Below are 137,794 nucleotides of genomic sequence, written 5' to 3' on the forward strand. Positions count from 1 at the left end.
CCCCCTATCTTGACTGGACTGCTGGAATTGTCTCCTTTTTGGTTTACCTTACCACCAGCCTTGCCTTCCTCCAACCACCAGCACAAAGTTCAAGTTCATTTGGTTCAGCAAAGTGGTCTTTCTAAAACACAAATATAATAAAACACACACACACACACATACACACACACACACACACACACACAAAACAACAACCCATCTGCTTAGAACCCTGCTAAGAAAACTATGTTTCCAAAGTATGTTTCCACATCTGTCTAGCTCTTCAACATTACCTTTAGCTCCACCACTGGCCCCCTTCACCTTGCACCCTTTGGGTGTGCTGCCATGCCGCTCATGGTTCCCCTAAATGCCAGGCAGTTTTACTTCAGTATCTTTCTTGTGCCGTGCCCTCTGCGGGGAACAAACTCCTGCTTTCTCTTGCCTCCACAAGCCTCCTATCTATCTAGGGGACACTCATCGATCTTCCAAGAGTCAACTGTAGCATGGCCTCTCCGTGAAACCTTTCCCACCTCCTCAGCTTGTCCCTGCAGCGTTGAAGCATCCAGACCCTCCTGAGTGCCCCCACTGCCCCTTTACTTGTGTGTGTTATAGCATATATCACATGTTGCCTTTTTAGAAATGCTTGTCTCGATTATTGTAAGTTCCATGAAGGCAAGGAGCACGACTTCTCCAAGTTTACATGTTGCACCTTGTATACCATAGATGCTCCACGCGTGCTTGTAGAATGGATGAATGAAGATGAGCCATTACTTTCTTGAGGTTAATGACCCTGCTATCCACCAAGGCAAACTATGCCAAATCCCCTAAGATGACAACGTCTTGGTGCGTTGTGACTAAGATGGCAGCTGTAACACTGGATGGCCCAGTCATTGGAGGCTGGGGAGCTCCAGGGAATCCCATGACAAAGTCCAGAGACAGGGCAGACAGGGAGTTTAAAGAGTGTGATGTGGGTCCAGTCCTAAGATGAATGAGAAATCTTCACAGAAGATTTTTTTTTTTTTTTTTTTTTTTTTTTACAGAAACGGACACCTTGCTGAAACTTTCAGGGATGGTCAGAGAGCCGATCTGTGAGTGGGACACCGATAGATTGGGCTCTCTAGTGCTCGGCTCAGGACCTAAAAGGGAAGGTAGGCACATCATCTAGGAAAGCTCTAATTTGAGGGGGTGTGCCAAATTCTCAGGAATAGGGTGTGAACGATCCAACCCGTCCCACACCCCTGCCAGTCTAATTTCCCCACCTTCAGCTGGCTCTTGGAGACCAGTTCCTGGGAAAGCATGAGATGCTATGATGTCAAAGGAGCACAGGACCAGTAAGTAGGCTGTGGCTCCAGCGCTTAATTATACGTGAGCTTGGGCAAGGTGCTTCCCTTCCCTAGCTCTCAACTGCCTCACCTGTAAATTGCACACACACTGACATGCCTCAGCCACTTCACAGGATTGCAGTAAAGGTCAAATCATCCTCATCCTCATCACAGCTATTCTTTTCACGTCCCTTCCTGTGTGTCAGAGGCTATGCTAAGTGCTTTACATACAATATCCTCACAACATCTCTGCGACATAGAACTATCATCGGCTCCGTTTTCCAGATGAGAGAATCAAGGTTTAGGGAGGTAAAGTATCTTGCCCAAAGTCAAATGCTATCAAGTGAGATGGTGGAGCTGGCTTTTGGGCTGTTGCCCCAGGGTTCTGGTTCTCCAGGCTGTATATTCAGGTATCTAGCCGACCATGCTGTCTGGGAGAAAAGCAGCTACTGGTTCCTCCCGGGTCTTGCAGCCACAGTGGCAGCACTCAGCAAGGTTTAGGGGAAGCACAGTTCCTTCTCCTTGGCCTCAGCAATGTGCTCCTGGGGGGTTATTTTTCTCTCCTCAACTGCAGGGTTTGGTGAAGGTAACTGTATTGAATAATGCCCCCCCCCACACACACAATTCATGTCCACCCAGAACCTGTGATCGTATTTGGAAACAGGATCTTCGCAGATGTAATCAAGTTAAAATTAGTTGAACTCATACTGGATTCGGGTTGGCCCTGATCCAACGACTGGTGTCTTTATAGGAAGAGAGAAATTTGGACACAGACATACAGACACAGAGAGAAGATGGCCATGTGAAGGTGGAGGCAGAGAATGAAATAATGCTTCCACAAGCCAAGGAACACCAAGGATTCTGGGAACCACCAGAAGCCAGAAGAGACAAGGAAGGATTCTTCCCTAGAGGCTTCAGAGAGAGAGTATGGGCCTGCTGACACCCTGGTTTCAGATTTCTAGCCTCCAGAACTGTGAGAGAATAAATTTCTGTTATTTTAAGCCACCCAATTTGTGATACTTTGTTAAGGGAGCCTTAGGAAACTAACACAGTAACCCAGTGCTGTGCACATCACAGCTGGGTCCCCTAAGTATGGGTGGAGCAGGGTTTGAGAGACCAGTTAGATGGACTGGGGTGTGTGTGCCCATTTTAGGGTGGTGAGGGAGAGCAATATAAAAATAAGGTGTTTACTCATCCAGCCACTGATCCACTTGTAGACAGTGTCTCTGCGTAACTTTGCACGTGTGTGTTTGCATGTCAGTTGTGTCTGGGGGGTGTGGCTGCAGTCTTTTTTTTTTTTTTTGGAGGTGAGGAGGGGCATTCTCAGATTGGTGACAACTTAAAAGGTAAGGATTCCATTTGGGAAACTCTGCCCCCTACCTCCAGTCACCCTGTCCACCCCTAGATCTCACATGATGACATACTGTACTTAGATTAAGAAACTTGCCCGAGTGTTCATGCCAGTTAGTTAGAAAAGGAAAATTCAGATCCAGAAGTCTGGTTCCAAAGACCCTGCCTTCTTCATGAGTTCAAACTCTCAAGCTAAAGAAAGTAAACTCTTTTCAAAAAGATATGGGCGATTCAGTTTGCTTTCTATAAGCACTTCTTTCTAAATTTGTAAGTAACACTTGTTTTTTAATTTTTTTGTTTATTTTTAAGAGAGAGACAGAGCATGAGTGGGGGAGGGGCAGAGAGAGAGAGAGAGAGAGAGAGAGAGAGAGAATACCAAGCAGGTTCCAAGCTCTGAGCTGTCAGCACAGAGCCCAGCGAGGGCTCGAACTCACAAACCATGAGATCACGGCTTGAGCCGAAGTCAGACTCACAAACCGTGAGATCATGATGGCCTGAGCTGAAGTCGGATGCTCAATCAATTAAGTCACCCAGGTGCCCCAACACTTGTATATTTGTAAAATATTTAGAAAATATTGAAATGTTTCAAGAAAAAGTAAAAAAAAATATTCTGGCAATACTTACTGATAATATCGGGTAATTCCTTTCCAGTCTTTTTTCTGTACAGTTATACATTACCAACAAAACTAGAATAATGCTGTAAATAGTTTGGTATTTTGCTTGCTGATTTAACATTATCTCACAAATATCTCACCTTACTCGTTTCTGTAATTTTTTAGTTACTAAATAATGCTCCATCATATTGATGGGCCAGCATTTATTTGTCTTCTATTATTGCCTACTTAAGTTTCCAGCTTTTTACAATGATAAACATGCAACTGTTAACATTTTTCATACATATTTGTCCTCATCTCTATCATTTCTTGAAGCCAGATAAGGAATAATAGCAGTCCACAGGTATAGATATTTTAAGGCGTTTGATATATAATGTCAAACCCAAAAGGGTTCTATCAAGTGAGGGTTCTACCTCCGGGCAGAATGGGAGTGCGTCCCGAAGTACCCTCACCAAGACTGAGCGGTAGCGTTAAAAACCTGGCTCTGTCCTGCAAAGGGGCCCCCCAGACTGCGATCACACAGGTTGCCTGCGTCCGGCGGATGGCAGGCGGCCGCGCGGGACAGGGAGCCCAGCCAGAGGCCGGTTGCGAGGACCCGGGCAGGACGCGGGACGCGATGGGGGCTTAAGGCTAGGCAGTGGGGATGGAGGGAACGGGAACACGCACGCGACTCGCCGACCATTCGATGCGGGGGAGGGGGTCGGTGCTGATAACTGCACGCTGGGCGGGGCGCAGGCCAGGGTGGAGGCCGCGTGTCAGGCGCGGGAGCGCTCCGCACCCACCCGTGAGGTGGCCGAGGCGCGGGCCCCTCCCACCCCTTTAACAGGGACACTCCCCTTTAAGGCGGGCGCCCGCGCGCACCCGGCCCCGCCCTTCGGGGGCGCGCGCGGCGGCCGCGGCGCCGGCTCGGCCGGGAGCGCACGTGCCGGCGCCGGGCGGAGGAGAGGGAGGCGGGAGCGGGGCTGAGGGAGGAGGGGAGGCGCCGGGGGCGCGCGCGCGCGCGCTGGGCGCTGCTGGGCTGCGGCGGCGGCGGCGGCGGCGGCGGTTACTATGGCGGAGTCGGCCGGAGCCTCCTCCTTTTTCCCCGTTGTCCTCCTCCTGCTCGCCGGCAGCGGCGGGTCCGGGCCCCGGGGGATCCAGGGTGAGTCCCGGGCCGGGGGGCGGGGGCCGGGATGGAGAAGGCCGGGCGAGGGCGAGGCCTCGCGCCGCGGCCCCTAGCTACAGCGCGCCCCCTCCCCACGCGCACAATATGGCCGGGTGGGGGGCGCGGAGGAGTCGGGGTGACCCTCGGTCGGCGTCCCCAGACCCCCGAGGCGTGGCTGCCCTGCCAGGACCGAGCTCACGCGGGGCCCCTGGGGACCCGAGCCCCCTTCCAGACGGAACTGGTTTCGGGGAGCTCTCGGGGTCGCGCTCCCAGCACCCCCTTGTTCCATAGAGGGGAGAGCGGGATCCCTTCCCTAAGATTTGGAGATCCGTGCTTCTGCCTCTCAGCGTGCCCAGGGGCGGGGGTCTTCCTTCCCTCCCACCAGATGCTCTTGGGGGGGCGTCTTTTCTCCCGCCAAGATTGAGGGGCTCGGGCGATGGGTCTTTGCTTCTCCGAGGTACCCTGATGGTGCGAGCCCTTGCGCACCTCAGATGACAGGGGAAGGGGTCTCTAACCTTTCCTTCAGGACCTGCACTTGGGGTGTCTCTTCCCCTCCCTCCCCTCCCTCTCCTTCCTCCCTAATGTTCTGGGAAAGGGAGTCACATTTACCCTGCGCACAACCCCTTTGAGTTCAGTGGGGCAAAACCCCCCACATACACATGCCCCGTGGAAGCTGTTGGGAGGAAGCGAGACCAACAGGCCCCTAAACGTTTTTGTAGCTTGGCTGTGGAATCTCTTTAACCCTAGGAAACCTAGTTCCCGAACGGTTAATCTGCATCTAGGTGTATTTGCTTTCCGCCTCGCCTCCCCCACCCCACCCCAGGGGGCCCATTCAGTTAATCACTTTGTGGATGCCTTTCAGGTGAAATCCTAGAACCTACCTCCAACCCCCAAGATTATTTAAAGATCCCACCACTGGACCGACTCCGGCCCTTGGTCAGTACTTATTTACCTTCCCACACAATCCCTTTTCCCAGCCCTGCCCCCCACGCACTCCCCCACCCTCACACGCCCCTTACCTTCCAACCCCCACCCTTCCCACTCTAGAGGTGGGCACCTTTTCTGTGGGACACCCGGCTGGGTGTGTTGTTTATGAGGCTTTGGGGGCAGAAAAGAGCAGATGAAACCCTAAAATATTTAACTTAAGAGACTCGTCTTAAATGTGTTTTGGCATTGGGGTAGCAGATGAAGGTTATATTTGGCAGTTATATTGAAGTGATTATTGACCCGCAGATGGATCTGGGAGAGACGATCAGGATTGTATTCGCTCCCGATGTACAAAGCCTGTGCTTTGACTTCTCAGCAGCCCCTAACCTTCCAGCTATGGGAGATCAAGTGTGTGCACTGTGGCTCTCCTCTCTACTAAAAATAATGATTCTCAGGTGGGTTCAGGCTTCTTTAATAAACCAGACAAACAAGAAAAGACATCATCCTACTTTGGAGTCTCAAAAACAAGTTCATTATCTCCAGCTTTGATATTTGCTCCCAGTGGTGTAGCCTGTGCAGTGGGGTCTTTGTTCACTGGCTAATGCTTCTGTTAAGCACCTCGTGTGTGTTCCTGGGTCTCGCTGCTCTGTGTATGGGTAACATGCTGTGGGATCTGATAAACATGGTGAAGGTGTATGAACACAGGCCGTCGGTTGTGGTAGGATCATGGTTTTCGTGAATAATGTTTGCCGGGCCTTCTTATGGGCCATGTTCTGGGAATGTGTAACATGATGTTATTTCTCTAGTAGGATAGTAAATAAGGAGGCTCAGCCTTCAGGTTTGTCATTTTGTATGTGTCTGAGTAAATCTTTTCAGTTCTGTCCATAGAATTTTTTTTATCCTGGCCCTAATATGTGTAAGATTTTTTAACAGCCATTTCCCTGTTGATTTGGTGTAATATCTGTGGGGTTTTTCTTGTGGTGAGCCTAGTTAAGAATGTTTAATTGGTAATCCAACTGGTTCTGAACAGGGCAGAGTTCATTTTTTGTAACCTTCCTAAAATGGATGTTTGTTGGGATGAGGATGGGTGGGCATAATAGGGAGTTAGTTTCTTTTTTTGGTAAATTGGAAATTAGGTTGTGTGTCCAGCAAACATTCTCGAAGGCCTTTAAACTTCTTGGCCAGACACTACAGTTTTTCCGGGACACATCTAGTTGCCAATAGTGCATGCTACAGAGACCACTGTTGCAAAAGGCTGAAAGTAAAACGTCAGTTCTGGGAAAATAGAGGCTGTGGGATAACAAGAAGTTGATTGCTTTCCTCCCCTGCATTTCCTCCGTGTGCTCCCCTAGGTGGGCTGGAGGAGTGGCAGAGCCAGGGAGCCTTGATGCCTGGTACTTGGACGTGGCATGAGGGCAGAAAGGGATAGGTGTTTCTGTTAGGGCATGAACTGCGACTTTGTAAAAGGCCAGTGACAAGGAGAATGAGTTCCAGGTTGTAAACAGCAACCACTTGATGGGTATAGCAGGTTTTAAGGCCTACTTTTGGAATTTCCACAACAGTCTTTAAAAATGTACAGTTGCATTTGTTAGTGGTGGGAGAACATGACATTCGTTTCTTAAGACCCAAGCAACGAGGGAGACATTTGAGGTTCTGATAGGAATATTTTGAATTTCTGTGAGCAGACTTCATCTAATTTCAGGCCAAGTCTTAGAATTTTGTTGAGGGGACATGGATTTGAAGTACAGTGAGAGCGAACTCTTGTAGAGAAAAAGAGAATCTCTGGTTACTTTTGTTAAAAGAGCTCCTGGAACAGATGTGATTAAAACATAATAAAATGGCTACTCTGGTTAAAGGTTGGAGTCAGATGGAGGGAGGAGGCCAGGTCTCAGCCCTAGAACTTTGCTCCCTTACAGGTTGTCCTTGAACAAGTCACTTGCTTAACCTTTCCGTGACTGCCTCAGTTTTCCCTCTGTAAAGTAAGGAAATGGTGTGTGTAGTTCTTCTTGGGACATTTGTGAGACTAACTTGCTGATAGCCAGTTGGCTGGGAGGTATTTTTAGACACAGTTTCTGACTTCAGTGAAGGAGCAATGTTGGGCTACTTTTTATCTTACGGGGCAGAATAACATACTCTTGGGATTGATAGGGGCACCACATGCCACCGCGTGGTTGATTTCTTCTGATTCGTGCATATTTTTGTGGACCGTTTCAGATTTCCTCAAGTTAATTTCTGTCTTTTGACAGGCTCTTACATCGTATCCCGGGCAGCGTACCTGTGCTAATCAAAGACAGTCTGGAGGGAGCGACCTGCTTTAGGTTTTATTGGTTTGGCAACGTTTTAATTCTTACGCAACTCTGGGTATGTTTATGGCACTATGTAAATGTTACATAAGAACATGGAGGCTGAGAGGTGGCTGGAATGGTGCCTGTGAACACAGGAAGGTTAGACTGAGGACTTCATCCGAAAGGACCTTGGGAATCTGCAGTCAGTACAGGAAGAAGCTGCACTTCATTTTCCTCTAAAAACCTTTTTAGATGATTGTGTCTTTCAGGTGGACTGCTGTGTTATAAATAGGTTTATTCTCCACCGGTGAGCTAATTGTAACCTTGCTACCAAAATATGAATCAGTAAACGAGGAGACGTGCTGCTGCTTTCGGCATGTCCTGTTGAAGCTGCTTGTTGCATTTTGGAACATGAGTTGAATTGTGTTGCAGTCTGTTCTCATAATAACTCAGGAGTACAGGGTGTTGAGGTGGAATGGAATTCTCAGTCCATGGTGCTTTAGATCTTCTTTATTTGTGAAGGTTAAATTAGAATACTGAAGTGGCTCTTTTGTTTTAATTTTGAAATCCTTATTGTTTACTGTTCAGTTTTTGCTCAGAGCAGCGGTGAACATGAATTCTGGAATCCCGCCTCTTTGTCTTGAATTCTTGTGTTACTGGTCTGTTATAGGAGGAGTTGATGTAAGGGGGTCTTATCTCATTTTCCTCTCTGTATTTATAAAAAGCAAATCCTGGAGTCCCCTTTCTCGCCGGTCCCTCCGACGCCGGAAGTGCTGCTGGCATTGGTAGCCCATCAGTTCGGCCTGGCCTGGGAATGCCAAAGCCTTGGTCGGAATCAGCCCCTCAGACCCGCAGTGTGACCCGCACCTCTCCCACTCTGTAGGCACTGCCTCATGGCCACGTTCAGATACCTACCTACCTGCCTGCTCCTGGGGTTCGCTCTCCTCAGTTTCTCTCACGCACTTGGTTTGACCTGCGCTTAGGCTTCCAGAGGCACCGTCCCTGCTCTTGCCTGTTCTCTCTGCCTGCCGGCTTCTCCGCCAAGTATAAATGTAACACCAAGCAAAAATGCTATTTTGGAGCGTATCTCTCTTTCCCTTACTCGGTAGAGCCGCCAGCATTTGGTTGAGCTGTGAAGTTTCCATCCCAGACCATTTTACCTGCTCTCTGGGTTTCAGAGACAGTGCCTCCTCGGGCAGCTCTGGTGTTCTTTTCGGTTTTCTTCTCTCTCCACTTCATCCCAAGCCTGCGCTTGTCTTGTTGAATACCTTGAATTTAGCGTGATGAAAGTAACTGCTCTTCCCTTTAAAAGTATCAATCACCCCTGATGTTTACACAATTATGTATGGGAGATTTCTTTATTCATTAGGTTGGGTATGTGTGTGGAATGGTTCTTGGCTTAGGGAGATGATCCCAAGAGAACAAGAGAGATAAAAATCCCCGAATCCCTAACTGTCATGACAGTAGCAGTGGCTGAGACTGAAAATAAATAAGTAAACACAGTTCTCAGTCATGAGTGCTCCGGAGAAAATAAAACCGAATGATGTGCCAGATAGAGTGTGCTGTGAGCTACCATTTCACGTCTCTCTCAACTTCATGGTTTCATCTGTAAAACAAGGCTAATGTAGCCCAGTGTCTTTATTCATGGTACTTATGTTGTGTAAAGTTGACTGGAACACCGGATTAGCAAATACTGAACTACTGCTCCTAGGGGAAAGATGGTGTTGGGTTCCCGTGAGCCACTGGTCACCACATTTTCATCAGGCAGTCAGTGCATAACCTTGCTAATGTGTGTGTTTCTGTTTAAAGACATCTTATTCAATATATAGTGTTGGTTCATTAGCCTTGAACTTGAGGCCAACAGTACCACAATGCAAGCCTGAGCAATGCTTATCTGATACACATATTGTCTCCGTAAGGCACATCGCCGTCGTCTTGAACTTAGGAACGCTGGACAGCGTCTTAGCACTACCCTTGGGGGCCGTTTTAAGTGGTGAAATCACCAACAGAAAAAAATGCAGAAAGGGGAAAAGTGTGGCACAGAGTATACTATGAAAAGGACGCATATATATTTACTGTATGAAAGCTGGAGCAAGAAGACAGAGCGTCGTCCCCTTGTTCACCGTCAGCCGAGAACACGTGTGTCGGACGACTCACGTTTTTTACCACTCTGCACATGTGTGTGAATGCCCGTGAGAACACTGAGAGTATTGATTTTGAGGTTACAGATAAATTTTAATGAGTATGGAACCTATGGATGACCTGTATTTCGTGAGAGCCATACAGATAATTGTGGCAGAGATAAAATTATATCGTGTGGAGTTCCAAGAATTCCTAAATGGTTTCACTGAACCAGAATTTGAATATAGACAGAAGTCCCATTTACAGCCTGTAAATAAGCTAAATAAATATAGAGAGAGTACTACTCTAGTGATCTGAAGATGCCTTTAACACATATTTATTGAGCACCTACCATATGCCAGGCACTATCATAGGTGCTAGAGGTACAACAGTAGACTAAGGAAATAAAAATGCCTTCCTTCATGAAGCTTACCTTCTGGCAGGTCACGTGGATGTATAACGTGATTCTGCCTACCATGCTCCACCCTCTGCCCCCTCCCCCCAAGATTTCCTGCCTTTGGAATATACCACCTTCCAGTTATTAATCATGAATCTAGGCACTGCTTTGAAAGGATTTTGTAGATGTAATTAAGGTCCCAAATCAGTTGATCTTCAACTAGGGATACTGTTGTGGTAGACCTGACCTAACCACGCTGGCCCTTTGGAAGCACTTTTCTCAGCTGATTGCAGAAGAGGAAGTCGGAAGTGATCTGGCTGGTTTGGAAGAAAGTAAACATCCATGTGTGAACTGCCCATGGGGGCCACGTGGCCAGGAACTGCGGGCCAACTCCCAGAACTGAGAGTGGTCCCTGGCTGTCAGCGAGGAGGGAAATAGGGACTTCAGGCTTCCATCCACAGGGCAATGGAGTTTGCCAACAACCAGTGAGCTTGAAAGAGGTCCCAGCCCTGAATGAGAAGGCAGCCCTGGCCAACACCAGTCACGCTGTGTCTGGACTTGTGACCTACAGAATCTGTGAGATAGTAAATAAGTGGCGTTTGCAAAAATGTGTGCATGTGGTGGCTTAGATGGATATGTGAGGGGAAGGAAAGCAGGAAGGGAACTAGCTAGCTAGGATGGGTTCGAGGGGACTTGAGACCTCGTGCCCAGCCATGCTGGTGATGGACCTCGCGTGTGAAAAATTCTTTGACCGCATGTGGCTTTCGTCTACTGCCAGTTACCTTTTCCTAAATATTTGTGAGTGAGTGAGTGAGTGGAGGAGAGAGGAGATTATGGGTGCTTTGGAGATAAGTTTTTTAGGTGGTTGCAATGTTTGAGTTGAGGAATCTGAACTGAAGCATGTCTTTTTTTTATTAAGTAGTTGTGGTGAACCTGCCTTGCCCTAGATCATCATGTGTTGCCTTGGCGTACATTTGTATATCACATTTTATATTTGTGGCCGATAAAATTGAATTGTAATAAGCATTCATTTCTAATATCCAGGATGAAGCTGAATGGTGAGAGGGGTACTGAAGAGTCTGTGCTTGCCCTTTAGAGGTTGACACACAAATTGACTTTCCTTCTTCTTCTTGTTGGAACAACCACAAAACTAGGAAGAGTTTAGACCCTTGTCACCCACCGGGACGGCAGAAGTGATAAGGGCATCTGGTTTACCGAACATTTACCATATACTCAAGGGTTACGCTAAGGACTTGTACATTTACTCTGTACAGCTGCTCTCTGAGCACTCTTATCCCTGTTCTGCAGATGAAGGGACTGGGGCATGGAGAGGTTCAGTGCTGAGCTTGAGGTCTGTCAGACTCCAAAGCGTATGCTCTGCATCCTGTACTCTACCATATACTACGAGGACTATGAAAGTAATTGGCTAACCAGTCTCTGCCTCCAGTCTCCCACTTGTCCTCCATGCTATTGCTGGGTTTAACTTTGGAGAGCATGCCCTCTGTATCTCATGGTTCTACTGCTTGTATGTGGCCTCCAGGATAACCCCCAGACCCTTAGCCGGGCATCACAGTGCATCTGATCTGGCCTGGTCTCCCTTACCATCCTTGTCTCTGGCTGGAACCTTGCGCCGGTCTGTTCGCTGTGGACCTAATATGCCTTGTGCTTTTCTTGGCCTTGGCCTTCTCTTCTAAGCCAAATCGACCCATCCTCCAGTGTGGGATCTTTGTCCTCTTGCCTTCCCGTGGTCGATGAGTCCATCCTCCTCTTTTGTCCATCCTGCTCCTCCCAACCTCCCAGACTCTGCCCCCTAAAAATTGATGCTAGGAACTGGCTTATTCTTGAAAGAAAATTTTTTTAATGTTTATTTTTGAGACAGAGCATGAGCAGGGGAAGGGCAGAGAGAGAGGGAGACACAGAATCTGAAGCAGACTCTAAGCTGTGAGCTGTCAGCACAGAGCCTGATGTGGGGCTTGAACTCACAAAGCGCGAGATCATGACCTGAGCCAAAGTCGGATGCTTAACCGACTGAGTCACCCAGGTGCCCCAGAACTGGCTTATTCTTTATGTGGCTTTATCCTGTCACAGAGCCTTGCACATTTTAAGTAGTTAATAAGTTTGTTTAAGTGAATCCATTCGGTTCTTTTCCATCCTCTCAGCAATATCCTAGGTAAAATATTCCAGTTCTTCCCTTCTGTACTTCTAGTATCTCCTATATGTACAGTTTTTATCCTAGTCACTTAAAAATGCTACAGACATTTGTGAGTTACTTGGAACATGATAAGCTCTCTTCCTACCTCACCTCTTTCATCTTTGTTTTATTCTACCACCTACCCGTTTTATGCCAGCCAAATGCACTTGATCTCAGCCTCATTAGTTTTATTCTCAGCTCTGGCTGATTTTTTTCTCCTTCATTGTCCCAGTTGCCTGAAACCATTCCTATCCCTCTTCTCGCTCAGAACTGTGACGTGCACTGTCTCCTCTCCACTCATCCATAGTATAGGAAATAGGTCAGGGAGCAAATACAAAACACTCATAAATATCCTCCCCTGCCCTAATGAGCCACATGTACGTCTATTTCAGTACAACAAAGAAAGAAAACAGAATGATTTTATATGTTTGTTATAAACTGTAGGTGAAGGAGAAGTATCCAGTTACTAGTAGATATTCTGAACATGACAGCTGAGTCCATACGCTTCGCTCCTAGGAACACCGGGCACGCTCTGTAGTAACGATGCCACTCAATCCAGTTTTACCTTGACATTTTCCTGGGCAGCAGGTGGGCCCTTGTAGATACTCAGGTATTTACAGTCAGCCATAAATTAAGCTGCAATGACAGGTCTCCTTAGCATAAACATCAAACGTCTCTTTTGAGTGAGAACAAAGCTTTCATTCTCTAGACCTGAGGCTTAGGGGTGAACTTGTTTAAACAGCTCTCTAAGGTTGGGTTTGTCTCCAAGTAGAATGTCAGCAAGGCAGTTGGTAGAATAGATATAGTGTGGAGCTGGCTTTTCAAACACCTTTCTCTTATGCAAACCCCATTCCGAGACCTTTCCCAGATTGGAATTAAATACCAAGCTTATCAAGTGTCTTATTGTTAAATCTCTGGGTTTTTTCCCTCCTCCTACAAATAACTTCCTTTATTAAGTCAGTTACATTTTTTTCATAAGTGCTTTTTACCAGTATATGTTTTGTTTTTTTTAGGTACTACCCAACTACACATGTAAAACTTGACTTTGTTTTGGCTCTTGGATACTTGAGAGTTTTTGTTTTGCTTTAATGTGTTTTTAAATCTAATTTTGATGATGGTGAAGGGTGAAAGTGTAACTTGGGTCTTTTTTACCAACCAGTAGCAGCAGCTGATTGCTTTACTTCAACACTGCAAGATTTTTCTACTTAGGTTAGAGTTGTGGCTGCTGGTATGTTGTCAGTTCCCAGTTGTTGTCCCCCATCACTCCCTGCCAGGAGAACCAAACGTTACCTCGATTTTGTGACAGTTTAGTGCCAGACACCTCCATTTTTTTAACCTGATTCAGGATTTTCCCAAACATTTGGGCAGTTGACTAGATCAGAAGTTACTAAACACCGGTTTTCTTCTTTCTTTGTCTTTTTCCTTTGTTTTTTTCAAGCAGTAGAGTTCTTTTAAGAGTACACACGTAGAAACGTATGTATGTGGATGGTAAAAGCCACTGTGGCAGAGCCCCCCTTCCCTCTCAGATTATTAGGCTGAGATTTATTAAGCCCAGTGCTATTTGCTAGATGCCAGTGAGAAAAGGCGAAGCAAAGCAGGACAGTGCTTCCTCCCTTGTGGAGCTCAGAGGTTGCTGGTACATCTTGGAGAGCATGGGGGTTCAGGAAGGATACAATCTGAAGAACACTATACCTCCAGTTTTCTTTTTCTTTTCTTTTTTTTAAATTTGTTTAAGTAATCTTTGCACCAAATATGGGGCTCAAACTCATGACTCCAAGATCAGCCATTGCATGCTCTACTGACTGAGCCAGCCAGGCGCCCCCACTTTTAACCATTTTAATATATATGTTTTTAACATTTATTTATTCTTGAGAGAAAGAGACAGAGTACGACCATCATCAGTGCTGTTAAGTAACCTCATAACCTTCTGCAAGCCGTGACCACTATCTGGTTCTGGAACTTTTTACCCCAAAGGAAACCCGGTAACCCATTAAGCAGTAACTTCCCTTTCTCCTTTCCATACTACCCCCAGCCCCTGTCAACCACTAATGTGCTTTCTGGATATTTAATATCAATGGAACCGTACGGTATGGGGCTGCTTTCACTTAACGTAGTGTTTTCAAGGTTCATTCATATTGGGGCACTTGGGTGTCTGAGTTGGTTAAGCATCCGACTCTTGATTTCAGCTCAGGTCATGACCTCGCTGTTCCTGAATTCGGGCCCACATTGGTCTCTGGGGTAACACTGTGGAGCCCACTTGGGGTTCTGTCTCCCTTTCTCTTGGCCCTCCCCCTCTTGGACGTGCGCCTGTGCGTGCCCTCTCAAAAACAAACAAGTAAATAACTAAAGAAAGAAAGAAAAGAAATAAAATAAAAATAAAAGAAATAAAATTTAAAAAATAAAAAAAGAAAGTTCATATTGTAGTGTATATCAATAGTTTATGCATTTTTATGGCTGGATGATACACCACATTTTGTTTTTTCGCTCATTGACAGACATCTGGGTTGTTTCCACCTTTTGACTATATGCACAGTGCTATTATGAACATTCATGTATAAGTTTTTATTTGAACACTTGTTTTCAGTCTTTTGGTGATATACCTAGGGTTGGAATTGCTAGGTTATATGGTAATTGAGTGTTTAATTGATGGAGGAACCATCAAACTTTTCCGCAGTGACTACACCATTTTATGATCCTACTGGCAAAGTACGATATGAGGGTTCTGGTTTCTCGGAATCTTCACCAACACTTGTTATTTTTCCTTTTCTTAACGGCCTTCCTAGTGGGCGTGCAGTGGTGTCTCACTGTGGTTTTGATTTTCATTTTCATTTAAAATTCATTTGCGTCTGAGATGATGTTGAACATCTTTTCATGTGCTTTTTGGCTATTTGTGTATCTTTTTTGGAGAATTGTCTATTTCAGTCCTTTGCCCATTTTTTATTTGTTCTGTGTTGTTATGAGTTCTTTTTGTAATCATTCTGAATACTAGACCATTATTAGATATGTGATTTACAAATATTTTCTCCCATTCCATAGCTGTCTTTACATTCTCTTGATAGTTTCCTTTGATTTACAGTTTTTAATTTTTAAAAAAAAATTTTTTTTCAACTTTTTTATTTATTTTTGGGACAGAGAGAGGCAGAGCATGAACAGGGGAGGGGCAGAGAGAGAGGGAGACACAGAATCGGAAACAGGCTCCAGGCTCCGAGCCATCAGCCCAGAGCCTGACACGGGGCTCGAACTCACGGACCACGAGATCATGACCTGGCTGAAGTCGGACGCTTAACCGACTGCACCACCCAGGTGCCCCTACAGTTTTTAATTTTGATGAAGGCCAGTTTATCTGGTTTTCTTTTGTTGCTTGTGCAGTTGGTGTCCTATCAAAGGTACCGTTGCTAAATCCAAAGTCGTGAAGTTTACCCCTGTTTTCCTTTATAAAGTTTTAGAAGTTTTAGAATATAAGTTATAGTTTGTATATTTAAGTTGTTGATCCATTTGGAGTTAATTTTTGTGTGCAGTGTGAAGAAAGGGCCGACATCATTCTTCTGCATGTGGGTATCCAGTTGTCCAGCACCAAGTGTTGAAGACTAGTTTTTCCTCTTAAATGTTCCAGACATTCTTATCAAAAATCAGCCGATCACAGATGTGTAGGTTTGTTTCTGGACTCTTAGTTCTATTTCTTTGATTTGTATCTATACCTTTTTTTTTTTTTAAGTGTATTTATTTTGTGAGAGAGTGCACGGTTGCGTGCAGCATGCAAGTGGGGGAGGGGCAGAGAGAGGAAGAGAGAGAATCCCAAGCAGGCTCCGTGCCGTCAGTGTGGAGCTGGACCTGCGGCCCGATCTCATGAACCGTGAGATCGTGATGTGAACTGGAGAGTCAGAGTCTCTTGCTTACCTGACTGAGGTAAGATGCTTACCTGACTGAGCCCCTCAGGCGCCCCTTGCGTGTCTATACTTAATGACAGTACCACACTGTTTTGGTTGCTGTGGCTTTGTAGTAAGCTTGGAAATCAAGAAGTGTGAGTCCTCCAACTTTGTTCTTTTTATTCCCCCCAAGATCATTTTGGCTATTTAGGATCACAGAGTTGTAGTCTTTGTTCTATCCTAAGGAGGCTGTTGGAGGATTTGGATAAGGTCCAGAGAAGATTAATTAAAATAATCATGGGTTGTAATAGGCTATTCTTATCAGTTTGGTCTGTCTGACGGATGCTGTCATCTGGAAGGAGGAGGGCCAAGAGGCAGTTTATGATCAAGTCGCAAGATCATGAAGAGAAAGGGCTACGCCAGCTGATTTCAGCACTATGTTGGCTACTATAAAAGTAGAAGGTGAGCCCAGTGAGGTTTGAAAGAGGCAAGCTTAGTGTGCCCAAACAGGGCAGTGCTCCATTCTAGTACAAAATTGATGAAGCTTATTATAATTCCCCAAGGAGCAGTTGATATAAGCTAAAAATCATAAATCCTGTCGCTTTAAAGCATTTTAGAACATTTGTGGACCTTTATCTACCCAGACAAATGTGGCCGTTTTGTGGTTCACTTCTTACCTTTTGAGGTTGGTGCTACCACCCTGCACACCCCCCTACCCTGTCCCCTGGAGATGCGGTCTAGGGCAGAATAGCGGGCTGAGTGGCGGTGAGTCCATGCCTGTATGGTGGCGCTTGGGAATTCCCATGAGCCACACCCTTGCTGCGTGTCCTCCCCGTGTAGGCCAGCGGGTCAGAGAGAGAAGACCCAACCCCAGTGTCCTGCCTGCGGTGGGATTGTCTTTGCTGAGAGCTGGCCATGTCAGTGTCTCCATAACATGCACCTAGACAGAGGCTGCTCAAGTTGGGACTTGTTGGTCTTCCGCCAAACACAGCCTCTCTCATGAATCAAATTTGCATCTACATCCTCCCACATACCACCTTCTCATCATATTTTAGAGCCACGTTCAAATCTCGCTTAGGTGGTTTTGTCTTTAGTTCCGGTTTGACTGACTTGTTTATAACAAAATGCTGGGCTAGTGAGACTGTCGTTCTGACCACTTTTTAACTTGGTTGTGTCTAGAGTGATTTTGATACTCCTCTATGATTGGTTTTCCAAATTGTGTCATTTCTACTACATAACTCTTTGGTTATGGAATATGGAAGAGTTTTAGGTATGTATGTATTGTTTATATGCGCGCGTGTAGACTGATTTAACCTGATGAGTCACTGTGAAGTAGGTTATAAAGGGCTATTAGCATTCATTAGTCCAGATTTAGCTTTTCAAAGAAATCATGATTAGGTTTGTGATTTAGTATACTGTACGTTTACAGTAAATTCAGGTATTTTTATAATTTTATTATCACTTATTTTGAAAAACGAACATTAACGCAAGACTAGCCCTAATGTCTGTCTTTAAAGTTCAGGAAAAAGTATATAACATTTAAAGCACCACTTCCCATTGTTGAATCAGTGATTCAGACAGTGTGAATTTAAAAACAAACTGGATTCAGATTTCAGCTGGAGGATGTAGAGGTCATCTAGTTCACTCCCTTCTTTCTGGTCAGTCATGAGGAAAGTGAGGTTCAGGGAGGTTAAATGACTTGCCCAATGCCACACGACTAGTTACTGGCAGAGCTGAGACCAGAACAGCAGTTTCTTGCTGTGCCTGCTGTGGTCTTACTGTAACTTGCCACTTCCTAATTAGTGGTTAAAGAGACACGTTTGTGCGTGTGTGTGTATGTGTGTGTGTGTGTGTGTGTGTGTGTGTGTGTGTGTGTTTGAGTTTTACATTGAGAGGAGAGATTAAAATTTACTGAACACCTATTTGCTAAGCACTTCTGAAGTGTATTATTTCATATAGTTCTACATAGTCCTGTAAAATAATTATTAACAGCCCCACTTTACAGATTAGGAAACCAGGGTGCTCCAGGTCATGTGATTAATGTTAGTGCTGGTATTTGAGCTTGGCTCTTTCTGACCTGTGTCTGCCATGATACCCTGCTGTGGCTCTACTGGTAGTAACTGAAACCTTTTCAGGGGTGTGGGCAGTAGTGATGGTTATCTTAAAACCCATCTTTTTCAGACTTCTCCCTCACTCTGTAAAACGTATAGATGTACACAGATGTGTGCAGGGAGAGTCTTTCTCAGAATACTCACAGCACTTAGCGGATGTTTGGCTAATCTTCATACCATCTCTGTAAGATAAATGGTATTTTCTGGTTAGGCGGCTGAGGCTCAGATAGATTCAGGGACTTGCCTAAGTCCTTATCACGAACCCGCATGGCCCCGCTCCCAGTTCCGTTCTTCGTCCCGTCTCACATAGATTTCACCACTTTTGTTCTTTCCTGTCTTACACCAAGATTGTTTAAGTACTTCCCAAAAATAATGAGCCACGTGTGGGTGTGTTCGTTCTCCAGAGTGAATCACTGTGAAAGAGGCCGTGAACCAACGAAGGGAGAATAAATATCTGGAATCAGAGACTCTTGGCTCTCCTGTCTAATTGACAGACTCAGAAGTGAGCTTTTTTTCAAAAGGCGGCTACGGGTCTGGCCTGTGTGTCCCACTGTGCTCAGAATAGCCCTCTTGGAGTTGTTCGTTTTCCCTTCTTGCTTCCCAAAATAGCCCAATGCTGTTCTCTGTGCTGGATGTCACGGCACATGTATTGAGAGGTGTGCGCTCCACGGGGAACCCCGTTGTGCCTGAATGTCCACACCAAGGGGAGGGGCAGTAGCTTTCTTGGATTACCGGTCAGGACTCCGGTGTGAGTAGAAGAGGTTTGGCTCGAGTATTCAGAGAGTTGCGGAAGTAAATTTCAGCTGGCAAGAATAAAAGGGGAAGCAAATAGAGGCATTTGGGGGAAAACGAGGAGAGTTCTTCGTCTTTCCTGTGTCTAAAAAGGGTTGGAATCGAAGTTTAGGAAGAACTTACTTTTAAAATTCCTTTTATGATTTGGATCCTAGTCTAAAGGGTACCTGCTTTAAACTTCCTGCCCTTAAAATAGAACGCTACTCTTACCCTTCAGCAGGTAGCTGCGTGCTTTGGAATTCCTCCCAGAAGAAAGGGCTTTGATCGAAGGCCTTACGGTAGAGGATCCACAGCGGCCATTTACCTGTCAGTGTGCGGGTGCGCTCTGCTTTGTTTCCTTGGGTGGGAATGGCGAGGGATTGCGTCATTTATAGAAAGCCTGGGGAAGGGGGCTTGGACACTGAGATATTTAGAATCCGTCTTTGGAACTGAAAAGCCGAGAGATGCCTTCTAGTGTATTGCAGGAAGAGACAAAGATAGACTGTTTACAGCCTGAAGGGGTAAGTTACAACAGGCTAGTTTTTCATGGGATTGGTCGTAAATGTCTCTTCTCTAGGGGCTTCGGTTTGAATATATTCCCACCTGGTAGCCAGATATTATTCACTGAGTGTCCAGTCCGAGACTTGGGTGGGCTCTGCCACCTCCATTCCCTGATGGGTGGGCGCTTCATTCGGCGCTAAGTCCCAACCTAAGTGTCCTAGTGGCCACAGCCGCACTCCCGCTGGTTCCAAGAGGTCAGGGCTAGGTTAGGCCCATGAGAGACAGTGTTGGGGAGAACCAACTGCTGCTGTCTGTGCTATTCTTGTTAGATGGATAAATAAAGGATTTCAGATTCCAGGGCTGCTGAACTGGCTTTCAGAGGCGCCAAATTCATTTACGGTAATTTCCTGTCAACAGGGCACACTTATGTATAAAACACACCCAGCAGAACTCATTAGTCCCAGAGATGATTGCATACACTGCCTATTTGGAAAGATGGATGGATGGATGGATGGATGGATGGATGGATGGATGGATATTATATTTTAAATGTGATATCCAGGGGCCTTCCAGAGTAGGTTGAATTTATTGAACACATTTTATATATTAGCTCATTTCATCCTCACAATAACTTGATGAGGAGGGCATTAATATCGTCTTTGGAGGTTATTCTTTTTGTCCCTCATGAGAGGTGCACCTGCCATGGACTAAAGGGAGGAGGAGGATGTTGGACTAGTGGGTGGGAAGCGTTTCAAAGGAAGTGATGGTTAAGCCGAATTTTAGAGGATTTGTGAGAAGTAGCCAGGAAAAAAAGCATTGCAGCAAAAGAATGTGTGAGAGCATGCATACTGCATTCAGAAAACGGTGGGCATGCCTAATGCTGGAGAAAGGAGATGGGGTCGGTGAGCCATTGTCAAGTGAGGAAGCCTGGATGGTTTGGGGTGGGGCAGGAGGTGGTGGCCTGTGTCTTCCAAGGGGAAGGTACCTTCCTCTAGTCCTCAGGCGTCTATTTAAAGGAAAGCTTCTTTCCCAGCCACAAAATAATGTGTGATAAGTCTAAGGCAAAGTTCAAAGGTCCTTTCTCTGTTTCTCATAGGCATAAGATAGGGAGGACACTTAGAAGAAAATGGTAGGGCTTGCAAGCCTGCTTTCTGCACTGAATAAACAGGTGAAAAGTTTGTGCTCCCGTTGACGGTGTCCTCTTTCTGGCCCTCTCTCTATAAAAGCTCCTTATTTGGGAACATCCAGTATGCTAAAGGATTATGTTCTAAGTCTGGAAAGGGACCTAGGATAGGATCTCACCGTTAATGTCACCGTATTCCCAAATTTCCTGCAGCTCTGCAGTGTGCATGTACCAGCTGCCTCCAGGCCAACTACACGTGTGAAACAGATGGGGCCTGCATGGTTTCCATTTTCAACCTGGATGGGATGGAGCACCACGTGCGCACCTGCATCCCCAAAGTGGAGCTGGTCCCCGCCGGGAAACCCTTCTACTGCCTCAGCTCTGAGGACCTCCGCAACACCCACTGCTGCTATACTGACTTCTGCAACAGGATCGACCTTAGGGTGCCCAGTGGTGAGTGGACACCCTTGTTGGACTATTGGCTCATCCTGGAGGTAGGGCACCCCTGTCATTTCGTCCTTCTCTACTCTTCCCTAATCCCTTTGTTTGGTGATAGGTAAAGGTACCTTTTTGATGTTCCCTAAGGTGACAAGGGGATAGGATTCTTCCCAGGTCAGATTTGTAGACAAGAGGTTGAGGGAGGCAGGCTGTCAAGGTTGTCCCAGAGGTGGAAGCTGCGCTTTGGAGACTGGCTGAGCAGCCATGGGCAGCTGGTGAGGGGTGGGAGAGCCAGGCAGGGATCCCCATGGAAAGGTATGTGAAGGCAGCTGCTGGGTGAGGGTGATGGCGGCACGGGAAGAGAGGCTGGAGTTGGAAGAGAAGGACAGCGATCCAGGCTGGGAAGTTTTAGGTGGCACCCCTTTGCAAATGTGCCATTTAGAAGGCATTACTGGGGATATCGGAGGAGGGGGTACTTAAGGCTGCAGAGCTTAGCACAGCTGTCACGAGTGGAGGCACAGAACCTGGTGTCTGTCTGGGACACTGAGGCGGGATAGGCCCGTGAAAGGCAGGCGGTGACACAGTGCCTTGTGAGCGTGATTGCTGAAAAGGGCCCCTTCACTGGAGAGGTTTGCATTTGAGAACATCAGGCAGACACATAGCCCAATGAGACCTGGGAGATCGAGGGCACCTTGAATGCAGGGAGAGGGAAAGGGTATTCGCACGTGGAGGGAGGTGTCGGGGACAAATAAGGCCAGAGCTTTCCCATGTTTTTACTGTGTTCTTTCCCTCTCCTCTCTCACTTGACCCAGGTCACCTCAAGGAGTCTGAGCACCCTTCCATGTGGGGCCCCGTGGAGCTGGTAGGCATTATTGCTGGCCCAGTGTTCCTCCTGTTTCTCATCATCATCATTGTTTTCCTTGTCATTAACTATCATCAGCGTGTCTATCACAACCGCCAGAGACTGGATATGGAAGATCCCTCGTGTGAGATGTGTCTCTCCAAAGACAAGACGCTCCAGGATCTTGTCTACGATCTCTCCACATCAGGGTCTGGTTCAGGTACTGAGTTCTCCAGCGGTTGTGTGTGTTGTTGGTTTTCGTCACTGTTCCCCAGCAGGATAGAGCATTTCTGAAGACTGGGCCTTGCCCTTGTTTCTGCCAGCACTGAGGCGTTTGGTTTCATAATTCCCCTTCTTTTAGAGTCTGATATGTAATAAGATAAAGGGTTCACAGAAAATCTTTCATTCCCTGGGATTCCAAAGGTCAAGTGCAAAACTCTACACTCCAGAAACCCTGCCTCTTTTCAAGTCTTGTAACTGTATGTCTATTAAAATTCACCTGGTTCCACCTGAGCAGTGGAGTGCTCAATTTAAGGGCCCCTTTTGAGAAACAGGAGTGTGCCGGGTTTCTCTTGGTGTGGTGACAGCTAATCATTGATCTCCGAGCAACCACAAGGGGAGTTTAAGGACATTGAGTAAAGCTGAGAGCTGGGATTTGGTGAATCATTGACTTGTACCAGTTGCCCAAGGGTTTTTGGGGGAGGTTAAATAAAGGCAACTTGGGCTTGCAGCAGGCTATCAGCACCATTTCCTGTACTGCCTGTTGGTAACCGAGTCTTTGTCAGATGAGAGAATTGAACCAAACCCTGGACCTTGATGTGAGCCCAGAATTCAGGATAAAGGGGCTGGGGTCGCTCAGGTCTCAGGGTATACCTCAGCTGGTGGTCTCAGGGTATACCTCAGCTGGCTATTAGATGTGAAATGACTACAAAAGGGTCTTTTTATGAAAATAAACAATTATTTTAGTGATGGTGGTATTCTGTTCTTGTAAAAAAAAAAAAAAGTCATTTGCAAAGGTCACTATCGCCATTCTAGCTAAAACACACAGAATTATATTGTGAGAATTTTGTACGTGTTTATGTAGGTTTCCTTGCCATGTGACAAGACTATTGTTCTGTAGGGAAATTATGCCATCAGTCATGGGCAGACATTCCTCCTTGAACACAAGGAATACTTTGAGCTGTGACATCTCCTGAATTTCAGTGGTTTTGCCTTTATTAAGCTCTGCAGTAGAGAGTGCCAAAATGATGGATATATTTAAAAGCTGCATATTTTTAGGAAGAGAGAAAATATATGTCTTGTTCTTTGCTGAAAGAGGTAGGGCAGTGGTTAGAACTGCCTGACTGACTCTGTGACTTGATTTGCTGTCACAGGAGGGTAGCTCAGGTTTTCTGGGGTCTTTTTTAAGATCAGAACTAGCTGAAGCTAGCGAAGGTTCATGGTGGTTACTTAGTCATCCGGAGTAAAATGATTAATAACTATTTCTCCCTGGATGGTCTAGTCCGTTATCAATCCCAAATATGCAGAGTTTCCAAGGTGCTGGAGTTTTAATACTGTGGTTTTTAAAGCAATAAGTCCATGCTGCTTATGTGACTTTCGATTCCCTTTAACAAATATATGCAAAATACCCTCCAGGTGATACAGGGTAAACAAAGATGAAAAAAGCTGACCCAGAATTGGGTAGAAGAGATAGGGATTGCTGGGAAGGGCCTCATGGGGGAGGATGCACTTAAAGGGGTCTTGAAGACTGAGTTGGAGGTTTAAGGAAGTAAGAGGACAGGGAACGTTCCAGACCAAGGAAAACCCCTTGAGCAAAAGGACAGAAAGGCACGAAAGTTCACTGTGTGTTTAGGCATGGCCTGTCCAACTGGAGGATGGGGACTGGCAGGCCAGGCCAGGTGGGAAGGACCTTGGGTGCTGTGCTTTATCCAGTAAGGTGAGAGGCATCCACTGGAAGTTTTCATGTGGCAAAGTAAATGTTCGTATTTTTCTGTGGAAGGAATTCTGGCAGTGGTGTGGAGGGTGAATTCACTCATTTACCAACCTCCTGTTAGGGAGGGTAGGGTGAGGCAGGGCTGTCTGTGGGTATGCAGGGCAGGAGCAGGGTGACGAGGGAGGTGGAGAGACCAGTTGGGAGTCTTTTAAAGAAGGGTCAGAACTTGGACGGGCACAGCGGGGATGGAGAGGAGGGGTCTGATGGGAGACATTTTGGTGATTCTATACTGTTGTAGTTAAAAGCATCAACTTTGGAGTCAGACAGTTCTGTAGGTCTAGGTTTTAATCCCTTCTTTGCCTCTTGCAGCTTGTGTGAATTCAAATGAGTTACTTAACTTCCCCCCCCCTTTTTTTTTTTTTAATGTTTGTTTATTTTTGAGGGGGAGAGAGAGAGCAAGTAGGGGAGGGGTAGAGAGAGAAGGGGTCAAAGGATCCGAAGGAGGCTCCAGGCTCTGTGCTGACAGCAGAGAGCCTGATGCGAGGCTCAAACTTACGAACCATGAGATCATGACCTGAGCTGAAATCAGACATTCAACCGACTGAGCCACCCAGGTACCCCTTAACTTTCCCTTTCGAGCCTTAGTGTTCTCATCTGTAAAATGGGGATAATAACACCATCTAACTTATATAGGTGGTTGTGAGGAAAGGAGATAATTTATCTAAAGCTTTTATCATAGTGCCTAGTGTGTAGTAAGCATCCACATCCACAGGACTTAGGGATTAATAACATGTTTATTTGGTCTGGGAGAGGAAGTGAGAATTCAGAGTCAGTCATGATAGTAAGTGTGATTGGATAGATTGCATGAAGCAATAAATGAGCCCTACAAAGACAGTAAAATTAATCTTAGGGATAAGTATGGGTAGTCTTGAATTCTGTGTCTGGAGCTTGACCTGTGAGCAGAGCTTTGATCTCTTAGGAAAGAGGTGGGAGCCTTGTAGGCCCAGTTTGGTTCTCATGGGCCACATGGCACCGCCCTCTAGTGGCCACTGAGCAGAATGGCCGGAGGCACCCCTGGGCCTCAAGCCCCGTCTCTCTCATCCTCTCTGCCCTCTTTCCTCTTCCGTCTGCATAAAGCAGATGTGGGTGGACTGGCCCACAAGAGGCCAGCTGCAGAGTTGATAAATCTGATCAGGGGTTGTGTGCAAGTCTGTCGTCCGTACTAACTGAAAGGAGAAATTGTTTAAATGAGGCACAGCTGATCGCATGTGTTTCCCTTTCTGTGTTCATTCACCCCCAGTCTCTGCCTGGTTTCGCCCCTGCTGGCTTACCTGGACGTGGTGTGGGGCACCCTCAGCTCTCCACGGTCAGCGGGCCAGGGTAGAGCGGGGGCACTGTGTGGTACCGGCCTTTCCAGTGTGGCAGTGAGGGTGGGGGTTGCAGAGTTTAGCGAATTTACGGCATCTGCTTTCTTTCCATTCTTTGGTCCCCAGGGTTGCCCCTTTTTGTCCAGCGCACAGTGGCCCGAACCATCGTTTTACAGGAGATTATTGGCAAGGGCCGGTTTGGGGAAGTGTGGCGTGGCCGCTGGAGGGGTGGCGACGTCGCGGTGAAGATTTTCTCTTCTCGTGAAGAACGGTCTTGGTTCCGGGAAGCAGAGATCTACCAGACAGTCATGCTGCGCCATGAAAACATCCTTGGATTTATTGCTGCTGACAATAAAGGTAAAGAGCTGGGCTGGGAGCGTGTCCCAAAGCCAACAGTAGTCCCAGATGCAGGGGGTGACTGGGGAAGTTGAACAGCTGTGGGACTGCACTGCTCTGTTTGCCTTCGTGGTTGTTACCAGTAGAAAGAAAATCTGAATAAGCTGCGAGTCCTTCCAACTTTTCTTCTATGCAAAGCTTATACAGAAAGCCAGGCTATTAAGCAAGCAGTTACTAAGCAGATAAACAAGATGAACCCCTTAGCCCGCCTTCGCCCTTCCCCTCCCCCCTAGTGGAGTCCCTGTAGGGGTTCCAGTTAATTTACCTTGAAAACCGCTAGAATGAAGAACCGTGGTCTCTGCCCCGCCAGGGAGGGATAGCCCGGAAAAGCATGCGGTCCATGTTCTGTGACATAATCAGCATCGTCCACCCTTGCAGTGGAGCAGGCACGGCAGGGATGACTGGCTACCCAGAATGTTGCTCCCCGATGGTCTTTCCAGCTCAGTGTTTGGTCTGCTTGTACCTGAGTCCCTGAGCTCCTCCTTCCTCTCCCTTCTGATTTTTTACTTTTTGAGTCTCTTGTATGGCCAGGAGCATCCTCGTTTTGGAGGACCTCACTGACTAGCAAAGCGAGAAGCAAACTAACAGTTGATTATAGGAAGTAGTCAAACAGCACACTGTTCTGGTGAGCACAAATTGGGGCTGAGATGGGCGTCAGGGAGGTCATACCTGAACGTCATTGAGGCACCAGGAAGTATCAGGAGTTGGTCAGGAAGAAAAATCAGCGGGAAGGGCACTTGAGACACACGTGTAGAGGGAAGGTGTGTTTGGGACCCTACAAGTAACGTGGGTTGGCTGTGTGGGTGGAGAGGTAGACACCAGATTATGAAGGACCTTTTTGAGAGGATTACATCTTATTCTGAGGTAGTGGGTAGTAATTGGCATTTCGTTCTTTGATTCACTAACGTTTATTGACTACTTCCCGCTGCTCCGATCACCACACACGAGAACCGGACACAGTCCTTGCCCTCGCAGCTTCCAGATAGAGGGGACGGCAGACACATGGGCAGGTGGTGCGTGTGGAGTCAGAAAGACCCTGAGATGTTTGTGTTTACATTTTAGAAGAGTCTCTCTCGCCCTTGTGACACAGTCTGCTCCCGTGACATGGCAATTTTTAGAAGTTAGTGTCTACAAAGCCTATGGAAGATGCTAAGTATTTATTTTTCTTTCCGAAAACGACATCAGACTGCTGGTTCCTCATATTGCTGTGGGGGTTTGTAACGGCCTCAGCTGCCCCCAGGCTGAAGAGGCTCAGACTCAAACACAAGGGAAGAAGGGGAAGAGAGAATTATATACTCCCTCTGCGTAAGCTGTGCTTTTTAAAAACAGCAGCACCTTTGATAACATTTCAATTTTACATGTAGCTTCAAGGATCAGAAGACGTCTTCCCTTAACTTTAACTTAACTGCCAGGGTCCTCACGACTTCAGGGCTGATTGGAGTGCAGGAATGGTGTGTTGGGTGGACCCCTTGCTTGTAATCAGAGAAACCAAGATTGGTGCTCTTCCAAGAGCCACTCCTTTTATTGATTCTGGCAGCTTGTGTGAGTAGGGATCTGGCCGTAAAAACTCACATCAGGGCCAAGGGAGAAGAAAAATCGGACTCCTTCGTTTCTGCCTTTTTAGCATGATATATATAGTATAGTGTCCTGGAACTAGCACCAGCCTGGAATTGGGAGATCTCAATCCAATTTCCAATCTTCCTGTTGACAGAAGCATAACCTAATTAGATTACCAGTTTTGGGTTTTTCTTTTTCTCCTTCCTCCTTCCCACCACACGCCGCCTCCTACCTGTCACCTCATATAAAAGTGCAGGCTGTCCACCTTCCATTGCTCTTCTGAGGATAAGATGACCTCTCTGGAATACTTGGAAGTGTGCCCTTCCTGCATTGAAAAGCATTTTGGGGGGCACTTGGGTGGCTCAGTCACTTGAGCATCTGACTCTTGATTTCCGCTCAGGTCGTGATCTCATGGTTTGTGAGATCGAGCTCCATGTTGGACTCTGTGCTGACTGCTCAGAGTCTGCTTGGGATTTTCTTTCTTTCTTTCTTTCTTTCTTCCTTTCTTTCTTTCTTTCTTTCTTTCTCTCTCTCTCTCTCTCTCTCTCTCTCTCTCTTTCCTTCCCTCCCTCTTTCTCCCTCCCTCCCTCCCTCTCTCCCTCTCTCTCTCTCTCTCTCTCTGCCCCTCTCCTGCATATATGCGTGTGCATGCACATGCTATCTCTCAAAATAAATAAATTAAGCATTTTGTTGTTGTTGTTTGGAATACAGTAACGCATAAAGGAGCTCTTTGCTCTTCTCCCAGAGAGCTCATTGCCTACTGGGAGCAGTGGACTGAAAGCAGACATTACAGATGAGACAGCTGCTGGGGCTAGGTTGTGCTCACAGGGTCCCGGAGCACACTGCGAGGGTCTGTGAAGCCCTCCTCCTTGGCAGCGGTGGGTGCAGCCAGTCATGGTCTAACGTGTAGATGAGTAGATCTTTTTCAGACTGAGACAGCCACCTGCAAGAAATAAGGGAGCAGGTCTAAGAATGTTGCTCTTCTGTCTTTCCTGTAGCCCCACGTTGGTGGACAAGTGTAGATGAAACGGGTATAGAGGGGGGCCTTAGGAAGTGTGGAGACTGGAAGCGTGAATTCAGGAGTCTAGTTGGAGTTTGTGTCGTTTACATATTCTTTCTTTCCTGCTTTAACCTTTTTGCTGGTAGTTGTGCCTGTTCCAGAACTCCTCTGTGGTTCTCTGCAGATAATGGCACCTGGACACAGCTGTGGCTCGTCTCAGACTACCATGAGCATGGCTCCCTGTTCGATTATCTTAACCGGTACACGGTGACAATCGAGGGGATGATTAAGCTGGCCTTGTCTGCGGCTAGTGGGTTAGCCCACCTGCACATGGAGATTGTGGGTACCCAAGGTGAGTGAACCCTGGTGAGTGAAGTTGGGTAGACTTTAAAAGCCTGTACCATCCTGATTTAGTTCCCAGAACTCGTCTTTACTGAGGAAGTTGGAGGTGAGCCTCAGGAACTGTGGCCTAATCTAAGGGAGAGAGGTCTGAGTTCTACATGAGAACAAGAGGTATTTCCATTGGGGTCTCTTCACCTCTGTTTTTAGAATGCCCTCAGGGGCTCTAGAACATAAAGATTCCGTTGTCTGTCATTTGATGGCCTGGCACGGGTGTTGGTTGGTGAGCTTGGTTCTGCGTTGCCCTCTCAGGAGCTCATGGTACACGGGTAAAAGCACGGAACCCAGAAGATGAAACAAGCTAGTGCAAAGGAGCACCGGTTTGGTAATTTCAGCGTTCACCATTGGAAGCAGCTGGCTTACGGACTGCATGATGGATTAGACACTGGTCTTTACTGACCTGGGAGGGTTCTCCTGGAGGAAGAAGACCTCAGGCTTCCTCGTTTGTTGACTGTAGCATCAGTTCTCTGGGGGATCATGGTTCTCGTCAAGGTAGCAGGTGTGGTGTGCTCCCTGATTCCTGGTTGACCAGGGCAACAGCGTGTGCTGGCCCTGACAGAAAGCCAACCATTGATGTTTGATCCTGTTCCTAGCTCCCGTGAATGTAGTAATAGTAGTCCTGATCTTCACCTGTTTGACGGTGAGAACCTAGCCAGTGCAGCAGCTTTCCTTGGAATTCCTTAGCAGTTCTATCCTGGAGCATATCCGTTCAGGGAAAGCGGGGGCGGGGGTAGTGATAGTGGTAACAGCTAATACGCATGCCCTTCTAAGCTCTTCACTTACCTACACTAATGCGTTTAATCCTCACATTACCATGAAGTAAGGACTGGGGTAGCCTTATGGATGAGAAGGCAGAGGTGCAGACGGGTTAAGTCGCTTTTTTAGGGTTACTGGATTAGTGGGAGGAAAAGCCAGGACTCGAACCCACATAATCTGGCTGCAGAGACTATGCTTTTAACATTTATACTATCACTCTGTAAAGATCCCTATGTTTTTCTCTGTCAGGGAAGCCTGGAATTGCTCATCGAGACTTAAAATCAAAGAACATCCTGGTGAAGAAAAATGGCATGTGCGCCATTGCAGACCTGGGCCTGGCTGTCCGCCATGATGCGGTCACTGACACCATTGACATTGCCCCAAATCAGAGGGTGGGAACCAAACGGTAGGAAGGCCCTGGGCCTCTGCCATTGTCCTACCCTTGTACCGAGTAGCACCTGTGTGCCCTTTCCCATGTGCATGGGAGAAAGAAGCATAGAAAAGAAGGTGTGGCCCTTGCTCTCAGACAACTGAAAGCTGAACTGAAGCCCCACTCCCCACAGTGGAAAGCTGAACTGGTTGCATCTAACAGATACGAGTGCCATGAGCACAGTTTCGTAGAACTATATACACATAGCTGTTCCTGGGCAGGGAGAGGCAGCAGAGAAAGAGAATCTAGAAAAAGATTTGGAGGGGGGACAGGCACCCGGCTTGGCTAGGACAAGAGGAAACATGTGCAGTCCAAAGGGGTACTTGTGCGGAGACCCCGAGGAGGCAGGGATTGTGTCTTGCTTGGGGGTTAGAGAGCAAGTCTGCCAAGCCAGAGCAGAGGTGATCTTGGGGTGGAGATTGGGGGCACCTTTAGGATGATGGGCCTACTTCCCACTTCATACAGAAGTGAAGTAAGAAGTAAGGAATTGTGATTGCAGACTGACTTTGTGAGTTGAAAATGGAACTGTCTTGTAATGGGACAGAAGAGGAGATCTGTTTACCTGTCAAATCTCCATGAACTTCACTAAATTGTGCTGCTGGTTTTCCCCTTTTGACATGAATGAGTGCAGCTACCCAGGCCCCAAAGTGTGAGGCCTGAGGTGATCCCCTGATTTGCCTTACTCTGTATGTGTGTTGGGGAGGGTGGGGGGGAGGGGAGTGGCTTGAGTAGTACTAATTAACTGAGGGAGACTTTGATGATCAGCTAGAATTAATTTTCATATATGTGTAATTAGGTAAGATAACAAAAGAGGTTCAAAATGAAATTTAAACTCAACCCATCACTGGCTACATTTAATAAAGTCCAGGACCCTAGTGGCAACCAGATACTGGGCACTGTTATTGCCCTGTGACCTGCAGTACAGATCCCTCTGCCAAGAAATCAAGACATGATTAAAATAAATCCCGGTGGCTAAAAAATAGAGGTACAAATAAGAGCAGTCTGGTATCACCTAACCTGTGCTGAAGTATTTAGATTCTAATCCAAAACATGGGAGTTTGCAATAAAGAAATTCGATCACTTACTCCTCCCCAAGGGCCATTCTCGGGGGGATGCATTCCCACGTTCAGAGGGCCCCTGAATCACGACTTTGATTTAAGTAAGGAAATCCTTTTCTGTGCATGATCTTGTTTCCTTTGCTATTGCAGATACATGGCCCCCGAAGTACTCGATGAGACCATTAATATGAAGCACTTTGACTCCTTCAAATGCGCCGATATCTATGCGCTCGGCCTTGTGTATTGGGAGATTGCTCGAAGATGCAATTCTGGAGGTACCTTTCTTTTTGGCCTTCTCTTGCTCCTACCTCCCAGTCTAGAATGCCAGATCACCTGAGGGTGCTGGTGCCTTACTGCCTCCTTTCTTTTTACAATCTGTTGGATGCCTAGTGCCAGAGCCTGTCACAACTCAGCATTCTCTTAAAGATGAGGGAACGTTGGAGGGGGTTGTACAAGGGTGTGTTGACTCCGTTGGATAGTGTTTTGCATAGAAGTAACCATTCCGGAGGCTTGTCTGGCTCTTTTTTTTTTTTTTTTTTTTTTAAAAACACATCATCCTTATTGATCCTTAAGAGGTTGGGAAAGCCCTGGGCAGGAATAGTTCCAGACTAATTCAGGGGGTCTCCTTTACACAAGAGGCACTAAGTGTGTTCTGACATGGCTCTCTAGCCACAGTGCTGGGAAATGTGGGGGTTCGTTGATAAAATAATAGTGGTAATTTCTGAATCTGGAGCAGAAAGTTTCTTATACGTAGAATTTTCTCAAAATGAGATTTTTTCTTCCTGTAATTTTTTCTTACATTTTTGGCATTTGCCCCTGTTAACCCATGCCAGAATCTAGTAAAAGGTAGTATCAGACCTAGCAGGAAACCGTTTTTATCATTAACTTAGCACATCAGTACTTTACAGCGACTTCCAAGTATTCTGCCATGTGAATGTGTTCAGGAACCACTAGAACCTTTCCCTCAGCTATTTATCTTTGATGTAAGAGATTCCAGGTCATTGGAAATGAAATAAATTAAATTTAAATTAAATGAATTAAAACTGACAAGTCTTCCAGCAGAACCCTCTTCTGTATTACTGCCCTTTTCCATCTCTGATGTGTTTGGGAAGATCCAAATTATGGAGTAGCCACACAGGTATTACTCATGGAATTGTACATTTAAAATTTTTTTAAATTTATTTTCTGGGGCACCTGGGTGGCTCAGTTGGTTGGGCGTCCAACTTTGACTCAGGTCATGGTCTTACGGTTCATGGGTTCGAGCCCCTCATTGGGCTCTGTGCTGACAGTTCAGAGCCTGCAGCCAGCTTCAGATTCTGTGTCTCCCTCTCTCTCTGCCCCTCCCCTGCTCACACTCTGTCTCTCTCTTGAAAATAAACATTAAAAATTTTTTTAAATAAAATAAAAAATAAGATTTATTTTCTTAGGTGAGCTTTACCCCAAATGTGGGGATCGAACTCAAGACTCTGAGATTAAGAGTCACATCCTCTACTGACTAAGCCAGCCAGGCTACCCTAAAACTTTGATCATTTTATGCAGATAAAACAGATTAAGAAAAATCTGGTCATACAGGTCTTAAACTGTCAATAAGTTAATTTTTTTCCTTCTTACACCATTCAGAAATTGGGGCTAAGTATTATAATAATAGATTAAAAATTTTTTTTAATATTTATTTATTTTTGAGATAGAGTGTGAGCAGGGAGGGGGGCAGAGAGAGGGAGACACAGAATCGGAAGCAGGCTCCAGGCCCTGAGCTGTCAGCACAGAGCCCGACACAGGGCTCAAACTCACGAACTGTGAGATCATGACCTGAGCTGAAGTCGGATGCTTAACCGACTGAGCCACCCAGGCACCCCTAAATAATACTAACATTTATTCACCATTCACTGTGTATAAGCTCACTTAATCTGTACTACAAACCTAAGAGGTGGTGACTATTACTGTCATAATTTTTCAGATGAAGAAAATGAGTCACAGAGATAGGTAATTTGTCCAAGGTCACACGGCTAGTAAACTCGGATTCAAACGCCGGCAGACTGAGGCCAGAGCATAGGTTCTAAAGCATCCCTTAGATGTTTACCAAGACTCTATTTAAAAATCTGCCCTACTGCAGGACACTTGGGTGGCTCCATTGGTTAAGCGTCTGACTCTTGGTTTTGGCTCAGGTCATGAGATTGAGCCCCTTGCTTGGGATTCTCTCTCTCTCTCTCTCGCTCGCTCACTCTCGCTCTCTGTCTCTGCCCCTCCCCTGCTCGTGCTCTGTCTCTGTCTCTGTCTCTCAAAATAAATAAATAAGCATTTTTAAAAAATATCTGTCCTAGTAGCTCAGAACAGCAGAATTTTTCCTGGAAAAAGGCATGGGAAAGTTACATTGGATTTTTCAAATTAGCTTATTATGGAAACTGTTTCAGTTTGTAGCTCTAAAAGATAAGGACTTAAATACAATACAGTTATCACACTTTAAAAAGTGAACATTAATATCATTTAACATCAGTAGTGTTGGGATTTCCCCAGCTGTCTCATAATTTTTTTAAAACGGTTTCTTCAAATCAGGGTTCAAATCATGTCCATCCACTGCAGTTGATTGATACACATCTTAAGTTTCTTGTATAGTTTCCCCCTCCACTGTTTTTCTTCTGCAGTTTAGTTGAGAAGCCAGGTCATTTGTCCTGTAAAGTTTTCCTGTCTAGATTTTGGCAACTACATTTTTATGGCATTCACGTGTTCTTCTATTCCTGTGACTTTCCTATGATAGTTGCATCTAATGACTAGAATCATATATATTTTTCCCCCAGAGTTCTGTTACAAGGCACATAATACCAGTCATTTCTCTTTTTGTGATGTTAACAGCCACCAGTGATCATTGTTCATGAGCATATTCATTAGAGGTTGAAAAATGCCAATATTCTGATACTGTCAATCGTCATGTATTAGCTAGATTTCTTCTCTAAAGAGAAACTTCCCGTAATTGTCCCATTTGGTTACCAAGATATGTAGTTTGAATAGGGAAACCAGGAAAAATACTTGATTCTTCCCATTTATTTACCATTTTTCAAAACAGTGAACTTGTTACCTCTCGTCTTACAAAGGTGACTAAGGATTTGGGTGTCCTTTTTTTTTTTTTTAAAGTATAATGAACTGGTGGACTTAAAATATTTGCTTCCATTGAAGTGATTAGTCTTACTTCTGCTTACATATTCTCATCTTTGGCCAGTGGGAGCTTTTCAAGTTGGTGCCTTTTAACATGACCTCAGTAGTCTTTGATAGTTTGCTTGCTTTTGGTATGACAGAGATGTTCCTTACTAATCTCGTGTGTCTCTTAATCCCATTCCTGGAACCCACCAACCTTTCCAAGAGCCCTAGCTCTTCTTAGTGGGAAGTGGTATTTACAGATCATGGTGTGAGTGTTGTTACAGGTTTTTGAGTAATGCCCTCCTTCTGTTGATAACTCAGGTGGGTATTTTCTTTTCTCCCAGGAGTCCATGAAGAGTATCAGCTACCATATTATGACTTAGTGCCCTCTGACCCTTCCATTGAGGAAATGCGAAAGGTCGTATGTGATCAGAAGCTACGTCCCAACATCCCCAACTGGTGGCAGAGTTACGAGGTAGGAAGCTTCCCTGCCTCCTGTGGCTTTTCCATCTGCCTGATTTTTCTACTTTAGAAAAAGGGTTTCCCAAGTAAAAAAAAAAGAAAGAGAGAAAGAGCTTGCCAATGAGGCCATGCCCAGAGGTACCCCCTGTGTCACTTATATACTGTTATGTGCTGTTGTATACGAATCCTAGAGAGGCCACAGTGCCTTGTCCTGGGCACTGTAGGGTCCTCTTGGGAATGGACAGCCTAGTAGAAGAAAAGGCTTGGTCCCCAAGACACAGATAAGAGGTGGTCAGCAAAAGACAGAAATAAAAACTGGGTGGGAACCGTTAGACCGGTCTAGCTAGAAAGATGGCTCTGGAACCACAGGGACGAGCTGAGCTCTGTGGAAGAATCAAATAGAAGCATCCAGAAAAGAAGCGAAGCTCAGACTGGGCATAGAAGAATGGCAGGACAGGACTTAGAAGGCATGTCTGTGAGGGAGGTGGCCTTTCTAAAAACTCAGAAGGGAGGAGGGTGTGGAGGATTGGAACTTGGGGGAGATACAGATGGAGTGGGTCAGGGACAGCATTTGGGGGAAATAATTGAAATGAGGACAAATTCATGATACAGGTTCCAAATAAACATGGCATTCTGGGGTCTTAGAGTCTTCAGGGCCCTCGTGGCTCTGCTTTTAGAAAGGACTCTAACCACTAGAGGGCATTTCTGCATTTTAGAACAGAATCGCTGAGCTCACATTTTAGGTGGTGTCTTCTCGTCGCATAATAGAGCAGCATTTTCCAAAATGTTCCTTGGAGCCCTCAGGTCAGGGTTTCAGAGGAGGAGTTGTGAAGCTGAGAGAACTAGTCTTCAGCTTCCCCCATCCCACAACCTCTTCAGTCAGTTTTTGAAATTTTGAAAACCACTGGCCTAGGACAGCAATCAGGGACCTTTGTCGCCCTCGGTCACTGGTAGAGGTCCATAGGTGGCCTTCCAAATCCATCTCTTGGCCTGACCACAGTGGTCGCCCGTGTGGTCCAGGCGGTGGCCGTGTGGCTTTCCGCCTCTGACTGGATTGCTTTTTAGGGGCTCCTGTCCTGCTTCTTCCCCACCCCCATCCCGTCCGTGCACATGAGCCCCGGGATTCCGGCCGTGTGCTTGCTTGCACCCAGGCGCGTTCCTGGTGTGCCTGCTTCACGCACTCCTTCAAAGAACACAGTTAGTACGGAAGCGTACAAACGGATTCTCAGACCTGAGAGAAGTGATTTTCGGAGCACAGGCTACTTCGGGTACCCCCGTCCGGAGTACCCCGATGGTGGGCCGGCTGGCTGCACTCGCGGGCCAGTCCTCCCCTTTCCCCTGGTCCCCGAGGAAGGGAGGGCCGAGGGGAGACAGAGGCTCGCAGAGCAGAGCGCTCCCCGGGCTCAGAGGGGAGGGGAGATGGTGCCAGGCTCTGCTGAGAGGCGAGGTGGAGCGAGGCCAGGAGGGCCTCCCGGGGCGGGGTCCGGCTGACGCGGCCTCCGGGTCTCCGGGTCTCCGTGCAGGCACTGCGGGTCATGGGGAAGATGATGCGAGAGTGCTGGTACGCCAACGGCGCGGCCCGCCTGACTGCCCTGCGCATTAAGAAGACCCTCTCACAGCTCAGCGTGCAGGAAGACGTGAAGATCTAAACCTCTCCCTCCCCACACGCAGCCCTGGCAGCGGGAACTACACACAGCTGCCGCGTTGAGCGTACGACGGAGGCCTACCTCTCGTTTCTGCCCAGCCCTCGGTGGCCAGGAGCCCTGGTCCCAAAGAGGGACAGAGCCCGGGAGACTCCCTCACTCCCATGTTGGGTTTGAGACACAGACACCTTTTATATTTACCTCCTAACGGCACGGAGACTCTGAGAGCGGATGGTGTGGAGAACTCGATGCCACAACTCGAACTGGCTGTAGTGGGAAGTCCCACAAAACCCGGTGCGTCTGGCGGATAGCCAGGGTGGCGACGGGCCCCCCCCCCCCCCAGAGGACCCCGGGGGAGCCGCGTGTCGCCATTGCTGAACAGCACCGACGGTGTCCTCCAGGGACCAGCTCCGCCGGGGCGGGCAGCGCTTTGTGGTGGCCCAGAGGAGCCACGAGTACAGCCCCTGACACGGGCAGCTCTGGGCCCCGGGCTCCCCTCCTGTCTCACGCGGGCCTCCGGAGGGACCGCCAGTGGAGGCGGGGCCTGCCGCCTGTCTGTCCAGCCGTGTGTGCATGTGCCGAGGTGCGTCCCCTGTTGTGCCTGGTCCGTGCCACGCCCTTACACGTGTGTGTGTATGTGTGTGTCTGTAGGTGCGCACTTACCTGCTTGAGCTTTCTGTGCATGTGCAGGTCGGGGGTGTGGTTGTCATGCCGTCTCTGCGTGCTGGTGCCTCTGTTTGGTAGTGAGCAGCGTCTAGTCTCCCTGGTGCCCTTCCTGAAGGTCTCTCTCCTGGCCCCTTCCCCCCAGAACCCCCACGCCACGGCGGGACCCCCTTCCCAGCAGGCTGCTCCGCCCGCCCATGTGTCGGCACCTCCATTTCAGACCGTGGAACCAAAGCTGGCCCGGTTGTCCGTGGCAGGCGGGGGAGATTTTTGGGTCCAAATGTGAGGCAGGGACGGGCGGGGGTGGGCAGGGAAAGAATCTCGGTGGAAGTCTCGGGTGTTGTGGTCAGCGGCAACCGTGGGAAATGAGCCAGCCCAAGGGCATCATCCTCAACAGCATCAAGAAGGGCCAAGGGACTTGAGGCCCTGATCCTGGGACTCACATTGGAATGTCACATCTGTCTTTCATATCCCAGATTCTGGAAACAGCAGTGTATATTTTTGGTGGTGATGGGTTTAGGGTGGGGAAGGGGAAGGGGGGGCAAGCAGTGGGGGGGGGGGAGTCGGGGTGGGAGGGAGGCATCTGCATGGGTCTTTTACTGGATTATCTGATCGCGGTGGAGGGGAGATGGGAGACACGTACCCACTTCAGGGGCCTGTGAAAGGGAAAAGCCCGAGCCAAACCTGTTGTTTTAACCTGAGTATAGTATTTAATGATGTCTAGAAGCACGGTTATGGGTGGTGGTTTGGTCAGCGTATCTTAGGTATGTAATAACTTTGAAGCCATAACTTTTAACTGGAGTGGTTTGTTTTTTCTTTTCTTTTCTTTTCTTTTCTTTTCTTTTCTTTTCTTTTCTTTTCTTTTTTCTTTTTCCTTTCCTTTTCTCTTCTTTTTTCTTTTTTTTTAATTTTATTGGAAAGGTCTGAATTTTAACTTTTTTTAATATTGTTAAGTTTTTATAAAAGGAAAACCATCTCTATGTGATGATTACCTCTTTGTTTTTAAAGAAATTGCTACAAAACAACCACAAAAAAAAAAAAATGCTCCAATCAAGCGCACATAGCTCAGTCACACTGGAAATGTTTGTCCTTGCACCTGAGCCTGTTCCCACCGAGCAGCGAGAGTCCCTCCCTCTTTGCCCTGGAGGTTAGTCTCTCTTGCACTGTGCCCCCCACCCCTCAATTCTGTGAGTGGTTTTTGCTTCAGGGCCCTGGCCTTTTGTGCATTGTCCAGCCAGTTGCGCCTTCTCCTCCAGGCATTTACTCAACAGATGTTTGCTGCGTACCTGTTGTGTGTCAGGCACTGTGCTGGGCACTTGGAATACGTATGTGAGCAAGACAGGCTTGGGTCCTACTCTTGGAACACTGAAGAAGTTGCCGATTCAAGTTAGTGGGTGCCTGTTTCAAGACCAGAAGTTTGTACCGTTGGTTCTGAGAGCCTTTTGAGCCTGGAATGATTGCTCTTAGAAAAGACCACCAAGGACCAGGATCCCTCCATACCCCCAAAGAGCCCTGCAGTGGGCAGTGAGACCCTAAATTACTGCATTCATTCTGAGCCCCCTTCCTGCCCCCAGGGGAGGCATATGATGTCTGCAGCCTGAGAGCATGCCTGCCTCCAGCCCAGTGATTCTCTGCCAAAGCTTGTGGAGGAGGGGCACGCCTCTCCCTGCTTACACGGGTCTCCCAGATGCTCCCGGTCTTCCTATTTATTTTCCTGATGTGTTGCTTCTTCCCTTGCGTTAAAGGAGATCTTCGCCTCACCCTTTGGGCCAGTTTGCTGGCTACTGACTAATTTCCCTTGAATACCAATGGTGTCATTAGGGGGACCTTCTTTCCCCAGCCCTGCTGACCCCCCACCTACCTGCTCTGCAGCAGACCCAGGCAGGGTGTGGGTGGTAATGGAACTTAGACTCCTGTGCCCCGGTCACAACCAGCCTCTGGGATCTGCCAACACTCCTCGACCCAGGGACTCCCAAGCCTCTAGCCCTCTCCCCAGGGGGACCTCCTGGCCTCACCACACCTCGGGGAAGCCTGAGCAGTTTTTTGGGAAGCTCCCACCCCTGTCCCCATCGCTCTTAACACCAAGGGTTAGGAGTTAGAGAGTTGGGGAGAAACTAAAGCCTAAAGCCGTGGTGTTTGGCCCCTGGGGCTAACTAACCCTGATCCGTAGGGCTACCTACACCTCTGGATTCTGGATTCACAGACCAAGTCAAAGCCCGTTCTTACGTCGCCATCAAGGCCCCCGAACGGCATTCTCGGTACTTCTGTTTGTTTTTGTACATTTTATTAGAAAGGACTGTAAAATAGCCACTTAGACACTTTACCTCTTCAGTATGCAAATGTAAATAAGTTGTAATATAGGAAATCTTTTGTTTTAATATAAGAATGAGCCTGTCCAATTTCTGCTGTACATTATTAAAGTTTTATTCACAGAGCTTTTTGGTGCCCTCTGTCTTCCATGTGTGTAGACTGACCGCCCAGCTCTTGTCAGGGGAGCGGGGAAGGGAGCAGACGTGTGCTGAGGTGGCCTTGCTGCCTTCCTCGTTGGCCGGAATGGCGACAGCATGTCGAAGCAGGTCGCATCAGAAGAGGAGCCAGTCTGAGTGCAGGGTCTCCCCTCCCTGAAACACCGGGAGCGGCCTGGCCTGGAGTGTGCAGGGCAGGGGGGTGGGGGTGGGGGGTGGTGCAAACCACACACGTTTTCTTGGGCTTTGTCTGTGTCTGCCTTTGTCTTTCAGCATTTTTTTCTCTGTACAAAAGAGGATCTCGATCCTGGTGTGTCAGCAGCCACCTAGCCTTGAAGGCTGCCTAAGAGTCCTGCTCAGATTCTGCTTCTCCCCTTGTAGATTGGAGAATAAATGAGAATCTCGGGGGACTCGGGTGATTTGAGGTGGGAGTCTTCCCGTGCTTCGTCGTCTTTTCAGTGTGTGGGTGGCGGGGCAGATCTTTCCTCCTCTCGGCCGCAGGAACCCAGGATAGCGAGTCCTAGAGGCGCAGAAGCTCAAGTTTAGCCGGGACCCTAGAGGCCGCCTAGTCCCTCGGCATCGGGCACTGGACTCCCCTGCAGCATCCTCCCCATGCTGGCAGGCCCACGCCTTCACCCGCAGGCCATCTGCTCGGTAGCAGGCCCCTCCCCTGTGGAACCGGAAGCCTCCAGGTGACTTCTCCACAGGTGGTTGAGAGAGGTCCCTTTCTCTTCCATATAAGGTCCCTTCAGTTAACATTAGTTAGCATTATTGAAAACTTACTGTGTGGCTAAGCAATGAACCCAGAGTTGATCTGTGTATATTAACTGCTCCAATCCTCAAACAGCATTATTATCCTGTCTTTACAGATTAGGAACGGAGGAGGGTCGGAGAAGTTGATAAATTGTCAGTGTAGCTCACAGGGTGGAAAAGACCTTGGGTCCAGGGTGTCTCGTCCCAGGCTGCAGTCCCTAAGCCGTCTGCACCTTCCCGCCTGCACGGTCCCATGTCTCACCGCCCCTCCCACCCCCCCCACCCCCGGGCCAGCTGCTTCCCCACTGAACCCAGCTAGAGCCTGGGGCCGGGAGGGCACACGACATTCCATCCAGGCAGTAACTGAAAGCACAGGCTGGGATACGAATCCCAGACTGTGCCTGACTCCTGCGGGTCACATCCGAGGACCCCAGGACTGCATCTCATGGGCTGAGGAAAGCCCAGCCGCCTTGTCCTTCAGCCCATGTATGGGAAGTTGGTATTTTGAACTCAAGTGCAAGACCTTCTATGTTTACCCTGTTAAATTTATCAGAGAGTGTGCTCGCTGCTCCCAGCCTGTCAGTATTTAAAAATTCTGACTGTTGGGGCACCTGGCTGGTTCAGTCGGTAGAGCATGTGACTCCTGGGGTTACAAGGTCGAGCTCCCCACTGAGTGTAGAGATTACTTAAAATCTAGGGGCACCTGGGTGGCTCAGTTAAGCGTCCGACTCTTGATTTCGGCTCAGGTCACAATCTCAGTTCGTGGGTTCAAGTCCTGTGTCGGGCTCTGCACTGACAGTGTAGAGCCTGCTTGGGCTTCTCTCTCTCTCTCTCTCTCTCTCTCTCTCTCTCTCTCTCTCTCTGTCTCTCTCTCCCCCTCTCTGCCTCTCACTGCCCCTCCCCACCTCTCTCTCTCAATAAATAAATTAATTAATTTAATAATAAATAATCTAAAAAAAATTCTGACGGTTATCCACAGTTTTCCATTGTTCTCTCATCTGAGACTGTCGGGCTGGAGAAAATCAAGTAACTCACCTCTAAGAAGTTGGCTTGAAGTTTGGCACATAGCCCAATAACCCGGATCAGCTGCTAATTAAATTGTCCTTGTGCCCTAGCCATAATTCATTTATGGACAAAGATAGCTGCAGAAATCCAGGTGTCTCTGAAGTGACAAGGTATTGTGGCTGTTGAAGCTCTCTGTTGAAAAAGATGTGGTGGCTCGTAGTGAATCTCAACCCCGTTAAAAAGCCATCCTGTGACGGATCAGTCATCTTGCCAGGCGTGGATCGAAAATCCACCAGGCTATGGATTGCAGCTTCACCTGCACCATTCTGAACATCAGAAGGGCAACTTTGCTGGTACCTCTTTGTGTGCCTTGAAGGTTACCGACACTGTTTCACCTTTGCAAGGCCCCTGTGACACAGGAGACCTGAATTCTTTGGAATAATGTCTCACTTGGGTTTTTTTTCACACCTCTTAAATTTTTGTCCCTGGCAGGTCGTGTCTTCTGACGTTTACAGTCTGGAGAACGTGCTTGCTAAATAGGACCAAAACAGAATGAAGGGTAAAGTAGAATTGAGGAGGCACTCAGGAACTTAGGGGGGATGCATAATGAAGGTGGCCTGAAGGGGGGAGGCTTTGGATCAAGCCTGGAATGGTGTACTGGGGTTCTCCCGAGGAGCAGAACCAATAGGGTGGACGGATGGAGGGATCGTTCAAGGAATTGACTCACTTGACTGTGGAGGCTGGCAAGTTTCAAATCAAGCCGACAGCTAGAGATGCAGGGAAGAGTTGATGGTGCAGTCTTGAGTCCAAAGGCAGTCTGGAGGCAGAATTCCTTCTTCCTCAGGGAACTGCAGGGTTTTGTGTTTTTTTTTTTAATTTTGTTTTTCAACGTTTATTTATTTTTGGGACAGAGAGAGACAGAGCTTGAACGGGGGAGGGGCAGAGAGAGAGGGAGACACAGAATCGGAAACAGGCTCCTGGCTCTGAGCCATCAGCCCAGAGCCCGACGCGGGGCTCGAACTCCCGGACCGCGAGATCGTGACCTGGCTGAAGTCGGACGCTTAACCGACTGCGCCACCCAGGCGCCCCAACTGCAGGGTTTTTTAGGGCCTTCAACTGATTGGATGAGGCCCATCCGTGTTACCGAGGGTAATCTGCTTTCCTCAGAATCTGCGGATTGAAATGTTAATCACATCTGAAACATACCTTCATAGCAACATCTAGACGTGTTTACTCAAACAGCACCATGCGCCGGAAGTCGTTGAGCATCCCCTGGTCCGACAGGATGGGACTTAAGAAATATGGCAGAGAGCCGTGGGTCCCTCTAGGAATGCTCCTTGGGAACCAAGGATGGGTGCTAATGGGGTGGGAAGGTTTAAGGAACAATTGGATGGCCTAGGCTCTCTTTAATTTGTTGAGCAACCCTAAATGTATAAAGCAGGCGGAATGCAGTCTGTGGTCCTTGCCCTTCAAGACAGAGAGAGGGTTTGTACAGAGAGGACAATAAGGCAGATTCTGGCAAGTCCCGTTATAGAATTATACGTAACATATCATGGAAGCCTACACCAGGTGCCTGGGGAAAGAAAGGAGGCACCCCTGCCCTCCAGGGGCTCCCAAACTAGCAGAACGGACTGGCATGTAGATAACCACAATGGGGTGAAGTACATGCTAGGATAGGGGCAGATACAGGACGTCCTGCGAGCATAGGACCGCCAGTGGGTTGGGGTCAAGGGAGGTGACATCTCTATTTTGTTGTAGGCGTTGGCCTGCTGGCAGAGGAGAGGAGGAGAGGGTTTTAATCAAAACGTGTGTCACCCTTCAAGAACCACAGATGTCCTCAGCTAAGGCTAGAGGCAAGGGAGCCAGAGCCGCAATGAGGGAGTCCGTGGGGGCTGTCACGTGCTGAGGAAATAAGACTTCATCCTGGGGGCCACCAGTGCCATCACTTGTCCTGTGACAGCTGCCTCAGCCTGTGCAAATCAGCACTTTTTCCTCTTGAGTCTGGACTTGATCTCCAAATTGTCCTCTATAGCATGAGTATGTGGAGCCGCCCTTAAGTTAAAACCTCTGTGGGGTTCCTGATTCCCGATGGAGGGAATAGGCCATTGGTGGGTTTTAGCAGGGGCGGGGCGGGGGTGGGGGTGGGGGGGAAGCGATCCTGTTTGTGTTCGGGATGATCACAGTGCAGACTTCGGGAGGCAACCGCTGTGGTGGTGGCGCAGGGACAGCTGGAGGGCAGGGAGAGACCATGGGAGAACGCACAAATTTGGGGCATGATCACCTGTGAACAGGCAGGGAAAGAGGGGAGCCAGCTTCAGTTTGGAGTCAATGGGAGAACCATAGTTGGGTGCACAACCCTGTCTCCTGGGGAGGGAACCAGGGACGAGCCACCAGAGCAACTGTGTTTGCCAAGAGGGCGGAGGACTGGGGTATCTGGGGCCCTAAGAACTGTTGTGCGTGTGTTTTTTTCTTCCCTTAAAAAAATTTTTTTTTAATGTTTATTTTTGAGAGAAAGCATGCCCGTGCGCGCTGGTGCGGGCGGGGCAGAGAGAGAGGGAGACACAGAATCGGAAGCAGGCTCCAGGCTCTGAGCTGTCAGCGCAGAGCCGGATGCGGGGCTCGAACCCATGAGCTGTGAGATCATGACCTGAGCCGAGTCCGACGCTCAACCCGCTGAGCCACCCAGGCTCCCCAAGAACAGTTGTTTTCTGTTTCTCACTGTACATGCTCTGAAACGAGCAAGGCAGGTAAAATAACACGTGCCCTGTGTCCTAGGAGTAAGTAGCACATGGGTGCTGTGAGGCAGGCTGGGGGGCTAACCCTCCCTTCTTCTGTCAATCTCTCCTGTTTACATAGCTGGGGACACCCCGTCCTCCCCACCCAAGAGGCAAGGTGGTCCCAGGCCTCTGGGCCACACTAGGCCCAGAGGCCACCCGTCTCCAACATAAACAAACTACCATATCTGCTTCGCCCTTACTCCCAGACCCCCTAGAATCGGCTCTTTGGGCTGTGCCAGATCCTGCTGCCGGGCTCCCCTGGGCCCCAGCGCCACACACAGACACTATCCAGTGGAAACTGTTGGGCAATAGGCGCCATTAGGAAAAACAACCACTCCCTGCCCAGTCAGCTGCCCACCGGCTGTCTGTGCCTCCCTCTGTGTCATGCAACTGGGGGCCCAGCCCCTCATTCCTGACCAGAGCGCCAGCTGAGTCCCAGGCCCTCTCTCTCCCAGTTCCCCAGCTTAGGAGCAGCAGCAGTACCCAGAGGGGAATCCCAGCGCGCTATTTATTATTCATTCTCCCCGTTCTGGAAGCAAACGATGATGCTGGAGCGGACATCGAGCTAGACTGCAGAGGGGCCTGAGCTGCCGGAGCTCTCGCCCTAAGTGCCCCGGCTTCCTGATGGCACCCTAGAGCTCGAGCACACGGAGCACGACGGTGGGGACAAGACTCGGCTCTCCCCACTTCCTCCACCGGGCACTGTTGACTGTTAGGTATCCAGGCCGGGGCTCGTCCCAAAGGGGAGGGGTCTTCCGCAGACCTTGTCCATTAGGCGAGCCCACGCCGCAGCGAGCCCTATCCCAAGAGCTAAGAGCCAGGGCAACTGGAGCGAACGGAGGAAAAGCTGGGGAGCTCTTCTCAAACACAGACTGGCTCGGGATGAGCCACAGATTGAGTGCAGATGTCTGAGGGGCCAGAGTCATGGGGCTTTTGCAAGGAGGCCTCCCAGAGAGAGGTGTCCCAGCAGGCAGGCAGCGTGTGCAGCACGCTCCTCCCCACCCTCCCCTCCACCCCCGAGCTTTAAGGAGCCGCGGAAGATAGGATGGGGGGAGCAGATGCCATGCAAGGGCTTAGGAGGAAGTCGCGGAGGGTGGGAAAAGGCAAAGCGCCAGCGACCTCGTGTGTCTGGCGTGTGGAGACTCTTGTACAGAGGAGGCCCCTCCAGCTGTCCGCCCTCTCCTTGTTGAACTTCACCTGCAGCCCGGCAGTCCTGGTGGAGATCAAAAACACAACTTCCTAACTGGGCCAGCGGTGAGACTCCGGAACTCTGTGACCGAAGGGGAGCTTGGCATCTCAGTGGGACACGGACCCTCTTGCGCAGGAGAGGAGATGTGGGGGATTCCCTAAACCCCACTCAGATCCCGAGTGGAGCCAGGCACAAGCCAGACAGCCCTTCACTCTGGTTTGAAGATTTTCCACCCAGAGACCCACGGCCACCAGAGGGCATCACCACCCCATAGTGTGGCATCCTGGGCCCCCCATCCCCTCCCTGGAGACTGTGAGGAGATTGGGAGAAGGAAGCAGGCACACACACATATCTCTGAACTCTCTGAACTCTCAGGGGAGCAACTAGCAGCTGAATTAAATAGTCTCTGGAGGCCGGAGACCTTGGGTCTAGTGGGTACTAGGGCCTGTCCTGCCTCCATCCTTACCCCTCCACGGGTCTCAGTTTGCCTCCTGTGTTCAATGAGTGCTTGGACCACGTCGTATTGTTGCCAGGCCACAGGGCAGGCCCTTCCTTTCCAGCTCTTGGATTCCAGGACTGGAGGAAATCATGTCACGTGCCTCCCAGAAATTGCATTTCCTGGGCCCACACTTACTCTGGTTCTCCGGAGCTCTGCCTGGAAGAGGGGGAAACCTGAAGGAGGAATGTCTATTTTTTTTTTTAATGTTTATTTATTTCGAGAGAGAGACCACACATGCCAGCAGGTGGAGGGGCAGAGAGGTGGGGGGAGAAAGAGAATCCCAAGCAGCCGCCGCGCTGACGGCACAGAGCCTGACACGCGGCTCAATCACATGAACTGTGAGATCGTGACTTGAGCTGAAATCAAGAGCTGGACGCTAAACCGACGGAGCCACGCAGGCGCCCCTGAAGGAGGAATGTCTCAACAGGGCTGTTAGACGCGGGTGCCGTGACACCCGTGGTGTTCACTTGTCCAGCTTTCAGGCAAGGAGGTGTCCTTTAGGTCATCCCTGGGATAGGTAAGGTGGTGGTCCTTCGCACAAGGGATCCTACAGGGTGCCCTTTTGCTGGTCTCTTCAGGGATATGCACAGGAGTGAAGAGAAAAGAAACCAAACCACTGCCTCCCCTGCCTTTGCTCTCCTCCCCATCCCCACCCCCACCCCCACCCCCACCCCAGATGCCGTCTGTCAGGAGCAGGCAGCAGACGGTCCAGGGGTCCATCTGTGCTGATGCTTCACAATAGAGTCCCATGTTTCCCCACCAACACCCCCTCGGCCCCTCAGCCGATGGCCACTTGGTGGTGCCCAGGGGGAGGTGGCAGGAGGGAGAGGAAGGGACTCAGCTCTTGGCTCCCAGCAGCCCCCAGTCTACCTTCTGCCCCCCACCCAACAAGCATCCTGCCATCTGGACTTGTGTAATTACTGAGGGGTGGCACAGACCCCTCCCACCCATAGCTCCTGCAGGAGCTGGGGCCCCAGGGATGGGGGGCTGAGGGAAAGACAGAGTCAAGGAGACAAGAACAGCGACTGAGACAGACCAGGGCACCGAGACAGGAGACAGCCTTTCCTTCCTGTCAGATGTGGCCACTTGCCTCTCTGGACTGTTCATGCCACCCGTCTAACACAGCACATGTATATATAACCAGACCATAGACTCTGTAGCTCCAGTGCCCAGCCAGTACCTGGCATGGATCAGGGCATAAATGTAGGGGGAAGGAGAAACTGAAGCAGACAGCATCACATAGGGGTTAGGATGGCAGGCTCTGGTGCCGGGCTGCCTGGCTTTGAGCCTCCGTTCTGGCACTCAGTGGCCTAGAGCACGTTACTTAACCTCCCTGGGCCTCAGTTTCCTCATCCGTGAGGTACCGATTTCCTAGGGTTGTTACGAAGGCTAAATGAGTTAATACATGTATGTAACAGCACCCACAGAACGGTGTGCACGGCCCATGGTAAATGCTCAATAAATGTCAGCTGTAAAGGCATAACACAGATTTGGGAAGACTGGAGGAGAAGGGGACAGATGGGGACTGTACCTCCCCAGCCTCTGTTTAGTGGCCAATGGTGGGATGCGGAGGCCCCCAGCTTGTGATGCTGACGCCTTGTGGTGGCTAGCTGCTCTTTAGACGCCAAGACTGGCCTTCCACTTCCTCCTCTCACTTCTTATTTGGGCACCACTGACGACAGAGACTTCAGCTGGGCTGTTCCAGTCTCTCCCACTGCCTGGCAGCCACGGTAACACAGGGCGGGGGTGGGGGGGTGGGGGGGATGGTCCCGAAGACAGGGTCAGAGAATGGTTGAGCACATCCCCCAACCCTGAGCACCCACTCAGCTCAGGCACATTCCCCTCTCCATGAGTCAACACACAGTTAAGATCTTTCTGCTGGGAAAAGGGGTATCTGAGCTCCAACATCAGGAGCTGGGGGAAAGTTTATCTAGGAGGGCCACTCTCCAGACTCTCCCAGGGGACACGCCAGAACTACGCCCATGGGATCCCCGGTTTCCACCGCTTCCCTCTCCCCTTGACAGAGAAGGGGAGGCAGCCTTTCACCTCTTTTGGGGCAGCGGTGTAGAGGGGAGATCCCGGGCCCTCACTTCCTGGGGGGGTTCTGCACAGTCAGCTCAGGGTTATCTCTAGCCTCCTTCAGGGATCTCACCCTTCCCCCTGTACATCCTTTTCCCCCTGCACAGCGCAACCACCACTCTTCCCTTGCCTAAAGCCTCCTGCAGATCCCTGGATCTCTTAGAATCTTTCCCTGAGCCTCCCAACCTCCTTACAGTGATCCCTTTCTGTACCCTCACCACCAGATTCTCCATGAATCTCCAAAGCCATCCATCTCTACATTTCAAATCTCGTGCACAAGCCCCTTCACAGATACACACACACACACACACACACACACACACTCATCCCCTCTTCAGGTATCCGGGAGACCCCTGGCCCCGCCCCAGGATGCCCTGCCCCACTCCTCCTGGGCTAGGTTTTCCCCTAGCGGGTATTCGGGTCAAGACTTTCCCCAGCCTGGCCGGGTGTCGGACGCTGTGGGCGGGGCTCCAGGGCAGCGGCCCCCCTGGGGGCGGGGCCTGCCGCTCCAGGGGCGAGGCCACCCGAGGCCGCTCCCCGCCCGCCCCCCAGCCCGCCCCCCAGCCCGCCCAGCTTGCCGATCCTATAAAGGGAAGCGACCTGCCGCCCGCCCGGCTGGCATCTCCGAGCCGCTGGTATTCCCGCCGCGCCGAGCGAGCGCCGCCACCGAGGGTCGCCGGTCGCCGGGCGCCGGAGCCATGACCCTACGCCGACTCAGGAAGCTGCAGCAGAAGGAGGAGGCGGCGGCCGCCCCGGACCCCGCCGCCAGGGCTCCCGACTCGGAAGTCGCTCCCGCCGCTCCAGCCCCGACCCCGGCCTCCGGTCCCCGTGCTGCAGCCGCCAGCCCCGGAGCCCCCGGGGACGAGCTGTACGCGGCGCTGGAGGACTATCACCCGGCCGAGCTGTATCGCGCGCTCGCCGTGTCCGGGGGCACCCTGCCCCGCCGAAAGGTGCGTCCCCACCCCCCAATTCCCGTGGCCCCCCAGCTCTAGGTACCCTCCGCTGTCCCTCCCTGCCCCGAGACCTGCTCAGCCCCTCAACATCCCGCATCTATGCCCGCTGACCCCACAATATATTTCTCAGGGGCCACCGGGTCCCCACTCTCCCCGCCCCCCCCCCCCAGCCCTCTCTTCCCCACAGACACGTTTCAGAACCTGCTGTCCTTCGGCCAGTCTCCCGGGCCCCCTCCTCCGAAGGCGCAAGCCTCCCCGCGCCGCGGCCCCCGCCTCCACGCCGCCCCCAATCTCGGCGGCTCCCCACTCCCCACGCGCCGCCGTCGCGTCTCGCTCCTCTCCTTCCCGACTCCTCCCCAGCACCCCCTTCTCCTACTCGCTCCAGCTGCCCTCAACACCCCTGTGCCCCGCCCCCTACTCCCCCCCCCCCCCCCGCCCCCCGCTCAGGTGTCTCTAGGCCCCCAGGCCCCCAGCCTGGGCTTCTCCATTTGGAACGTGAAGGCCTAGAGCTGGGGTCCCGCCGCTCTCCCGGACGAGTTGAGGGTCCGAGAGCCCCCGGGGGGGAGAGGCGGGTGGACGAGAAAGTGTGTAGCGCCGCGGACAACCGAGAGCTCACCCTTCCGAGGGGACGCTCGGATTGCTAGGCTCCGGGCCTGCCGCCTGGCCCTGCGTCGGAGGTGCGGGGCGCGAGGCTACCGCTCCGGGGACTTCTCTGGGACCGGACGCAGTGGGAGGGGTCGCAGGGCGCCCGCGGGGCAGGAAGGATGCGAGCCGCGCCCGCCCTCTGAGTCTCCCCCTCCGCGAGGCTCTTCCTCTGGCCTGGGGGGACCTGAGCGCTCAGAAAGGGGGACAGAAGACCCAGGTTAAGGAGGGGGGGTGGCCTTCCCCGCTCAGTTCCCCCCTCCCCTGGCCCTTGGCTTCCCCCCACCACACACAATGAACAGCTTGTTGAGAATTTGCATTTTATGAAAATCGGGTTGAAAGACAAAGGGGTCTCTCTATGCTGCCCAGTCCTTCCACCCTGGCCCATTTGGGAACTCCCCTCACCCCTGAGGCTGGTCTTTGGTTCTGGAGAAAAGAGGGCTCACTTCACTTCCTAGCCTTGGAGCAGCCTGGGGGGAGGGTTAACTAGGGCACAGACCAGGAAGGCCCTGGGCTGTTGAGGGCACACAGGACAAGGGCTGGCCTGGGATGGCTTCTCCCAAAGACCAATAATTTAGGGAGGGAGAGAGACTAGTTTCTCAAGGGCCCTAGGGAGGCAGGAACCCTCAGCTCTGACATTCCCTGTCACCACCCCCCCACCCACCCCCAGCCAACCAAACAAAACCTCCTAATCTCTCTCCTAAGTATAGTGAGACTTAAGGACAAGTTTGAGATCTGTGTTTTTTGCTTTTGTCCCAGAGAGCAACAAAATATATGGCAATGTCGAGAGACACAGGTGGAGGTGGGTGTAGCTGGCCACCTACAGCTGGGATCCACAGTTGCTCCCTGAAACAGCCTGTACTTTGGGGGAGGAGACTTGGCCCCACTGTCCCCTGCCTTTCCATGTTCAGGCTGGGATTGCCTGCCCCTCCACGCTTGGGCCTCTGACCGCAGCTCCCCCAAGTCACTGTCTGTGGCTGAGAAATTAGGAGAAATGCCCGACTGGCACGGGTCTCTGGAGTACCTTGACAGGCAAGCCCAGGAGACCCCAGCCCTTCTTGGGGAACCTCTGGAAAGAGCCCCTGCCTCAGCTTGCCGGGTTTGGGAGGTCTGAGCCCTGCAGACATACGCCCTGAGGACAGAGACTGTTCTATCCAGATTAATGAGTGCCCCTTGCCTCCCAACCTGGGAGCTAGCACAGAACCATTAAAGTTCATGCATCTGGAAACTGGTAGGACTGTTGTGTCCCCACAGTCTCAGTTATGGGGTAGAGCCTTAGGGAGAACTGTGGAGTGATGCTGGAGTGGTACTGGGCAAACAGTTACACTGGCAGCAAAGCAGGTGTGGAACTGGGACCCGACAGGCAGGCAGCAGGAAGTGAGGTGCACGGTCCAGGGCTGGAGCCCAGGGGAGGGACCTCCCAGAACAGGATTCTCAGTACCTGCTCAAGAACAGTTCCCCTCTCACCTGCTCCTTCCTCTGTCTTCCCCCGCAGGGCTCAGGATTCCGCTGGAAGAATCTCAGCCAGAGTCCCGAACAGCAGAGGTGAGTCACCAGCACCCCAGCCCCTGCCCTGGTCCAAAAGTGTGAGGTGCTGGGGTGGGGATGGGGGTGGGGGGGCAGCACGACACCGCTGTCAGCCCAGGGGGCGTCACTCTCCCACCCTTTCTGCACGGCTCCCTTGCTAGGAGTGAGGGGCAGGTGGGGGTGTGGGCTGTGCTAAGGGGGTGGCAGAGAAAGGAGGTAGGGACTTTTGAGTCATCAGGTGTTCCTCATGCCACCGGCAGTCCCTGCCAGTTAGCCCTCCCTGGGGAGATCTGGATCTGGGAAGTGGAGGAAGCAGAAGCCTTCGGGTTCCCCTGAGTTCTCCCAGCCCCAGTGAGCTCCGGGGACCCAGATCACAGCCCAGCTGGGTCCAGCTGCTTGAGTCTGGCTGCCCTGCCTGCAGAAGTCCAGTCCTATGCTGGTCCCAGCCTGTGGCGGCCCTGTTAGGAAGCATCGGAGGTGAGGGGAAGAAGTAGGCCCTGACCCCGGGCCTCGTGCTGGCCCTGGCCCTGGCCCATGCAGACTTGGGCCTGGCTTCTAAAATAGATCAGCTGACTGCAGCCTGCCAGCCGGATTGGCCTGTTTGGCCCTTGAGCTAAGAGTTGTTGTTTTATATTTCTAAAGGGTTGTAAAAATAAAAACAGAACAATGTATGACAGAGGCCGAATGGAGCCCACAAAGAAAGCCCAAAATATTTACTCTCTGGCCCTTTACAGAAAAAGTTCGCCAACACTTGCAGAAAACCCCGAGAGCGCGCTGGGGTAACACAGCACTTGGGTCACCCTATTCCCCCGCCCCAGCTCACACAGAGGGGGGAAAGGCCTGCGTTTACAGTGGGGAGGAGTCAGGGCCCGGAGTTGCTGTGCGGCATTTGAGGGGCATCTGGGTCAGGCTGGGCGCTGCGGGCCTGGGTCTCCAGGGCCTTTCAGCGGCCGAGACTTGAAGGGGCCTTTGGAGGCTGCTTTCACTCTGCCCCTGGCCGGCGGGAAGGAAGGGGGTGGGGGTGGGCAGAGGAAACTCTGGGCTCCCCCAGCAGGCGGGGATCTGGAGGCGCTCCAGACCATTGTGTCCAGTGGGCAGGCCTTCAGTGCGGGAAGGGGCGGCCTCGAGGCTCCCCTCCCCTCCCCCCCCCCCCCCCCCCAGCCTCACATCTGGTGGGCTGGCCCGTCGCAGCTGGGAGGAGCAGCTGTGGTCGAGCCTCGTGACTGGCCTCTGGGGGTGGGGCCAGCCCTCTCCCCAAGGCTGTGGAGCCGAGAGGCTCAGGGCTGGGGCCGAATGTGGGGCCTCGGCTAGTCGGCTAGTCTCTCGGGCTCACTAGAAAGCTGGAGGTGTGGCTGAAAAACTCGGGAAGCCCATTCCCTCCCGGGGCCAGCCATTTCCAGAGCCTGCCTCCACTGGAGGCGAGATTGAGTCTCCGCGGCTCCGTGGGGCGGAGGTCAGCCGGGGATCGGGACGGGCATTCCGACAACCCGCGAGGAGAGTTGAATTGGCGCTGGAGACGGTGAGCCCTGCCTGGATGTTCTGGAGCAGACCTCCGGCATCAGCGGAAGACCACGCTGTGGGACCACCAAGCTCCTCTTAGTCCTGACAGTCTTGATGAGATGGCCCCTGTGTCCCTTTGCAGGAAAGTGCTGACTTTGGAGAAGGAGGAGAACCAGACCTTCGGCTTTGAGATCCAGGTGGGAGAAGTTGGGCACAGAGGGAGCGCAGGGTTGGAAGGCCACTCTGACAGATGGCCGGGCCCTGCCACACCCCTGGCTGATGGGCCCCTTGTCTGTTACAGACTTACGGCCTTCACCACCGGGAGGAGCAGCGGGTGGAGATGGTGACCTTTGTCTGCCGGGTTCATGACTCCAGCCCTGCCCAGCTGGCTGGGCTCACACCAGGTGAGGCCCGAGCCTGGGACACAGGGCCCTGGGGAGAGGGTAGGACCTTGCTCCCAAGCAGAGGGGGTGAGAAATCGCTTCTGAAACCCATTTCCTTTCCTCCTCCTGTTTTGAGAAGGCCAAGAAGAATGGATAGAGTGCGGGCTTGGGATCCAGGCAAACTTGCCATTGACTGTGTGACATGGAGCAGTCCCATCTGCAAAATGGGGCACTAACATGCCTAGGGGTTCCCTAGGCACAGAGCCAGGACCTGGTAAATGGCAGATGTCGCTGCTGCTGTTTCGTCTCCTGGCCGTCTGGCAACCCAGCCCGTGCAGGAGCCGGGGAGGGGGCGACATTCCCTTAGATCTGCTCGGATACTGGACATCAGGGCCTCTCCTGTGCCGACCCGGCCCAACTCTGGGGTACCTGCGTGACGTCCTCTAACAAGGAAATGATGCCCCCACTGGGGGCCCTTGGGATTAGCCAAATCTAGAGTCCCCAGGCCCCAGGAAGGGGATTGAGACTGCAAGAGCTAAGCCCCCTTCTAGCACCACTTTCTTCCCTAAGCCCTCACCTCCTTGCCCACTTACCAGCAGCCCCCGGTAGCCAAGTGGTATGTTGCAACTTTGCAAAATAATTTCATATTCACTCTCCCTCCTGATCCCTGAAGTAGCCACAGTAGGGATCACACGCCCTTTTTATAGATGGGAAATGGACCCGTAGAGAATGTGGCTTGCCCTGTCTGAAGTCAGAAGGTTCCGCAGCGGCACAGGGTGTCAGAAGCTGAGGCCTCTCATGCCTGCGGCTACTGTTAGCTCTCAGCGTGGTGCTACTCACCCTGACCCCTTCCTGTCTCGGCCGGGTCTCATGATAGCCTGTGGGCCAGACAGAAACAACCAACTCTGGGGGCAGGCAACCCAGGGTTGCTGAGAGGGCTCAGCCTTTGGGGACAGTTTCCTGAGGGGGGAGTGGAGGTGTTGGGTCTATGAGGGCCCTATGCTGGGGCGCTGGGCCAGGACAAGGTTTCCACACAGCCATCAGGAGTGGCAGGAGGGAATTCAGGAGCGTTCTGTGTATTACCCCTACCCTTCCTGGCTAGGGTAGGGGGCTGCAATTCTTCCATCCTGCCCCGTGGAACACAAGCTCACCCCCTCTCTGCCTGGCAGGGGACACCATCGCCAGCGTTAATGGCCTGAACGTGGAAGGTATCCGGCATCGAGAGATTGTTGACATCATTAAGGCATCTGGCAATGTTCTCAGGTATGTCTGGACGCTGCCGTCCTGAGGGTTCCTGAGCCCAGCTTCTCTCAGTGTGTCCGCACCCTGTGGGCTCACTTAGCCTTTCATTCCCCAACCTCCTCAGGCTGGAAACTCTGTATGGGACGTCAATCCGGAAGGCTGAATTGGAGGCACGTCTGCAGTACCTAAAGGTAGGGCAGCCCAGTTAACGTCCAGCCTCCACCCTCTTCTTCCAAGCTCCTGACCCTCCGGCCCTCACTCTTTTTTTAGGGGCTCATTTACCTGTCCGAATATGCTTTTAACCTTCAGATTTCTTCTGTGCACTGCCTGATCCCTCCGTCTATACCCACCTCCTGCTTGTTTCTTGCTTAGCTCCTGACAGTGAGGCGGGGGGTGTCTCTTGCAGCAAACCCTGTATGAGAAGTGGGGAGAATACAGGTCCCTAATGGTCCAAGAGCAGCGGCTGGTGCACGGTGAGTAGATTGGGGGTGCAAGGGTCCCTTTCACCCCTACTGATGTCCCTATGCATGCTCCCCCCTCAGCACTCGTGGGTTACTTCCCTCTCCCAAGTGAAGAAAAGTTTGTTGAGCTACTGCTGTGGGTACAATATTGCCCTGGGCCGTGCACACACATTTTTAGTTCCTTCTCCCAACAGCTTTCTGAAGGCGAGCGTTAGTATCGTCTCCATTTTACCGATAGGAACAGCGAGGCTCAGTGAGCTCGTTTCAAATGCCTTCCGGGGCTCTTGTGTCACAGTGGTCCTCATAAGGACTCGAGTGTATAATTCCTGTTTTACAGAGGAGGGAAGCGGGGCTTAGGCCAGGGGCCACACGGATGCTCAGCAGGAAGGAGCTGAGGTCCCCTCTCCATGCCCTCTGACAACGCTTCCTCGTGTCTTCTGCCCCTGCAGGCCTGGTGGTGAAGGACCCGAGCATTTATGACACATTGGAGTCGGTGCGCTCCTGCCTGTACGGCGCGGGCCTGCTCCCGGGCTCGCTGCCCTTCGGCCCCCTGCTGGCCGCGCCCGGGGGTCCCCGCGGGGGCGCGCGGCGGGCGGGGCGCGACGCGGACGACGCCGTCTACCACACGTGCTTCTTCGGGGGCGCCGAGCCGCCCGCCCCGCCGCCGCCGCCGCCGCCCCCCACCCGCGCGCCGGGCCGGGGCCCCGCCGAGGCTCTGGCGTCCGCGCCCCGGGCCGCGCTGAGCCGCAGCGCCAGCGTGCGGTGCGCGGGCCCCGGGGGCGGCGGGGGCGGCGGCGGCGGGGCGCCGGGCGCGCTCTGGACTGAGGCCCGCGAGCAGGCCCTGTGCGGCCCCGGCCTGCGCAAAGCCAAGTACCGCAGCTTCCGCCGGCGGCTGCTCAAGTTCATCCCCGGACTCAATCGCTCCCTGGAGGAGGAGGAGAGCCAGCTGTAGGGGCGGGGCGGGCGGGGGAGGTATTTATTTATTTATTCGTTCCAGCCAGTGCAAAAAGGGGGCGGGGGGAAGGGGCGGGGGGTCGGGTCCGAGGGGACCCCAGGAGCCCAGCGCAGCAGCGGGAGAGGGTCCTTGCCGGCCCCATCTGGCCTGCCGGTGCCTGGCTGCCTCTGCGGACCGCTGACCCCAGGCCCCAGTACCCTTTACTCCTCCTCCCCTAAACCACAGTGGGAGGCGGGGCAGGGAGAACGAGGCTAGCTTGGGTTGGGAGAGGTTTGGGGGCGTTCATCCTACATCTGGGTCAGTAGTGCCTTGTGGGGTGTCCAGGGAAACAACTCCCCTGGAGGGGAGGAACCCTGTCCCACGAAGCCCTCTCCTCAGCTTTACTTGCTCCTCACCCTTGGCCTGGGGCGGCAATGGCCGATGGCCGGTCGCTCGCCCACCCTCCACACACATACAGAGTTCCAGTTAACCAGCCAAAGGTGCTGGTCCCCCTCCTTCCCGGCCTTGACCCCTAAGGGCTTGGCCCCCTCCCAGGGGCCTATAACTAAGTTGGGTCCTGCCGGGCAGGGGTCCTGGGTTCTCTAACCCTTGGGGGACAGGAATGGGCATGTCCAGCTGGGTGGGGGCAGCACAGACTGTTCCAGCATTTTGCATATTGTTGCTTCTGAACCACAAACTGTATAAAATTGATGGTTTTTTGCATCTGTGTCAGCGTGGTGACTGCCTGGTGGGGGGCAGGATTGGGGTCCCGCATGCTCTGACTCAAGCACACACCCTGCCCCCCAACACCTCCCCAACACACACACACACACACACACACACATACACACACACTATATTTTACATCTTATTTGCTTGGAGCCTGCAGCCAGGGAAACAGTCTGGTGGATTTTAACTTACATGTATGAACCTGAACTAGAGGCCCCACACCCTCTTCAGAACTTGGGCCTCTTGTTTAAATGTATCTGGAGCCTCCCTTCCCAAATACCCACAACAGGTGGTGCCCAAGGCTTGTCTAAAGTCCTTAACTATCCCTGTGCAAATAAATAACCGGTGCCTGGAACCCTCAGGGCCTGGGTCTCCCACAGAGACCTTAGCAACCAGCCACCCAACCTGTGACAGGCCTAACCAGGGACTACTCCATTGTTCTAGGACTCCTCAGCAGTTCCCCAGCATTCCTACAAGAAGATTCTAACTCCTATGCTGGGTTCTCTGACCCTTGCCTGCCTCATTTTTTTTTTTTTAACGTTTATTTATTTATTTATTTGAGACGGGGAGAGACAGAGCATGAATGGGGGAGGGTCAGAGAGAGAGGGAGACACAGAATCGGAAACAGGCTCCAGGCTCTGAGCTGTCAGCACAGAGCCCGACGCAGGGCTCGAACTCACGGACTGCGAGATCATGACCTGAGCCGAAGTCGGACGCTTAACCGACTGAGCCACCCAGGCGCCTCCCTTGCCTGCCTCATTTTGTCTCCCTTCTCGCTTTCTGCTCTGGCTCCCTTGCTGTACCTGGTATGTTTCAGACCCCATCCACTGGAGGCCTCTGCATTCACTCTTCTCCTAGTCGGCCCCTTCAGTACTCCGCTCTGCCTCCCAAAGGCCTCCTCACCCAGTCCAAAATGCAGTCACACCTTCCACTGGCTTTTTCTGTCATACTACTCCTGACCAGCCACAACTGTCTCGACTTTGGAGGATTTTGGTGTTTGCCTGGCTCCCCTCTCTATTACGACATACACTCCTTGTAGCAGAGCCCAGGCACCTTTCCTGTCTCCTCTGCTGCTTTATTTCATGCCTGATACTAGCTCATAGTAGATGCTAGCTCAAGAACTATAATGTGTGCTCACAGCATGTCCAAGAGGTGGACGCCACCTTTCTTTGAAGTGACCCAGGGCAAGTGACCTGTCTAGGGTCAGAGAGTAAGTAGCAGAGCTAGGCCTGAGACTTGAGGCTCCATGCCACTGTTACTCCCTGGCAGTAACCAGCACGCAAGGGGTGGCTTTAAGAGGTCTAAGTGGCACCCTCCCCCCGGCCAGGCCACCTCCTACCCTCCCCCGCCTGCCCCACTGCACTTGAATGTGCCCCCTGCTTCCTCTCTTGCCCCTGGACCATCCCTTCACCTAGTATGAGGGTGATCTTTCCAAAAAGGAAATCGGATCACAACCCTCCTCACTTAAAATCCATCATGGCTTCCCCTGGAATAAAAGAATAAATTCCAAACTACTTCCTATGCTTATCCATAACATGTCGTCCCTCCGGGCAGACAAATTACAACAAGGCATCCCTTCCTCTGAGTTGACAGCAGCCATGCAGGTCCCAGAATTTGGCAACTGGGAGCCTTTGTGCAGTGCACAACCTCTGCAATTGTATTGGGATGCCTTGTAGGAGGCCCTTGGGGATCAGGTCCCTATCTCTCTCTTCAAGCTCAAATTGTTTCTCCTTCCATGTCACTTCTCATGCTTAAGCCACACTGTCCTAATCCTCAAATATGCCCAACTCTTTCCTGTCTCTGCCCTTTGCCTATGCTGTGCTCTCTGCCTGGACACTCTTCTTTACAAGACTGATTCCTCCATAGTGACTTCAGCTTAAACACTTCCTCAGCTTTCCCAGATCAGATCAGTAGTTCCCCTGTCCTCATTATTCTTTATCTTGAGCCCTCTAGTTATTTACTAATTTATTTTTCTTTTCTTTACCACACTTAACTCCCATTGGTGATTATACTGACTTCCTTTGTATAGATCTTTTGCCTTCCTAAGGCAGGAAGCTCAGCCCTGTGGACATTGTGCCTCCAGGGCCTAACACTGGTGTGGTACACAGCAGGTGCTCAATAAACAGGAATGCTTCCTTGGGGCCAGGCCAGCAGAGGGTTGACTGGCCACCTCCCCAGCTCTCAGCCCTGGGGTAGGGGTGGTGAGGAGGCCCCACCTCTGCTCCAGCTGATGCTGGCAACTGTGAGCCCCTCTCCTGCTATCCCTTTGGGGCTGGGTGTCAGCTCCAGCCAGGGTCCCTGCACCTGGCCGCGCTGCCCTCCCTCGTTCCGGGGAAGGGAAGACATTTGATTAAGCAAATGGAGCCTCCCTAAGCTCCCTGTTTGAACAGCTGCTCTGCAGCCATGACAAACAGCAGCTCTTAGAGGCTCAGGTCTAAGGGAGGGGCCCTCTCATACCTTTGTTCCCAGAGCCTGGGACTGCCAGGAGACCAGCTGCCTGGGCAGAGCCTAGCACCTTACTGGGGGCGGGGTCTGCAGGGGCCTCCCCGGCTTTTGCCTCCTAGCAGGGACACCCAGCCTCTCTCTGACCAGCCTGTTCCTCCCCTCCTCCCCTGCGGCTAGTCTTGGGGGTGATATCGGTACCCCTCACCCAGGCTGAAGGGGCTCCTGGAGGAGGCTGAGGGGGTGCCCAGAGCGGGGCTGGATCCCACCTCACAGATGATGGGATGACGGCACCAGCACAGCAGCCTCCTGCCGTGTAGGTGGGTGACAGGGAGTGACTAATGTACGAGCTGCGATGCTAAAAATTAACCCAGGGATCGTGTTTGGTGGAGGATGGGGGTGGATGGGAAGGGAGCAGGGACGGGGAATAGTGTGTGGTTGGTATTCCCCTGCCCTGCCTCCCCTCCTTCATCTCCCACCAGTCTTCTGGTCCTTTCGGTGCCTCGGGGGACTCTGTGGGAGCCCTTCCCCACCCCCAGGCCAGAAGAGCGGTCCCCAATAACCCCAGGGACAAGAGTGGACACCATTCTAGGTCGTGACCCAGCCCTGCAGATGGGAGTTCTGGTCTGAGGTCCCTGCAGAGCTCTCTGCGTCTGCCCCCATCTCCTCAGCATGGTGGCGGCGTGCCCCGGAGTCCCCTGGTTCTCCTCCCACTCTGCCCGGGGCCACCGCTCTGCTCAGAAGTGGGGGATGGGGCAGGAGTAGCCAGTGCACAGAGACAAGGGAAGGTTTCCACTGGCAGATGGAGTGGGGGGTGGCAGTGGAGGCAGGAGCTGTACCTGAAGGAAAGGATGAGGGACCCTATCCCAGAGCACCTCTACGTACTGGTACTGTACTGAACACTTCCAGAGCCATCGGCCGCTTAGGCCTCACCGCATATCCAAGAGCCATTCGCCACTGTCCCTGTTTCACAGATGAAGAAACGAAGAAGTGGAGAGGTTAAGGGAACATAGGTGGTACCTGGACGAGACAGTATTCCCTCATCTATGTTTGTCTGAAGGGCCCGGACTGGGCAGAGGGAAGGCGTCCCGAGGGAGTATGAGGACAGAATGTCAAGACGGTAAGGAACCAGGGAGCCTGGGTGGTTCAGTCGGTTAAGCGTCCAACGTCTGCTCAGGTCATGATCTCACGATTCAGTTCATGAGTTCAAGCCCTGCATCAGGCTTTCTGCTATCAGCACAGTGCTTGCTTCAGATCCTCTGTACCCCTCTCTCTGCGCTCTCTCTCTCAAAAATAAGTAAACACTAAAAACAAACAAACAAAAAAAGATGGTAAGAAACCGTTTAGAGGAGCTAAACCTCTAAGGCAGTGCAACTCATGTGTGGGGAGGGAAAGTGGGAGCATGGAGGGTGGATGAAAGGGGGGACCTGAGGGAGCAGGGTCTGATATGTGCCAGACAGCAGAAGGAGATCAGGTCGAGAGGGATCAAGGCTCCATGGATGTGGGTGCTGTGCTGGAGTGAGGTGAGAACATTCCCATCAAAACATGGAGGGGCTCTTGACACTGGATTCTGGGGGCCACAAAAGGGGCTTGGGCTTGGAGAAGGGCTTTGTTGACACACATAAGAAAACTTATTAGGAGTAATCCATAAACACTCCCATTTTGCTCGGGGACAAAACCAGAGAACTTGAGCTGAATGGCGGCAGGACAAGAAGAGATAAGATAGTAGAAGACACTCTCTGCTCACTGGTCAGTCAGTCACTCCTAAAATTGGGGAAGTGAGAGGCTGTGGGACTCCCCAAGGGTCAGGAGAAATGCCAGGCTGTCTACTTGGGAGGCTGCTTGGCCCTGCAGTGACGGCGGGATGGGATGGCCTAGAGGAAGGAGGAATGGGCTGAGGGAAGTGAGAGAGAAAAGACCTTGAGGTTGAGAAGGCAGGGGCCCAAGGAGGGCTCCTCCATGCAATGAAATGGCCAGAGTAGAGGTGTGCCTGACCCCTGGTGGTGGCCTCAGAACACTGCATCTCTCTTGGCCCTGACCTTAACAGGCACCAGATCTGGAAGAAGGCGGGTGTCCCATCAGCCTAGTGCCCTGCCCCACACTCTCATAAAGCGGAGTCTCCTCTGAATCACACAACCCATCTGAAGCTCTCTGCCATCTGAATTTGCCCAGCACTGAGTAGGCATTCAAACAACATCGATTGAAGGCACGTGTGTCTGAATGAATGAATAATGCATTCGGAACTTATAAATGATCAAACTTAATTTATTTCAACCAACATACCTTCTCTGCGTGGAACCCCACTGAGTCTGAAGGCTTAGAGACTGGGCTGGAGTGGGGGAAGTGGGGAGGAATCACATCTGCTAACCTGCAAGACACAGAATTTTTACCATAAGGGAGACCTCCTAAACTTCAGTGACTGTTTCGTTCCTGGAATTTATAGAACACACACATTTATGCAAAAAGTAAAAATTATGGAAAAGAAGGGGTGCTAATTAGTAACAAGAAGACACGTAAGAATAAATCTCATTGGAAAAGTAAATATATACTACAGGTAGCAGGTTAATTATAAAGCTAGTGTGAAGGGTAAAAGACAACAGTAGTAACAATAACTATGATTACAATAATCAGGTAAGGGACACAAAGGTAAAAAGACGTAAAACAAGGCATCAAAAACAAAGTGTAGGTGGGGGGACAGTAAACATTTTGGGCATTAGAATGGGATCCAGCTTAAGTTATCTCTTTAAAATGTTGTGATACGTAAGCCTCACGGTAACCACAAAGCAAAAAACTATAGTAAATACACAAAAAATAAAGAGAAGGGAACATAAGCATACCATAAAGAAAGTCATTAAACCACAAAGGATAAGATCAAGAGAAGAAGAAAGGAACAGAGAGGAATTACAAAAACAGCCAGAAAACAATTAACAAAATGGCAAGAAGCACATACCTATCCATAATGACTTTAAATGTAAATGGACTAAATTCTCCAATCAAAAGACATACAGTGGCTGAATGAATTAAAAAAAAAACAAGACCCATCTATATTCTGCCCACAAAAGACACACTTTATTTATTTATTTATTTTAAAATTTTTGAGAGAGAGCATGCATGTCCCTGCAAGTGGGGGAAAGGCACAGGGAGAGGGACGCTCAACTGACTGAGGCACCCAAGCACCCCAAGAGACATACTTTAAAAAAATTTTTAACGTTTATTTACTATTGAGAGAGAGACAGAGAGACAGAGCATGAGCAGGGGAGGGAGAGAGAGGGGGAGACACAGAATCTGAAGCAGGCTCCAGGCTCTGAGGTGTCAGCACAGAGCCGGATGTGGGGCTCGAACTCACAAACCACGAGATCATGACCTGAGCCGAAGTCGGTTGCTCAACCAACTGAGCCACCCAGGTGCCCCATCAAGAGACATACTTTAGATATAAAAGCAACACAGGCTGAAAGTGAAGGAATGGAAAAAGACATTTCAGGCAAATGGAAACCAAAAGAAAGCTGGAGTAGCTATGCTTATATAAGGCAAAATAGACTTTATTTTTTTATTAAAAAATTTTTAATGTTTTATTTATTTTTGAGAGAAAGAGAGAGATACAGAGTATGAGCAGGGGAGGGGCAGAGAGAGAGGGAGGCACAGAATCTGAAACAGACTCCTGGCTCTGAGCTGTCAGAGCCTGACACAGGGCTTGAACTTGTGCACTGCGAGATCATGACCTGAGCCGAAGTCAGATGCTTAAATGACTGAGCTAACCAAGCGCCCCCAAAATAGACTTTAAAACAAAGACTGTAATAAGACATAAAGAAGGCTGTTACACCATGATAAAAGTGTCAGTCCAACAGGAGGATGTAACAATTGTAAATATTAACGCACCCAACACAGAAGCACCTAAAAGTATAAAGCAAATATTAATAGACCTAAAGGGAGAAATTGACAGCAATATAATAATAGTAGGGTTTTTTTTCTTTAACGTTTATTTATTTTTGAGACAGAGAGAGACAGAGCATGAACAGGGGAGGGGCAGAGAGAGAGGGAGACACAGAATCGGAAACAGGCTCCAGGCTCTGAGCTGTCAGCACAGAGCCCGACGCGGGGCTCGAACTCACGGACCGTGAGATCATGACCTGAGCCGAAGTCAGACGCCCAACCGACCGAGCCACCCAGGCACCCCTAGTAGGGGGTTTTAATACCTCATTTACATCAATGGGTAGATAATCCAGATATAAAATCAATAAGGAAACAATGGCCTTAAATGATACGTTAGACCAGATGAACTTAATGGATATTTACAGAACATTCCACCCAAAAGCAACAGAATACACATCTTCTCAAACGCACAAGGAACATTCTCTAGGACAGATATGTTAGACCACAAAACAAATCTTAATAAGTTGAAGAGAACTAAAATCATATCAAGCGTCTTTTGTGACCATGATGGTATGAAATTAAAAATTAATTACATGAAGAAAGCTTAAAGATTCACAGCTATGTGGAGATCAAACAACATGCTACTGAACAACCAGCGGGCCAAAGAAAAAGTCAAAGGAGAAATAGGGGTGCCTGACTGGCTCAGTTGGAAGAGCGTGCAACTCTTGATCTTGGGGTTGTGGGTTTGAGCCCCATGTTGGGTCCAGAGATTACTAAATAAATAAATAAATAAACTGAAAAGGCAGAAATTAAAAAAAGGTACCTTGAGGGGCAGCTGGCTGGCTCCTTTGGTAGAGCTTGTGACTCTTGATCTCAGGGTCATGCGTTCAAGCCTCACGCTGGGTGTGGAGCTTACTTAACAAAAAATACCTTGAGACAAATGAAAATGGAAATAGAATATACCAAAATTTATGGGATGCAGCCAAAGCAATTCTAAGAGGGAAGTTCATAGTCATAAATGCCTACCTCAAGAAACAAGAAAAGCCTCAAATAAATAACCTACCTTGATACCTCAAGGACCTTAAAAAGAACAAATGAAGCCCAAATTTAGTGAAGAAAGGAAATAACAAAGACTAGAGAAGAAATAAAGGAAAGAGAGACAAAAAACCCCATAGAAAAGATCAAGAGCTGGTTCTTTGAAAAGATAAACAATATTGACGGGCGCCCGGGGGGTTCAGTTCCTTAAGTCTCTGACTTTGGCTCAGATCGTGATTTCATGGTTCGTGGGTCTGAGCCCGACACTGGGCTCTCTGCTGTCATCGCAGAGCCCGCTTCAGGTCCTCTGTCTCCTTATCTCTGTGCCCCTCCCCCACTTGCTCATGCTCCCTCTCTCAAAAATAAGTAAACGTTAAAAAAACCAACATTGGGGCCCCTGGGTGGCTCAGTCGGTTAAGCGTCCAACTCTAGCTCTTGACTCGGGTCATGATCTCCTGGTTCATGAATTCGAGCCCCCTGGCAGGCTCTGTGCTGACAGTGTGGAGCCTGCTTAGGATTTTTTCTCTCTTCCTCTCTCTCTGCCCCTCCCCTGCTCATGCTTTCTCTCCCTCTCTCTCTCTCTTTCTCTTTTTTTTTTTAATTTTTTTTCAATGTTTTTTATTTATTTTTGGGACAGAGAGAGACAGAGCATGAACGGGGGAGGGGCAGAGAGAGAGGGAGACACAGAATCGGAAACAGGCTCCAGGCTCCGAGCCATCAGCCCAGAGCCTGACGCGGGGCTCGAACTCACGGACCGCGAGATCGTGACCTGGCTGAAGTCGGACGCTTAACCGACTGCGCCACCCAGGCGCCCCTCTCTCTTTCTCTTGAAAATAAACAAACATTAAAAACATAATACGGACAAACCTTTAGCTAGACTCACCAAGACAGTAAAAAGAGAGGAGTCCAATAAATGGAAGCAGAAATGAAAGAAGAGATGTTACAAGTGACCCCACAGAAATGCCAAGGCTCAGAAGGGACTACTATGAACAATTCTATGCAATGAACTAGACAACCTAGAAGAAGTGGTCACATTCCTAGAAACTCACAACCTACCCAGACTGAGTCATGGTGAAACAGAAAATCTGAACACACTGATTACCAGCAAAGGGATTAAACCAGTCATCCAAAACCTCCCAACAAACAAAAGTCCGGGACCAGAAACCCTCACTGGTGAAAACTACCCAGCATTCAAAGAATTAATATCAATCTTTCTCAAATTCTTCCAGAAAATACAAGAGGGGAATTCTGAGCACAGTTTACAAGGCCAGCCTTACCCTGATGCCAAACCAGACATAAATGCCACAAAACAAGGAGATTCCAGGCCAATATCCCTGATGAATACAGAGGCAAAAATCCTCAACCAAATATTAGCAAACTGAATGCAACAGTACGTTAAAAAGAGTCATACACACTGGGGCGCCTGGGTGGCACAGTCGGTTAAGCATCCGACTTCAGCCAGGTCACGATCTCGTGGTCCGTGAGTTCGAGCCCCGCGTCAGGCTCTGGGCTGATGGCTCGGAGCCTGGAGCCTGTTTCCGATTCTGTGTCTCCCTCTCTCTCTGCCCCTCCCCCGTTCATGCTCTGTCTCTCTCTGTCCCAAAATAAAAAAAAAAAAAAAGAGTCATACACCATGATTACGTGGGATTTATTCCAGGGATGCAAGGATGGTTCAACATCCACAAATTAGTTAACGCAATACACCACATAAACAAAATGGGGGACAGAAATCACCTGATTGTCTCAACAGATACATGCAGAAAGAACATTTGACAAAGCTCAACATCCATTTATGATAAAAACTGTGAACACGATCAGTACCTCAACACAGTAAAGGCCACGTATGAAAAAACCCCACAGGTAACATCATACTCAACAGTGAAAAGCTGAAAGCTTTTCCCCTGAGATCAGGAATATGACAAAGATATCTACCCTTGCCCCTTTGACTTAACATATTATTGGAAGTCCTAGTCAAGAGCAATTCAGCAAAATAAAGAAAAATGTATCCAATTGGAAAGGAAGGGATAAAAACTGTCAGTACCTGTGGATGACACGGCATTACACACAGAAACCCAAAAGACTCCATCCCCAAACTGTCAGAACTAATAAATAGATTCAGTGAGGTTGCAGGATACAAAACGAAGACACAAAAATCTGTTGTGCTTTTAAACACTAATGAACTGTCAGAAAGAGAAATTATGAAAATAATCCCGTTTGCAATTTCATCAAAAAGAATAAAGTGCCTGAGAATAAATCTAACCAAGGAAGTGAAAGATCTGTATGTTGAAACCCACGAGACATGAATGAAAGAAACTGAAAAAGACGAGTAAATGGAAAGATATTCCACACTCATGGATTGGGAGAAGTATATTGGTAAAAGGTCTGTACGGCCCCAAACAACGTACAGATTCAGTGAATCCGTTATCAAAATTCCAACGGTGTTTTTCACAGAAATGGAACACTCCTAAAATCTGTACGGAATCACAAAAGCCCCAAATAGCTAAAGCAATCTTGAGAAAGAACAAAGTTGGAGGCATCACTCTCCCTGATTTCAAACTATATTACAAAGCAATAGGAACCCAAACAGTGCGGTACTGGCATAAAAACAGACACATGGATCAACAGAACAGAATGGAGAGCTCGAGGCATAAGTCCACGCATAGGTGGTTAATTAGTTTACTACAAAGGAGCCAAGAATGTTTTTCAGCGGAGAAAGGACAGCTGTTTCAAAAATGGTGCTGGGAAAACTGGAAAGTCACATGTAAAAAACTGAAAATGGACCTCTCTCTTACACTGTACACAAACATTAACTCAGAATGGACTAAGATATGAACATAAGACCTGAAACCACAACACTCCTAGAAGAAAACTTAGGCGCTAAGCTCCCTGACATAGCTCTTGGCGAGGATCTGACACCGAAAACAAAAGCGACAAAAGCAAAAATAAATACGTGGGGCTGGCCACATCAAACTGAGAAGCTTCTGCCCACGAAGGAAACCATTAACAACATGAAAAGACAACCTACGAAATGGGAGAAAATAGTTACAAATCATGTATCTAGCGACGGGCTAATATCCAAACTATATACAGAACTCATATAATCCAATAGCAAAAAAACCCCCCGAAATCCAGTTTAAAAACGGGCAGAGGATCTGAACAGACATTTTTCCAAAAAAGACACGCAGATGGCCTACAGACACATGAAGAGATGCACAACAGCACGACTCCTCAGGGAAATGCAAATCAAAACCACAGTGAGGTATCACCTCACACCTGTCAGAATGGTCAGTATCAGAAAAAAACAAGAAATAACAAGTGTTGGCGAGGGTGTGCAGAAAAGGGAACTCTCACGCACTGTCGGTGGGAATGTAACCTGGCGCAGTCACAGTGGAAAACAGTATGAGGTTCCTCAAAGAAATTAAAAGTAGAAATACCATACGACCCAGTAATTCTACTGCTGGGTATTTATCCAAAGAAAATGAAAACGGCCATTTGAAAAGCTATTTGCACCCCCGCGTTCCCTGCAGCGTTATTTACAACCGCCAAGATAGGGAAACACTCTTAAGTATCCATCAGTGGCTGAATGGATAAAGCAATTGTGGTACACATATGTATTACTCAGCCGTAAAAAAGAACGAAATCTTGCCGTTTGTGACAACATGGATGAAGGTCAAGGGCATTATGCTAAATGAAGTAAGTCATACAGGGAGAGACAAATGTGGTAGGATCTCGCTTAGATATGGAATCCCAAGCAAAAACAAAAACAACCCAAGCTCACAGGTACAGATAACTGGTGGTTGCAAGAGGCAGGAGATGGGAGGTGGGAGAAATGGGTGAACTGTTTTGATTTTCTTTTTTTTTTTTTTTTTTTAGTTTAAATAAGTTAAACAAAACTCTTCCTACAAAGTAAAAATTAGGCAAATTCTGGCCCTCTGGGCCTCTTTCCCCTATGCTCCCCTGCAGAGTCACTTGAAAGCCGCCCCCCTCACAGCTGGTGAAGTCCTTGCAGCACCGCCCCCCCCCCCCCCCAGAGTGACAGGCCACCTAGGTCCCAGCACACTAGCATATTCAGCTCTCTCCAAATCTCACTCTGACTGAAAGCCTGGCGCTAACCCCACTTTCTGGGAAACTCGTCTCTGGTTAAGTGAATGTAAGGCCAGTGATTACCAACTACAGCAACAAATCACCCTCGAGACATTTAAAAGTAGCCAGGACCCTGCTCCTTCCCTTAAGGTTCTGATTCAGGCGTTCTGCAGCAGGCTGGAGCTTCCATATTTTAAAAACGATCTTTATGTTTAATAAAGAATTACTGAACACAAGTTGACTGAAGTCGACTCTAGAGACCTCTGAGCTCCCTCCCAGCTAGAACCTTGGCACTCCAATCACGGACAGAACTCTGGTTCCCCTGAGGTCCTATCATCCACAGGGAGCTGATGACCTGTGCCTCCCACTGGCACTTTCTGGCCCGTGGTGTGGTGGCGGCTCCCCCATTGACTCGGAGCTCTTGGAGGGCAGGGAGATCCCGTTGGAGACCCGTGTGTCCCCATCTTGGCTGGAGCGGCCCTTGGCACACAACAGAGGTATCTGGGACCTGCTGGCTGTGTGTGGCCAGAGATCAATGGGGAAGGGGAGGGGAGCGGAGACCCCAGCCTGAGAAGCTGGCAGGCTGGGTCTTCCCTGCAGCTGCTCCTCAAAGGTTCTGGTCTAGACCAATAGTTGGGGGTTGGCAGGGGGAAGATCAGACCGTGAGCTGGGTGCCACTTCAGTGCACCAACTGGAATCAGCGGGGCGCCCCCCTCCCCACCCTCGCCTACCCTGAAGCCGAGAGGCTGAGGGCTGATTTTGCAGAGGCAGGTTCCAGCTTGGGGGTGCAGCCATCATTAGCTGGGGTGGGGGTGGAGACGGGGACTCTGGGTTGTGTTTGGCTGGAAGCTGGAAGGGAAGCAGGTGGCAAAGCTTGAGTGAGTAACCGCCTCCCCAGAGCAGCAAATCTTGCCGCCCCAGGAAGTCCCACAGACATTCTGCACCCCCTCCCCCCGCCCACGCCGGGACCTTCTCCTGGCAAACGCCCACCCGAGCTCCGCACCTCCAGCTCGCTTTACGCGCTCTCTCTTCCGGCGCAGACGCGCGGCGCCCCAGCACACTTGACCCCGTTGCAGACACCCACACCGTGCCCCGGGCAACCTCTCCGGCGGATCCTCCCTTATTCTCTTGCCACAACCCACCCGCCGCCCATCCTCTCGCCCTTCAGACCCTTTAGAAACCCGGGAAGGGTCTCTGTGGCTCCCGGGTCCCGGGAGGGGCCGGGCCGGGCCGGACAGGGGGCGTGGCCTGGGCAGGTTTGCGGAGCTCTGGGGTACTATCGCCCTCTGCTGGGAAGACTTGGGAATTGCTTCACCTCTCTGTCGTACGGTATTTTTCCTGCCCCCCTTGGCCACCTGGTTTCGGACCTTCCTTGACCTCTCTGCCATCTCTCTTCTTTCCTTGACCTGACCCCTGGAGAACTTCGAATATGTAGGTGTCGGTCCTAGTCCCGGGTCTGTCACAGGCTAGGCTCGGGTTTCTTCCCGGTGATAGCAGTCATGAAGACCAAACCCAGGACAGTGAAAGAAGACACTTTGTAAACCGAAAGGGAGCATCTGGGTAAGAGGTGTGGCTGTTGTTAATGCTAAGGGCAGTCTCTCATACTTTCTGGGGTGTGGATCGGGGGGGGGGGGGTATTTCCCTCCCTGTCCTTGGCCCACAGTGGAACTAGAGGCACAAATCTCTAGGGATCATCACATTTTGATATATTGCCTTCCCGTCTTTTCCCCCCATATAGAGAAGCAAATATATATATATATATATATATATATATATATATATATATATATATATTTTTTTTTTTTTTTTTTAAATTTTTTTTTTTTTTCCAACGTTTATTTATTTTTGGGACAGAGAGAGACAGAGCAGGAACGGGGGAGGGGCAGAGAGAGAGGGAGACACAGAATCGGAAACAGGCTCCAGGCTCTGAGCCATCAGCCCAGAGCCCGACGCGGGGCTCGAACTCACAGACCGCGAGATCGTGACCTGGCTGAAGTCGGACGCTTAACCGACTGCGCCACCCAGGCGCCCCTTTTTTTTTTTTTTTTTAATACAAATGTGACCATACTCTACATGCAGTTTTATGTCTGGTTCCCCCCCCCCTTCAAGTGCACAAGTCATGGTTAAAAGCCTGGATTCTGAAGTCAGACAAACCTGGATTCAAGTCCCCCTGTCCTTAGGCAAACCACATAACCTCTACCTTTCTCAGCCTCAGTCTCCTCATCTACAGAGTGGTGCTGGGGCACCTGGGTGGCTCAGTCGGTTGAGCGTCCGACTTCGGCTCAGATCATGATTTCACAGTTTGGGGTTCGAGCCCCACGTCAGGCTCTGTGCTGACAGCTCGGAGCCTGGAGCCTGCTTCCGATTCTGTGTCTCCCTCTCTCACTGCTATTCCCCTGCTCACATGCTGTCTCTCTCTCAACAATAAATAAAGGTTAAAAAAAATTTTTTTTTAATAAATAAAAACACAAAATGGTGCTAATGTGGGGAATACACACTTCACAGCCCCTGGGCATTTCCAGCTCAGCATGTGTTAGCAGGTGTTATCTCATGCTTGGATTTTGTTTTGTTTTCAATGTTTATTTATTTATTTTGAAAGAGAGTGAGTGCATGGGTCCATGAGTGCACCGTGGGAGAGGGGCAGAGGGAGAGGGAAACAGAGAATCCCAAGCAGGGTCTGCACTATCAGCACAGAGCCTGACACGGGGCTGGATCCCACAAGCCGTGACATCATGACCTGAGCAGAAATCAAGAGTCAGACGCTTAACCGACTGCGCCACCCAGGCGTCCGTCATGGCTTGTATTTTGAGCAAGACTCTTCTCCAGCCCCGTGATTCTCAGTGTGCAAGATGTTCTCCCTTCTACAGGTGCCATCACGGTAAGAAAGGGAGAGCTCCATCTCTGAGCTTGCCCCCACCCCAGCACTGCTCTTGGACACATGGGTCTCGCTATCCTTCAAGCACACTCAGAATTCCCCTTCTTAGTGAACTACAACTGCCCTCTGCCTCGCTGGCCTTTTCCCCAGGTTAGGGCTCCTTCCCTCCCTTCCCTGGGGTTCCTACTACCTGTTGCCTCCGCAGAGAAGCCTCTCTGACTGTTCCTTTAAAATCGACAGCCTTAGTCATTTTCTAGCCACTTACCTGCCCTGTCTGTCTTCAGAGCACTTCTCAGTATGAGGCATTATGTTATATATGTTTTTATCAGTATCTCCCCTTTCCCCGCCGATATATGTCCAAGGAAAGTAGAGACTTTCTGAGTTTATTTCTCGCCCATCTCTGCGGTTCCTACAAGACTGCCTGGCACGTAGTAGGCCCTGGATAGATTGTTGTGTGAATATGAATAAATCCACCACTCACCATTCTCCCTTCAGAGGCAACAGTTTCCTAGAGGCCACTTGTGTCCAGCAGAGGGCGCCACCACACAGCGTTTGGAAGTCTGGGCTGGCGCTAGGATGGGCGACATTTATAAAGCCCGTGGGCCTCCCACCCTGTGGGCGCTCCGTGGGGGCTGGGATTGGAAGAAAGAGGGCCCCCTGCACTCATCTGTCTTGGCAGCGTGGAGCTGGCAAGCCCCGGCCACATCCTCCAGCGCGCTCCGGTGCCCTGACTGCCGGACACATGTCCCTTGGCAGCTGATGCTTCTGGGTGGATCACACCCTGCCCTGGGCTGTGTAAAAATGAGACCAGTACCATGAGGCGCATTGCTTGTTCCCGGGTGTGCTGCAAGGCCCAGACAGAAGTGTGTGTGAAATGTTTTGTGAGTGTGAACGCCAAGGCGGATGTAATTTAGACACGCTTTTACTGGTGGCGGAGGCAGATGGGCAATCGAAGAGGAGAGATCAGAGAGCTCTTCAAGGGAATTGCCAGGCTAAATGAAGGTGGGCTTGTGAAGAAGCTCAAGACAGTGAAGGAGAATGAAGAAGTTAAAAATAACAAGTACCTTTCACCAAGAGCTTATTAGGAGCCAAGGCTGAGGAAAGCGACCTCCTAACATTGTCTAATTATAGCTGACACTTAGATGGTGCTGACCTGTGCCAGGCACTGTTCAAGCGCTTTGTGCACACACACTCATCGGATCCTCACCACTCGGGGAGCTGGGTCCTTGGGATCTCTGTGTCCATTCTATGCATGAGGAAAATTAACCAAATAGCTTGAGGAACTTGCCCCAAACCACACAGACAGGGCTGGGATTCAGACCTAAGCAATCTGCCCCCTGGAATGTGCTCCCCAAGCCCTCATGGTCACAACCACTCTGAAAAGAAGGTATTCTTGTTCTAGTTCCCCGGGGGGAAACTGAGGCTCAGCGAGCTCACAAAGGCTGCTAAGGCCAGAAGGCAAATAAGTGTATCTGAGCCCTGCTTAATGACCAGATGATACCTGCCAGTCCCCATGGAGTCAGGAAAGGGGTTGCGGAGACAGGGACAGGGTGCTCTCAGGCGGGGCTCGCAGCTGGCACGCCTGCTTCTTCCTCTGAGGGTCAGGGCCGGGTGAGAGAACACAGGCTGCGTAGGGCTGCGTGGCTGAAAGAGAGGCTGCTTGGTGGTCTCAGATTCGTGGAAGGAAGGAGGCTGGACCACCTTCTGGGCCAGGATGGGAGGGAAGGAAGGAAGTACAAAGTGTTTTGGTAGACACCATCCACAGTGATCCCACCCAGGCCTATGGTCTCCCTCCTGCAACCCTCCCCCCCCCCCCCCCCGCCACACACACAGGGAGAAAAGGGGCACTGAGTGGCTGTCTTGATAGGGCGAGGTGGGAACACCCCCATCCCTTGCCACAAGAGCCCCCAACCCAGCCCCTGGCTCCCAGCCTGTTACATAAGCTGCTCCATACCCAGGGACTGGAAATAGCCATGGCAGTGACGGGCTGGGCCGGGGGCATGATGGATGGTCCCCAGGAGCATCAGCTGACCGCTCCCTAAGTGACCTGAGGGCCTGCCGGCAGCTCAAGTTACCTAGCCCTCCCTGGGAGGAGGCTTGCAGAGGACAGTTCCAAAGTGACTCTGCGTCTGGACATTTATGGTGTGAGTGTCTGAGGGATCGTCCTACTCACAAGCCTGAGTGGCTAAGGCAGTTCACAGCCACACTGGGCCGCTGCAACACCCCCCCCAACCCCCACCCCCGAATGCTGGGTGCCAGAGCCTTGCCCAGAGAAAGTGCTTTGGGATCCCTGGAGCCAGCACCAGAGACAGGTGGAGCTCTGCTCCTCTGGGTCCTCCACTAAGGGCACCAGCAGAGAGCAAGAGGAGATTGAGAAATCGGGGGTGGGGCGTGGGGGCTGCCGGAGGCCACAGGCTGCATTATTCCAGGGCTGCCCACTCCACCCCATCCCCATGCCTCCCAGTTTGCAGCACACCCTGACACTGCACTAAGGGCCCCTTGATCCAAGGAGGTGCCCATATGCTCTGATGCCCACTGGAAAGGGCAGAGCCACAAGACCCCTCCAGTCGCCAGGTATACACCCCTACTCCTGAAAGCAACTTGGTCAGACTTTCCCAGACGTCCCCCCCCCCCCCCCCCCCGCCAACCCTCCCTCCCCGGGGCACAGGAGGCTGTTCTCCCAGTGCACAGTGATCACATGGTAAGAATTATGATGATGGCTCTTTCAATTCTGTGCCTTTGAGATACCTACCCCTCCAAAACAAAAACCACCACCACCACCACCACAAAAAACCCACCCCAAACCAAAAATAAAAACCTTCCTCCTAAAAATATCAGATTAATGCTTTGTATCACTTACACCAGTTAAATCACCTAATTATTCGCCCCCAAATCCTTGGGGGGAATGGGTACTCCCATCCCCGGGAGTGAGGACCTCTTTGGCTCCATGACTCCAGAGCCCTCTGACGGGTAGGAACCTCCCAATTGGAGAAGTGTGGGGAATTTTACAAAAGCAATGGAAGGCAGGTGAGCCGCCCAACAACCTTCCTGCTGAGAGAGGTTCCCTGCTCAGTGATCAGATGGTCACACAGACACAGAGCCACTCTTGTTGGTGCTCAGGTGTGGGGCCAGGACTCCCCTCCAAACCCCTATAGGAGCACTCTCTGGAAAGCTCTGCCTGTGCCCAGGTAGTGCCCCTGTCTCGGCCACCCTCCTTGTGTGCCTGTGGGTCTGGGACTTCTGAGCCCATGGAGGGGGCAAAGAAGAGACGAGCCCCAAAGGTACACCTGGGGGCTATGGAATACCCACCCCACTGCCCAGGAAACCTGTGTGGGAGAAGGGCTGGGCCTCTCCTGTTCTCCTGTCTGCCTCCATGTCTCTCCCAGCGCTCCCCTGGGAGTCGTCCCCGGTAACCGAAGCTGGTGCAAGCCGGAGGAGGTGTCGCTTGGTAACAAGGATGGCACACAAGATCCAGCTAATCTGGGTTGCCCCAGCAGGGCAGGCAGCTGCCTGCTGGCTAGCAGCAGCCCCCCCGGAGACAGATGCTTAAAAACTTCTACCTATTTCCACTTCAGCAACCCCCAAGTTCTAGGCAAGTTCTAGCAAACCCCAAGGTCTGGGCAGGGAGGACACTTTATCTCCCCATCCTCCCTACCCTTCTGTCCCTATCCATTTTCTTGAGCCCTAGCTCCCTTCACAGCACGGTGAAAAATCTACAGACTTCTCTGGGGATCTCAGGCTCTGTTGCAAGTCATGAAATTAGAGGCAAATCTGTTCGCCTGTCTGAACCTTACACTCCAATCTGGGAGGCAACAGCCAGTGGTTCAGTGCATGGCCTTTGAGGCCACAAGGGCCTGGATGCTAATCCACAGCCCATTTTTCAGCTGTGAGACATCCAGCATGTTATTTGACCCCTGGGAGCCTCAGTTCCCTCAATACTAAATAGTACCCCCCTTAGAGGGCTGTGGAAAGAAGAGACAAAGTAAGGAAAGTGCTTGGCCTAGTGCCTGCCTGGCACGGGTCTCCACATGATTTGGCCAGGCCCTCCTCTCTGGCCTCCTGTCCAGCACCCTCCCTTAGTCACTGGGCTCTGCACTTGCCTTACTCCCCTGCTGTGGACCAAACTTTCTCCCCGACTCGGGGCTCTCTTGAATATTGTTTCCTTTCCCTGGAATACTCGGCCCTTCCCCCCACTTGAGAAATACTCCTCAGTTGAAAAATGATTTCCTTGGAGAAGCATTCCTTCACCCATCACCCCTTCTGAATGACAGCTCCCCATTAAATAGCTCACTGGCATCCAGCATTTTGTTCTCTCTCTCTTTTTCTCTCTCTTTTTTTTTTTTTTTTTCCGGGCCTCCTCAAATGATTTACTGCACACTGCTTCTTACCCATCCTGCCCTCTGGAGGGGCAGCCCTCCCGTTTTCTCTTTATGGCACTTATCTATTCTCCAGACGGTTTAATTAGTCTCCCCTCCCGGGCTCTAGGAATCAGTGGGCCAGGACAGGGGCTGTGTCCGTTTTGTTCTTTGCGATGTCACAAGCGAAGAGAGTTTGGCTTAGGTGTTCCCCAAAGTACGTCCTAGCTTTCTGTATCTCTTTATTTCTTATTTCTTCCTTTTCCTCATCTCTATATTGACCTCAATAATTTTTTGCATCATTTCTCAGGTTCACTGAATCTGCAGGAAACGGGGTCTAACTGGAAAGGCAGCTCAAGATTTAAGGGCGCTTGCCCTTAATTCCACTCCATTCCCCACAGGACTGGCTGGACCAGGTCTGGAATGGCAAATCGCAAACCAGCCCCCAGCCGACTCCGGGACCCCTCTTCTGCCTCCTCCCGGGACGCCCCCCACCCATACCCCGCGCGCCCCGCCCCCGCGCCCCGGCCCCGGCCCCGGCCCCGCCTTCGCCAAGGCGTCTATTCGCATGCACCAGACGAGAAGGAAGCAAACGCCCAACGGCTGATTTGCATACAATCGTGTAATTGGTTGGAAGGGCCGCAAGGTAGCCAATGGTTTGCAGCGGTGTTTACCCCCGCGCGGCTCCGCGCCGCCGAGTGATGTAATGGAAGCCTGGCTGGGGCGGCGCGGGCTCCCTCCCGTCCGCCTCCTGACGTAGCGGCTTCCCCGGGCCCCACCCGGCCCAGCCGGGCCAGGCGCGGGGCAGCGCGGCCGCCCCCGGGACGGTGGCGTGGGGCACGGCCGAGGCTGCACTGCTGCGGCGGGGCCCGGCCCTGTTCCTTCCGGCCTGGCGTTCCGGTCCCGGCCCCTGGGGGAGGGCCCGCCGGGCCAGACCTGATCTCCGGCGACGTGGAGAGAAATCTGGAAGCGGACACCGGAGGATTACCAAACTCTACTCCTTGGGGAGTTGATTACCAGCCTCTCGCTTCATAAATCACGTAGTTCTGTAACGTTTTGCCTTTGTTTACAACGAGCCTGTTTGATTCTGTAATTAAAAAAATAAAGTTATAGAGGTTTCCTGCTTGTTTTTAATAAAGAGCCTGGCTTGGATTTAGGGGAAAGCTTGGCATTAATTCTAGCTCTGTCACTTCCAGCCTGGTGAACTTGGTCACTTTTTCTTGCTAGCCCTGATGGCCTCTCATGGCAACCAGGGAATAGAAAATGTGGAGGTACCGTCTAAAGTACGAGGCCTCCTCATCCTTATGTAATTCAGAGCAGGTAACCCCATCCGGGTGGTGTCCCTGGAAGGACCCTGATCCCTGGGACAACCCCAGGAAGGCCCTGCTCTGTCTTTGTACCCCCATTTTCCCCTTTAATTGCTCCTAAAACTGGGGAAGGGTGGGGAGACCCCTGCAAAATATTTCTCCATCCTCAGATGAGAAAAGGAACCACGAAGGGAATCCCCTCCACAACCCCTCTCCTCACTCAGGGCTAGGCCCTGGGCAGGGGAGCCCCTTCCGGGCACAAAAGGGCTGGGGAACCCCCTTGACATACTTTTACTGGCAACCCCATTGGGCCAGGGGGGAGGTGAGGTGGAATAGTGTCTCCCTGACTGGGTGGAGTTGCATCAACGTTTTTTGCTACTGTGAGATTGGAGGGGCATGTGGGGAACACCACTAGAGGTCTGGCTGGTTGTTCTGGGTCTCAACCCTGCCCCCACCCCATATCTAAGAACTCTGAAGTCAGCCTTTTCCTCCATACGATGTGCATGTGCTCCCTTCTCTGTGTCTTGCCTGGTCCTCTCTTTCCTTTCACACAGTGCCCCATGTTCTCTTCTTCAAGGGAGGCCTCTCAGATTAACCTTCTGGATTCCCACCCCAATGTCGGCTGGAGACCTCTTGGAGGCTACCTTTTGGGTCTTCTGGCAATGTGTTCATAACTGTTCTCGTGTTCTACCTCCCCATCAGACTAGGAAGCAACTTTCTGTAGCAAGATCTTGTCCTTCTCCCTTAGGAATTTCCCAGAATGTGTCACAGCAACTGACCAGAGCACCTGTTTCCCCCCTCTGGTCCTAGCTCCTGAGCCATGCAAGTGGTTGAACTTCTCTCTTGTCAATTTTCCCATCTGCGAAAGGGGTTTGTGTTCCTGGAGTTTGTGTAGAAAGAAGAGGGGCTAGGCATGAAGGAACAAGACGGTGAGTAGAAACTAGAGCACTGGTCTGGGAGTCAGAAGACCCGGGCTCTGATCCTGGCTTGGACATTGCTAGCTGAGCCAGCTGGGTCAAAGAGGCAACAAGGGGGCCGGAATTTACTGGACATCTGTAATGACACTAAAAGGTGGTATTGCCTCGGTCACCTGTGCAGCTCTTCAAGCCCCCAAATAAACATACCAGCTCGGCAAAGCTATGGTCAGTAGTCTGCATCTGAAGATTCAAGATAGGGTCCCCAGGCCTGCCTTCCCCTAAGGCCTCCTGTATAGAAATAGCAGGTCTGCTACTATGTGCCAGACTACTTGCTACATTCTTTTTTTTTTTTTTTTTTTTTTTGAGAGAGAGTGAGCAAGTGAGACGAGGGGAGGGGCAGAGAGAGGGAGACACAGAATCCCAAGCAGGCTCAGAGCTGTCAGCACAGAGCCCCAGAGCCTAACATGGGGCTCAAAGTCATAAGCTGTGAGATCATGACCTGAGCCAAAGTTGGACACCTGACGGAGCCACCCAGGTGGCCCCTACTTGCTACATTCTTTGTATCTACCGTCAAAGATACACTCTTCGCAACAAGGGTACATTTTCATCTTCTTGTTTCAAATGAAGAAATGAAGAAACTGAAGCCCAGTCCAGGTGAGTAACTTCCTTGAAGTCACACAGTTGGTCACAGGTGGGACCAGTGTCAATCCCAGGCCTCTTGAACCCAAGTTCCTTCTCCCACCTCAAGCTGCCATGATAAGCCACACAGGTGTGTGTGTTTTGCCATTACATATTTTAGTATATGTTTTACTTGATTATAAAACAGGAGAAGATATATAAAGCCAAGTTGTGTTAAAGTATTTATGGAAGGGAGAGACCTCTGTGGGCTGGAAGCCTTCATGGAAAAACTGGTAATTGAGCTTTTTCTTTTTCTTTCTTTCTTTCTTTTTTTAATTTTTTTTTTTTTATTTTTCCTGTCCAAATAAATGTATTTCTCCTACACAGGCAAATATTTTTAAAATGTATTTCAAAAGTTAGATTTCTGGAAAAAGAAAAAGAGAGGGTGGGGGTAGTGGCTTCTTTAAAATGCCCATTTGGAAGGAGCTGCTGGGGTAGGAAGGAGAAGGGGGAACTAGTCCCAAGCCTTCCCCCCCTCCCACCTTGCCATTTTGAAGTCTCGGTTTCTTTATTTCTGCGTCCACCAGATTCCATGTCGAATCTGGGAAAGGAATGTAAAGGGTCTGAGAAGAACCTTGATTTTGAGACAAAGCAGCGATTCTTGGCATCATGATGAGGATGGAGAGAAAGGGGCTTCTGAGTTGCAGCAGTTAAGGACCAGGTCCAGAAAAGGATTTCTGCCGGTGGGCAGGGCGGTGGGGACAAGAATGTGGCCCCTGGAATGAGGGCTGAGTGGGGGTGTGGGGCCTCTTTTGGAGAGTTTTGAATGCAGAAGAGATTCTTTGTTGCGTGGGGCCTGGCCTCTGTGCTGGGGATATGATAGCATGCTTGTAATTTAAGGTGGCTCCAAAAATGAGCAGGCGCTGGTGGCTGGCGTAGCAGAGCACAGGACTGGGTCCCGCCTAATGGCTCCTCCCCAGGAGCTTCGCCTGCCTGGCAGTACAGGAACAGACATTATAACACACCCCACACCCCCCAGTCAGCCCCCCCAGTCCCACTGCTCCAGCGTTGGCCTGGCTTCCCTGCACCAGCCACTCCAAAAGTGGGGGGCTGTTGGGGCAGAAGGATATGTTCAGAACAAGGTAGTTCTCCCATCTCCAAAGAATGTCCCAGTCCAGGGTGAGAGAGAAACCTTCCAAGTACTCCCACCCCCAGGAAGGTTCTTACTGAGGAGACTTGGAGACTATGGCCAGAAGAGGGTGGGCCACTCAGGGCTTCCTGGCCACTGAGGTGAGCCTTCGTGTACTTCCCGCAGGGAGCACTCCAGTGGACTGGGGGGAAGTCGTATTCCTAGAGGAGAGTAAGAAGAAAGTATAAGGCCTCTCCACTGCTGCTCAGTCTCCTGATAACCAGAGAAGGTGGACAATATGATCACCCGCATTTAATAGGTAAGGAAACCCAGGCTCAGAGAGGTGAAGTGACTTGCCCTCTGTCACACCGTAGTACAGGACAGCCTGATCAGTGAGTCCACCACCAGCCTTGGCCTTGCACTCCCACCGCCTCTGGAAACGCTTCTCTTCAGGAGAAATTTTACCCTCCCAAGCTCTCCCTCTCTGTCTAAACTGCCCTCCCGTGAGGAAGCTGGGGCGTCCTGCTAGTCGGATTCCTTGCCCTTGGGGTGGCATGCAGGCCAACCAACCGGTGCTGGTGAGGGTGCCCAAGGCTCAGAGGGCGGGGGCCCTGACCTCTTAAGCCAGCCTAATGGCTGTGTGACTTTGGGCCGCCGCAGGGCATCTCTGGGCCTCACTTTTCCCACCTCTGTTTCCGGGGAAGCCCCTGGGTAATTTATTTATAACCCAGCTCCAGGTTTGCTGCCTCGGAAGGTGTTAGCGAGGCCGCAGAACCCTCACCTGCAAAACGGCTCCCCCACCCCAGCCACAGCGAGGCGGATTATGTAACTGGGTGTGCGGCGAGTTGGGGGGGGGGGGGGGGGGCGGGGGCGCGGGGCGGGGCGCTCACGGCTATTCCGGGCGCCGCTATTTTTAGCCCCATTGATGAGGCTGCGTCGGCCGCCGCCGCCGGGATTCCGGAGACGTCAGTGGGCGCGCGTCACGGTCCCCGCCCGCCCACCGGGGGAGGCGCGCCCGGGGCCGGGAAGGCTGCGCTGGCGGCCGCGGGCTGCGGGGGCGGGGGGCGCGGCCGCGGCCGGAACTGCGGGGCGGGGGGCTTCCCGGGGTGGGGGGCGCGGAGCCGCGGCCGCGTGGCTGCAGGAGCTCGCAGCGGCGGCGGCGGAACTGGTAGGGGGCCCCGCGCGGCGCCCGCGACCCCCCGGCCTCCAGGCATGGGCGCCCCTGCGCCTTGCGGTGCGGAGCAGCTCCCCGCTGGCCGGTGCGCGACCCCGGAAGGCGGGGGTGCAGAGGCGAGCAGAGCTCGACCGGCCAGGTGAGGGGGCCCGGGTGGGGAGCGGTGAGGGGGTCTCCGGGAGCTGCCCGGGGAGAATGGGGTCTCCGCCTATGCGGTGGAGTGGCCTGGGAGCCACGCTGGGAGTCCTGCTGGGGATCGTGGGAGTGTGGGGCGGGGAGGGACTGGATTCCCTGCGGAACCTGCTGACCCAGACTCAGCCCCCCCCCCCCCCCCCCGAGTGCGGCGGCCAACGCTTTTTCTCCCTGGCCCGCCAAGGGTGGGGTTTGGCCCGTGAGGGGCGCTGGAGATGGCCGGGCCGGAGAAATTCCTTCCAATCCCCCCCCCCTCCCCGCCCCCGGCTGCGGGGAATGGGTTCCAGGAGTTCGGGAGGGGAGGGACCGGGACCAGAAATGCCCGGGGCGGCCCCTTTGTGGGACCGAGTGAAGAAATCGAGGCCGGAGAGGGTCTCCTCGAGTCAGGCGCCAGGACATGGGATTAGAAGTGGCGCAGAAGTGGCATTTACAATGGCTTACGGTGGAGGCTTCATTTGGTTGGGGGGCTAGAGTTCTGGGCATGCCGGGGGGAAAAGGAAGACTGGGCAGAGGTAGGTGGCTAAGCAACCGTTGTGCCCAAAGGGTGCCGATCGATTAGGGGGCAGATAACAACCCGGGCAGGGCCTCCAGTGGCGGCTACAGCAGTGGTCCGACACTCACTTCAAGTGAATGTTTAGATCAGCGAGGGATGGAGACTTAAAAGGGGAGCCGGCTGACTGGAAAGCCCTAGGGCCCAGGGGAATGACAAGTGCACAGCAAGATAAAATCAAGATTCGGAATGAAGGCAGCCAGGCTGAAGGATGGCCCAAGACTGACAAGATGAACAGGACTGATTATAAATGTTGGGGCCTGTGCTGGAGTGAAAAAAATGAGCTCAGGGGTTCAGGCCTAGCACCTGGCTCCGAGGCCCAGCAACCCAGGGCCGGGAGCTTCTCACTTGCTTTCCGATGTTGGCTGCCAAACTGCTTTGTGCAATCTAAGGCCTCTACCCACCAGAGGAATCCCAAGGCGGGAAGACGGATGCCTGGCCCTGGGCTCGCTGGTTGGACTCCCTGGATTCTTTCTAATCCCAGTTTTGCCACTTCGTAGCTGTGTGACCTTTGGCAAGTTACTTGACATTTCTGTGCCTTAGTTTCTCCACTGGTAAAACGTTCCCTACAATAATCTCCTCCTCGTAGTGAGGAGGCTGAAGTGAGAAAATGCATGTAAAAGGCTTAGTGATATATCTAGCACATGGTGTTCGGTAAATATTGTCTGCCATTGTTCTTGTTGATAATGAGCAATGTGCCCATTTCTGGGTGGGGACTTGGCCAATGCACCGCTTGGTGTGTCAGCCGTGTCCTGGGGGCAAGGAGGAGTTTAGTTAGCAGACTGAAATACTTGATAGGAAGGAGGAGAAGGAGGTTTTGGATGGGCCCGGGCAGAGCTGGGATCCAGGGCTGGGGCTCTTGGAGTCCAGGTTGTAGCTCAGCATTGGGAAGAGCCCTCAGACTTTGGATCCGCCCTCAAGTGGAAAGGACAGTTCCTTAGCGACAGTGTTCTCCTCACCTCCTTCCAAGCTAGCTGGCCCATTTTCCCAGCCCAGCTCTGGTGCAGGCCTGTGTGAGTCCTTTTCTCCTGCATTCCACAAATACTTACCGAGTACCTACTAGTGCTGAGCTCTGTTTTGGAGACTGCAGACTGCGGCGATCGAGACAGACACGTGAACAGATGAACAGCATTAGCCCTATGGTGATAATACGAACAGGTTAATGCGGTGGGGGTGGGGGTGGAGGCTCTCCAAGGAGATGGAATGGGACTGGAAACCTGACAAGGGGCAGACATACCGGGGCAGTGACTTTCCTGGAAGAGGAGGCAGCCAGTGCAAAGGCCCTGATGGGGGAAAGAAAGCCCAGGTGCTTAGAGCACAGCAAGGAGGGGGAGCAAGGGCTGGGTCCTGCGGTGTGGCCTGATGCTCTCACTCCCTTAAGGGGACATCCCTCTCTTCTCCACACCTGCCCAGTCCTATGGCATACTCAGAGGTTTGCCCTCTGCTCTGTGTTGAGTGTAATGGACTCTGATCTGTTCCCCCAGAGGAACCTCCTGGGGTCCAGAGGTGTTGGTTTGCTCCTTCTTGGACCTTCTGTGGCTTGTGGCTCACTGCCTGATTTTAAGCCTGATTTTGCTTTCAGTATGGGGTTGGAAGCCCTCCAGATTTCTAGACTGCCCCCCTCTCTTTCCTGCAGCCTGGTCTCCATTACCCACAGGAACATGGGAGTTCTAGTAGCTCTGTAAGAGGAGAATCTGAGTACCATGGTCCAGAGTAGCTCCTTTTAGCCCGTGGACCCTGGGGCAGAGGTCAGGAAGGCCAGGAAGCCCATTGCCCACCCTCTGGGCCCTCCTCCTCCTTACTCCCTCCACCTCGCATCATGGAGACATTTACTTCCTTTCTCCCAGACCTCATCTTGGCCTGAAGCACCTGCTCCTATTCTCACTCTGGGACTCAGCTGAGAGAGGAGAAAGCTGAATTAGGGCGGAAAAAGAAGTGGGGTCTGGGGTACCCTGGTTGAAGGAGGGTTTGGCACCAGTGAAGGGAAAGGCGAGAGCTTAAAGAGGCTGGAAGGGTGGTACTCACAGTTGGCTCTGGAAGTGGAGGCCAGGTGCCCAGAAGTGGCTTGAAGTAGGAAGCAGAGTCTGGGGCTGGCTTTGATTCGTCCTCGTTTGATTTTTCCCAACAGTGATAGCACATACATGTGTATACATATCCTGCATTGTTCTATGTCCTGTACACGTATGAACTCATTTTAAGCTCCGTGATAGCCTCGTGGTTGTTAATATCAGAGACAACTACGGAGTGTCGTTCTCACAGTTGAAGAACAGGAGGCACAGAGAGGTTATGTAACCTGCCCAAGATCATAAGTGATAGAGCCATGATTTGAACACAGGCATCTGGGATCTGGCATCTGGGCCCTTAACCTCTTTGCTCCAGGCTGGGCCTTCCTGTCTGGGGACTGGAGTGCCTTCACAGAATATTTCCTGGGAGTCCCCACTGCTCTGGTTGGAAGGCTGGCTGCCTGGAGATGGAGTGATGGAGCCCCTACCCTGTGGGGTTGTCTGAGGCTTTGGGGGCCAAGTTGGAGCCCCTTAAGGAGAGAGAGGATATTTTACTCTATCCTCACAATAGCTCTCTTTTCTCTGCCTACGAAGTGCCCTTTTGTGCACATCAGGGCTGAGTGCTGGACTAAAGCCACCCCCCACCCCAATCCAGGAGTGAGGCATGAGGCTGAGGGGCTGGGTGCTGGCATGTGTCCCCATGGTCCTGAGATGTCCCACACAATGTCAGCTGTTCCTGGTCACACCTCACATCCCCAAGAGCTGTTTGCCTAGGGTGTGTGCCCCCAGGTTCTGATGCCCAGCCCAGGAAAATCCTTGGGCTGGCTTGTCAGCTCTCACGGCCCGGGTCCTGCCTCTATTCCCACTCTTGTGATTCCTGGCTGTGCTGCCTCCAGGGAGTGTCCCTGCTGGCTGGTTATTCCTCACTCACATGGACTCTCCCTCCGTAGGCTTCCACCATGGACAGAGGCCAGCCCTGGCCCCTCTCCGGCATCCCAGCTCCGCCTGCCAGGCCCTGAAGGCACAAGGGATGGTTGAGTGTTGTCTGAGGTCTGTTGGTTCATCCAGATTGGTAAGTGCTCTACTGTGTCCTTTGTACACCCCTGGGGCCTTCAAGCAGGTGAGGTTGGGGGACAGAGGTGGGTGTGGAGCTGCCCTAAGTGGATGTGGTTTGGGGGATGGAGGGGGAAGCCCTGCAGAGGTGGCGGGTGAGGTTCTGCTCTGCTTGGGGAGATCTGATTTCTTCGGTGATGGGGGCAATGTGGGGGTGGGGAAGGGGGAAGCCTAGCTTTCTCAGCAGGATAGGCTGCGGGGCTCTGGGCCTGGGGGGCATGGGCTGGTGTGGGAGGAGAGGGGCAGGGATGTGGGTAGATGGCCGCCGTTGCCAAGGCAACACGTTCTGGTTCCAGGAAGCTGATGGGGTGGGATTGGCCAGCTCAAGGCCAGGCTAGGAGCATGGGGTTGGGGGGTGGGGCAGGCATGGGGGATGGGAAGCTGGCTTGTTTCTAGGGCATGCACACTGGAATGCACAAAGGGAAGCCTGGGATCATCTCCCCCGCAAAAGGGGATGACCACATCCTTCCTACTATGGCAGGCCTGTATGGCAGGCCTGTGGGGTCTGGTATGGGAAGGTGCTTCTATGAATGGGGAATATCTCACTGGCAAAGGGCAAGGACAGGCCCTCCGCTATTCACACAGCATCCCCAAGGGGGAAAATCTCAGACTTGTGGCCATGGCCAGAGGGATTCTAGGCCATCTAGTTCACCTCCTCCCCTTATGGATGAAGAAACGGAGTCACGGAGGCGAGAAGCGACTTTTCAAGATCCTATAGTGAGGGCATATAGAGCCAAACTTAGAATCAAGGTCTCCTGGAGTCTGGGCGAGCCCAGAGGTCTGGTTGGCTGGTGGAGGACCTACTTCCCTTGTCTGAGGACACTTCTGGAGAAGGTACAAGCAGATCCAGGGGTGAAGAATGGAGTGTGGGAATGAAATTTCCACCAGGCCTTTCCCTGGGGATCTCAGATACTAGGATGGGGCCAAGGGCACCATGGGCCTGGTTACCATGTTTACTTGGGAGAGCTGAAATTCAGCCTGGCACCCTGGCCAGGGATCTGTGATGCCCTTCTTCCTTCCCCAGAACAGGGGGCTATCTCCAGGCCACAGCCCCCTTCAGGCCTTGAGGGATCCCTGGATGAAGTAGGAGCTGGTTTCATATCTCCCCCAACCCCCCAAACACTGTTGCCTCATGTGGAGTTGGTGTTCAGGGCACAGGGAGTCCCACAGAGGTGGCTGCGACAGGGGAGGAGGAGGTGTCCGGCCTGAGCCTGGGTGGAAGGAGGGGAAGCCCTAGGAAACAGGGCCTCCTGTTCCAGAGGCTGAGCTGGGTGTGCACCTGGCCATCTACTGGCCGCAGGCTCTGTGCCACCAACCTTGGGCTGGGGGCAGGGAGAGGAATTACTGTAAGTGGGAGAGGCAGGTGTCCCTGGTCAGCCAGGGATCTGGACCGGGGAGGCACGTGAGTGATGATGACAGCAGCGGGCCAGATGGCTTCCCCCAACCCGGCCCCCACCTCTACCATCAGCTCAGACCGCCTCCTGAGCGCCTGGCCTTCCCGTGGGTACAGAGCGGCCCCCATGGGCAGAATTCCTCGTGTTCACCTTGTCGTCGGGGTGATGGTGGTGACTGGGTGGTGACTGGGTGGAACCCCCATGCCTTATACAATGCCAGGGCCACCCTGAGGGGCTGCCAGCCGGGGCCCCATGAGTGCTAGAGCTGCTGGTCTTGTGACGTGGGCACCTGTCTGCCAGGCCCGGGCATGGGCCCAGGGTCACGCTCACGCCGGGGCTCCCGTCAGCTGACTATTTTGGGCTCTTGCTGACCTGGGCCAAAGTCAGGCTTCAGCCAAGAGGGCCCCGAGGCAGCTCCCTCTGTCCCCAGAGGCCGGCTCTGGTTTCGGCTATATAAACAGAGGAGGACAAGCTGGCTTGGAGACAGCTCCACGTCCTAAGTCCGCTCAGCTGGTGCATAGCCTTGGCCGGGCAGGCCGGGCTGACTGGGCAGTCCCGTCTCTTCCCGCAGGGCTCCCTGAGGCCGCCAGGAAGAGCCCCTAACCAACCCCAGGATTCTCACCTGGTGCAGTTGTCCAGGACCTCTGAGAGTCTAAGCAGGTCGTGAAGAGATAGCTGGTGAGTCGTAGGGATGGGGAAACTGAGGCACGGGAGCTGGGCTGTTTGGGTCTCTTTCCATTGTGACGATCTACACTGCGGGTTCTTCGGCCCTGAGAGGAGGGGTGTGAAAGAGGAAGCAAGGGTGGCAGGCCTTCCCGAGGAGTAAGAGTAAAGCTTGACCTGAGTTGGATGGTGGTGGGAGCTGTACTTGGGAGCACGCTGTGACCCGGCACTGGGAGGTGTGGAAATAGACAGGTGCTGCTCTGTCTCTCTCCTTCCTTGGAGACTTCCAGCACGATCTCAGTCCTCCTCTCCTGTTGACCCAGCCTGGGTGAGGCACTGGTCTGCTCGGGCTGGGGAGGGACGCTGGAATGAGCTAGGTGTCCATCGGGGAGCCTCGGCATCGGTCCCTGAGTAGGGTCCCCACCTCCCTGCCACAACTGGTTGGGACGGGGTGGGGGGCTCGGCTTCCCTGAGCCCTCAGCCCCTGCCCCGCTCTCCTTTCTTGGCCTCCCAGCTGGTCTTGGTGCCTGCGAAGCACGGCTGGAACGAGGTCTGGCAATTGCACCAACCATCTTGCCACAAACACGCTCCCCGGGCCCCGGGCCAGGGGCTGCAGCCTGGCCTGGAAGAAGTGGCAGCTCCTTACGTGGGAGGCTCTTGGGCCTTCCTTCTCAGTTCTCAAAAAAAAAAAAAAAAAAAAGAACCCCCCCCCCCCTCCTTTCTGAACGTGAGTCTCTAAATGAATCCAGAGCCTGCGACTAAAAATACTTTAACAATAGGAAAATGCATCAGTCTTTCCGGCTGGGGCTCGTTATCAGAGGGTTTTTATTTTGGAATTTGAAATTTTGCCCAAGGAGGCTGGGTGGAGACCTTGGGCAGGGGCACGAGAATTTGGTGGGTGGTGGTGATGTTCTGCAAGTTGGTGGGAGCCCCTCCAAGGGTGGAGGAGAGGAGCTGGCCAGGAGCTGAGCAGACTGAGGGGCACGGAAGGAGGCTTGGGGAGGGCGCAGATGAGGCGTGGGCCGACCTTTCCCGAAGGCACTCCACGATCTTGTCTGCGTTTTTCCAGCACTGTCTGGCTCTTCTTCCCAAAGTCTGATCTTCTTTTTTTGTGCTGTATGTTAATTCCTCCTAGCCTGAGAAGGAGGTGAGGGTCGAGAAGTCACTGGACTAAAGATAGCCTCTGTGGAGAGAGGCCTGACCTCCTTAACTCACAAGCTTCCCTCCAGAGTATTAGTTGAGCACTTGCTGCATGCAGAGTCTGAAATCTTCCCGGTGCTAGGTGGAGCCCCATCTCTGGGCACACTCTCATTTCCTTTCACTCAGCCGTGGAGGGGGAGAGGTGTGGATGGGGTTACTGTTCTCTAATTCTTGAAGAAGGGGGTGCTGGCTCCCCAGTCCAGCTGAACACCCTTATATCTCCTTTCCCTGCCGGCCCCCCCCACCCCAGGATCCTACTGCAGGTCCCTAGAGTCTAGGCCCTCAGGCAGTGCTCCATTTCACTGTTGTGCTTCTCCCTTCCCCTAATGAACTGAGTTCTCACGGCCCCAGAGCGTGATGTTGTCTACACTGGGCAGATGAGGAACACTCTTGGAGAGGGCGAGGGACTGGCCCCAGGTGAGACACCAGGCTTGCTGGCTCCTGGTCACAGATGCCTCTGAGAGTCCCTCCACCTTTTGTCCCTGCTGGGGGCTGGGGTGAGAGGTGGCAGACCTTGGCTTACCTGCTCACATCCTTGCGGGCTCTGTTCAGAGGTAACAACATGCGTGGTGTGGCAGGGCCTGGGTAAGGGCCGGGAGACCAGACGCCAGGGCCTCACCCTGCACCCCCCAGTTCCCAGAAGCCCCCTGGGGCAGCAGGCACTGCTTCTGTGCCCACGGCACAAATCCCCCTACCCATTGCCAAGGCAGGAAAAGGAAGTGGCTAGGTCAGGGCTGGCAGTAGGTCCTGGGGCTGAGGAGGGGAAGCTCTCGTGGCCACTTCTCAGCGAGAGGAGGCAAAGCTCACTCCCTCTGCCCACCACTCGGGAAGGGTGTGGAGGTATGTGGGTGGTGATGGTCTTGAAGAAAGTAGGGCAAGCTCCTGCCCTCTGCTGGGGGGTGGGGAGGGGTGGCGCAGCCTAAGGCTGGGGGTGGGGGGCAGTGTGGGAAAGGGGCTGTATACTTCTACTTTTTCCATCCCTGTTTACCCAAACTGACACCAACCTTCCTGGCCGATGAACGATGGTGGACATCGGCTGCCCGTTTGGGGCCTGTTACTATTAAAGATGCATGAAGGCTACCCCCTGCCAAGGTCAGGGAGACAGGGCCTTCCCCTCATGTTCACACACAGGTGAAGGAGGGGGTGAGTCAGCACATAAGTCCCCAGGCCCCATAAGATTTGACTAGGAGGGGCCAGGGCCTAGTGAGTGTTTCAGAAAACCTGCTGGGTGGACAGAAAACACACTGTGTGAAGATCCCTTTCTAATGCTAGACATTGTAACCTCTTCTTTTTTTTTTTTTTAATTTTTTTTTCAACGTTTTTTATTTATTTTTGGGACAGAGAGAGATAGAGCATGAACGGGGGAGGGGCAGAGAGAGAGGGAGACACAGCATAGGAAACAGGCTCCAGGCTCCGAGCCATCAGCCCAGAGCCTGACGCGGGGCTCGAACTCACAGACCGCGAGATCGTGACCTGGCTGAAGTCGGACGCTTAACCGACTGCGCCACCCACGCGCCCCAACCTCTTCTAACTGTAGCAGTGCCCTGAGTAGTCGGTAGAACCAATATATAATGAGAAGCAGCCACTGCTTCTATGATTTCAGTAACACACACTTGAATGAACGTGTACTCGGTAAATTGCATCGGCATCTGTGTCCCTGTGAATAAATAAGTCTTTCCCATTTAGGGGTGGTTATTTAAAAAAAAATTTTTTTTTACATTTATTTATTTTTGAGAGAGAGAGAGAGACAGAGAGAGAGAGACAGAGCATGAGTAGGGGAGGGGCAGAGAGAGAAGGAGACACAGAATCCGAAGCGCAGAGCCCGACGCAGGGCTCGAACCCACAAACCGCGAGATCATGACCTGAGCCGAAGTCGGACGCTCAACCGACTGAGTAGGGGTGGTTTTTTTTTTTTTTAATTTTTTTAATATTTATTTATTTTGAGACAGGGGGAGACAGAGTGCTAGTGGGGGAGGAACAGAGAGAGAGGGAGACACAGAATCTGAAACAGACTCCAGGCTCTGAGCTGTCAGCACAGAGCCTGATGCGGGGCTTGAACCCACAAACCGTGAGATCATGACCTGGGCCGAAGTCAGACGCTTAACCGACTGAGCCACCCAGGTGCCCCGGGGTGGTTATTTTTTAAAATAAACTTTTTGGGGGCGCCTGGGTGGCGCAGTCGGTTGAGCGTCCGACTTCGGCCAGGTCACGATCTCGCGGTCCGTGAGTTTGAGCCCCGCGTCAGGCTCTGGGCTGATGGCTCAGAGCCTGAGGCCTGTTTCTGATTCTGTCTCCCTTTCTCTCTGCCCCTCCCCCGTTCATGCTCTGTCTCTCTCTGTCCCAAAAATAAAAAATAAACGTTGAAAAAAAAAAAATTAAAAAAAAAATAATAATAAAATAAACTTTTTGTTTTTCAAAACGTACATGCAGAAAAGTGCACAAATCATGGGTGTGAAACCTTGAGAGTATGTAGTTTGATGACTTTTCCACAGCAAACAGACCTGTGTGATTGTTGTGAGATTGGGAGCCGGACTTCATCCAGTCCCACCAAAGACACCCCCCCCCCCCCCCCCGCCCATAGGAACTGCTATTTTCACTTTACAGGCTGTGTGTGTGTGTGTGCACCTGGTTCTGTGGTGTACTTAGAACAATCAAGGTCCAAAGCCACAGTCTTCTCAGTTCAGAGTCAAAGGCGGTGGGTCCAGCCCCAAACTGGGAGTTCCTGGACTTGCATTTGAGTCTTGCCCCCCCAACTTCCATTTCCTCGTTTATAAAATTTGGGTCACAATTCTAAACCTGGACGGTTCAGTGGAGGGTTTAGTGGAGGAATCCACGTGAAGTGCCGTGGACCGAGGTCTGCCCCTTGGTTGGTACTCCCCATGACTCCCTCGACCTATGAGAAGGTGCTTAGCATTAAGAGTCAGGCAGGGGGAGGGCAATGGCCGGAAGTCTTGGGGGACGAGCAGGATCAGAGCAGAAGGGAGGAAGAGGGGCACTATGCCCACTGAGTGGTGGGAAGTTTAGCCCGAGGTCCTTTATGGGAGCAGTGGAGAGTGGTGGTGGTGGGTAATGAGGGCAGATTGGTGGGCTGAGCCAGGCCATGCTGTGGGAGCCCCGTGCGGACTGTTGTCTCATTCCCAACATGACCTCTTCTCTCCCTGCGCTTCCTGTGTTGTTATCATGGTCCTGCTTTACCTTCTGGCCCTCGCCTGTAGTTTTGGATATCTCTCCCGTCATTACCTCCTTCATCGTTACCCCTCCCCCTCCCACCCCACCCCTTCTCCCATAAGGGGCTGCTCACTCTGACCTTGCTCTTGGGGACTGGATTTGGGGATCCCTTGGGAGCCTGGGACCAGCTTATGCTTTAGGCCTCCCAAAGTCTGCATGAAGTATGCCTTTCCCCAGAGTTCCACCTTAGATTCTACCCTCCTCAAAGCCCCAGGATACCCTCCTTGGAGGGCCTCTGGCCAGCAGGGATGAGGTCTGGGGTCCCCAAGCCCCTCTTCCCTCTCCCCTGTGCCTTAAGCTTGATGCTCCACATGGGTGCCTGAATGGGTGGCCCTGGCTGTGTTCCCACAGAGGGACTCTGCCTTTTTCTCCTTATTTACTTACTTTCAGTGCGTAGTAGATTCAGACCCCCTGGCATCCTTGCCTCCACATGCGTGGCCAAATGGCGGCTGCGGTTGTCTTCCCCTCCATTATTGGGACCCCGGGGAAGTGGGGCCTGGGCTGCAGGCACACATCTGGAGGCTAAATGATGAGATTTGGAGATGTAGTCCAGGGCCTGGGGCAGCTCCTCACCGCACTCAGTTCCCTAAGGCTCCTGGGTGGACTGATCCCTACCCCCCCCCCCCCCAGGGTAGGGATGGGTCTGTGTTGCGTTTCACAAATGGAAAGTGGTGGGGAGGACAGGGAGGTGCCAGGGCTCAAGGCTGGCTCAGCTTGCAGAGGACTGGTAAGGCTGGGCTTGAGCACAGATTGGTCAAGCTGCAGCTAATACACCTGTTTAGGTGAACAGTGACTTGGCTAATCATCTTTTGCTAACATTAAAATTGTTTTTTTTAATTTTTTTTAACGTTTACTTATTATTGAGAGACAGAGACAGAGCACGAGCATGGGAGAGGCAGAGAGAGGGAGACACAGAATCTGAAGCAGACTCCAGGCTCTGAGCTGTTAGCACAGAACCCGATGTGGGGCTCAGACTCACAAACCACGAGATCATGACCTGAGCCAAAACCAGTCGCTCAACTGACTGAGCTTCCCAGGTGCCCCAAATTGTTTTTAGTTTTTGAGGAAGGCCCTGTTGGGGTGGAGGGAGGCATTCCAGGTTGGGGTGACAGGCTAGGTGGCAAGCCAGCCCTTGATGTGCCTGGGACTGGCTTCACCAACCCAACCTTGCCGTGCACTTCTGAGCAAGGTGCAGCTCCTCTGGGAACTCTTGGGTCCTAATCTGTAAAATGGGAGGATGTGAATTATATTAGCAGTTTTAAAGTCCCTCCCCCCCCCACCTTTTTCCTGTGGAATCTCTTTTTTCCAAGCAAATCCTATGCAAGAGCCCAACGCAAAGGAACACAAAACTTTGGCTTGAGGTGGGATGGGGATCTTGTATGGGCCCCCTTGCATTACTCTACCCACGCTTCACCTTCACCCGGGTGGCCTTGAAGGGTCTCTGGAAGATGGTTTGGGGAAAACCAGAGCTCTCTGAAGACTGGTCCACATTGAGATTATATGCTGAGGTGGGGGAGCTACGGCAGGTTGTGACCGGATCACTGAATGAGATCCGTGTTGCATGAAGACTACTCCACTGGTGAGCAGGAGGATTTGGGAAGAGGAGAGAAGCTGGTTAAGGGGCGGTTTCCTTATTGGGTGTGGGCAAGGAGAAGCAGAGGTCACTGGCCTCACTCAGCTGGTCTGCTGTCTTCCTGCACCAGTGAGGCTGGGCTGCGTGTGGTTGGAGTAGAAACAGGGGATCCAAGAGATGTCCCAAAATAGAATTTCAAGAAAAAATGAGAAGTTGCATGTGGGGCATCAGGAGCAGAGATGGGGTGGTGGGCCCGGAGTACAGCGACGACCAGCTCCGTGTGCAATGGGTAAAGTTTGAAATGCTGGCAGGACCTTTGAGTGGGCAGAAGTGGGGGCAGGGGACAAGGGCGTGGGAAATCCGAGATGGGAGGTGAGGAACAGGAAGTGGCTCAAGGGTAGGGGAAGTGCTGTAGGATGACCAGATGAGGTGAGAGTTGGGCTGCCCCAGCAGGCTAAGGCTAAGGCGCAGTGAAAGTGTTAGCAGAAACCCTTCAAACTGACTTACAGGGGAGAAGGGGGCTGGCTGGCTGGCTGGCTGGGACCCAAGTGTTGGTGGGGGCATTTCTCCTCCTTGTAAACGTTAGGCTTACTTCCCCCTCTCTCTGACCTAGCAGGTGCAGGCCTCCCCAGGTCTGGGGTAGAATGGGGGTGGAAGGGTGACAGCCAGACCAGAGAAGTCTCTGGTGGTTGCAGCGTGGTCTGTGTCCAGATACAGCCCTGGCAGTCCCTTCCTGCTCCGTGGGGCAGGTCAGAGCTGCTCTCTCCACAGGTGCTGGAGGTGAGGTGGGAGTCATGGACAGGGGAGGTCGTGGAAAAATCCCCTAGAGATGCTATCAGAGGTCCCGGGTTCCACCCCAGTGTGTCACCACCTCGCCGTGTGACCTTGAGCAAGTGCCATTATTTCTCTGAGCTTGTTTATTTATAAAATGGGGAAGAGTCGCCACAAATTTGACAAGATTTCTCAGGCTCCACCCGGTTCTGAAATTCGGTAATTTCCCAACTATAGTGCACCCACTCTGCAAGGGACTGGGAAGGGGACTGGTGAGAAATCAAGTTCAGCGTGTGGAGCGGAGCCTATCAGCCCATCTTGGGCCTGGCGAACCCCTGCCCTTGGAAGGTACTTTGCATGGGAGAGTAGGGGGCGGAAATAAGCGGTGGGCTCTGATGTCCCTGGGCCATCGACCCTGCTGGGGAAGACGGGTCAAGTGCACTTGGCTGTGCCTTGGGCTTCAGTGGGGGCGCAGGTTGCCCGGGGTGGGTTCCTTAGTTGCCTGCTCCAGCAGCCCAGTTGCGGCAGTGGGTGCCCACCCCCCCCACCCTCCGCCTCAGGCGTCCAGGAAGGGCTGGGAGAGTGCAAAGGCGGAGCCGGGTGTGGAGGGAGCCGGAGGGAGCGGGCGCGGCCGTGGCTCCCCGGGGCAGCCGGAGGCTGAGGACAGCCTAGTCCGGGGAAGCCCTGCAGCTGAGGCTCTAGAGCGCCCCCTTCTCGGGCTCTGGCCCTCTGGGCCGGTTATTTCGGACCTGGGGGACCCGGGCCGGGTCCTGGGTCCGGCGGGGGAGCCTCGGGAGTCCGCGAGCAGCTATTTTTAGCCGGCCCGGCGGGCGCGAGGGGGCTATTTATAGATCAAACAATCCGCGCTCCCTGCGTCAATGGAACCCCGCGTGCGTCACGCGCGCAGACATTCCAGGCCCCCTCTCGCCCCGCCCCCTCGGGCTCCCCGTCCCGCGCCTCCCCCTGGCCGCCTCCCGCCGGAACCGCGCCGCCCCCCGCGCCCTTGTATGGCCATAGCTCGCCGGGCCGCGTGCGTCAGTGGCGCCCCCGCCCCTCTCCGTGCGTCACGGAGCACTTAAGAGGAGGGTCGGGCCGGGCCGGGGAGCCCCAGTGGCAGAGACTGCGGAACTTGGGGGAGTGTGCAGGACCGCGGGAGCGCACGAGGGACCAGACTGCGACTCGGGGTGCCGGTCCCGGGCAGGGGGAGCAGGAGCCAGCCGGGTAGGTGCCCCCGTGAGGAGCGTGCATCTCAGCAGCGCTCTCTGCTTTGGTTATTAGGGGTGTTGCATGAAGGAGATGGGCGTACGCGCGGGCAGAAAGGATGTTGTAGGGTCAGCATGCAGGAGGGCGGGTGTAGGGTGCAACTCTGACGTGGGAGGGGGCCGGTTGGAATGGGATGAGGACCCGGGTCGGACTTCAGTCTGCTGGGCCGGGGGTGGGGGGTGGGGGGGTTGGGGGGGGAGTGTCCGTGCAAGGTGGAAGGTGGAAACCGCAGGGGGTTAGAGTCGGGGCCAGGAGTGGGGACTTGTTTAGTAGGAGGCTGGCTGTAGTTCAGCCTCCAGGGTGTCCAAGTGGCAAAGTGCGCCCTGGACTGGGGTGCTGATGGAGTCTCAGTACAGTAGAGGAAAAGATAACGCAGAGCTTTAACTGCTGGGATCCATCCAACTCCTGTCAGGATTGGATTTCTAAAAGGGTCTTCTTCCTCCCCGCTTGTTCGCCTCCTTCCCTATTCCCTTAGTTGTTTTCTTAACACTGTAGAGGCCATGGCTTAGTTTGCCAGGGTCCCCAGCCCGAAGTTGCTGCCTGAACTGTGTCAGGAGACTTCTGGATTGCTGAAGGAAATGGCCAGGATTGGTGGCTGAACTGCGGAGGGTTACTGCTTGTGTTGGACTAAACGAGTCTTCCTGGGGGCAGGATCTCTGGAAGTACAGGGAAGATTGTTTTAGCTGTAGCTTGGAGAGTGTGTGTGTGTGTGTGTGTGTGTGTGTGTGTGTGTGTGAGAGCTCGGGGGTGGGGGGGGTGGGGGGGGGATGTGGAAACATTGGTCCTTGGGGATCCTGTGTGGGAGTTGCTAACGTTGGAATCTCTGGTGTGGTACCTGAAGGATATCCCCCCTACTCACCGTCCTAGCCTCACATGCTGATCACATCTGTACCCCCCTCCCCCAGTCCCTGTTGGATCATACAGGTAGGGTGCAGCCTGTAGCTTGTTCAGCATAACAGGTGCAAACCACATTGTTGCCAGGACCTGCCTGAAGCCGGATTCTCCCTGCTCCCTCCTTCAACCCCGCCTCTTCCTCCTCCCTGTGGGACTGCTTCCCCGCCTCCCCCCTGAGGCTAGATGTAGGTCCATATCTGGTGTAGTTAAGTACCTGCACAAAGAGGGGGGGGGTTATAGGTTGGTGGGGGTTGATCCGGATGTGGGACGTCCAGGTGGAGAAACAGGATTTGAATAAGGCTGGAACGCCCAGCCCCGTGTGGCTGCCACCCTAAACCCATCCCTACCTAGACCGTCCTAGTGCAGGGAGACGTGGACACCCTTATATCCTGCAGGTGCTATATGTGCATGTGGATGCGTACCGCTGGGTGGGCGGTGCCAGAGCTCCAAGGGGCTTCGGTGCCAGGGCTGGCTGTGGGAGTGATAGGCCAGGGGTGGAGCTGCCCTGTCCAGGGCCCATGGAGGTGGGGGGAAAGGCTATAACCAGAGGACCCCCTGGGCTCTTGGCCAGGAAGTGGTGCCAGCCTTTGCCCCCCTCACTGTTTCCTTGATTGTGGCCCTCTCTGTTCCAGTTTGCTTTCGTACCCACCCTAACTGGGTGGGCCGGAGCTGTGCAGACCCCAGGCATGGATGTGGGGTGGCAAACTGCCCCAGAGCCTTCTCTGTGTTAGTCTGCAAACTTACAGATTCCCCCTACATGGTGCCATCTCTGCTCCTTCAGGCTTCTCAGGAGTGAGGGTGTAGCCCTCTTTGCCTGAGCTCCTGGGTTCGTCAGGGCATAGACATCCCTTAGTTGAGGGACTCAGGCAAGGATGGACTGTCTTCCATCTGCCCGCCGACAGCCTCCTTCTCTTCCTTGTAAAGCCACCTCAAGTCTGCTGGGCTCCGAGTGTTCTCTTATAAAAATAACAAGGGGAAATGCTTTGGGGATAGCAGAAAAATTCTTCTTAGGGACTGTCCCTTCTGGAAGTCCAGGGGGGCTGTTCTCTCCTCCCTCCTATCCCCACTGGGCCTCCCGCTAGCATTTGGCCTTTAAAGGTCTGGAGCCCGGTTACTTGATCCCCCGGGGAGTGGGGAACTGGGTGAAGAGGTCTGGGCTCCCTTCCTTTATGCTTTTGAGAGCATCCCAGGCAGCGCAGAGCAGGCGCCCATCCCCAGATGGCAGGACTGGGGTGCGCGTGGGAGCTGCAGCCTTTGTTCAATGTGTAGGGTGGGGGCAGGGATGGGGGACAGGCTCATGGCTGCTCAGGCCTCTTTCTTAGGCAGCTGGGCCTTCATTCCTAGCTCCTCTTCCATTTTGAGGATGTCCTTCCCAGGCACTGTGCGGGGAGGAGGAGAGGGGGTTTTGCAAAGGCTGGGCCATGCCTGGGAATATTCCCAGAAGTGCCAGGTTAGGGAAACAACATCTCTGCACCCAGAGAATGGGCTAAGTAAGGCTTTGCCTGTCTGCCTCTCCTCCCCACCCTTCTCCCAGCCCCCACCCATGCCTTACCCGATGCGGGAGGGCAGGGGGCTGGAGGAACACAGCCTCCCCCTGTTCCAGCAGAGAAATGCTGGCTGGGTGCCTTCCCTAGGGTTCCCAGGCTGCCTGGGGTGTGGCTGGCTTTCCAACTGAGCCCACTCTTGCTGGGCCACTGCCCGGGGACTTTGTGACATGGGGGTTGAGATGGTACTCCAGCCGGGGACCAGGATTCCTGGGTTCTGTGGTGGCCCATGGTGCCAGCGCCTCAGTGTCCTGTTTCTGGCCGGGATTCCTGCCACCTGGCTGCTTAGAGACCTACACTTATTTAGAGGTCAGCCTTCAGACTTCCTTCACTGACTCTCACCTCCTCAATCTTGGTCTCCCCCCACTTCAGAGATGCCCTGTATCCAAGCCCAATATGGGACACCAGCACCGAGCCCAGGATCCCGTGACCACCTGGCAAGCGACCCCCTGACCCCCGAGCTCAGCAAGCCCACCATGGACCTGGCCAGCCCTGAGGCAGCCCCCACTGCCCCCACTGCCCTGCCTAGCTTCAGCACCTTCATGGATGGCTACACAGGAGAGTTTGACACCTTCCTCTACCAGCTGCCGGGAACAGCCCAGCCATGTTCCTCGGCCTCCTCTTCGGCCTCCTCCACATCCTCATCCTCGGCCACCTCCCCTGCCTCTGCTTCTTTCAAGTTTGAGGACTTCCAGGTGTACGGCTGCTATCCTGGCCCGTTGAGCGCCCCCCTGGATGAGACCCTGTCCTCCAGTGGCTCCGACTACTATGGCAGCCCCTGCTCAGCACCGTCACCGTCCACGCCCAGCTTCCAGGCGCCCCAGCTGTCTCCCTGGGACGGCTCATTCGGCCCCTTCTCACCCAGCCAGACGTATGAAGGCCTGCGGGCATGGACAGAGCAGCTGCCCAAGGCTTCTGGGCACCCCCAGCCACCGGCCTTCTTTTCCTTCAGCCCCCCCGCTGGCCCCAGCCCCAGCCTTGTCCAAAGCCCCTTGAAGCTATTCCCCACACAGGCCCCCTGCCAGCTGGGGGAGAGAGAGAGTTATTCCATGTCGGCGGCTTTCCCAGGCCTGGCGCCCACTTCTCCACACCTGGATGGCCCAGGGATGCTGGATGTACCTGTGCCCTCTGCCAAGGCCCGGAGCGGGGCTCCAGGTGGAAGCGAGGGCCGCTGTGCCGTGTGTGGGGACAATGCTTCGTGCCAGCATTATGGTGTCCGCACCTGCGAGGGCTGCAAGGGCTTCTTCAAGGTACTGGGCTGCCCCTGGGTGCAGCTTTTTATGGGAAGTGGGCGAGGCTGGTCTCTCTTCCCAGTAGGCTCTGTGCGGTAGCCTCCCTGGGGTTCTCTTCCCAACCCATTCTGCCCTTCAGGAAGGGGTCTGATCTGCAGGTGGGCCGCCCTCCTGGGGACCCACAGACGGCCGGGGGCTGGGACCTTCGTGCACCATTGGGGCTGCCTGCGGAGGGGTGAAGGGACGGTGAGATATGGGCGAGGGTGCAGGCTGCAGGGGTGCCCCCAGGAGGGCATGTACTAATGGCCAGCCTCTGGTTTCCTCTGCCTGTCCTCTCCCAACTCAAGGTCTTAGTGGGACGGGGGCCCCAGGCACTCATGTTCCTGGCGTGAGATAAAAGGATCTGGGAAGAGGGCTTGATGCTTGAGGGCTGGGGGCGGACTGGGGAACAGGCTGTGTGTTTGTCCCAGCTCTGGGTGCCTGCTCAGCTTCCCGTCCCCACCCCCCATCCCTCCTCCACTCTCTCTTGTCTGCCCCAGGGAGGCACATTTACATGTACAGGTACCTGGGCTACCTGGGAGCCCCAAACCCCTGGCCCCTAATCTTGTGTCCTGGGGGGGGGGGGTCTCCCTCCTTAGGCAAAAACCTCTCCCAGTGTCCCCAAGATTTTCTTCTTCCTCTCCCCCCCCCACCCCCCCTGCCATCTCTCCCTCCCCTGCCACCCAAATGTTAGAAAAATAGCTGTGAACAGAGAGTGCTTTTGTCTGTGATGGCAGCAGGATCTGGACGGTCCCCTCCCCTGGTCTCCCCCCCCCCCCTTCACCCCGCCCGGCTCTGACAGCCTGTTCCGTGTTGCCCCCCCATCCAGCGCACAGTGCAGAAAAACGCCAAGTACATCTGCCTGGCTAACAAGGACTGCCCTGTGGACAAGAGGCGGCGAAACCGCTGCCAGTTCTGCCGCTTCCAGAAGTGCCTGGCCGTAGGCATGGTGAAGGAAGGTGGGTGGCTGGGATGGGCTTGTGGGAGAGAGAGGCAGGCCTGAGTGGGGTGGGGCAGACAGAGTGTCCCCAGACATCTGTCCTGGTGGGCCCCCACAGATGGCTTATCTCCACTGCCCCTCGGGTCCACCTGCCTGGCTCATGGAGGGGTGCTCTCTGTAGGGTCTCAGGGGCTCTAGCTCCTTAGACTCCAGGGTACTTCCCAGCATGACATGCACAGCTTGGGCTGAGAGTCCCTTCCCTGGACCCCTTCCTCCCTTCCTCAGCCCTCCCCGTTTCTCTGCAGTTGTCCGGACAGACAGCCTGAAGGGACGGCGGGGGCGGCTCCCTTCAAAGCCCAAGCAGCCCCCAGATGCCTCTCCTGCCAATCTCCTCACCTCCCTGGTCAGGGCGCACCTGGACTCGGGGCCCAGCACGGCCAAACTGGATTACTCCAAGGTGAGCCCCGCCCACTCCACATTCAGTGGCTTTGTGAACACCGCATAAGGCCCCTCCCCAGTTGGACGTACTGAAAAAAGAGGAGCCCCTTTTGGGCTGACCAGATGGAAAAATGTACCCCCTCGGGTGGGCGGCCAATTAGAAAAAAATGTGCTCCGTCCAGCAGCCTCAGCCCTGGGTTAACATGGGAGGATTGGCGAGTGGGACCACGGGCAGAATTGCAGTTCCTCCCTCGCCCCCGGGATCTGGCCGTCATCCGAGTGCGTGACATGGCCGTGTGTGGTTGTGGCCCCAGTGCGGGGCCCTTCGTGGGGTGCTGACCCCACCGGACCACCCTCAGTTCCAGGAGCTGGTTCTGCCCCACTTTGGGAAGGAAGATGCTGGGGATGTGCAGCAGTTCTATGACCTGCTTTCGAGTTCCCTGGAGGTTATCCGCAAGTGGGCCGAGAAGATCCCCGGCTTTGCTGAGCTGTCCCCTGGCGACCAGGACCTGCTGCTGGAGTCAGCCTTCCTGGAACTCTTCATCCTCCGCCTGGCCTACCGGTGAGTTGCCGTTGCCCCCTCAGCTCCTTCTCTGCTGCCCTGTCCTCAAGCGCCCCCTGACCAACGTCTGCGTCCCTGCCCACCAGGTCCAAGCCTGCCGAGGGGAAACTCATCTTCTGCTCAGGCCTGGTGCTGCACCGGCTCCAGTGCGCCCCTGGCTTTGGCGACTGGATCGACAGCATCCTGGCCTTCTCTCGGTCCCTGCACGGCTTGGTGGTCGACGTCCCTGCCTTCGCCTGCCTCTCTGCACTCGTCCTCATCACGGGTGAGCGGCCAGCGGGGAGCTGGGGTGGGCTTGAGGGCCTGGCCCTGGGTGGGCTGGCATCTGGCACTTGGTGGGCCCCCACATGGTGAAGTGGGGGGACCTAGATGCAGAGAGGGGCAAGCATTTGCTCAGAGTGACCCAGCTGGTGGGCGGCAGAGCCGGGGTTCGGGCCCCGCTGTGCCCGAGGCAGAGCCCAAGGCAGTCTGTGAACTAATCCCATACTACCCAAGATGCAGACTTGTGTAGGTCATCGTGTATGGCCTAGGGTTCTGGTTTGTTTTTAAAATCTTCCTGAATGATGTCACGTGCAGGAAGGCACGCAAATGACATACTTTCACGCACCAAGCACACTCACGTAAACGTTACCTAGATCAGGAAGCAGACGTGGTCACTACCCAAGGGATCTTGGGTCCCCTGTGGTCATCTGCTCCCCTGAGGGTAACTGCTACCCTGGTTTCTATCAGCATAGATTAAGTGTGCTTGTTGTCTACTTTGTGTGAGTATGGTTATTCGGGATGGATGTTTTGGAGTTAAATGTGGAGGTCTTCAGATCTCTTTTCTTACTTTTTAAAGCACCAGTCTGCCCCCATCCCCCTTTGCGCTTAAATTTCACAGGGCCCAGCCATATAGGACAGAATCCAAGGCACTTTGGGCTGAAGGGGTGGTGGTTTTGAAACCAGCTTTCCCTGGAGGTGGCCTCTAAAACGTAGTGCTCAATTCCAGGGCTTCTTGGAACCGTCTGGGGGGGGGGGTGGGGCGGCAAAAAAAGCTACTAGCCTCGTCTGAAAATCCGGTTAGGGTTTTATTTCATTTTTGTGACCTTGGGCAAGTCATCTAACCTCTCTGGGCCTCAGTTTGTCATTTGGAAGATGAGGATAATGAGTATTCCTGAGGCTACCACTAGACTTCCAGTGGGGCTCGCGCGTGAACTTGCTTTTGCAAGGTGCCAGCAGAGTGTGGAGGATGGTCAGTGGTGACAGGTCTAGAGCAGGGGGCAAGTGGGGGAGGCTGGGGCTCGGGGCAGGGCTCTGCGCCTTGGATGGACAGCTAATCCCTAAGCCTTCGCCTTCCTCGCAGACCGGCACGGGCTGCAGGAGCCCCGGCGGGTGGAGGAACTTCAGAACCGCATTGCCAGCTGCCTGAAGGAGCACGTCTCGGCCGTGGCGGGCGAGCCCCAGCCAGCCAGCTGCCTGTCACGCCTGCTGGGCAAGCTGCCCGAGCTTCGGACCCTGTGCACCCAGGGCCTGCAACGCATCTTCTACCTCAAGCTGGAGGACCTGGTGCCCCCTCCACCCATCGTCGACAAGATCTTTATGGACACGCTGCCCTTCTGACCCCAGCCCAGGAACACGCGTGCACCGTGCGTGCACCCTCCTACGCCACCCCACGTGCCTTTAGCCCACGGACCCTTGGACCCTCGGAGCACCCCCACCCTGGCCTGGCCTTGAGCTGCAGACTGGCCGGCCTCCCCACTCACTCTGGGTGGTTGGCAGGGAGCTGACGCCCTGGGGGAGGGGGATGCACTCACGGGGGTGACCCCTACTATTTGTCTTACCCCCCAGCCCAGCCCCGGCCTTCATGTTTTTGTAAGATAAACCGTTTTTAACACACACCGCTGTGCTGTAAATAAGCCGAATGCTGCTGTAAATACAGGAAGGAAGAGGCTGCGTTGGGAGAGGGGGGTCGGGAGGGAGCAGCGGCCCCCACCAGCCTGGGCGAGCCCTTTCCCGCCTCCTTGCACCTGCTCTCTCTCCTCGCCCTCTTTTCCACATGTACAGAAACTTACTCTAGGAAGAAGACAAATGACAGATTCTGACATTTATATTTGTGTATTTTCCTGGATTTATAGTATGTGACTTTTCTGATTAATATATTTAATATATTGAATAAAAAATAGACATGTAGCTGAAACTGGGGCCCCGTCTGTCTCTCTGACGTCCTCCCCGACACCACACGTGCCCTGTAGTTACTTAAGAGACAGAAGTGACTGGATAAATCTCGGTCATTATCCACCTGAGCTAACAGGCCTCAGTTTACTCTTTTGTAAGACACAGATAATGATGGCACCTGCTTCTTGGGATGGTGACACAAAGCACTCAGACTGGTTTCGGAGGTGTGGAAAGCCTGTGATGAGCCCATGTGGAGGGGGCCTGTGGTGGAGTCTGACTGGCTGAGGGGAGGGAGCACGGCTCTGGCTGTCAGTTCCTCACCCGGGGCGTGGTCTCTGATTTGGCTTCTATGTGTGTAAAACAGGATGAGGGGCAGAGCCAACCTCATGTTGCTGCTGGGGCTACAGGAGCGTGGGTGGGGGGCTGGGTACAGGGCAGCCTGGGATGCCGTTAGCTGTTGTGAGTACAAGATGTTGTTTTCCCTCTGTGTTTTTGACATTTCTCCGACCCAGCCTAGTGCCCTAGCAAGAAGATCCAGGTTGCCGGTGGCCCTTGCCCTCTTGGTAAGAAGAGGGTTCCTATCTGTGCCCAAGTGCCCCTGTGAGGTCCTCCCAACTCCCAAGTTCATCAGTTGCTTAGAGCTGGCCTAAAATGAAGATTCCTAGGAGCTTTTTTTTTTTTTTTTAAGTTTTTAAAATGTGCATTTATTTATTTTTGAGAGAGCCCAAGCAGGGGAGAGGCAGAGAAAGAGAGGGAGACACAGAATCTGAAGCAGGCTCCAGGCTCCGAGCCATCAGCACAAAGCCTGACTCAGGGCCTGAACTCACAAACCATGAGATCATGACCTGAGCCGAAGTTGGTCGCCTGACTGAGCCACCCAGGGGCTCCCAGATTCCTAGGATCTATGTCATAAATTCAGATTTGGTGAGGGGTAGGGCCCACAAATCTACACTTTCACTGAGCAGCCACAGTGCTTGTGATGCAAGTGGTCTCAGGGCCACTTTTTTGAGAAACATGAACCTAGATCAACCCCAACCTGAGGCCCAAGGTTGCTGGCAGCGTCTAGCCCCCTTCACTGAGCTCAGTCTAGCTGCGTTGACTCCTTCTCGAGGACTTGGCAAGAGACCTGAAAGCAATGCCCCTTACACCTGTTTCTCACAACACTTGCCCCAGGACTCTTGACTCTCCACCTTTGGGGCCCCTGGCTGGATAGAAGTCATACAAAATAGGGCTTTTCTTCCAAAGCTAGAATCAGGTGCCTTTCCCAGTGCTCTAGCCATAGCCTGCAGGTTCCCCAAGAAGCCTTCAACCACATGCTCTCACTTGGGATCCAGGAAGACAGTCTAACCCCAGGCCTTCTGAAGAGTCCACATGTGGTTGGGGTGGGGAGCCCTTGGCTCTGTGCATGGTGACCACCACCTCCAACAGTGGGTGGACTTCTGGAAGCATGTGTTCCTAGTGCCCCGCGCCCGAGTCCCTGAGTGAGCCTTTGTTAAAGCACAGCACTTCACAAGGTGCGGGGTGGGGGTTCAGTTTCAGTGAGGAGATCTGATTTTATTCTTAGCCCTGCCTCCAACTCCATGCTGCTCTCTGAAAAGCCCCTCTTCCTCCCTGAGCCTTGGTTTTCCCGTTTGCCCAGTGGGAAGGTGGGTCGGGCAGTACTCTGGTTGGGAGCAGAGCTTGCTGGGAAATCTCCCACCAGTTGTGGGACTGAACTGACTCTTCTCCCTTTGGGTCACTCTCTTCTATATCCCTGACTTTAGCAAAGATAGATGTGGAGCACAAGGCAGGCCCTGGGAAGAAGGCAAAAGGGCCACTTAGGTGCTTGAACACCGGCAGGGGTTGGGCAGGGGGCAGGCAATGGAGAATCTTGGTCTGTATAGATACCTAAGCCCCAAAGTGAAAATAGCTGCCCCGTACAATGTTCCATCACCCACTAAGTTCTTTTCATATGATATTTGTTATTTCTAGCCCTCACTACCACCCTATGAGGGCAGCAAAGTTCTACAGAGCAAGGAGCCTGGAACCGGACTGCCTGGCTTTAAATCTTGGCTCCAGCTCTTCCTAGCTGTAGAATTTTGGATAAGTTACTTAACCTTTCTGTGCCTTAGTACCTTCAGCTATAAAGGGGGAAGTAATTGTATCTATTTCATAAAGTTACTATAACGATCACAGGAAAGCATGCATGCAAAGTGTTTCCAACAGTGCCTGGTGTGAAGCAAACACCCAAGAAATGATAGCTGCTGCTTTTACAAAAGAGGAGGAAAGGAAATTACTTTGCCAAGGTCACTTGGCTTCGAAGTGGCTGAGCAGGGTGTGTCTAACTACCTAACCGCTAACCCGCTAGGTCTCCCTGCCCAGGGCCTTGTAAATGAAAAGAAACTCCATCAGGGACGGTGGCTTCTTTCCAGCGCTCGGGGATTGGGGTGCACGGTGGGGGGCTGATTTCTCCAGCCCCGCCCTGCCCCACCCTGCCCCGCCCAAGGGCTGGAGCCTGGAGGCAGGCCCTTTCTTTCCACTGAGCAACTGGAAGAACTGGCCTCCGAGTCTTGCTAGGGGCTGGGAGGGCAAACAAGGGGGCATTGAGCCTGGTGGGGCCTCACAATGGCTGCTCTGTCCCAGCTAGCCGGGGGCTGGGCCCATTTCCGACGGGGACAATAGTCAAAAGGCAGTGACGCTGGCAGGGCCTGGAATCCCAGGCGGGATTTTTCCGAGGCCTCAAAGCCTGCCGTTTGTCCTCACATGGAGACCCAGGAAGCCTGCCTCCCTGTCTCCCCCCACCCCACCCACGCTGGGCCCTGTGCCCAGACGCCCTGGCCCCCTCCCCAGCCCTGAAGTGCCATTGTGACTGGGGTTGGGGTGGCTCTGAGGTCTAGGATCTGAGTGGGTGCTCTATACCCCAGAGTCTGTGCCTAACGACCCTCCTCTGGGGCCTGGAATGGAGGAAACTGCTTCATCCCTGGGCTCTGGTCACCAGGACTTGGTTATGGAGGGAGGTGGCAAAACATTGGCCTCAAGGAAGCTGAGAAGCTTCTGAAGGTCACGGGCAACCACCCTGTGCTCCAGGCGTATTGTGCCACATGGTCGGCTCCGAGTGTCCAGTGTGCCAAGCTGTGAGGTAGCTGTTGTGCGGCTGCGGAGGGGAGCCTGTGAGAGCCAATCAGAGGTGGGAGGCCGCATGTGGTGGCTGGACAGTCAGCAGGTTGTTAGTGATGTCTTTTCACAGACCTGAGGCAGCTGTGTTAGGCATGTCCCTCTGTACGAGCCAGGCCTAGGGATCCCCAGGGAGTTTTAGCTTAAATCTGAACTAGCCCCAGCCCCCACCAGAGTCTCTGATGCCAGTGGAGACCCCAGAACCACTGGGCCTCCTCAGAAGATAAGGCTAATGGGGTGAGCTTCTGTGACTCCACCTTCCAGCCCTGTCCAGGCCTGGCCTTCCTTGCAGCGTCCCCACCGCCCCCCTCCCCGGTCCTCCCGGGAGCAGCCAGAGCCCAGCCCCAAACCTCTGCCTTCACCCCTGCTCCAGGCTGGCCCCAGGTTAGGGGCTGTTTGGGTAAGGCCTAGGCTGGCCAGTGGGACTTTAAAACCTCCAGGCTCCAGTTATGAGGGCAGGAAGGAGTCAGTGCGAGGCTGAGCAAAAGCACTCCCCCACCCCAATATCTCCTTCCCCACACAGCCAGGGACATTCCGAGGGCAGGTGGCCCATTCCAGGGTCCCCAGCTAGACTCAGAGTGGGTCTGAGGACTAGGGGGCCCTGGAGGCCTCGGCCTGGGTTTCTGCCTCCTTTCCTCCACCCCATGTGCCCGTTGTTCTCCCTACCACCCTGGCTCCCCTCTGCCGCCTGTTGGGCCCTGATCCTGCCAGGCTGGGGGGCCACTCGAGGCCTCCTCAAGGTCTGACCCAGGCACTGGCACTGTCCAGCCCCTACTCAGGCACCTGGAGGCACCAGCGGGGCCAGGAGGGGAGGCAGCGGGGGAAGGGTGGGGGCGCTGTTCTGGTTCATGCTGTGTTAGCAGGGAGCGGTGCCCAGCTGCAAGCCAGGCAGGCAACATGCTGACTGTAGCTGCCCTCCTGGTCTGGCACATCAGAGGGACGAGGCCCCCACCCAGCCCAGCCTTGGAGACCTGGACCCCAATCTAGGTAAACTGGGGTACCATGAGGATAGATAGATGCCCCTGGCCTGACAAGAAACCAGGGGGTACGTAGAGAGATCCCCTTACTGGGGGTGGGGGTGGCGGTAAATAGCCCTCTCCTTTTGCAAAGACAGTCACACAGCATCCTCTGGCCCAAAGAACAGATACACACATGCCTCCCAGAGAGACAGATGCATAGACCTTGCAGGACAGAGAGATGACAGGCCCCTTACCCCTGAGGACAGACACAGAAATAAAGCCCCATCCCCACCCCAACTTGGCCAGAGAGACAAACACAGAGACCTTCCCGGAGAAAGACACCCACCGCCCTTCCCCAACACGAGGGACAGATCCCCGCAGCCTCCAGAATAGGCTGCGGACATGGTAACTCCGAGCCGGGGCCAGGTCTAGAGGCTGCCTGATGAGGTCGGGGCTGGGAGGTGCCTCTTTCTCACGCTCTTTGCCACTCTGTCGGAAGCCCAGCCATTTCCTCTGCCTCGGAGGAGGGGGTGTTGGGGTGGGAGGTGTTGGAGCCCCTGCCCAGAATCCCAGGGGGCAGATGTCAGAAGTCCGACAGCTGATTCTCCTCAGCCCCACAGCCTGGCCAGGGTTACAGGGTCAGCAGACAGGGTGCTGGCTACCCGGCCAGGCTAGGCACCGTCAGGAGCCCCCGGCCTGACGTCAGTCCCACTCATTGTTGTTGCTGGGGCTTGAGTCACTCCCTGTGACGCCACTGGGGTCAGCTCCGGAGCGACTGGGGGTGGCCTGCAGGGCCTGCTTCAGGGCTCAGCTCTCCCCTGGGCACATGCTAGAATGGGGTGGGGCCATCCAAGGCCACACTCACCGCGCAAAGCCAGCTGCTTACTCCCAAGGTCTTGGGTTGGCCTTCAAGGGCCCTCCACAGGCTTTTGCTGTCGTCCTGGCTCTGAGGGCCTCAGCCAGTCACCCGGCTCCCTGGCTGGCCATGGTGCTGGGCTCTGACTGAGAAGTCTGCTCTCTCTGTCTTTGTCTCTCCTGCCTCAGAAGCCTCAGTTTCCACCCTCCGCTCTCAATGAGACCTCTCTCCCCAAGCCTTTGTGTTTCCCCTTCTCCAGGAAGCCCCCCCTCCCATAATTCCCTGTAGCTCCACTTCCTTCTGGAACCCCTCCCTCCTTCTTGCCTGTCCCTTCACATTGCTATCCTGTGCTCTCTGGAGCGCAGCCTTTCCATTTTTCTTCTGGTGTCCAGTCGCCTCCCACCTTGCCGAGAGCAGTGCTTCGGCTTCCTCTCCACTCTCAGTGTGTCACTTTCTCTCCCACAGGCACCCCTCGGAGATTGACAGCAGTAGTCTCAATCTTGGCCCCCTCGGGTCCCGGTAGAGACGGCTGCCACTTCTTTCATACTATGTCTTGTGTTCTCTTGCCCAGGTGTATCCCTTGGTCCATTTCCTCTGCAAGACTTTGAGCTCCCAGAGGGCCACATTGCGATTTGTCCACGTTGGTATGGCATGGGCACAGTGTGTGGACAGTTACCTGCGTGTGGTATGAATGAACGAACGAGTGAACGAATAAACGATTACATCTTGAAGAAGCGCCTGGCTGGCTCAGTCGGTAGAGCATGCGGCTCTTGATCTCGGGGTTGTAAGTTCCAGTCCCACGGTTAGGTGTAGGGATTGCTTAAAAATAAAATCTTAAAAAAAAAAAAAAGATTACATCTTGCTCATCAAAGGAGTGGCACAGGGTGGGATAATTCATTCCACACGACTCACTTTTTGGGCCAAGACCCTCTCTCCCTGACAGGATCGCCCACATGGGCATAGGACCCTGAGGAGGGCTTCATCCTCAGGCGGGGAAGGCTCCAGGGACAGGATGAGTTTTGGAGGAGGGACAAGAGTGAGTGGAATGCGGCCGGAGAAGCATGCAGCCTTGGCAAGTGTATTAGTCAGGGTTCTACAGGGAAACAGAATTAATAGAATGCATATCTATAGGAAGAGATTTATTATGAGGAATTGGCTGATATAATTATGGAGGATGACAAGTCCCAAGATCTGCAGCTAGCAAGCTGGAGACTCAGGAGAGCTGAGGGTATAGTTCCAGATGCTGACAAGTGGGAGACCCAGGAAGAGCAGATATTTCAGCTCAGGTGTGAAAGTAGAAAAAAAACAACCAAAAAACAAAACAAAACAAAACAAAACAAAACAATGTCCTGAACTTGAAAGCAGCCAGACAGGAGTTCTCTTTACTCATGGCAGGGTCAGCCCTTTTATGCTAGTCGGGCCTTCAACTGATTTCATACGGCCCACCCTCATTAGGGGAGGCAGTAGTCTGATTTACTCAAGTCTACTAGATTCAAATGTTAACCTCATTTAGAAAACACCCTTGCACAGACACATCAAGAATGTTTGACCACATATCTGGGCACTCTGAGGCACAGTCACGTTGACTAAAATTAGCTATCAAAGTAAGTTACTACTTATCATTGAGCTTCAGTTTCATTATCTGTAAATTGGGAGCAAATTGTATTTACCTTCAAAGGTAGCTGGAGAAATCAACACAGTAGTGCATTTGAACTGCTGGCAGTGTGCCTCGTAAGGATCAGTATTGGTACCAGGGATGATTATGAAGTCAGGACAGTGGCCTTAAAGGGCCCCGAGATGGAGGGTCTCAAGGGTAGAGGAGAGATCAGCCACTCCCTTCACTGACTGGCAGCCTCTGGGAGTTAAGCTCTGATCCCCCCACCCACCCAGGGCTGGTTCTAACCTCCTTGGGTCCCCCCTCTTTTGGCTCTTCACACACTCTCCCCTCCCAATATTTTATGCTGATTCCCTCCTGGTTAAGACCATGCTCTGGAAGAGGTTGCTGGTCTGTAAGGCAGGCAGCTTTCTTCTTGCTGAGGCCCTGGAGGTACTCCCAGGCTGCCTGGGGAGAGGTAGCTGCACCTGGGACAGAGACAAACCAGAGACCAAGGCTTCACAAGGGCACAACTAGGGGGGGATGGGGGAAGGGATGGGGAACAGATGAGGAGGGGGTAAAGGTCAGCCAGAAAAGGAGTTTAGAAAAACTGGATGGGAGAGGGGAAGCCTTAAGTGCGTGGGGGGTGGTGGGGGTAGGTGGTGGTAGTGGTGTGCTGGAGCCAGCTGGTGCTGGTACTGCTACTCGAGAGCCCATTGTATCTCTGATGATCAAAATGTGATCCTTCATTCATTCTGGACTCTGCATTCAGTGATGTCCTGTAGCTTCAAATCAGCCATCACTGGCAAACGTTACTAATGAAGGCATTTTCCCACTAGAGAGCAGGCTTTGGATGGGGTGTATTGGAGAACAGTAGTGTATGGGGAGGGTTAGGGTGGAGAAACCAGAAAGAGAACTTCGGTAGCCGTGTGGACTCCTGCATTTGAATCCCAAGCTCTGCCGCTTACTGGGTGAACTTGGGCAAGTTACGTAACCTTTCCCAGTGTCCATTTCTTTATCGGCCTTCTAGGATTGATTGATATCAGGCTTACATTAATTAATATATACAAAGCACTTAGAATTATACTCTTCACATTCCACTCAATAAATGTTATCTATTATGATTTGGGGAGAGAAAATGTGTGTTAGGAAAATAAGCATCCTAATCCTCAAGTAAACAACTCAGGAGTGTCTCCTTTGGGGCATGCCAGGTTCTGTGACCACTAACAAAACAACAGACAAACTTCTGCCTGCCCTGGGCTTACAATCTACATGGAATACCAGATATGCTCCCAGAAGTTACGGAGCACTAAAAACGCACTCGTATTCGCATAACACTTTGCATTCCACAGAGGTCTTTCATATGAATTATTTCTTGTGATCGTCACAACAGCGCCTCCCTTATACAGGAGAAAATGAGTGATACAGAAAAGATGAGTGATGTCAAGATGCTGACACAGGGGGCGATGGCAGAATTACGAGCCTTACAATTGTTACCAGATCGGTCACGGTAGAGCATTAAGTAATGCCCCTGTATGGAGATAACAGACTAAGGTTCAGCCTCTTTCTCCAGCATTGTGGGGCCAGGGATCCTGTCTATTGTGCACACTGGCCAAACTAAAGTTTTGCCATCCATTCAGCATCATGCAGCGCCCTGGCTTGGACTCATCTCCAGGCCACCTCTCCAAATGGCACCCCCTTCATCTTGGGGGATAGACACCCCGTCAGGGCTCTGTGCCCAGAGTCGGGGACTGGCTCGCCGCCGATGACTCCTCTCCGCCTTGGGAGGCGGCACAGAGCTCACTGGCCCCTCCTTCCCTCTCATCTCTATGGCGGAAGTGCGTGGTCCCAGCCGAAACACAACAACATTCTCGGTGGTGGGAGTGAATGGACTCGTCCAAAAGAGGGGGATACTTCTCACCCTCAAATCTTAAAACGAGAGAGGTAATCAAGAAAAAAGTAGCATGTTTTTGCGGAGCAGTATGTGGCTCCCTGTGTCCGCCGGCGTGACTGTAAGGCGGACCGAGCGGCTGCGCTGGCTGCGGGGCCCGGCCGGACGGGAGTTCGCGCCCCCGCCGGAGGCCGATGGAGCCGGTGGAACCCGCCCCTCTCGGAGAGGGGGGTGCCGAGGCGCGAACTTCCGCCGCCGGCGCCGCCTCCTGCCGCGGTGGTCTGGCGCCCGCGGCTAGGGGACCGAACCGTCGTGGGCTCTCGGACGCGGGCTCCGGAGGTGGGGGACCGTTTTAACCGTCTGCCCCCTTCCCGGGTGCAAGCGCGGGCACTCCCCAGGTCGGCGGGAGGGACGGCGCGCCTCGAACTCCAGAGCGCGGCCGGGGTGGGCGCGGGGCGCCGTCCCCGGGACCTCAGGAGGCAGCTCCTCCCCGGACCCTGGACCTTGGAGTAGTGGCGGTGGGAGAAACGGGACCCGGGAGGAGGGTCCTTCCTGCGACCCGCCAGAGTGTCTTGACACCGACCCTTGTTTTTGCTTTTAGTCCATCCCTAGCGCTCAGCCGCAGGCGCGGAGGTCGGAGCGCACCTGCGGAGCGGGCGCCTGCGCGTGGGGAGGAGGAAGGGCATGGGCAGAGCCTGAGTCACCCGCGCTCCAGCCTGTACACGTAAGTGGGCGTGGGGGTGCCCGGGGCTCCAGCATGGCCCAGTGCTCTGCAGACCTGGGCCTGGAGGGGGACCAGAGGGAGGCGACTTCTCGCGCCCTGCTCTGGAGGGCTCGCTGTTCACCGGAGGCGGGGGTGAGGGGAAGGGGAGAGACAGGCTCATCACAGACCAGAGGTGGCTTGCTGTGGGAAGGAGGCTGGAGTTGGTCAGTACTGGCCTCCTGCAGGAGTGTTTCCTACAACAGTGCTTAGAATGAGGGAAGAGCCTGGGCGTGGGGCAAAAGAAAAAAGTGGCCTGTTTTTTTTTTTTTTTAAGTTTTTAAAAATGTTTGTTTATTTTTGAGAGAGAGAGAGAGAGAACGAACGAACACAAGGGGGGGGAGGGGCAGAGAGAGAGGGAAACACAGAACGGGAAGCAGGCTCCAGGCTCTGGGCTGTCAGTACAGAGCCGGATGTGGGGCTCAAACCCACCAGTGCGAGATCATGACCTGAGCCGAAGTCCCACGCTCAACTGACTGAGCCACCCAGGTGCTCCAGTGGCCTGTTTGGAGGTTTGTGGGGGACGCAAGAGGGGGAAGTGGCGGAAGAAGGGGGAGCTGGACCAGAACTGGGAGTATGAATGGAAGGGCGTGAATAGAGGGCAGAAATGAGCGGGAGAACCCCCCTCCTCCTGAGTGTAGAAGCCAATTCAGTAGCCCTCAGGAGCTCCTGGGTCAGGGTGAATTGAGCAGTTACTTTGTAAGTACTTTCTGAGTACTGAGTTTCCAGTTTTGAGTATGATCCGGTCCCTGCCCTCCAGGAAAGGTCTAGGGGGAGAGACAAGACTATATAACATCTGGTGAAGAGATGCCTGCTAGGACAGGTAGACCCGGGCTGATAGCCGAGTGAGAGGCAGAACCAGCTTGATCTCTGAGCTGTCCACAGACTGCCTCGTGTTCACTGCTGAGCACTGCTGTATTATGGGGATTGAGACAAATACACTTAGAAGAGAGCTGCCAGATAAGATGTCATGTCCAGCTGGCGTGTTATGGGGACTGGGGACCCTTAACCCGTGGTTGGGGTAAGGGGTGATGAAAGAGTTGCTTCCAGGTATCAGAAAGGCACATTAGTGGAAAAGGGGTGAGACTTACTCTGTGTGGCTCCTGATATCCAGACTATGACCGGTGGTTAGGGGCGCCTGGCTGGCTCAGTCAGTAGAGCACATGACTCTTGATCTCAGGGTTGTGAGTTTGAGGCCCGGGTTGGGTGTAAAGATTACTTAAAACCAAAACAAAAAACACTGTGGCCAGTGGTTTGAAGCAGTAAGGGGCAGATCCTTTCTGTAGAAGGAACAACTGGGTAGAGCTGTCTGAAGATGGCATGGTCTGCTGTGAGGGGTGGCCGAGCTCCCTGTCAGGAGAGGTGTGTTAAGCCGAACCCGCAGGAGGGAACTTGATACTTCCTTCTCCTTCAGGGCTCCTGTTCAGTTACTTCCCAAGGTCTGGTTCTCCAGTCTGTTCTTCCCTTTCCAGTCTGTCCCCTGGTGCTGTATTGTAGCGTGTGTCCTCTCAGCGGAAATGATATTATAACGAATTATAGTGGCTAACACTTACTGTTTACTCCTTGGCAGGTACTGCTTTAAGTGCTTTACAGATGCTAACTCATCCAGTCCCTGAGACAGTCCTTGCGAGGTAGCTTTTATTAATAGCCCCTTTATATAGATTTGGGAAACTGAGGCACAGTGGGGTTAAGCAGCTTGCCCGAGATCACGCGGTGAGCAGGTGGCACGGCTGGGGTTCCAACCTGGGCTGTCTGGCATTGTTCTTAACCACTGTTCTACTGCGTTTTACGTATACAATTTTATTTGATCCTCACAAGAATCCAAATTGACGGATAAAACACCCTCAGAGAGGTTGAGTGATTTGCGTAAGACCACAGAGCAAGGTAGAGGAGAGCTGGGGTCCAAACCAGGACTGTTGGACATGAAAACTCCCACACTTTGCACTTCACTCCCCCACATCCTATTGTGCTGCCCTTGTAACCGTCCCTACTGTTGTGGCCTCTAACTGGACTTCTTGCCCAGCCTTTCTGCTTTAAATCTGAGAGTTTCTACTTCAGAGTCTGTGGATGGCTCTGGAACTAGGTGAGATTTGGTGTGTGTGTGTGTGTGTGTGTGTGTGTGTGTGTGAGAGAGACAGTCAGGTGTTAAAGCCCAGTCTTCATAGTTTTTACTGCTTTCTCAGAGTAGTTTCTGACCACAAAATAGTTCAGAGCCATCCTTTGGTTTTTATCCAGAGTTAAGTTCCTAAATTTTTTTTTTTTTTTTTTTTACATTTTATTTATTTTTGAGAGAGGGACAGAGAGCACAAGTGGGGGAGAGGCACAGAGAGAGGGAGACACAGAATCCGAAGCAGGCTCCAGGCTCTGAGCTGTTCAGCACAGAGCCCGACGCGGGGCTCGAACTCACAAACCGTGAGATCATGACCTGAGCCGAAGCTGGATGCTCAACTGACTAAGCCACCCAGGGGCCCCAGAGTTAACTTTCTGATGCACAGATTTGACCTTGGCACAGTGATGCATCGACTCTTCACTGCCCTCAGCACCATCCAGATGCCTTAACCTGGTTGTTCAAGGTCCCAGGCAGTCAGACTTCAATCTCTCTCTTCTTTTTACTCCCACCTTGTACTCTTGCCACTCAGGTAATATTTACCTGCCTTTCTCTCTCACATTCCTGTGGCCTGTCAAGGGCAGGGGCTGTTCTTGCCTTTGAACGGCCAGTGCCTGACACCTGTCGCACAGTGAACATTTGCCGTAAACTGCGCTGAACGCTGTACCGAAGTCAAGCCTTGGCTGGTTGTTTGGACTGTGACTTTGAGGCTCCCTCCCTTTCTGATCCCAAGAGTCTTTCTGATGGTATGTGTCATTGAAATGCAGAGGAGGGCCACGTAGGCGGAGGCTGGCTGGGCCAGAAAGGACGTGACAGGTGACATGCAGGTCATCGAGAAGGTGTCTGCTTTCTGACCTGGCTGCTCTTGCAGGGTGGCCCCTGGCTGGGGTGAAGCTCCCCCGTCTTTATTCTTGTCCCCCAGCGCGGTGTGGGCTGCCGGCTGCAGGATGAACTGTCGCTCGGAGGTGCTGGAGGTGTCGGTGGAAGGGCGGCAGGTGGAGGAGGCCATGCTGGCCGTGCTGCACACCGTGCTCCTGCACCGCAGCACGGGCAAGTTCCACTACAAGAAGGAGGGCACCTACTCCATCGGCACCGTGGGCACCCAGGATGTGGACTGTGACTTCATCGACTTCACCTACGTGCGCGTCTCCTCTGAGGAGCTGGACCGTGCCCTGCGCAAGGTTGTCGGGGAATTCAAGGTAGGGGTGTGGCCCGGGGGGTGGCAGGTGGACCTCGAACGCCCCTCCACCCTGGCTTGCTGTTGGACCCTTCCCGGGTGTTCACGTCAGCTTCTTCCGGGTTCTAAGGGACAGGCGTGTTCGGCGCTCCTTGTGGGAGGATGGCTTTGGGCGAGGGCAGGTAGTGACGGCAGGGAGGCGTCAGGTCCCACGGGGTGATCGCTGCCCGCATGGTCTTGACCTTCTATCTGACTGTCCGGCTCTCCCTGCAGACACCTTTTCTTGCTTGTACTTTTCCCTTCAGCAGTCTGGGCCTTTCCTATGCGAAGTTCCCTGGGAGGGAGGGTTGCTGGGCTTGGGTGGGGCGCCCCGGGCCTGTGGTTGTATGTGCCTTGTGTAGGCGTGGAGAAAGGTGGGAGGCTGCCAACGGTGGGAATGGGGATGTGATTTTTTTAGGTCTTAAAGTAAGAGGGAATTTTTTTTAAGGTGCCATCTCTGAGGTCAGCGGAGGAGGGTTGTCTGTCTGACTTCCAGTCCACAAATGTTTGGAGGGTCCCTACACTGTGCCAGGCACCATGGCCTATGCTCATGGCGGGAGGCCACAGTGTCTCCCCACCCTCACTCCCCAGCCCCTCTGAGACCAGAAAGGGCAAATTCATGAGTTTCCCCGTCCCTCGTCAAGGGAGGCAGTGGTCGTCACTGTCCTCCAGATGCCTCTAAGAGACACGTGGAACGTAATGGTTAAGAGCATGGATTCTGGAGCCAGGCTCTGCCACCCAATGAGCGTGTGACCTTGGGCGGGTGACTCCACTTCTCTCGCCCTCGGTTCCCCTGTATGTAAAATTGGAACGACAATCGTACCTGCTTCACGGGGCATACGCACTATGAGGATTAAATGAATCGAATGTGTTAAGTGGGTGAACCAGCCTGGCACCCCAGTAAGCATCGTAGAAGTGTTAGCCCTTACGACTACCAGTCAAAGTCACGTGACCTCGGTGTGTCCACAAAGGAGAGAATTGTTCCTTGATAGATGGTTCAGGACTTGAAGGAAGCATCCTTACCCTCCGAGTTGGCCCTAAAATTCAGATGGAAGGGTGCTTCAGGGTCCCACCTGCCTTAGGAGTGTGGGGCCACCACAGCCCCTGGAGGTAGGGGATAGGCAGAATTATTGGATGAAATGGTCTCATTCGCTTCTCAGAAGAGAAAAGGGAGAAGCTGGGTCTGGTATGTCCTTCCCTTCCCCCTTGTGTGTGTTTGTTTGTTTGTTTTTAGGTTTATTTATTTTGGGAGAGACAGAGACGGTGTGAATGGGGGAGGGGCAGAGACAGAGGGAGAGAGAATCCCTAGCAGGCTCCGAGCTGCCAGCACAGAGCCCGGTGCGGGGCTGGAACTCATGAAACCATGAGATCATGACCTGAGCCGAAATCAAGAGACGTGCAACCAACTAAGCCACCCAGGTGCCCCTCCCACTTTTCTTTAGCGTCAGATTTTGTTGATTTGCTTGGAGCACTCAAGTTTAGGCTGGCAGGTCGCTGTGTTATTTCACACGAATCCTTTACCCTCTGTGGGTCTCATTCCCCACCCTCCCTGAAGGACTAATAAAGCTAGGAGAGCCTAATTCCCTGGGGTGTAGGAAGCACACAGTGAGAGCTCCTCCAAGGTCTTGGCCTGCTCATCCGTTCTCCCTCCTTCCCCAGGATGCACTGCGCAACTCTGGGGGTGATGGGCTGGGGCAGATGTCCCTGGAGTTCTACCAGAAGAAGAAGTCTCGCTGGCCTTTCTCAGACGAATGCATCCCCTGGGAGGTGTGGACGGTCAAGGTGCACGTGGTAGCTCTGGCCACAGAGCAGGAGCGGCAGATCTGCCGGGAGAAGGTGGGTGAGAAGCTCTGTGAGAAGATCATCAACATCGTGGAGGTGATGAACCGGCACGAGTACCTGCCCAAGATGCCCACGCAGTCGGAGGTGGACAACGTGTTTGACACAGGCTTGCGGGACGTGCAGCCCTACCTCTACAAGATTTCCTTCCAGATCACTGATGCCCTGGGCACCTCGGTCACCACGACCATGCGCAGGCTCATCAAAGACACCCTTGCCCTCTAGGCCTTACTGGGGCCGTGGGCTCTCCTTGATGGCTTGCAGACCTTGGCTTCTGGGGATCGTACCGTTGGCCCCTTGGGGCTCGGGAACCTGCCCCAGGTCCTTGATGAGACTTGGAATGGCCACCCCTGGCTTCCTTGTTTTGTGGTTGCCAGTCTCTGGTCATTCTTTTAACCTTGGCTGATGGTCAAGCCCCCTGGTGGGGGTTCCCCTTCCTTCTCTGCTGTATGGAAGAGCCATCGCTAGGATGGTGAATAAAGTTGAGAATGTGAGTTCAGGTTGAGCCATCTCTCCCTTGGCTTGTGTTTGGCCCGGAAACATTCACACTTTCTGACAGACCTATGAGGATACAGGTGTGTGTTGAGGGTGTTATTCCAGCGTGATGGGGGGATGGGATTAAAACTGACCAATTTTGTACTTTGTGAGACATTCATGTAAGCAGGTGTTAACCATTCAGGTGTCACCATGTCCTATGAATGATGACACAGATCAGGATCTGTTGCTTTTGGATAGGACTGTGCCGTTTCTTCTCCCTCCTTAAGGAAGCGGTGATAGCCCTGCCCTTTGTATTATCTGGTCTTATTTCATGATTGCCTCAAAAAGTACCTTTTCTGTCTTGATAGAGCACGTACAGGTCCCCATGTGCATGAGAAAGCTCATCTGATTTGGGGTTTCTTTCCCTGGAGAGAGATCGGCCAGCTTGAGGCAGGTGTCTGAGAAGTGTTCCAGGTCGGGCTGGCCCTGGCTGGTTGTTAGGACACTGCTTTGTTAACACGCTCATTTCTACATCAGCATACTCAAGATCAGTGAACTCCTTATTGTGTACTTTTTACTGATTTAGTCTATATTTTACGATGCTTTTTGGTTGTATGTGGGCGGTTCTGCTAGGCCAAATGGGGTGGGTGGGTGGGGGTGTTGCCCCTGGAGCCGGTAGATAGGATGGCCAGGAAGCGTTCACCACATTTTTCTCATTCCAAGTCACCTTAGCCCTGTGATATTTCACAACAGATCTAGTACGGTCTTGCCCTTGATCTCCGGAGCATTGGGAGAATTCAGGAGGTTCTCGGGGCTTTGGAGATGGGGAAGGCCATTTCCTAGCAAGTCCTTGATGGTGTGTAATCCCCACCTGGCCCCACTGCAACCCTCGAGACCTTGTTTTCCTCCTAGCTGGCCGTTAGCTAATCCCTCCTGAGGGGTTGGTTGACTGATAGAGCTGTTTGTTGGCCGTGACTTTGTTTTTAAAAAGCATAGCGTTGCTGTCTTTCAGGAGACCTGAGCAGAAGCGTCTTGACTCCATCCTGGCTTTTTGAGACTTTCTACTTGTCTGCAGCCAGACTCTGAGACTCTGCTCCACACTGCCCACCCCCGCTCCAGGTTGGCTGTGGGCCACCCAGCTGGCAGTGAACTCCCCTTGGTGGACAGAACAGTAACATTTCCATTCCTTTTGGCATTATAATTTCCTGTATGTAGGGGACTGATTTACTCAAGGTCAGGGCAGGGGCCCTGGTGACTCAAATATGCTTTCTCATTGGTTGGTAACTCCTTGATCTCTGGGACCTGAGCAAAAGAATGGGGGTAGGACTTGAAGCCCCCCCACCCCGCCCTTCCCTGCTTGCTGTCAGCCCAAGGAGGCACTGGCCTGCTTGTCCAGCTCCGAGAGGCTCCCAGAAGCGATGATGGAGGAGTAAGGATACACATCCCTCAGGTCTTGGAGGCTGCTCATTTGCCTCCTGTTCAAGTGGCCCCCTGGGCCACCTAGCAGTATTGAGCTTTGGCCCAAGGACAGCCAGGATGCTTGCTTGTCTTGTGTCCTGCTTAGTACGGTGGCACCCCAGCCAGCACCTGGGGTGGGGTCTGGAAGGACTTTTCAGGGTTCTGAGGGAGGTGCTATCTTGACTTCCTTTGTCAAGGGAGAGAGGGAAAGCCTTGCGGATCCGACTCCTGGGTTTGGTTGAATGCATGGGCCGGATTCCCACGCGTGGGTGTAGAGGCCCTTGGGACGAGAAGAAACAACCCCGGGCCCTGGGAGTCTGGGCCATAGTCCACACTGGAGGATATTGAATGCTCAGCGCCCGAGGGGGCCTACAGCGCCTAGGATCCGCCCCTCGGGGACCTCCCCTACACAGTCCAGCGAGGCCCGCCTGCTGGCTTGGGCTCTCGCACTTCTGGCCCTTCTGCGCACATCTGGGCAGCCGGCGAGTTAGCATGAACGGCTCTGGGACGGGCGCCTCGGCCCCAGCCACTTGGCTGAGCTCCTGCTGCAACCAGTCGGGGGTGCTGCCCGAGCCCCCCGAGGGGCCACCCGTTGTGCAGGCGGCGGTGCTGGGCGTGCTGTCACTGCTCGTGCTCTGCGGGGTCCTGTTTCTGGGCGGTGGCCTCCTCCTGCGTGCGGAGGGCCTGACGGCGATGGTGCTCCGCGAGCGGCGCGCGTCCCGCGAGGCCGAGTCCAGCAGCGCCGGCCGAGGCGACGACAACTCCTAGGCACCCATGCGCTCGAGGGCGGGGGTCGCGGCCTCCGGGGCGGCCCACACGACTCGGCCCTGCTGCGGAGAGGGGTGGGGGTGGGAGGGCTCGGCGCCCTCCCCACCCTCCGCGAGCCTGGCGCTGCGCAGGTGAGAGTGCCGGGGCAGAGTTGGGGGGCAGTTCTTCAGGGACTCTGCCTGGGCTCTGCATGTCCCCAGGGTGGGGCCTGCAGGCACCCCAAGTGTGCTAGGACCCGAGGGAAGAGGCTGCCACCCTCTCTTCTCCCGATCTCGTGTCTCTCCAGTGGCGCCTGACCCATGTCCTTTTTCTAGAAGAGCGGGTCACCCTGCGTGAGGGGGAGGTGGGGCGGCGGAGGGGGGGGGATCAGAGGGGCCTCAGTGTGCTTTGGAGCTCTTCTACCCTGCATGCACTCTCCCCCCTCCCCCGCCATTGCTCAGCCCCACGGGAACTGAGGCCCAACTCAGGGGTGCCCCAGCACTGCCCATGCCGCTGGGAGGCTGAGGAGAGACACGGTCATGGAAACTCGGACAACCCAGGCCTTTGCTGCTTCCTCCTCCTCTCCTTCCTGAAGCCTTGTCCCCAGAAGGGGGTTTGAGTAAGATTCCTCGCTATGGCCCCCCTCTTGAGGCAGGGATGGGAGTGTGGGTCCTGTTTTATGGCAGAGCCAGGGGCCTGGAGGTCTCTGGGGGATGGGGAGGTATGGCCGGGGTCCCCCCTCTCCCAGTCCCTTTTCTGGTTTTGGGGCGCAGAGGTGGCCCTGAGCAAGGAGCTTTGTGGTATGTGTGGGGAAGGCGGTGGATGGCAAGATTCCTGACAGCCGGGGGGCCTCATGAGCACGTTGCTGCAGGAAGCTGGGGCTGAGGATTCCCAGCTGTGGAGGCTCCATCTGGCTCTCCAAGGACAAGAACCATCTGGAAGGAAGGGCCTGGGTGGCCTAAAGACAAGGTGATTCCAGGCCAAGGCCACCTGGGACACAGCCCCAGGAGCTGGGCAGGGAAGCCTTCACTGTCTCTCTCCTCTGCTCAGTGTTGTACCCACGGGCCCCTGGGAGGTTTCTGTGGGTATGGCTGTTCTTTGGGGGTGTCTCTGACCTGTAGCTTGTCACAGGCAGAGGCAGGGTCCTAGCTTCCTTCTGAGAAGACAGTCGGTGCACGTGAGGAGAGCCTGGTGAGGGGAAGGTGACAGCATGGGCAGCGTGTGGCTGAGCAGCTGTGAAGCTGACGACGTGTGATCTGTGACAGAGCAGCCCAGGGTTTAGCGCTAATCCCAGGCAGTTGTGCCACGCTGGCCTCGCTGAGCTGTGGACTTCTCACCTCAGGGACACCACTGCCACCCCCTTGGAGGGAGAGGGCTGGCCAGGGCAGTGCGGGGTGTGTGTGTGTCTGCTCTGGCACAAGGGCAGCAGGCTGGGCCTGGGGGACACCTCCCACCTCCCACCTCCCTTTGCTGTGTCCCGGACGGGGGGTGAGAATGCCCTCTTTTTATTGTATCCAGGTTCCTTCACCCGCCCTTGCCCGATCACATCCTGCTGTTTTTCTCCCCTTTCTGTGCCCTGTGCTCTCCCCTCCTTCCCTAGCTGGGATTGTAGAATTCTCGCATGTTCCGTGAACCCTGTATTTTACAAATGGGGCTGCTCGGAGAGAAGAGAGTGACGCGCTCAAGTGAACGACAGAGCTGGAACTGACCGCTGGGGGCTCCCGATTCCGAGCTTAGGGGTTGGGGGTGGCATCCCTGAGTGAGAAGGCCCATCCCTGGGTTATTCCTCTTGCCCTGTCCTCCTTCATTTCCCACCACTGTTTGAGATGCTGGTGCAGAATAGGACCTCTGCCTGTGAAGGAATGAACCTTCACATACACACCCCCATTTGGCATATGGCTTCTGGGACCGGAACCCAAAACCCCCATGTTACTGCCTCGCTCCTGACCCTTCTTCCCCAGTGGCCTTGTTAGACAGCCGTTCATTGCTGGGGACAGCCTTCCAGGAACCCGCAGCTGCTCCCTAGCCAGCTGGGCTCAGCTTTCCCGGCCTGAACCTGAGGGTGGGGGTGGGCTCAGAGAGTCAACTGGAATATGTATCTATGGAGAACAATCCAGATGGGCAGAGCAGAGGGATCAGAGGTGAGGGCCGTGACTTTTGGACTGGCATTTGGATTCAAGTCTGGGTGGTGGTAGGGGTGTACTGAGAGATCCAGTGGAGGGAAGGGCTGTGCCTCCAGCGTCATGTGTCTGCTGGAGGGGGCAAGCCAAGGGGGTAGGCAAAGCCTTTATATGTTTATTTAATGTTTATTTATTTTTGAGAAGGAGACAGAGTGCGAGGGGGGGAGGGGTAGAGAGAGAGGGAGACACAATCTGAAGCCGGCCCTGGGCTCTGTGCTGACAGCTCCGAGCCGGATACGGGGCTCGAACTCGAGAGCCGCGAGATCATGACCTGAGCTGAAGTCGGATGCTCAATGGACTGAGCCACCCAGCTGCCCTGGCAAAGGCTTTCTTCACCCAACTTCCTGCCTTTGCTGTCTGTTCAACTCAGTGCTTGGAGAGCCAGAGTGTGGGATGTGCCGGGGACTTCGATGTTCTTGGGGGAAGATACTGAGATGTTTCCTATGGAACTTTGACCCTGGCCAAGGCTGTCAAGGCTGGGGAGGAAAAAGATTTAGAAAACTGGGGAATGAGTGCCACCGTCGCCCCCATCTGTCAGGTTCCAACTTGGAGTGACAGGTGGGGGGAGTGGTTGTGGGCTGAGTGCCATGGAGTGAGGCTGGGCATCTGGACCCCCCCCAGCAGGCTCCATTAGCCTGCACTGTCCCTGAGGGAAAGGCTGGGGCCGCAGATGGGTGATCTTCCCTCATCCTTCCTGCCACCTGTGAGTCTGACCCTGAGTTGGAAAGAACTGTCGGGTTTTTCCGGTCCGTATCGGGTTTTCCTCCCCTTCCATGCGGTACAACTCCCTTTCCATCGAAGGTGGGGGTCGCTCTCTGTTACAGATCCTGAGCCTTGCGTGGTCTGTTGGTCTGTCTCCCAGAGAGCTCCACTGCCAGCCTGCCATGCTGGGGAGCTCCTGCTCCTTTGAGCCGTGAGTGTTGCGGACAGCAACCCGGGAGAGACCTGGATTGGGGTGAGGCCTCCACCGGGATCCTCGCATTCAACCCGGCCTCCGATGTGCTCCACTCAGCCTCCTGCAGTCCGCCTGGGCGCGGCTCCCAGAATGACCAAATCCCCTGAGCATCCACCGCGCGTCCAGGGCACTGAAGCAGACATACACCCTGCATACTCCATGCAGCTGATGCCGGCTGTGCCTCCTGACTTCCAGGCCTCCGAGGACATGAGTGCAGTCCCTGTCCCATCTCTGATACAGGGCTGCTGTGGTCCGACAGGCCGGTGACCCATCCCTGCTGAGGGCTGTGGTCACTGTCACCCATTCGGAGATCTTGGCTGTCCCAGCAAGGCCCTATCACTTCCTGTGGCTTGTTATTAAACACGTTGGTCATGCAAGTTTGGCATATACAGTCTGTGTTTCCAGCTCCAGACTCTTGGTATTTGTGGTACCCTGCTCCCACCCTCCCTGCAGTTTGAACGGTTTCTGGCTGATGCTGAAAGAGCAGCTCCAGCCATGGCCCCTCTGCCCCGGTCTCTCCTCAGTGGTGGCTATTCCCTGTCAATACCCTGATCCAAATCTAAGGGTGGGTAGGAGGTGCGGCCAGGTGGCCGCTCTCGTGCCAGCACTCGACTGCCCCCCTGTGGCCAGTGTGGGCAAGAACACTACTTCCTTCAACCGCTGAACTGGGGTCTAATCACACACAGGCCAGCGTTAACCTGAGGTGCTTTGAAATGAGAGGGGGTTTTGTGAGCGTGTGCACTGAATTCTAGATGGTAAAACCGTCCTGAACCTCGGTCTCTCCATCTATAAAACGGGGGCAGCAATGTCATGGTGAGGATCCAACAGGTAATGTGCTTGTCTATAGATGAAAGGTTTTCTGCACGGTAATTATCATGTGATGTTACTTCCCGCTCCCCGAACCTGACCGTCCCCAGAGAAGAGGTGTAGAACCACCCACCCGGTTCCTGGGAACACTTCATTTATTCATCTTTTCCATGAGTATTCACTGAGTGACTGCTCTGTGCCAGGCATGCTCACGAAACTGAAGTTAAAAGAGACAATAAGAAGTGGCCAGTGTCAACGGAGCCAAGAGCAGAGAGTAACCTGCTCATAGAGAAGGTGGTGTGCAGAATGGACACGTATGGGGCGAAGAAGGCGGAGGAACATTCTGGACAGAGGCGCAGAGAGGCGTGGGGCTGGGGGTACCCTAGGAGCAGGGTGTGAAGGGAGATGAGACCAGAGGCGAGGCGGCTGAAGAGGAGTGGAATTTACCCTGGGGGTGGTGAGGTATCCAGAGGGCTTCAGGCTGCCGGGTGACACGGTGAGCTCTGGACCTCAGGGGGTCGTGACAGAAGTTTGTGTGTTGGGGGAGGGGGGAGCAGGCTGGACAGCAAGGAGGCTGTGATCGAAACCCGGCAAAGCAATAGTGGCCTGGACCAGGAGGGGAAAGCAAGGGCACAGATCCAAGCAGTATTTGGGGCCCAGGCTTTGGTCACTAGTTGGATGTGAGGGACGCGGGATCTGGGTCCTGCTGTGAAGTCCTGGGCCGTTGGAGATGCCTGCCACCGACTGAGGTGACATGTTATCAGCTGGTCTGCATTTACTGGAAACCCAAATGATACCTGGCTTGAGCAGAGGGAATTTATTGGCCCATGTAACTGAAAAGCCCAGGGGTAGCTCTCACCTCAGGCCTGCTGTGACTCAGGTCTCAGTCAATGTTGGTTCCTCCTCCTTCCGTGGCTTGGTCTGCTCACTGCTGTCAGCCTCTGGCAGGGTGGTCTGGTGTTAAGAGCGAGGACTTGGAATCACACAGCTGGATGTGAACTCTGGCACCGCATTCGCCAGCCGTGTGATCCGTGCAAGGGGCTCAATCCCTCGGTGGCTAGAGCGGGGAGAGGCAGGGCCTCGCTTGTGCATTTTTGGGATGGATGAGATTCACGCATGCAGGGTGCCTGGCAGGGAGCAAATGCACAGTCCGTGTGCCTGTTATTAGTCCCAGCCTCTGTGTAAGGCAGGATGTTGGCTTTATTCTCAGGTTCAAATCTATCAGGAAAGAGGGGGGGGTCATCTCCCAGGTCAGCCAGGCCGAACCCCTGGAGCAGCTGAGACTGGGCCTGTTTGACTCTGTGCTCACCCTGAATCGCTGTGCTGCAAGGAGAGAATGTTCGAGGCCTCAGTCCCATGCTCTACTCACAGTGTATGTGTGTGGGGTGTCTTGACAAACCACAGGGCCCAAAGGAAGGGGATGTTCTCCTCACCAGATCTAGGCCTGTTTCAGTCCTGGGGCGAACAGATGTGGGGTGGCCATAAACCAACCTGTGGCTGCTGCAGAGGGGACCGCGGATGCGTCCAGTTCCGGTGCATTCTGGGCGCGATGCTGCTAGAGACAGAAAGTGGAGCTGTGGGAACGGGTCAGCTTTGGGGGAGTGGTTGGGGCAAAATGGGAGGAGACTTGGCATGCCACCCCGCAGGACGCCACTTAAAGGCAAGACAGAAGAGGGGCCCGTCAAGAAGGCAGAGGAGGAGATCCCGGGGAGGTGGGTGGGAAACCAGGGAAACTGCTATCTTGGCAGTCAGGGAAGGAAAGACTTCGGAACCGAGTGGGTGGCCAGGAGCGTCCACGTCCCAGCAGTTCTGGTGTCCTGGGAGGTTGCCTCGGCCTGAGACCTTGCAGGGAGAGAGTGGGGAGGGCTTCTTGCTAGGCCGTGTGGCCAGCCTGAGCCACCCGGCCACTACCCTCAACCTCAGGGGGAAAAAGGAACCCCCGTCCAGAAGAAAGTGGAAACGGTGGACCCACGGTCAGGAGAAGGTTGGGTTTATTTTTTGTAGCACCCTTCCCGGTACCGTGTGAATGCTTACCACACGCTCATCGTACCCGGGCGAAATAAAGCAACACAGAATGAACACTCACAAAGGCACCTCATCCTACTCCGCGGCTACTGAGCCGCCCTTCCAAGGCGCAGCAGGCACACTGGTGAGAGTCCCGCATCCTGCCGGGTGACCCAGGGTGACTCCGCCTCTGAGACCCCTTCAGATGCTGCTGTGCTTTCTATTCGTTCAGCCTGCTCATTCACACATTTTCACGATGGTCCCTTGACCTCTCCCTTTCTAGGCCCTCCCTGTGGCGCAGCCCCGGCCGGCCCCCACGTCCCTCCTCTCCAGTTTGGAGTCCATGTGCGTTACCTCAGTCCTGCTCCTGCCCATCTCCTGACTTCACTCTTCCCACGCAGCCCTCCTGCTAGAGCCTCAGCCCTGGATGGATGCAACTCTCTGTTCTTTGAACTCGCACCTGGCCGCTGCGTGCCTCCAAAGAACATCGCAGCCCCGGGCAGACTGGTGGCACCAAGAGTGCCCCCCCCCCCCCCAGTGGACCCTTGCCACGCCTGGCCCTCCCTCCCTGCGGCTGGCTCTGTCTCCCAGCTGAATTTCGGCAAGACTTCCCCACTCTCAAGCCCCGCCCTCCCTCTTCCCCCCTGCGCTCCGCTCTCTGCTCCGACGTCCTCGCCGCCTGCTTCTCACGGAACAGAGGCGACAGCAGACAACGCCCTCTGCCTCCGCTTCTGTCCCCAGATCTGCAGCGCGCCTCCTGGGAACCAGGGGCTTTCCTGTGGCCTGTCCCCGTGCTGAGGATGTGCTCCTGCCGCGGCGCACCCCTCCCCCTCCTCCGGCTCAGTGCCCTCTGCTGCTCCACTCGTTTCTTTAATGCTCCTTCAGTGGCTTCTTCTCCACTGACTCTGGCTTCCAAACACACTCAGGTTTCTTCCAGCTTAAAATAGCCCTCCTCCTCACCCAGTGCTCCTCCAGTTACTACCCCGCGTCTCACTTCATCTTTGTAGCCAGACTTTTCCAAAGAGTGGCCCGCACTTGCGCCCACGTGTGCGCCCTTCGCTCCTCTCCAGCCTGGCCTCTGTCCGGGCTGGCGGCAGGAGATCCAAGCCCTGGGGGGATGCGGTGTGTGTGGGTGGGGGGGTTGGTGGTTGAGGCCGCCTGGTAGTTCTTATCTCAGCGGCCCACCTGGCCACTTGCAGGGGACTGCTGCCCCCTCCCTCCCCTCCCCCACGCCAGCTTCTGCAGGAAGCTCGGGGCCTTGGAGAGAGGAGGCTGTGACTCTGGGCTCCCCCTGGGTCCATCACTTAGTAATGGAAATCCTCTCTCTCACCGGTAAAATTGGATAATGCTAACACCCACTGAGGGAAGCTGCCAGACGATGTGGTCCAGAGTGTGGGGGCGCCAGCCTGGGTGGAACCTGGGCCCCCCAGCTCCCGGCTGCCCCTGGGGGAGTCTTGCTTTACCCCTGCCCCGGCTCACCTCTCTGGCAGATCCCTGTGCCAGCCCCTCCTCCTGCCCCTCCCAGCCCTGCGTGCTCAGTTCCTCAGGACTCTGTCCTTGGCCTTCCCCTTCCCCTGCCCTCTCGCCTGAGGTGCTCCCCCCACCTTCTGGAGCTGAAATCGCCACCTCTCTGCCACGGCTCTGAAATGTCAGCTGCCTCCGTTGTCATGGGGCGCGGCGTTCTCCTGCCGCGTGTCTCTGTTTCCAAATTTCTTTCTTCTTAAAAAAATGCCAGTCAGGTTGGATTAGGGGGCCCACCCTAATCCAGCATGACCTCATTTAAAAATTTTTTTTTTCCAACGTTTATTTATTTTTGGGACAGAGAGAGACAGAGCATGCACAGGGGAGGGGCAGAGAGAGAGAGGGAGACACAGAATCAGAAACAGGCTCCAGGCTCTGAGCCATCAGCCCAGAGCCCGACGCGGGGCTCGAACCCACGGACCGCGAGATAGTGACCTGGCTGAAGTCGGACGCTCAACCGACTGCGCCACCCAGGCGCCCCCAGCATGACCTCATTTTAATTTAATTATGTCTGCACTGACCCTGTTTCCTAATAAGTTCCCATTCTGAGGTGCTAGGGGTTAGGACTCCAACATGTCTTTTGGTGGCGGGGTGAGGGGGGCGGGTCACAACTCAACTGGTAACAGTTGGTAATAAGCGCTAGAACAAAAGAGGGAGGGTGCCTGCGGAGTGTGGGGAACGACTGACATTTTAAGTCGGGGTCATCAAGGAAGGTGTCACCGAGGAGGAGACATTTGGCCAAAGACCTGAAGGAGAGAATCAATAGAGACACGTGGGGGGCCCTGTGTCCCCTGTGTGGTTAAGACACAGCAAGGTGGCCCAGGGAGCGCAGGCGTCCTGACAGGGCCACGGAGGCCCCAGCCTCCTTACCCTGCGCAGGGAGCGTGCTCTTCAACCCAAACCGAAGAGTGACCCAGAAATGATGGCCACAAAGCCATGTCACACACTCTGGGAGAGAGGGAAGCCTGGGCGTCATCTCCTGAGCTCTCAGGCCCGAGGGCCTGCACTCTTCTTGGCCAACGATCCACCGATGGCCAGTGAGTGGGACAGAAGAAGCTGTTCCTGTCCCTGGCTGCCACCCTCCCTTGGCCCAGAACACACTGAGCTTCTCTGATGGTCCAAGATGTATTTAATTAATTAGTTAGTTAATTAATTAAATGTTTAGATTTGAGAGAGAGAGAGAGAGAGAGAGAGGGATCGCGAGTGGGGAGGGGCAGAGAGAGAGGGGGACAGAGGATCCGAAGCAGGCTCCAAGCTCTTTGCTGACAGCAGCAGGCCCAGCCCAACGTGGGGCTCGAACTCGTGAACGGTGAGATCATGACCCGAGCCGAAGTTGGACGCTCAACCCACTGAGCCACCCAGGCGCCCCCAAGATATATTTTAGTGAAGGATCTGGTTGGGATTCCAAAGCTGTGTAGGCCACTCGTCTTAACTACCTCACTCCCTTGCACCACGTGAGGGTCCCTAAGGGTTTCATTTCACTGGCGGTCCATGGGGGTGCCCTCAGCCTGCGCTTCTGTTGTTTCCACAGGCGGAGGCTTCAACCCCAGCTCCATTTCTCTGCCGGGGTCTTTCTCCTTCTGAGCCACCTAGATTCTCCCACCCGTGTGAGAGCTGCTCTTCATTTGCAGTTGAAAGTCGACGGGAACTTTCCTATTCTCCTAACTTTGGACCCCTTCCTTGCAGAACAACAACCTGGCTAAAGGCACAGATTGGCCTCTTTCTTGGACTGCTTTTCATGATAAGAGCCACCATATTAGCTGGAAACTTCTCTGCCTGAGCCATCTGCTCAAATGTCAGCTCCATTAGGAGAGGGGTTTTTGCTGTTTTGTTTGCTGCACATAGAGGGCCGGTAGGAAATGTATTTTTGAGTAAATGACATCGTCTCTTAGATTACTTCTTCAATCACAGGGTGGGGAGGAGGGAGAAACTATAATAAATGCATCATAGCCCCTTAGTTTTCTCTAGCAAAAGATGTGTTAACTCCGGAAATGGACTAGAACCTAACTGAGGCACACGGGAGTTGATCATATGCTATGCTGCTGGCATGAATGGAGGCTTTGGAGAAATGACAGCAAAGTTTAAGGGGGGCAGTTGGCAGCCTTCCAGCTATCGATTGTCATCTTCACCTGTTGGATTTAGCAATAACAAATCAATGAACAGTGAAGTTTGTGGAGGAAATCAAATAACTCCAAAACGCTTTCAACACTGTCCGTTCTTTTAGACACTACTCTGCATGGGTTTGTGGGAAAAATCAGCACATTTTTCCCGGTGTGCAGGCAGGGCGGAGAGGGGCAGAGCCGTGTGATTGGTTGAAGATTTGAGCAACACACTTCAGTACGGAGGTGGGGAGGGGCGGTGTGTTCCAGAAGTTACGGAAACAGTGGGAGCAGAACCAGTCACTTTAAACACACAGGTGGCTGGTGACTGGGACAGTTTGTTGTCTGTTGGTTCCCAATTTTGAATGTATCTTCTTGTTTAAAATTTCTTTATCAGATACCAAATGTTACAGGAATTGTAGGCGAAATGAATTAATTGATGAATATTTCAAAACCATTTGGCAGAATCCCTCCTCCAGTGGCTAAGGCAATCTTCCTTCCTTCCTTCCTTCCTTCTTTTCAAAAAATATTTTTTAATGTTTATTTGTTTTTGAGAGAGAGACACAGAGTGTGAGCAGGAGAGGGGGAGAGAGAGAGGGAGAGGGAGACATAGAATCTGAAGTGTGGGCTTGAACTCACAAACTGTGAGATCATGACCTGAGTCAAAGTTGAACGCTTAACTGACTGAGCCACCCAGGCACCCCTAGGCAGTGTTTCTTAAAGTGGGTTCCACGGTTGGTTACTCTAGTTTCAAGGGACTTTAATGGGCAGTACTTGAAAACAAAGGTTCTGTGGTCTAATCAATCTGGGAGTACTGTGTTAAGCAAAGTTAAATAGGTAGATGTGACCAAAGAATTCTTTTTTCTCCTTTGTCCTCCCTCCCCCCCCCCCCCCCGCCCTTGTTTTCTTTTTAAGGAGCATCTCATGGGACCACCATTCCAACAAACAGACTTTGGGAAACGTCATTTAAAATCTTCCCTTCAGAAGAGAAGAAACATTTTGGAAAAAATTAGATCACATTACTTCAGATAGTGCATTTCCCTTACTTTGTCAGAACAACAGTATAAAATTAATTTTCTTTCCAAGGACTATAATGCCACATTACTAAATTTAAATTCACGTTTCCCCCAAAGAGTGTTTTAAAAAACACATTTCGGAACTGCTCCTTATGTGAAACAAACCTCTACAGGGAGCAATGGCCAAATATGTTCAAGAATTTTATACAGGATGTAAATGTAATCCCAGAACTTCAATTTTGCCACAACTATTTTACCCAAAGTTGACTGTGCTCTGCGGTTCCTGCAACGCAATAGATCTTGGCTGGTTTTCCTGCAGCGTGGTTGTCTCAAAGAAAGTCCATTCCTCGAGTGGACTTTTGTTGGCTTGGTTTGACCAATCTCTATAGCAGGTCCGCCACTGTGTTGCCTGAAGTGAACTGACCCACAGACGGGCGTCAGTGGCCTGGGGCTGTTGGCTGAGGTGTGGGGACCCAGGCGCCATGCCGAGGAAGCCCGAGGGCCTGACATACCCAACTCTGTGGGGAAGTTGACTGCATCGGCTGAGAGATTGGTAATGTTGTACTAATCTGAGCGTACCTTGGTAGGCTTTGTCATATTATACATTCTGCACGTTAATTTCTGAGCCATAACTCTGGCTGCTGTGGTTATGGCTGGGAGCTGTCACGTTGGTTCTGTTGCTGTACTAAAATAATGGAAATGCACAGGTTCTTTATGAAACTATTTTACTATTAAAAATCACGTAATTTGGGGGGGGGGGAAGAGCTCAACTGGAAAATTCCTCACAAAACTTCTTCTCTGTTGAGTTCAGTTTCGCTCGGAGAGGGACCTCTCCCCCAGCACGTCTCGGGGGCTTGTCCTTTGTCCACCCCTGGATACTGGTCATATCCTGCATTGTCCTCACTCTCTTTTCCCTGCCTGATCTTGTCCATCCGGTGCGTTTAACTACTGTTTCAGCTTTCTGTTGATGCAGGACAAACTCCTCCAAACTGTAGTGGCTTGAAAGGACCACCGCCCTCGTTTCTTATTTGCTCACAATTCTAGGACTTTTTGCAGGGCTCCGAGGGGCATTCTGGGCGGTTCCACTGCTTTCACCCCCATGACTGGTACCCCACATGGGGGGAGGGCAATGGAATGGCTGGGGCACTTTTCTCTTCCCTTGATCTGTCATTCTTGTAATCTAGCCCGAGTTTTTTTTTTTTTTTTTTTAAAGTTTATTTATTTTGAGAGAGACAGTTACAGCGCAAGCTGGGGAGAGGCAGAGAGAGAGGGAGACAGAGAATCCCAAGCAGGCTCCACATTGTCGGCACGAAGCCTGATGTGGAGCCTGAACCCACAAAACCTCGAGATCACCACCTGAGCCGAAACAAGAGTTGGATGCTTACCTGACTGAGCCACCCAGGCGCCCCTAACCTGAGCTTCTTTGACATGGTGCTGGGTCCTGAGAAGTTACTTGATATCACCTCTGTTGCATTTGGTCAAAGCAAGTCATAAAGTCAACCCAGATTCAAGAGGAGGACATAGGTGGCCTTTAAAAAAAGTATGTATGTATGTATTTATTTATTTATTTTGAGAGAGTGTATGCATGCACGTGTGAGCGAGCAGGGGAAGGGCAGAGAGATAGAGAGGGAGAGACAGATAACCCCACGCAGGCTCCGAGCTGTCAGCGCAGAGCCCCACGCGGGGCTCGATCTCACGAAACATGAGATCATGACTCGAGCTGAAATCAAGAGTGAGACGCTCAACCTTTATGGCCTGAGCTACCCAGGTGCCCCTAGATGGCACCTCTTGAGGACAGTAGTGAGCAAGTCACTTTGCAAAGGGGCCTGCAGGATGGAAGAGGAAGCCTTGTGAGTCTTTTGAAACGATCTACCACAACTACCAAATATTCTATCAGGGGTGATCAAAGACAGTGCCCACAGGGCTAGGTGGGCAAGGGAGGGTGTCCCTCTAAGGGAGGGGCTGCTAGGCAACTAGAGACGGCTCTTGCAGGAGGGATCAGGCCTGATGGTGTCAGATCTTCCGGTTTTTCAAGAAGAGATGGAAATACAGATTTTCAGACACCATGAATTTGAAGTGTAGCTTCCATTCAAAAAAAATGTGAGCCAGTCCAAACTTCCACCTGTGGTCTCATGTGGCCTGTGGCCTGTCAGTTCGTGAGCACTAGGGATTGACAAATCTCTCTCCAGCTCTGATTCTCTCCTGAGCACCAGAGCCGCATACAGAAGTGCCCACCAGATGCCCCCACCTGTATGTCCCAAAGCATGTCGGTTTCCCCATGTCCGAAATGGAGTTCATCATCTCTACACCTGCTCCTAGTGATGCTATAGCAAGCATCCTGCCTGGGAACCCCCGAGGCTCTCCCTCCCTCCTCCCACTCTCAGTTCATCATCATGACTTGCTTCCTGGTTCTAGTTATTAACAACCTCTGGCATCCATCCTGTCCTCTCCGTGTCTTTGCCACTGTCTTCCCTCTCTTCTCTGGACCATTTCCACAGGGGTCCCTGCCTCCAAATCTGCCTTCCGGCCCTTCCTCCAGAGCGGCGCTGTCCAATGTTGTAGCCGCTAGCCATCTGTGGCTGCTTAAATTTAAATTAATTAAAATGAAATACAATTTAAAAATTCAGTCCCTCAGTCCTAGTTCAAGTCCTATTCCAAGTACTCAGTCGCCATGTGTGGCTCATGGCTTCCATATCGGACAGTGCAGGTACAGAACATTTCCGTCACTGCAGAAAATTTTATGGGACAGTGTTGCCCTGTCATCACATTACTGCCTCAAACCTCCCTGGTTGCCCATTTCTCTGTGTCTCCTTAACCTAGCTTACACCTCCATGTCGCCTGGGTGCACCCAGCCCCCTTGTTCCCACATGCATCCTTTGTTCCGGCCACCAAACTCTCAGAAGCTCCCTGCCTATGTCGACTCTCTCCTGCTTCATGCCTGGGCACACTTGCTTTTTGCAGCTTGAGAAGCACCGTGGAGTTAGCAGAAGGCTTTCCTTTGCAAGGACACACGCACCTCACTCACACTGGGCTAAGCAGTAAAAAAGGTTTAGGAGCTCAGCCAACTGGCTAGTACAGAGGAAGATGGACCTCAGGGCTGGTTTGACTCAGGCTCCGCCAGTCAACACCGGGGTAGTCTGTAGCTCAGATGGGCAAAGTCTGGATAGTCAGTCTCTCTACAGCCGGGCGTGAACGTGGCAGCCACCTGAGATTGGTGCCCTCGTGTGGCCCAAAGGGGTACAGCAGCTCCCGCGCTTGCGGCTCCCTGGTTCAGGTCCAGGTCAGAGGGAGGGTGGCTTTGGGAGGCTCTCCTGAGAGGGTGAGGAAGCGACTTTCCAAGCAGCCCACTTGACCCACATGGGTCATATTCCCATCCTGAGCCCATAACTGGTGGGGAGCAGGCATGGTCTTGCACGCCCACCCTAGAACCCATGGGGGCGTTAGTTCCCCACAAAGCACAATGGGTTGTTGGGGGAAGTGTGGACAGAATATCAAGAATATTACCAAGAAAAGGGGAATGGTCGCTGGGGAGGCATCGGAGGGCCACTGCAGCCCAGCAGGCTCTCGCCTTGGTTGTTAGCCAGAGGGCAGCAGCAGCTTCCCATGCAGGAGTGGGTAAAAACTGGATGGCCACCCCATTCTTCCCCTCCCCAAGCCTCAGAGAGGGACAGCCTCAGTCCACTGCTACTTGATGGAGAAGTCTGGGGAGGTCGTGCCTAAGGAGTTTGTTTTAGAGGCTCCCTGCCCACTCCTCCCTCTCGACTCCAGCCACACCGGCCACTATCTCTTCCTCTGAGCCTTCCTTCCAGCCCTTGCCAGCCTCAAGGCTGTGCTCTTGCCCACAGCACTTCCCCTGGCATACCCCACCCCTGCCCACACCCCCTTACTTATGCAGTAAGTAAGGAGGGGTGAGGGAGGGAAGGGCCACTGTCTCAGCCTCAACTCCCTTGAATAAGCTCCCAAGGCACCCTGAGAGTGTGCTAGGGGAGTGGAGGCACCCTTCATTTCTGCATAGGGAAGGCTCTGGATTAAAGAAGGTAACCCAAGCCAGGGCCCTGTTCTGATGCCAGGAGGCCCTGAAGGATCCTGGACAGGGTAACGGGGCCCTGATGACCTTTGGAGCAGGACAGGCGCCTTGCAAGTGTGGAGTTGTTCTTCCTGCAGTCACATTTGTCTGACCTTCTTGTCCCTGGGAGTTGTTTCCACGTTCATGTAGCCTGGAGCCACCTGAGAAGGAACGGGGTGTCTCTAGTTCCCTTAGTGGGACTAGGAAATTTATGGGAGGTTTGCTGTCCTTGTCCCCTGGGGACTGCACCCCACCTCCTCCAAGCCGCCCTCCAGGCTTGGAATCTATTTAAGGCTGCAGGAGCCAGACCTGAGGCCTGTTCTGAAGGCAGGTGAGGGGCCCATGGTGGGAAGGGGTGGATGTCCGAGGGAGAGGGAAGGAGAGGGAGGTGTTGGAGGCAGGAGGGCAGCCCAGACTGCGAAACTCCGTGTGAGGAGTCCCTGCCTTGGAAACGCCCTTGTTTTTAAGTGCATTTCTTAGTGAAACTCAAGGGAAACTCCAAGTCAGCTGGGGCTTTAATGTTTCCTCTCAGAAGGGGTAATTCCCTTTCATGCAAGTACTTCGGTAAAGACATTTGCATATGGAGTAGATGTGCCTTTGGGGGAGATTAAAGGGACCTGGTGGCAAAAGGAGCCAGTATCACCCGCCTCTTTCCGCTTTCCACCCGCCTCTTTACACTTTCCAGCAGAGAGGACGTCAGTCTATTGAGGCAAGAGGTCCACGGGTGATGGAGGGCTCTAGAGGTGCCAAAGCCACGGCAGGAAAAATAGACCAGAAGTCAGGTAACTGGGGAGATGAGCCCCAACTTTCTGATGGTGCCCAGGGAACAGAGAGTCCTGTCACCCCCACCCCTGAGAGAGGGGTCCAGCGAACTCCTGCCTTCTCGTCTGGGCTGGGGACTGTGCACTGGATCTCAGCATCCATTCCCTCATCCTTCAATGTGTCCTCATCCCCAATGTGTCCTGCGGGGGCCAGGAAATCAGACACCATGCTCCTCAGGCTCCCTTGCAGCAACGTGCCGTCAGATAGATGCACTTGTGCAGGGCTTGTGAGTTGCAGGTTTGGCGGGGGCCGTCCTCTGCCGACCAGCAAGGTTGTGCGACGGAGACTATGGGGTCCCCGCACGACTGCCTTGGGCGTCCGGTGGTAGCTCTGGTGGTGGTGATTCCGGATCTGTGGATGATGACCTGGGGGTCTGTTGGTATGTCCTTGAACTCAGCAGTTCCCTGGGAAGCCTCCTGACGCCTGCCACCTCCACCCTGCGATTTTATGAGCACCGAATTCCCTTGAACTGAATCCCCTCTTTTTCCTAGAATGGTTTGTTTCCTGCACTGGCTGTGCAGTAGGCACGCAGATGAGGCTGGTTGGAACGGACGAAAATAGAACGTTGAATCAACTCCTAAAACAGATCTTTGGGCCCGTTGGTTCTAAACAAGAGAGAGAGCCCCAGCAGGCTGGAGGATAGGAGGTGGAGGGACCCCGCAGGGGTACAGGGCTGGACCGGAGTCCTGTTTCAGAGGCCAGGGGCGTGGGGAGCCGGGAAAGTGGAGGTGGCGGTGAAGCAGAAGCTCATGGGAGGACCAGACTGGCGAAACGGCGGCACTGGCCAAGTTCACCTTCAGGACCTTAGACATCGCCCCTTCTTTCCTTCCGTTTCTCTTCCCAGGCATCTAGTCAGGACGGACTCTTGGGGAAGCGCAGTGACCCGGGGGCTCACTCCCCAGTCCTAGCCACAGGTGCTCCCTGGAAAGAGATGTGCGTGAAGAAGCCGGAAGAAGGGTTCCAGCCCCAGGCGTCCGAGTCGCCCCCACCCAGTCGAGCCCTCCCAAACTGAGGCTCCAGGCTCCGTCCCTGACACACACCCTGTCCCAAAGCCCTGACCCCCAGACTCTGTGAGCATGACACAAAGGGGGCTGCTCATGCCGCTAGGTTGGAGGAGGTTTGAAACATTGCAGTAGCTAACTGCAACCTGGTTCACGCAGGGCCCTTCCGGAGGGCAAGGGGGCTTTTGCCAGGTCCCACGCGCCGTGGGCTGTTGTGGAACGAGGTCTTTTCAGGGTCGCAAAGTCCCCGTGCACTTGGTGGGATCTGCCAGCTGGCTGGCTGGGAAGGTCATGGCCACACAGCAGAACGCAGGCCCTCCCTCCACCACGTGTCCCTCTCACGACGTGGCAGCTGGGGCCTCAACCCTGGCCCAGGGCTGGTGTCTTCCCCCGTTTGCACGAGAAAGCCACCTCCTTCCAGTGTTCTGTGACTTTTGGAGGGTCCTACTGAGATTTTAGTGGGTGGTGGGCAGCACTCTGTCACAGCTCTTGGCGGTCTGCCCAGCCCTCCCTGCAACCCCCCCCCCCCCCCCCGCCACCGCCCTGATCTTCCTCTCTCCCTCCAGCCTCCTCCTGGTCCCAGTCTTCTCCGTGTTTGATACAGAATTGCTTCCCTCTGAAATCTTATCACAAGCTCCCTAGCTCGTGGGGGACTGAGCTTAGCCTCTGGACAGGTTCACCAGGACCTCTCCCACAGACACCCTCTCTCCCGATACGAAAACAACCACTGGACATTTGGCCGAGTTGGGTGAACAATTCTTCTTTCTGTCAGAGAGAGCAGAGCCTTGGGAGCAGCCAGACCTGGATTTGAGACTGGTTCCACCAATTTTTTCTTCCTTCCTTCCTTCCTTCCTTTCTTTCTTTCTTTTAATGTTTGTTTATTTATTTATTATTATTTTTTAATGTTTATTTATTTTTGAGAGAGAGACACAGTGCGAGCAGGGTAGAGGCAGAGAGAGAGGGAGACACAGAATCCGAAGCAGGCTCCAGGCTCCGAGCCGTCAGCACAGAGCCCGACGCGGAGCTCGAACTCGTAGACCGCGAGATCATGATACCTGAGCCGAAGTCGGCTGTTTAACCGATTGAGCCACCCAGACGCCCCTCTACCAGTTCTTATTGCCTCTGAGCTCTCACAGTTTTGGTCGTGTCTCCGAGCCTCAGTTTCCCCCATCTGTAAAACAGGAATAGAAAGTCTCTTGCAGAGTTGCTGTGAAAAGCCTCAGGCGCAGTGATGGCCCCGGTGGGACCAGCGAGCCCCCGACTTGGAAGTGTAGATAGTGGAACCGAGTAGCCAGGAGACCATGTAGTGGAAAGGAGTGCCCAGGGACAGAAGGCGGTGGCTTTTCATGGCAGTTCCTGGGTTCACTGGGATATAGGCAGCCTGTCGATTCTCCCAGTGCATCAGAGACTCAAAGCAACAGTGGCTTAAGAGGGGAGCTCGGTTTCCTCTCCACTAACCGTCCTGGCGGGAGCGTTCTCGGACTGGAATGGCAGCTCCCCAGAACCAGGTCTCGGGCTTTTTCTGTCTTGTTCCTTCACAGGCTGACAGGCAAGTTTGATCTAAGCTGGCTGTCACCACCACCTCTGGGTTCCAGCCAACAGGAGGGGACAGGGCCGGGGGAAAGCGTGCCCCCAGTGTAGGGCTGAACTCATGACCTCCACTCACATCTTGTCGCCTGTAGTCAGTCACAAGGCTACACCCAGCTGCCTGAGGTGCTGGGCAACACCATGGGCGCCCGTGGGCCCAGCTATAACCTACAGACTAGAAGTTTCACTACTTCTACCGAAGGGACAGCAGAGATTAGGGGACAAAGGAAGCGTCTGCCACAGTAGGCAAGGGGGCGCGGGCAGCTGGCCTCAACCATCCATCTGCCCACTTTTCCAACCAGCTCAGCGGTTGAGGTCGCTGAGCCACAAGGCTGTCGCGGGAAGGCCCGGACCCTGCCCTCAGGGAACAGCCAGTTCCTCACACACCAAAGCCGGTGCAGGGTGTTTAGGGCGTGGCTTTGAAGGGCTGTGCTGTCCAGCCAGGCTAGGTCTCCGAGTCCTGGTCCTGACTGGACTGTCCTGCCTGGGAGAGTCTGTCCTTGGATGATGTTGGTCGCTCTCCTAGAGGACTCTCCTTCCCCAAGTGTCCTTTGGTGCCATGCCCTCGGCATTGGTCAACAGTCACACGGAAGAAGACTTTCCCTTTGCAGCAAACAAAGGGAAACACGGAAGAAGACTTTCCCTTTGCAGCAAACAAAGGTTTTTCAGGACACGGGCAGCCCCCTGCCTTGCTCAGCATTCCCTATATTAAGGCCCATGGGAGCAGTTTTCATCAGAATTTATTATAAGGGGAGCACTTTGTCACCACAGAGAAAATAGTCTGCTTCGTGCAGATAGTAACAGATCAGATTTCCTCTTCCACCCTGGCGGCCTTGAGGCTATATCATAGCACCTGCTGCCGCTCCAGGCTGCCTGTACAATCTCTGTGTTCTGTGGGCCCGGCCTCAGTTCCACGTGTTGGTCTCACTCTTATGCCTTTGACACGTGTTGCCTCCCGCATCCTCTCTAGAAAGAAGCAGGCTGTCACTAATGATGAGATAGCAAGCCAGAGGCCTTGAATCGACAAGGAAACAAAACTGGTGGCCACGAGGGGTAGTCCCATTGCTGTCCTTGAGAGTCAGTGTTGACTTGAGTTTCGCAGCAGCTGGGGCAGAAAGGGTGCTTACAAGGCTGTCCTCAGAAAGAAGAAAGCAGAGCAATGTTCCAAGAGCCCTTAGCTGGCGAGAGGGGCCCCTGCAATGGTTC

The 137,794-nt window shown here is 53.0% G+C and overlaps 5 protein-coding genes and 3 long non-coding RNA genes across 17 annotated transcripts; 5 read left to right on the top strand and 3 right to left on the bottom strand.

Annotated features, from left to right (window-relative positions):
• The first annotated feature begins 4,210 nt into the window (after positions 1-4,210).
• Positions 4,211-39,211, top strand: ACVR1B (activin A receptor type 1B). 3 transcript variants are annotated; one of them, XM_043563971.1, is made up of 10 exons: positions 4,265-4,406; positions 20,916-21,155; positions 21,953-22,201; positions 25,408-25,638; positions 26,863-26,982; positions 28,419-28,586; positions 29,639-29,795; positions 31,028-31,152; positions 34,354-34,484; positions 35,995-39,211. In XM_043563971.1, the coding sequence occupies exons 1-10, from the start codon at positions 4,316-4,318 to the stop codon at positions 36,118-36,120; spliced, it is 1,638 nt and encodes a 545-aa protein (XP_043419906.1). In that variant the 5' UTR covers positions 4,265-4,315; the 3' UTR covers positions 36,121-39,211. The 3 variants fall into 3 exon arrangements, with proteins under 3 accessions (XP_043419904.1, XP_043419906.1, XP_043419905.1); XM_043563970.1 differs by lacking the exon at positions 26,863-26,982 and adding an exon at positions 5,643-5,791 and having other exon boundaries at positions 4,306-4,406; XM_043563969.1 differs by lacking the exon at positions 26,863-26,982 and having other exon boundaries at positions 4,211-4,406.
• LOC122473416 lies at positions 37,732-41,542 on the bottom strand. Its single transcript, XR_006294666.1, has 2 exons — positions 41,031-41,542; positions 37,732-39,762 (listed from the first exon to the last, which is right to left on the bottom strand). It is a non-coding gene; the product is annotated as an uncharacterized LOC122473416 (long non-coding RNA).
• Positions 41,543-48,141: 6,599 nt separating this feature from the next.
• TAMALIN (trafficking regulator and scaffold protein tamalin) lies at positions 48,142-55,909 on the top strand. Of its 2 annotated transcripts, XM_043563973.1 has the most exons (8): positions 48,142-48,494; positions 50,635-50,684; positions 52,309-52,363; positions 52,468-52,570; positions 53,719-53,812; positions 53,916-53,982; positions 54,198-54,264; positions 54,702-55,909. In XM_043563973.1, the coding sequence occupies exons 1-8, from the start codon at positions 48,243-48,245 to the stop codon at positions 55,202-55,204; spliced, it is 1,191 nt and encodes a 396-aa protein (XP_043419908.1). In that variant the 5' UTR covers positions 48,142-48,242; the 3' UTR covers positions 55,205-55,909. The 2 variants fall into 2 exon arrangements, with proteins under 2 accessions (XP_043419908.1, XP_043419909.1); XM_043563974.1 differs by lacking the exons at positions 48,142-48,494; positions 50,635-50,684 and adding an exon at positions 51,690-52,185.
• Positions 55,910-63,104: 7,195 nt separating this feature from the next.
• On the bottom strand, positions 63,105-68,578 carry LOC122472931. The gene is made up of 3 exons (XR_006294559.1): positions 68,349-68,578; positions 68,077-68,194; positions 63,105-63,157 (listed from the first exon to the last, which is right to left on the bottom strand). It is a non-coding gene; the product is annotated as an uncharacterized LOC122472931 (long non-coding RNA).
• Positions 68,579-75,179: 6,601 nt separating this feature from the next.
• LOC122473419 lies at positions 75,180-83,406 on the bottom strand. The gene is made up of 4 exons (XR_006294667.1): positions 82,488-83,406; positions 81,512-81,599; positions 78,645-78,767; positions 75,180-75,662 (listed from the first exon to the last, which is right to left on the bottom strand). It is a non-coding gene; the product is annotated as an uncharacterized LOC122473419 (long non-coding RNA).
• NR4A1 (nuclear receptor subfamily 4 group A member 1) lies at positions 79,730-101,495 on the top strand. 5 transcript variants are annotated; one of them, XM_043563977.1, is made up of 9 exons: positions 79,730-79,859; positions 83,416-83,537; positions 85,544-85,650; positions 96,481-97,358; positions 98,209-98,338; positions 98,625-98,776; positions 99,117-99,319; positions 99,406-99,584; positions 100,662-101,495. In XM_043563977.1, the coding sequence occupies exons 4-9, from the start codon at positions 96,483-96,485 to the stop codon at positions 100,916-100,918; spliced, it is 1,797 nt and encodes a 598-aa protein (XP_043419912.1). In that variant the 5' UTR covers positions 79,730-79,859; positions 83,416-83,537; positions 85,544-85,650; positions 96,481-96,482; the 3' UTR covers positions 100,919-101,495. The 5 variants fall into 5 exon arrangements, with proteins under 5 accessions (XP_043419912.1, XP_043419911.1, XP_043419913.1 ...); XM_043563976.1 differs by lacking the exon at positions 85,544-85,650; XM_043563978.1 differs by lacking the exons at positions 79,730-79,859; positions 83,416-83,537 and having other exon boundaries at positions 85,454-85,650.
• An 8,424-nt stretch (positions 101,496-109,919) lies between these two features.
• Positions 109,920-116,353, top strand: ATG101 (autophagy related 101). 3 transcript variants are annotated; one of them, XM_043563983.1, is made up of 4 exons: positions 109,920-109,979; positions 110,528-110,650; positions 113,665-113,992; positions 115,669-116,353. In XM_043563983.1, exons 3-4 carry the CDS (start codon positions 113,741-113,743, stop codon positions 116,071-116,073), a joined length of 657 nt encoding a protein of 218 aa, XP_043419918.1. In that variant the 5' UTR covers positions 109,920-109,979; positions 110,528-110,650; positions 113,665-113,740; the 3' UTR covers positions 116,074-116,353. The 3 variants fall into 3 exon arrangements, with proteins under 3 accessions (XP_043419918.1, XP_043419916.1, XP_043419917.1); XM_043563981.1 differs by lacking the exon at positions 109,920-109,979 and adding an exon at positions 110,148-110,265; XM_043563982.1 differs by lacking the exon at positions 109,920-109,979 and adding an exon at positions 110,148-110,265 and having other exon boundaries at positions 113,716-113,992.
• Positions 116,354-117,715: 1,362 nt separating this feature from the next.
• Positions 117,716-118,741, top strand: SMIM41 (small integral membrane protein 41). Its single transcript, XM_043563984.1, has one exon. It carries the CDS (start codon positions 118,132-118,134, stop codon positions 118,549-118,551), a length of 420 nt encoding a protein of 139 aa, XP_043419919.1. The 5' UTR covers positions 117,716-118,131; the 3' UTR covers positions 118,552-118,741.
• The last annotated feature ends 19,053 nt before the right edge of the window (positions 118,742-137,794 follow it).

This window comes from Prionailurus bengalensis, chromosome B4 (assembly GCF_016509475.1).
Source record: "Prionailurus bengalensis isolate Pbe53 chromosome B4, Fcat_Pben_1.1_paternal_pri, whole genome shotgun sequence".
NCBI lineage: Eukaryota > Metazoa > Chordata > Mammalia > Carnivora > Felidae > Prionailurus > Prionailurus bengalensis.

Bases quoted from the DNA above. Each gene is read 5' to 3' on its own strand.
- ACVR1B (XM_043563971.1), top strand. From the start codon at position 4,316: ATGGCGGAGTCGGCCGGAGCCTCCTCCTTTTTCCCCGTTGTCCTCCTC. The intron at 28,587-29,638 runs GTGAGTGAACCC...TTTCTCTGTCAG, and splicing joins GGAGATTGTGGGTACCCAAG to GGAAGCCTGGAATTGCTCAT. The intron at 31,153-34,353 runs GTACCTTTCTTT...CTTTTCTCCCAG, and splicing joins TCGAAGATGCAATTCTGGAG to GAGTCCATGAAGAGTATCAG.
- TAMALIN (XM_043563973.1), top strand. From the start codon at position 48,243: ATGACCCTACGCCGACTCAGGAAGCTGCAGCAGAAGGAGGAGGCGGCG. The intron at 52,571-53,718 runs GTGAGGCCCGAG...TCTGCCTGGCAG, and splicing joins GCTGGCTGGGCTCACACCAG to GGGACACCATCGCCAGCGTT. The intron at 54,265-54,701 runs GTGAGTAGATTG...CTGCCCCTGCAG, and splicing joins AGAGCAGCGGCTGGTGCACG to GCCTGGTGGTGAAGGACCCG.
- NR4A1 (XM_043563977.1), top strand. From the start codon at position 96,483: ATGCCCTGTATCCAAGCCCAATATGGGACACCAGCACCGAGCCCAGGA. The intron at 99,320-99,405 runs GTGAGTTGCCGT...CCTGCCCACCAG, and splicing joins ATCCTCCGCCTGGCCTACCG to GTCCAAGCCTGCCGAGGGGA. The intron at 99,585-100,661 runs GTGAGCGGCCAG...CCTTCCTCGCAG, and splicing joins TGCACTCGTCCTCATCACGG to ACCGGCACGGGCTGCAGGAG.
- ATG101 (XM_043563983.1), top strand. From the start codon at position 113,741: ATGAACTGTCGCTCGGAGGTGCTGGAGGTGTCGGTGGAAGGGCGGCAG. The intron at 113,993-115,668 runs GTAGGGGTGTGG...CTCCTTCCCCAG, and splicing joins AGGTTGTCGGGGAATTCAAG to GATGCACTGCGCAACTCTGG.
- SMIM41 (XM_043563984.1), top strand. From the start codon at position 118,132: ATGCTCAGCGCCCGAGGGGGCCTACAGCGCCTAGGATCCGCCCCTCGG.